The sequence below is a fragment of the Eleutherodactylus coqui genome, chromosome 6 (genome assembly GCF_035609145.1).
Source record: "Eleutherodactylus coqui strain aEleCoq1 chromosome 6, aEleCoq1.hap1, whole genome shotgun sequence".
Taxonomy (NCBI): Eukaryota; Metazoa; Chordata; class Amphibia; order Anura; family Eleutherodactylidae; genus Eleutherodactylus; species Eleutherodactylus coqui.
In genome coordinates this window covers 127,552,778-127,696,956 of record NC_089842.1, presented here as the reverse complement: position 1 = coordinate 127,696,956, position 144,179 = coordinate 127,552,778, and the positions used below count along the sequence as shown (strand labels likewise).

At 43.5% G+C, this 144,179-nt stretch overlaps 2 protein-coding genes across 3 annotated transcripts; one reads left to right on the top strand and one right to left on the bottom strand.

Annotated features, from left to right (window-relative positions):
- Nucleotides 1-3,811: 3,811 nt before the first annotated feature.
- On the top strand, nt 3,812-9,013 carry GPR65 (G protein-coupled receptor 65). Its single transcript, XM_066607592.1, has 2 exons — nt 3,812-3,986; nt 7,237-9,013. Exon 2 carries the CDS (start codon nt 7,379-7,381, stop codon nt 8,375-8,377), a length of 999 nt encoding a protein of 332 aa, XP_066463689.1. The 5' UTR covers nt 3,812-3,986; nt 7,237-7,378; the 3' UTR covers nt 8,378-9,013.
- A 35,253-nt stretch (nt 9,014-44,266) lies between these two features.
- On the bottom strand, nt 44,267-128,630 carry KCNK10 (potassium two pore domain channel subfamily K member 10). 2 transcript variants are annotated; one of them, XM_066607591.1, is made up of 7 exons: nt 128,272-128,630; nt 81,543-81,901; nt 62,123-62,240; nt 61,306-61,466; nt 55,443-55,629; nt 52,602-52,744; nt 44,267-48,014 (listed from the first exon to the last, which is right to left on the bottom strand). In XM_066607591.1, the coding sequence occupies exons 2-7, from the start codon at nt 81,798-81,800 to the stop codon at nt 47,391-47,393; spliced, it is 1,491 nt and encodes a 496-aa protein (XP_066463688.1). In that variant the 5' UTR covers nt 81,801-81,901; nt 128,272-128,630; the 3' UTR covers nt 44,267-47,390. The 2 variants fall into 2 exon arrangements, with proteins under 2 accessions (XP_066463688.1, XP_066463687.1); XM_066607590.1 differs by lacking the exon at nt 128,272-128,630 and adding an exon at nt 82,415-82,495.
- Nucleotides 128,631-144,179: the final 15,549 nt, after the last annotated feature.

Sequence of the window (144,179 nt, the reverse complement as noted above, 5' to 3'; positions counted from 1 at the left end):
AACGTATATCGGCTCGGCGTAAAAACCGAGCCGATATACGTTCGTGTGAATGCACCCGTAGGGTAATTAAAAGACCAGAATTAGTATGGAAAGGTTACAGAATATTAATTAGGCTTAGTGCTCATTCGTAAGCGCATTTCGGCCACATAAATTCAATGTGTATTTACATGACCAAAAATCACTTATGTCCGCGTATTTCGCCTGCTCCAGCATGCTTTTCTGTGCACAAATACACTGTATATTTGCCCAGGCAATAAAAAAACGTGCAAAATTGCTTGATTTTGTGCGCAAACACAGAGAAAACATATCGCGTGAATAAATGCGATGATGTGAACAAACATAGTACACAGCGTAACTATACTTGCATGAACAAGCCCTTAGGCGGTTGGGCAGTTGGATCTCCTTTCAGCTATTTGCTGGCGGCACAGGTGAAGCACTTGAGAAGCCACTCGTCATCAATTTCTTGACGGAGATAGCTGAGCGCTTTCTACCCGGCTATCGTCTGTCCCCTCGAAATGAACGGAGCCGTGGCCACACAGGTACAGTGTAGCTCCATTCATTTCAAGGGGACTGATGAAAGTAGCCAAGCACAGTGCTTGGCTATCTGTCTGCCCCACTGAAATGAATGCAGCCACGGCGGCACATATGCAGTATTCGGTTGTGGTAAGCTATGACTTCATTTCAATGTGATTGCGAGGTTACACAGCGATTTTCGGTTGCATAACCCCTGTTGCCCCCAAAAGTCGCCGTGTGTACCTAGAATTAGGCTCCTTTTACACAGAGCGATAAACCACTGATATGACCGAATGATGACAGAGTTCAGTCGTCCGCTCATGCAGCCTGTTTATACATGCAGATAAGTCGTTTGTGAATTTGTTCAGTGGTTGAAACAATCGCTGTTCACACATAACGACGTGCAATTATTTTTTTGCCTGCATAAAAATAGCGACAAATGAATTCTTGTTCATCGCTCAATCGTTCGGCGTGTTTATATTGAGCAATTATCGTGCAAATTTGCACAATCCAACGATTTTTTAAAGATAATCATTCAATTTAAAAGTTCTGTGAGGGGAATGTGGAAAAGTTAATATCAAGTAGATAATCAAATATTATTGTAGGTAGAGGGTACTCATAGTAATGAGTTTAGAGTTTAACCAAAGAGGTAATGTAAAATACAATGTAGATGATAATGTACTATATATGTAAGGTTCATTTAGACGGGATGAATGTCAGGCAAACGATGCCCGACACTCGTCCCCATGTGTCCTCGCACCCATGCTGTCACACGGGGGCTAGTACCGCTGGCTTGCTCACATAGTGGCCAGCAGGGGTAAGGGGTGGCTGCAGGAGATTTCTCTCCTCTCACCCCCCGCCCCTCTCCATTAAGTTAACATAGTGGGCGTTCAATACTGAACAGCTGCTATTTACACTGAACAATGAGAGATCAGCTCATCGTCCATCGTTTATGCTGCATAAACAATGGATGATGAGCAGATCGCTGATCGTTTAGTGTAAATAGTGTCTGTTCAATACTGAACGGCTGCTATGTTATGTCAATGGAGAGGGGCGGGGGAGAGTGAGGAGAGAAATGTATAGTAAGGTAAAAGCTACAAAGATGCTGTTTAGTGAACCAGAGCTATAATCATAGTGAGTATTGTATAGGATTGTTATGAGAAATGCCATAGTGATAGCTAATCACTGCATATATGCAAAGGAGTTATTGTGCATTGAGAACATAGAATGGGAAATTATATAAAACTAGCTGATATACTTGGCTACGTTCAAGTTAATTTTGGTACAGGTTCACCTGTTCGCACAGAAAATTTCGTGAAGTCATGGTTGCTTCAGAAGAAACGAGGAATAAACTATGTATACACATAGAGGAGTGTTAGATTCTCCTCAGGCTGCATGTATCGATGTCCTTCTGCAGAATGTGCCACCCCTCCCACTTTTTACCCTTAAAGGAACCACCCCTTTTTATTCAAATTTGTCCCAGACTGCAGCACTTTCTTAGCTTTAAAGGCATGCTCCATCGCTGCAGTCCATGGCCGCTTCCTTATGTAGTTTACAGCCTTTCAGTATATGCACACAGAGGTCAGTTATATTATCCTCAGTATATAGACATGGAGGTCAGTTAGAGTCTCCTCAGTATATAGACCTAGAGGTCAGTTATAGTATCCTCAGTATATAGACACAGAGGTCAGTTAGATTTTCCTCAGTATATACACAGAGAGGTGAGGTAGATTCTCCCCAATATGCAAATCATTTCCCTAAGCTTGATGGTTTCTGAGGAAAGAATTATCTCATGTATCACAGATTTTCAGTTTTTTACGCTTAAAATTGAATATTGAAGTTGTAACCACTTTATTTTTCCTATTTAGGACATAAAGAATGGTTGTGGCAAATTTCACGTTTGTGCGGTACAGATGTGTGTCATTAGGTACATTACATAGTGGGTCACTTCCTTTTGCACTTAGCATTGAATATTCAAGTTGTGACCCATTTACTTATGCTATTTAGGACCTAAAAAATGCTCCTGCTAAATTTCATGTTTGTACAACATCAGGAAGTTAGAGAATTAGTGGCGAGAATTAGAGAATTAGTCAGTCAGTCAGTGAGGGCTTTCACCTTTATATATATAGATTGCAACTGTAGTGTTAAAGAGCCACTCCATGTATGTACTGTAGCTAAGGACTGCGCAGAGAATTGTGACAAATAATCAGTTCCTTACTCTCTTATGGCTTATTCACATGAGCGTATATCGGCCCAGTGACCATTTGATGCATTGGATTTCAATACATCAGTTCAGATGGCCGATTTTCCGGTGTGTCAAAACGGATGGCCCGAAAAGATAGCGAATACGGTGCAGATTCCAGCCAGCCATTTTTACGCCAGTCGGAAAAGATGGTTCTGGAACCAACTTCTAGCCGGAATATGGGGGCGGGTTCCATGGGCTCCTACAGGAGCTGCCAAAAAAGAGAGGTGGGAGGGAGTTTACCAGAGGCTCTGCTAAACTCCCTCCCCCTCTCCACCCCTTGCCGCCTGCCAGCAAGGGGAGGGGGCGGGAGTTTACCATACTAACTCCCACCCCGTCAAGCCCCCTCCCCTTGCTGACAGCTGGTGAGGGGGAGGCAGTTTAGCAGAGCTAAACTCTCCCCCCGCCTGATGGTATTCCGCTGCACCCCGGCCATCTGAACGAGCACATAAACGGGAGATGCAGCCATGACTTGGATACGGCTCCCTCCCGTTCATGTGATCTTCGGCCACGCTGCGGCCGCAGCGTCTGTGTGAATGAGACCTTATACAGTGAATGTTAACGCCCAAATGATGCGCCTTGAGGCTTGTTACTCCCACAGTCATCTGACCTTGGACATAGTGGGATTAATGATCCTCAAGGCGCATGCGCAGTACGCCACTAAAGTTACAACTAGTAAAGAAGAACTCAGGTGCGCGGGGAAGGTTTACTGCAGCACCAGCGCAGAATTACAGCGAAGAAGAGAAATCTGTATGCATGCCAATCAGGGGTGTGAAACTGATAGAAAAATCGGACTTTTTTCTGCAAAATCTGACTCACTTCACCACAAGAGAATACAGCGTGGGAAAACTTCAAAAGTAGACTGTAACGGCATCGGCACGTATTACAAAACCAAATAGTGATAAGGAAATGTCTTTAGCGGCACTGTTAAAGGTTTATCGGGGCTTGCCTTGTAGAAACTTGATGACGGGTTCCCTTTAAGCGTGAAGAACTTGCCACAATAAGGAAGAGTAGTGAAGAAACTATCTCACTTTCATGATCGTGGAAGAGGAAATTAAGAGTTCTGCTTTCACACAGGCGCCACAGATACAGGTGACGGGTGAGTTCTGGCCTCGCAGAAAGCATTTCCCAAAACTAATGAATATTTCCCACGATAAATGCCTCCTGATGCAGCAGTAGAGCGTTTATGATGATCCATGGAATCTTGGGTTCTCCTTCAGTATATAATGTGGTAAGTTGTTGGCTAGATGAACATATTCAACTTATGTAACGCCAAAGCTCAGGGAAATATGCCAAATACAGCCATAGGCCCCCACTTATCTGACTGATGCTAAGAGTGTCCTTTTGGAAGGGGGTGGTATATATTGACAAAAAGTACATTTTTAATAGGAAAACTCAGCAGACTTTGTAACACATAGTAATAACTCAAAGTACACATGATGCAATCCAAGTAACTCATACAGTTAAATGTATACACTGCTCATTATGAGTATCTTTCCTATCTTTTTCTTTACTGCTTTTGGTGTAAGGCCTCATGTCCACGGGGAAAATCAGATCCGCTGCGGATTTGTAACGTGGATTTGGGCTGCGGATGCACTGTAATTGTCTTTTATTTTTCATGCGGGAGATCAATTGAGCTGTGTGCTCTATGAGCTCCCGCACGCGTGATCCGCACTAACATGGAGCATGTCCATTTTTTTTCATGCTCCAGAAATTTTTTAATTACCATCCGCGGGTATTTATCTACCCGCGGGTGGTCAATGCGTTCCTATGGGGCGTGGATCCGCGTGCGGGAAAAACGCTGCGGATTTTAATTCTTATTTTTCCCAGTGGACATGAGGCCTTAAAACCGGAGCGCTTTGATCTAGAAGGTCCAGACACGTTTTGGTAATTTTCTGCATGTGGTGGTTTTTATGGACCTATATTTTTTCCTCGGCTGACAAAATTATCTTTTTCATGACATATAGAACTATGTTTTCATCCTTTTTTTCCCATAGGAATTAGTTTTTCATATTTAAGGTAATGTGCATTAAAAGTTTTAAAAAGTTTAAAATTAGTTTAAAATTAGTATATTTGCACTAAAATGAAGTACATGGATTAGATCCCTATTTTGTTTCAGACTTCTTGATATATAACTTGTATAGTCTTGGATTACAGGGTAAATATGTTGATGGTTAGGTTGGCGTGGGTTCTATGTACATATGTATGTGTGTGCTTTTATGTGTGTATATATATATATATATATAGTGTTGTTAAGTTGTTTTTTTACCTATTCTTCTAGCATATATGTCCCCCATGATATCACGTAAGACCTCTGGATCTTTTAGATGCTGGCAGCGTTTATATTGAACGATTGTCGCTCCGATTCGCATGATCCAATGAGTGTAAAAGAGCCCTGAGTTCTAGCGCTGATCCGGGCTATTCTCCGTGTAGATGACGCCTTTGACTAATCATCGCAGATAATTGCACTACATAATTATCATTTATTTCAGCTGTAAAGTACAATGTCCTGTTTATCGAGTCTGCGGAAATAAGCTCTAATTACAGAGTACAATCACAGTGCATCAATATTGAAAGAGTTGGATTTAGGTCTGTGGATAAACCCCTTTGTTTTTTCATGGAAATGATTAGAAATACTGTTGATATAATACCCCCATAGAATTCATCAGTGATGTCAACAGTGACAAATAAGAGTGCCATACACTGTACAAATAATACTGCATTCCAGAGTTACTATGATAATTCTATACACTGTCTACATAATAGGGCTCTACAGTGAACACATAACAGTGCAACACAGTGGCCCCATAATGCTAACATAAATGTACCATATATATAGTACTTTTTATAGTTTCAGTGATATACAGTGTCTGCAAAACAGGACCATGTAGTGAACACACAACAGTGCCATATATGTATACTGTGTATGATGTGTGGATAATAGGGCAGTATAGTGAGAATACAACAGTGTTATTCAATACTAACATGTAGTGCTATAACATAATAGTTTTATACTGTGCATTGAGCACAATTTTTCTATATATTGTAAACATATTGATAAATAATTCTTCCATACATACTAACATAACAGTAGAACACATAATACTGCCATACATCGCTCGCATAATTGCACCATATTGTGTCCATATAATACTACCATGCAGTGAGTATAACATGACAAGAGCTGTTTCATCTGTATGGCCGCCTGCATTCTGCTGAAGAATTCTCGCAGCAGGATGCAGACCCGTGCCCCTGCAGAGGCCTGCGGCTCACCTGCTCCCGGTGTCCTCCGTCTCTGCTATGTGCCGGCTGCTGGCCAGAGTGGAGCCGGACCGTCACTAATGACATTTCTGTGCAGGCCTCTGCGAGACCCGCACAGAAATAAGCCATGAAGCGATTTGTTTTCCGCGCGTGTTTTCACGCAGACAAATCACGGCCGTCTGCAAAGAATTGTGTTTTGCAATGCAATCCTATGCAGGTGGGCACGGGTGGGAAATCGCACTGCAGAATTTCCGCCCGTGTACAGGGGGCCTATGTCCGAGGAAGGCCTGTGTCACACGGATATATTTGCACATGAAAATTTTGCACGCGCAATACGCAGAAAATGCAACCCAATCATTCACATGCACATATTAGGCGTGCGCATTTTGGTAAAGCAACAAAAGCACCATGCTCTATTTCCATACACATTTGTGCAGGGAAAGAACACATCTTGAACTCATTAAACTTATTGCCCATTTCACTGGCTGGGAGCATTGGTACGGTTTTCTTTTTTGCATGTGCAATTGCACACGACTTGCATGCGGAAAAAAGTACCGGAAAAAAGACTGTTGCGCACACAAATACACAAAACTCCTAATGCGCAAAAACACTACACTAATATGCATACACCTGTGTGACACAGGCCTAACTACCGTGTTTCCCCAAAAATAAGACCCTGTCTTATATTTTTGCCCCAAAAGAGGCACTAGGTCGTATTTTCGAAGAATGTCTTATTATACTTACATAGCAGGCTCGGTCCAGGTCCCTCCCGCTGCTCTCCGGAGATCAGATATGCTGAGCCATGGCATTGATTGCCCAATTAATAAGTCCCACCTCCACAATGCGATGACTGTGATTGGTTCTTTGACTGCTGCCCTACCAATCAATGCAGCACTCAATCTACCAATTACAGCCATCGCATTGGTTTATCGAACGCTGCATTAATTGGCTGAACAGCACTCAAAAAACAATCGGAGCGATCGCTTGCTGCAGGTGGGATTTATGAATCCCCTAACCAGGAAGTGATCTTCTGCGGTTGAACAAGGACTGCAAGACGCATGGCAAAGCTCGGAACAGCAGCTTATTTTCAGGTTAGGGCTTATATTTCAAGCCTACCTCCAACATCAGGGTAGGGCTTATTTTCAGGATGGGTCTTTTTTTCGGGGAAACAGGGTATGTTTTTATTTTACATTGAATGTGAATTGTTTATTTTATTCTAGAAAATTTGGAGAAAACTTTAACCCGGAGGGTTGTCATCGATCGCCGAGCAATGAGGAGCTTTATAGGGTGCAGTAAAAATGTTAGAACCATTTCATGATGACCAGTGATATCACAAACTATTAGGACTATTATATCATTAGAATGATATCTGCCAATCATTCCTGTATTGTGGAACATGATTTGGACCTGTATTTGTTCCCCACCACTTACATCCTGGTGTTCATCTTGAGTGTTCCAGCCAACTGTGTATCACTGTACATCTCCTACCAGCAGGTGATGAAGAAGAATGAACTGGGCATCTACCTGTTCAACCTGTCCTGCTCTGACCTCTTCTACACTCTCACTCTTCCCCTATGGATTGACTTCAGTCTTAATCATGATAACTGGAAGTTTTCGGAATGGCTGTGCGCATTGATCTCCTACAGCCTGCACACAAACCTGTACTGCAGTGCTGGCTTCCTGATCTGTATATCCTTGGACAGATATCTGGCTGTGGTCTATCCCCTTAAATTTCACTATCTCAGGACGAGGAGAATGGCGATCTTTATCAGCCTGTGTGTGTGGGTGGTGCAGAGTGCATCCAACGTCATTATTCTGATAGAGAAGGAGACCTTTAATAACACCGAAGACATATTATGTTATGACATCTATCCCATGGAGGAATGGAAGGCGCAGTTCAGCCTTTATAATGTCATTGTTGGCCATTTTCTTCCATTGTTTATTATGGTCTTCTGCTACTACAGGATCTATGTGGCGGTGCAGCAGAACCAGGCCACAATGGACAAGGACAAACAGAAGATCAAGCAGCTGCTGCTCATCATAGTGGTCATGTTCATCCTCAGCTTCACTCCCTACCACGTTGTGCTCTTCATGCGTAGTATATGGGAGCCGGACAATTGCCCCTTTGCCCGTACAATATTTATCCCCTACAAACTGACCCTTGCGTTATCAAGTATCAACTGCCTGGCCGATCCGCTGCTCTACTGCTTCATGAACGAGACCGGTAGAGCCGACCTAAAGTCCGTAGTGCAATGCTGCCAAGCCAAGGATCAGTCTGGCCCAAGTTCAGAGCTGCAGATGTTCACCTTCTCTAAGACACTTAAAAGGAGCAAAGAATTTGGTGATGTCACGGAACTCTAGAATTATCGTATTCACTGTCACAAGTCATTGCTATTAAAACTATAATGTAGCAAGTCTTAACAGCATTAATATTCTGTGAAAGCAAAGTATGGATGAATAGTGATGGGTACCTGTGCTGTACTGATCATATCCACTAGTCATACCCACAGCTCCATTCACACTTCTGCTGGCTTCTGCATGAAAACCCGTAGCAGCAAATCTGCATCGCAAATTGCACATCCAAATTTGCACTTTCGTTTTTGGAGCGGATGTTGGTGCTGTTTTTACCCCCACATTTTCTCCACCGATTTAGGCCTCCTACACACGGGCGTATATTTGTTGTTGCATCCACAGTCGGCGTCTGCACCGCGAATCTGCAGCATATACCGCCGGTTACTTCCTATGGAGATCTGCTGCTTCCTACACACAAGCAGAAATCAATTGCGATTTCTGCTAATGGACAGAAAATCACAGCATGGTCCATTCTCATGCGGGCTCTGCATGGACTGCTTCCATTGACGTCAATGGAAGCCATCTGACTCTCGGCCGTTCCGCAATGAACATTGCCGACCAGCTGCGGATTTGTCGCCTACAAACGCATGTGAAAAATAAGTTTTGAAAAAAAATCTGCACTGCGCATGTGCAGAAAAAACAGTGACAGAGCAGGTAAGCGCAGACGCCGCTGCAGCCAGAGCTGATTACGTTGCTTTACTCTGTATGTGAAATCTGGCTCTGTTGGGTGCAGGTAGCCTTAGGACTCCTTCCCACGGACGGATTTCCGCCGTGTAATACGTATTACACGGCGGAAATCCGCTGCGTTGCCCGCAGCTATTAGGTTCTATTGAACCTAATAGCTCAGGGCTCATGGCGCGGAATTCCACCGCGGAATTCCGCACCGTGAAATCACCCGACCTCACCCACGGCATGCTCTATTTGCCGTGGGTGTACGCGCGGACGGCTTCCATTTCAATCATAGCACAGCAGAAGATAGCGTGAAACCGCTTCCCCGCCTACCGCCGCCACATCATATGACGGGGCCAGCGCGTCATATGACACGGCCGGCCTCGTCATGTGATGCTGTGGGCGTGTCATGTGACGTGGCCGGCGTGTCACATGACGCTGCGGCGCGTCACGCCGCAGCGTCATCCGGGACGTAGGACGCCGGATCCGCAGGTAGGTATTGGGGGCTCTGGGGGGCACCGTGACTGTCATGGCTGTGTGCAGCCGGCCTTAGTACAGGTTTTTTTCCGGAGCTTGTGGAAGAGATTTTGAATGCCACAGATTCGCTTTGTGGAAAACCCACAACAAATCTACCCCGTGTGAACATGTCCTACGGGTATCTTCACATAGGCTGTGTGAAACCGGCCTCAGAGTGCCTACCCACTAGCGATATTTTTTCTTGCAATGCAAAAGCAATGATTATGAAACCACAGCAATGCTTTTTGGGGAAGGGCTTGAACTATAAGCCCTTCCCTGAAAATCAGTCCTAGCTGTAAAAAAGAGTAAAAAAAAAAGTATACTCACCTAGAAGAGCCGTCCAGCTCTTCTCTCTGGCACGGCAGTCTTCTTCTGTGTTCTGGAGGCCAGGGATTAAAAAATCCCAACCCCCAGAAAGCACTGGTTTCATTGGCTGAGCGCTCAGCCAATAACAGGCAGCACTCAGCCATTGAATGACAGCTGAGCGCTGCCTGTGATTGGTCACAGCACTCAGCCATTCATTGAATTCAGAACGTCTCTGCGCTGCGAGGCTCTCGCATCATAAGAAAAAATATCGCTACTGGGTAGGCACCCTTAGGATGATGAAAGTCTCCTGTAATAAATGACATGTGGCGAAGATGATGTGACTGTATACATGGAGATTACTGGTGCTATTGTTTCTTATGTCTTAAAGTGTGCTAAAGGGTTTTTAGACAGATGTGGGAAAAAATGCTGCAATGAATGATCTAGAATTAGAAGTGTTAATAGTTGTTTTGTTTTTTTAATAACAAAATGCAAAATGAATGAAAATAAAGAGGTATCTAATTCAAATCTGTCTTTGGTGTGATCACCCTTTGCCTTCAAAACAGCATCAGTTCTTCTAGGTACACTTGCACACAGGCTTTAAAGGAACTCAGCAGGGAGGTTCTTCCAAACATCTTGGAGAACTAACCAGAGATCTTCTGTGGATGTAGCTTATGCAAATCCTTCTGTCTCTTCATGTAATCCCAGACAGACTGGATGATGTTGAGTTCAGAGCTCTGTGGAGCCATATCATCACTTTCAAGACTCCATGTTCTTCTTTACACTGAAGATAGTTCTTAGTGACTATGGCCGGATGTTTAGGGTCATTGTCCTGATGCAGACTAAAGTTAGAGGCAATCAGATGCCTTCTATTTTTGAAAAAAAAGAATAATTTGTAGCATTTTTTCTACACCTGCCTAAAATGTTAACGCAGTACAGTATACATGCAATGTGCATATCCAGGATGTGATTATCTGCATCTGCTGACCTTATCATAAAGGTCTGCACACAAGAGATCACACCACGGATGCCATGGCTGGCACATGCTCTCCTACATCTGCTCTGCAGCCCCTACTGTACTCTGAAGACCCGGCTGAATTAGAATGAGATCCATATCAGAAACTGTTACCTCATCCCCATTGCTACTCCAGGTTACCATAGTAGTTATAGAGATATTACCACATTGGACATTTATGGTACATCTCCAACACCCATTACAGTATAACCAAAAACTTCGTATTAGCATGTTGCAACAGTCTGAGAATTTAACATCTGCTCTTAGAAGACTAATAAACCGCAAAGCTAAGTCACTGCAGTAAAACAGGAAATGGAAAAAAGTCAGTAGGAGAGGGGGTAGTGTGACGACAGAGCTAGAGACAGACATAGGGGTCACAGCACGCCCACCATGCAGCCGCCAACCTCACTGACGTGTCTTACTGAAAATTGGTACAGTTTTCTGAATTATGTTAAAGCTGCACGCTGGCGCAGGTCCTGAGTCAGATGCGGCCATGCTGAGGCTGTTACATGGGGCTCTACCCTAATAAGACACAACTGTACCTCACCAAGAGATGGGAAATATAATGTGCAGGGTCATCTAGTGGCCCCCTCAATAGCTGGTTTTCACTGGTACCCACATCAGTGCCTCAATGTAGTAAGGCATCACTCCTGGCATTAGATTGCCAAATACATAATTAAATTGTACCTAATGTTTTTTTTTAATAAATCCAGACTTCTGTTCTGATTAATTCTAATATTTCTAACCTGATTAATAATTTGTCTTCCCAGGGGTCGGAGGTCGGTTTTCCTGATACACAAGTCCAAATCCCCTACTCCTCATCATATAGCCGTTGAGTTACATGATAAAATTCTGCCTGCAGTTACACTAGATCAGGGGTATTAAACTCTTTTTCACCTAGGGTCACATCAACCTTATGGTTGCCTTCCTAAGGCCGGGCTCACCGTATTGTAAAACGCTGCAAAAAAATCTCCGAAATATGGAACTGTATATTCTTGCGTTTTTGCTCGCATATGCCTGCGGATATATGGTGTATTTTACGCACACTTTCCTACACTGGCTTTTTGGTTTCTTAGATTGCGTATGCATTGCGTTTCGAATGTACCTATAAAGAACAATACAGCTCATATGCGTGTATTACACATGAAATAGAACAGGCTACGTTCTTTCTAAAGCGCATAACATAAGCAACAAATATACACAAGTGTGAGTGGAACAATGAAATTCAATGTACTTTCATTGATGCCATTGACAGCGAATTATGCGTATGTAATACACAATACCAATACGTTTGTGTGATCCTGGCCTAATTCTTTAGTAAAGGCTCGTTCACATGAGCGTATTTGCACAGCGTATAACAGCGTATTTAATGGATATTATGCACTGCAATTGACAATTGAAGTGAATGCGCTCAGGAAACCTGCATATTCACTGCACATCGGCACACTATTTTAATGAGCCTGTCTGCGTTCTTTTTTTGTGTGCGCACACGGTGTATTTGCATACATGAAACATGCCAAAGTGGCCGGAAAACATGGGCGAAATGCGCTTACATCTGTGTAAACGATCCCTAATAGTGACCTCCATAGTGGCCGCAGAAGTAATGGTGACCCTAATAGTGGCAAAACACAAGATTTCTTCCAGCACTATGGGCATAATCAACAGACAATGTGAAAGCAGCTTACTCATACCGAACACTATCTTGGAATCTAAGTAGGACAATGCAGGGAAGGAAGCCGCCTCAGCCACGGATGGGTCCAATTCCAAAACACAAGAATTCTTCCAGCATTTATATGAAGTTAGAAAGAAAACTTTTATTATAGCATCCTTAAAAACATCCTCATAGAAGCAGATGGAAAAATGAGGAAGAGCCCGGTTTTTGAGTGTTGAAACAGATAAATCGTTCCCTTTGTTTTCCGTCTGCACATCCCGTCACCAGGCAGCCGCTAGTGAGAACTGCACCGCTGGTCAGGTAATATGAAAGTGGCATCACCTGACCAGTGGCGCGGCACTCACTGGTAGCTACTGGGTGATGGGGTACACTGTCAGCGTGAAGTATTCTGAGGTCAGAGGAGCCCTGTAACTGCTGAAGATATGCAGCTGATTCCTAGTCAAAATCTGCACCAATTATGTTGATTTTGATGTGGCTTTTGATTTGAAAATGCTGCGGATTTTGCCATAGAAATTTTCACAGCAAAATAATCTGCAGCATTTCGCTACGTGTGAACATACCCTGAAGCTTTTAGCTGTATAGTATACATCTCACTGTAGGCTCTGCACTACAAAAACTGTATGAAAACTTGAAAGTGTTAAATAGGTTTAAGGCCGCCTGCACACGAATGGATTTGCATTACGGAATCTGCGGTCGGCGTCTGCACCGCAGTTCCGCAGCAAATACCTTTCATAGCACAAATTGCAATTTCCATGAGCGGAGGAAAAATCGCTGCATGCTCTATGTGCGGTGTCCACGCATGCGGCTGCCATTGAAGTAAATTAAAGCCGTCCAGCCCATTTACAATTGACTTTGCAGACAGGTCGCAGATTCCACGTCATCACCTAGCGATGGCATATTTATTTTAAAATATGTAGAGCGCACGCCCAGCTGCGAGCTGCCGGGTCCATCCGCAGTACAGATGAAAAAGAAAGAAGAGAGGTATGCAGAGTCGCCAGCCAAGCACAGGGCCGGATTCCTCTGCAGGCTCCCCCACGTGGAATCTAACCCATTCGTGTACAGACAGCCTAAAGCTTTTTGGGAGTAGACTTATCATACAGCTTCTGCTTTGTTATAATGTGATTTGAGCAGACTGTTATTTTAAATATTAACCACTAGATGGCAGCATTACACTATATGTGCAGTAGTGTTATAGGAAGCTGGAGGCAGAAAATGTTGCAATATTGCAGATTGTGAGCTCCTGAGGTCTAATGGAACAATGCCTCTACAGCGCCATCTACCATATTAGAAAGTAGCATTGCTGCAAGTCAATGTCTGCTCACGCCATGGGCTTGTCACCCAGCCAGCAACCTACTTATCTTTTGCTTCTGGCTCCTTATATTGCTTCTGGCTTTGGCTTATATTTACAGTCAATTCTCTGTGAACTGAACAACCTGGATTCCAAATGGATATCTTCTACCTACAGCGACATATTCTAACAAACAGGGCAGGAGAAAGATTTATGCTACTGCTGTGGTCAGCTTAGGCTTTGTTCACAGCCTCTGGTGAAGATCCACCACAAAATCCCAGACAAAAGAGCACAGCATGTTGCACTATTTTGTCCAGATAGATGATGTGTGGCATGACAGTAGCCCAGTGGACCCTATCATAGTCAATGGGGTCGTTTGGATGCCATTTGTGTTAGTTAGATGTCAGATCGGACACTTCTGTCATTTTTGTTTGTAAGATTTGTATGACAAAAACAGAAAACCTGGAGTGCAGATGTGAAGGAAGCGTTGCAGAATATTATTCCCTGACAGCAAGCAAAACTCAGGGTGCAAATGTTTAAAAAATCAGCAATGACTATTATGTTTGCGTAGGTTTGGTACTTTTGGATATAAAAATATACGTTCGCAATCATTAGGAGCAAGCAGAGATCTTGAAAATGGTGAGGATTTGAAACCTAAAATCTCTACCAAGTTGATGACTTATTCATTATGTAGTGATGATATCAATTACCCTTTAATTACAGAAGACCCCTCATAATAATGAGCTAGAAATGTAAGCATTTGTCTTATTTGCACAATACTTTGCAACATTAAATGCAACATGACTTCCTCTGCTTAACACTAGGGGGCGTTCTTGTGTCAGTCATGACACTCAGCGGTCCATAATTAGCTAAGGTTTCAGTCATTTTTTCACTATGTTGTTATCTGACTTGATAATTGTCTGGTGTTATTGCTCCGTCTTGTCCTCTACTAAATGTCATCTTTCTGTTGAGTTGATTTATGATCCAGTATAAGGGTTGGCGTAGCCGCTTATCACTAATAAATTCCATGTTTTCGTCTGTAGTCTCATCGGCATAGGCTTCGGAACTGCAAGATAATTTCTGCACAGGATGAGATTCGACATGAAACCTTCCAGTGGGGGTTATAGTAGTTTATTATGGGGGAGGGGATACTCAGATATGAGACACTGTGTATATAGGACGGTAGACCATTTTTCTCTCTTTCTGACCCGCAGGAAAATTAGGAATTTAGTATAAGGCAGAAATGAACATAAGTCATAAGAATACACAGGAGTATAAGCAAAACAGTGGAAATTTGGGGTTCTTGTACTTTGGAAATACCCCTTTAGCATCCCTCCCAACCATGCGGGATTTGCGGGATAGTCCTGAGTTACAGTTTCTGCCCTGGGAGGCCTGCCTAGGGGCGCCAGCTTTCTCACCAAAAATAATAGCCAATGTAAAAAAGATGAGTGCAGTTGTGGGGATATAGCTTAAAACAGAGTATGATATGACAGATGTGCTCTGTATATCTGTATATAGCCATCCTCTATATCTACAGCAGCCCTAAATACATATGTAACTTATATTAGATAAACTGTACAGCATTTGCTCCATATACACTGGAGAGTTTTTACTGAAATTTGCCTCAAAATAAAAATACTGGTCAGGCCAGTGATTTACAGGCCTGTTGGCAACATAGGTGTGGCATATGTCCTCAGGACAGGGCCAGCGTAGAAGGCAGGAGAGCCATGAGAAGGCATGTCTCCATGTGGGTTTGATGCCTTTTAATGATTAAGGGCGCCCACCCACTGGCGTTTGCGATTTTCGTGCGTGAAGAACGCAGCGTTTTCGCGGCGTTTTTCCTGCGTTTTCCGCTGCGTTTTTTTGTCGCGTTTTCGCAGCGTTTTCGCGGCTTTTCCATTAATTTCCATTGACTTTCATGGGTGCATTAGGAGAAAAATAAGGACACATATGCAACTGACAGTTCCTATGTTAAAAAACGCAACGCAACGCAAAAAAAAACGCCAGTGGGTGGGAGTACATTCAATTCTAATTGCTCTTGAGAAAAAACGCAAAACGCAAAGAAAAAAAAATCGCCAGTGGGTGGGCGCCCTAACTGAAAACTTTTGAGGCTACTTAGGCCGGCTGTCCACAGACATTGTGATATACTACTGCGGATTTCCGCCACGAGAGCCGTCACAGGGGAGCATTATCTTACTGCGATTTTCCGCGATGAACCTATCATTATGACAGGTTCATCACGGCATGCCACAATTTTTATGCACGAGTGGAAAATCACTGTGCTTTCCATAGTTATCCTATGGAAAGCATTCATTGCATTACCCGTGTGCGGATTATCGCAGTGGGTAATGCAGTGAAATATCGCCCGTGGACAGGGGGCCTTAGGTCTCTTCTTCAGTCTGGTATAACCATATAGGGTGGCACTAGACTAAGAGTACTGCCTTCTGCTTCAAAAACCCTACAGTATGCTTTCTGTCTATATAGCAGTCATGTGATGTCCTTATAGTGTATTGATGCAACACAAGAGTCACCATCACATAATGACATCACACGCGGACGTCACGGTCTAATGGCATTCAGTAACATGTAGAAGCTCCGCTACATGTGGTGAGTGGGAGTAAAATGTTATTCTTCTCTGAAGAGAAACAAAATGATCTTGTAGCTATGATACCTTTTAATGGCTAACAAATAAAATGATGATTAACTGCAAACTTTCGAGGCAATCTAGGTCTCTTCTTCAGTCTGGTAACACAAAATATATCTAAAGTAACATATATACACACAAAAGAGCTGAGACATAGTGTGATTAATTTGCAAAAATAACACAACAAAATGGGCTTGAAGAGTAAATCCCTAATTTGTCCACATATAAGAGTGTGAGGCTTCTTTCACACGAGCGTATATTGGCCCGCCTTTTTTGATGGCCGGCCGATATATGCTGTGATCTGATGCATTGGTGTCAGATACAGTTGCATTTTACAATTGTAGCGCTTTACAGCCACCACTAGAGGGAGTTCACTGCATACAGAGAGTAATGGAAGGTGTGTGGTGCAGAAAGTTTACCATCATGATGGCTGCAGGCTATAAAAACTCAGGTGCCTCCCAGACTTGAGTGTATATCCAGCTGTGAAAATGTGTGATTCAGCTACAAAATGCATGGTGAATGCTTCTAAAGGCTGCAAATAAAGCTAAAAACAGGCTTTCTATGGCTGCCTGTCCACGGGCGTTGTGGGAGCCGCCTTCCGGGAGCATGAGCCTGCAGGCGGATCTCCGCGGTCAGCCTATCTGACAGATAGGCTGACCCCGGAGAATTGCGGCAATTCACAGCATGTTGCGAGTGGAGGATCGCTATGATTCTCCGCTTATGGACAGGGGGGCTATGGAAAGTGCGCATTGGGTCCCCCTGCAACCGCATTATTGCCAAAGGCAATGTAAAGACGCCCGTAGACAGGAAGCCTTAGTGTTTGTAGAAGGTTAGCAAGAACCAACACATGTGGAAACCCAAGTAAATGCTGCCAGGGCACCGCTGTGCAGGGGAAATTCTGAAGGATCCCAGGTGCTAAATCAAAGAATAGCTGCAGGTTCCGGCAGTCAGACTGCCATTACTGAGATTGGATCTTAGTAGGAATATATGCAGGGATGTTTATATTTCCTCCTGTTTGGTTGGTATATGACCCCCTGCCCTGTTAGATCAGCATTACAATGTGTCATCAGATCCCCATCTTTCCCTCATAATCACTCGGATTCTTCTCTCATCCTTCTATCTACTGACACGACCTTTATTTGCTCCATTCTCCCATCCGCTGAGCTTTGTCATTGAGGTGTGTAGCTCATTTTGCCCTGTGATTTATGTATTGTGCATTTTGCCAGGAGAGCTGGATTTATTTGATGAGACATCAATGGTTAGAACAGACAGACATTAAACTGACTTCTCAGGGGGCTCCCAGGCAAAAATCACACCGCTCTCCCCCTTCTAAGATCCAAGGATTAGATCTATTGTTATAAAATACAAGAAAATATGTAATCAGCCTCCAATGTTTCATTCATCAGACATCGACTGTCTGCAAAGCACAGGCAACACCAAAACACTCAATATCATGACTGTTAAAGGGCCCAGAGCCTGCAGTCAGCTAATACTGCCGGAGCGTTATAACAGGAGCAGACGATATCAGTTATACATAAGGATATAACAGGGAGCAATAGCCTGAAATTGACTGTCATTATGTCTATTATGTTGCAAAGTCTGGTTCTGCTTCCTCTTTCTGCTTGTGACTAATGAAATGTCACAATCATATAGGGAGATATCTGAGCAGCAAGGATGTATATGTTGAAGCCTCATTCAAATTACAGCAGATATTGTGTAGTTTGTGGCCTATTACCGTAATGATCCAGTAGTGAGAAATATCAAATCATGAGTAAGATCGGAGCAGATTGTAATGGGTACAGCCTGGATTCCCTCTCAGCTCATACATACACTGCCACTGTCTACAGTGAGGTTCATTGCTGATATACTATATACTGTAAGGAGTGAATTATTCCACTTTCCTCCTGATTTATCGAATCTTTATGAGACTGTCTGTCCATTGACCAGTACATTGCAGGGGGATGAATGGTGTCATAAGTTATATCAAATGAATATCCATTCATTAATCCAGGGAGCGAGACATGAATTCTCTGAACATTTACAAAGATCATTTCTTGCACATATAATAATAAATAAGGGAGCTATTGGGAGTAAAGAGGACTGCAAAAAAAATCCCAGGCTCTGTATCTAAGGAGGTTTATCTGCAGTCCTATGTGACTTAGCAGGTGGTCAAATGGGCACATTGCCAGTGCATGTCTCAAGTCCCCAATGTTACAGTGTGCCATCCATAACAGGTAGTGCAACCAGGGTTTAAATTAATGGCCATGTTTGATACCGTCATGAATGGAATGAACCTCGTGCCTGGATTCTTGCATAAGTGTCAAGAGGGATGTCCTCTTCCGAATCATTCTTTAAAAAAAAAAATCTTAAAAATTCAGAAATTGATTTGTGAGAATGTTGCCACCCAATAGGTGGCACTGTAGAGGTATTGATCCATCGCCTTTATGTGCAGGTTGAAGGAGAGATAAGGCACCATAAAACTGTCACATTCCTTAGCTCAGTGGACTGCTTAAAGGAGATGTCCCGAGGCAGCAAGTGGGTCTATACACTTCTGTATGGCCATAATAATGCACTTTGTAATATACATTGTGCATTAATTATGAGCCATACAGAAGTTATAAAAAGTTTTATACTTACCTGCTCCGTTGCTGGCGTCCTCGTCTCCATGGTGCCGACTAATTTTCGCCCTCCGATGGCCAAATTAGCCGCGCTTGCGCAGTCCGGGTCTTCTCCTCTTCTCTATGGGGCTCCGTGTAGCTCCGTGTAGCTCCGCCCCGTCACGTGCCGATTCCAGCCAATCAGGAGGCTGGAATCGGCAATGGACCGCACAGAAGCCCTGCGGTCCATGAAGACAGAGGATCCCGGCGGCCATCTTCAGCAGGTGAGTATGAAGACGCCGGACCGCCGGGATTCAGGTAAGCGCTGTGCGGGTGGGTTTTTTAACCCCTGCATCGGGGTTGTCTCGCGCCGAACGGGGGGGGGGTTTAAAAAAAAAAAAAACCCGTTTCGGCGCGGGACATCTCCTTTAAGTATTTATATCTCAGCTCAGTTTGTCTGGTGTTTTAAGTTTTGAGTGCAAAACCGTCTCAAATTTCTGTGTGTGAACATTTGCATTTAGATCAAGAGGAGTGTTCTCTCTGTATTTGTATATTATATATGTGCCCCATCCAAACCAGTTTCATTTAGCCTGATGAAGGGTCGATAGAAGACCCAAAAGCTTGCTGTAACATCATGTATTTCTGTTTGCCATTAAAAGGCATCATATCTACAAATCTACAAGATTACTTGGTTTCTCCTTCTGAGAACAATTACACTATATTTAACCAGGTCACACCCATTGCTGGGTGTGGTTTATTCTATTGTCTTCCTGTTTGTGTGCCATGCAGTGCTCTGTCTAGATCCAGTTTGGTGTGAGTCTAGCTTTATGTTGTGGCAGATGGGTGTGGTCTGTTTGTTGGTGTTTCCCTGTTTCCAGATTGGAATTTATGTTGGTGGTGTTTGTGCTCCCCTTCTGTTCCTAAGTGTGTGGACGCCTGAATCCCCCTCCGTCCATAGGTGTGTGAACGCCTGAATCCCTCTCCGTCCATAGGTGTGTGGACGCCTGAATCCCCCCCATCCATAGGTGTGTGGACGCCTGAATCCCCCCCATCCATAGGTGTGTGGATGCCTGAATCCCCCTTCGTCCATAGGTAACTGGATGCCTGAATCCCCTTTCGTCCATAGGTGTGTGGATGCCTGAATCCATGTCTTGTTTGGTGTGTGCGGTGAGCATGCAACATGTGTGTGTTGAGTACCTATGGGGTTAATCTTACATCTTTTTAGTTCTGTCCTCATTCCTTTTTTCAATCTAGGGACAGACTAGGCTCTTAGGTACGAGTCGCAGGATCATTCTTGTCGGGACATACCACACACACAACTGTAGCATTTGCAGATGATCTACTAATTATCATAACTAACCTGAAGAGAGCTTTCCCTGCAATTCTAGATATTTTTAACACCTATGGTAAACTATCTAATTATAAAATGAACTATAACAACGAGGTGGCTTTTGTTTCCTGCTTGGTGAATCTCCTTGGTAGATCCGAGTACAAACTTCAGTCATTCTGCATGGAAAGAGACCTTCTAAATATAGAGGACTGCTACCTCCTCTGGTCTAATCAGAAAATACAAACACCAAATAAGCTTATAAGCCCAGCCACACACGCTACAATCAAAGTAATAAGAGAGTTACGTCAAAAGGGCACAGAATCTGACAAGCTCTCCCCCTTCATTCCAGCCTCCCTAATACCTTTTTATCATAGACAAAAAACCTTCACCATCCTCTCACATCTGGAATAGAATGTCCATAACAATACATGACATCCTAAAAGGCCCTAAAAATCACCAAATTAGGACAATTTGAACTTCTCATCCCTAGGTACAAACCCAACTTCTTGGAAGCCTTAAATCTATATATGCATAGTACAGATTTCGCCGCACCATCGCTAGGCGATGACGCAGAATCCATGACCTTTCCAGAATTGTCATTCTAGATAGGACGCGGATCGGACAGCTTCCTGGAGCATGCTGCAATTTTTCTCTGCAAGTGGAAATCGCAGTTGATTTACAATCATGTGCGTGGAACAATCACTTTTGCATTGCATCCTATAGACAGACATTGCTGCAAAACCTGCAGGCAGATGCCCACTGTGGATTCCGCATCAAAAATCTGCCCATGTGCATTAGGCCATAATGCCATATGGGAAACAACTATTCTCCCAAATGAATAAAATTTGCTCAACCTCATTAAACTTGGCAACCGAGGTGGTATTATTGTGGCAACCATCTAAGAACTTTACACTAGGGAAAGGCACCCTGCCAACAATCCTATTAACTGCAGCCAAGTTACTCATCCCCCTAATGTGGCAAAACAATGAACCTTCTCTATAACCCAGTCGGAAAACAAAATACCTCAAATATTCCACTTCGAGGAACTCATGAGCTGGGAGAACGGTACTAGTACTACATTCCTAACCATCTGGTCACCATGGATCGAATGTAAAAAATAACCAGACGGCTATGCTAATATTTACTGGGAACTATCCACCTTCTCTCAACATCAAACACAGTTCCCTCATACACTCAAGGCCTCTTAAACAGTCATTAGAAATACACCCCATAACTATTAAATAGCAAGTCTCCAAGCCAGATACACTTTAAATCTAGCCTGGATAACTTTCCCTTTTATGTTTGTCAGTTTGGTCCTTTTTGGACTGTTTTGTTTGGTGTGAACCCCTTTCTTAGGTTCCGGCAGGGCTTCTGCACCTGGCCTGCATGAACTAAGTGACACCCGGGTCTTACATTGGGTAGGTAAGCGCTCTCTGGGACCTGGTGAAAGTAGTCGTGGGAGCTGGGGTTCTGTCGCACAAGACCGTAAGGAGGCAGACCAAGGCTGCATTCAACAAGACTTAATAGAATAACAATTGACAAATTTTACCGTAAGTAACCGCAACCGGTCAGGACTAAAATAGAAAATTTATGGCAGAAAAAGAGCACGTGCTCCATCTAGACCACCTTTATATTTCATTTTCATTTTTCTCTTAGGATAGATCCATCCTTATCCCAGGCATGCTTGAATTTATTTATTATTGATTTTCCAACCACCAATTTCGATCATGTTCCCCCTTTCCCTTCTTACATCTAGGCTGTGCAGATTAAGTTCTATAAGTCTTTCCTGATAAGTCTGGTCCTTGAGATCTCTCACCATTTTTGTAGCCTGTCTTTGGACTTGTTCTATTTATATCAATGACTTTCTATAGATGAGGTCTCCAAAAATGAACACAGTATTCCAAATGTGGTCTCAACAGAGCTTTATACAGTGGAATCACAATCCCCTTCTTTCTACTGGTAATGCCCTTTTGGAACTTTTTTTCCAGTACAAAGTATTCTGTGCCGATTGTGCAGGGTGGATACAGTATATACAGACCTTTTTTTCCTCAGCTTGTCTGCTCTTTAATTTGGTGAAGGAAGCCTCTTAGCAGCGCTATTACATTGCCTTTAGCAGACACCATCTCCTGTTGCTAAAATTTGGCAGCCCACATGCCTTTCTCGTCAAAGTGAGTTTTGCTTCATCACAGCCTGCAAATGGGAAGATGGAACAATGCCTCTGCAGCGCCACCTATTAAGAAGCAGCATTCCTGCAAGTCAATGTCAGACGTTTTAGCAAGCCTTGTAACAATGACTGGGATTACAAGCCAAAGGCAAAGTCTTCTCCAGAAAGAAATGATAGACCATGTACAGAAAGCTGTTTCAAGGTATTTGCATCTCATCAGGTTTGCTGCCTTGGCTAAGTAAGAGGCCTTTGATGTAGGTCAGGAAGGATATGATTTCTCCTTAGGGAGAGCACCTAATGGGACTTATAAAGTTATCCATGCTCTTCTGGAGAATATTCTGACTTTGATTTATATTCCCAGTCATTGTTACAAGGCTTGTTAAAAAGTCTGATATTGACTTGCAGGAATGCTGCCTTCCAATAGGTGGTGCTGTAGAGGCATGGTTCCATCCTCTATTTGCATAAATTTCCCAGAGGAGCATGGGTGGCCTCATAATTCTCCTTACTAGGTGCTCTCCCTAAAGAGAAATCATACCCTTCCTGATACACCACAGCCTGCAACCATAGAACCTCATATAGCTTTCTATACTCATACAATCTCACAAGACTTAAGCTGTCACTATCTCACACCATCTCTTTGGTCCACCCAGTAAGCTCGAGGCAAAAATAAAAATCGCTAAAAGAAAGTTATAAAAGTTATATGTGAACAACACCACTAATATTATTAAGCCTTATTTCAGCAACTGTTAGACTGGGGCTCCCATTCATCTTTTAACTAGCCCCACAGATATATCTGAGTACACATAATGCAATAGGTGTCAACTGCAGTCCTGTGTTACACTGTAGATAACACACAGTGGGATTGAGTATGGCCACAATTAGCTGCCCAGCTCAATTCACGGCTTAGTGGTCATTTGACTGTCCCACTATTGTGACATGTGAAGTCGTTAGCAATGATGTGGATGGTCCAGGTATAACCACTACAGAGAGATGCAGAAAATCTAAACTGCATGCTACACATATAAGAGACTCATATGTGTAGATTCAACCTGCAGTCTAGGAGGACATCCAAAGCCTTCACAGTGACATGCCCCCGATATACCTGCACATCTCTCATATGCCAGGACTTCTCTCCTGCTGGAAAGACCAAGCTAGTTAGCAATAATGAATTCTTCACAGAAATGAAAGTAGGAAATTCATTGTCACTTCCCAATCACATGACTTCCTCCTACTACATCCATTAGTTGGATCAATAGTTTCCTATTTTACCTTCCTTCTGTGAACCAAGATGATATCATCCAAGTGTTGCAGCATCCAGAAAAAATATGAAGATCAGGAGCAAACTCCAAGTAAAATAAAAGATCCCCCCCAGGAGCCTCAAGATAAGGGATACAGCATAGTCACCCATACAATCACTAATTATCAAGAGAGATAGGGCCCATTCATGTAAGATGAAAACTGGCCTGCCAATTAAAGGCATGCTGATCGGCGCTCAATCACTGTGATTCACACAGTATGCTTTATAGGGACGAAGGATTAAAGGGATTGTCTGGTTGTTGAATGTTTTTTTTAACTGCAAATGTGCTAAAATAGCAAAAAAGCAGTGGTATTTACACATCCTCTCCCCTAGCGATCCAGCGCAGCAGTCTCGTGACTTTCCCGATCTTTGTTTAGGAATGGCTTACCACCTGATCCCTGCAGCCAACTGCCCTTTTGCTGACATCATTGCTACCAGCATCTGAGCGGTGATGCCAGGAGAACAGCAGCCAGGTGGTGGCAGTTCCTGAACAAAGACCAGGAGGACGTTGAGGCTGCAACGCTGTATTTCCAGGGAAGAGGGCTAGTAAGTACCACTACTTTTGTTATTTTAACAAATTTCAGGTATAGTTCAAAAATTCTGCACCAACTGGACAATCCCTTTAATATGATTGGTCCCCCCGACACAACGAGAGGTGCAGCCGGCAAGTGAGTATTTTTATGCTGAAATAAGCAATCAGATCAGCCAACCAATGTGAGTTTGCCCTTTCGTCAGCTGGTCTTTTGCACATTCAGATGGGCTGATTATCAGGGAAATGAACGTTTGTTCATGTAAATATTTGTGCCCGATATTATAGACCCAAATGGTGCACCCATAGGTGGCCTTACTCTATAGATGTATATCAGTAGAGGTCGGTGAGTTCAGCCAATCATCTAACATGTAGGGTGACCTCTTGATTCTCCCTCAATGGCAGATTTCTGGGAAATTAAGGATCAGGCAGTTGGATTTCAACATGCTGATCCCTTTGTTTGCAGGAGATAAGCCACTGGCAGTAGATGACTCTATACTCTGTATTCAGAACACATGCATGCTCACAAGCATTTACGGAGGGTATCATGTGAGATGGCTGTTGGCTAAGAACTATCTAATATGCATGGCTAGCCTTAAAGAACTTTAGGATACATGAGATGATTATCGCCCAAATAATCGCTTGTGACAGCAATTTTTAATGATAGTGGTCCCATGTACACACAGACCACAAGGCACTGAGCCAGAAAATCGCTCAGTAGTTGCTAATTGCTTCATTTCAGCTCATTAAAACAAAGCAAATAGCGAGCTTAGTGTAAACAGGAGTTGTTCAATCTTTGAACAACTGCCTGTTAACTGTAAATGGAAACGGATGTCCAGAAGAGATCTCCGGCGCACTCCGCCTCCATTCACTGAACGACTCTCGCTCCTATGTGAAAGCGCAGGTATGACAGTAGTTGGGACAACTGTTAGGCGTTGTATAACCTTGAGGAAATTGTGGGACATGATTGAAAGTTTTAGGGTGCACACCGGAATATTCGTGCAGGATGTGTGTGTTGCGAGATACACAAATCTCACAGAAATATGAACCCCATTCTTTTGAATGGGGTCATGCACATGAGGAATGTTTTCCTGCATGGCACTGCGATGCAGGAAATAAATCGCGACATGTTCTGTCTTTTGCGTGTTCTCGTATCACAGCACCCATTGTCTTCAATGGGGCTGGAGGCATCATCACACCACGCACTAGGTGCACATGATGCTAGGTCCCTCATTGAAAACAATGGGAGAAACTCCACAAGCCTCTGCCGCTACTGATAGCTGACCTCTACATCCCAGAAGTGTTGCTGTTTTAACACAAATATGCCTCGCATTTGCAGGGAATTCACATTTGACAAGCAGGCGCATGTCAAATTCGCACCAACGGTGCACGTGCGTGACGTCAGTTTGGCCGGGAAGGAGTCACAGCGTATGCACCTGCTTACTCAGTGTGGTGCATACGCGGTGACACTGAATGCATGATGTTTCCAGCGGACGGTGCTGGAGACGTCATGGAGTACTAAATAGGTGGGGTTTCATCTTCAATGGGCAGAGATACAGCCAGGCCTCATTGTAGAATAAGATGCTCAGAATACTGACAAACCAAAAATTATTTTATTTTCCAAAAAGGAGATTTTCTGGGATCAGGAGAATGGAGCATGAAAGTAGAGGTTTTCAAACAGATCACTTTCTACCAGTGGTGTACATAGAAGAGATGGGGGCCCCTAGCAAAAAGCTAAATGGGCCTCCCGATTACAGCATCTGGTTTTACCACCCAGAACAGCGGGGCTCGGTGTTTGTTTCCTGTTCAATACCCTTTAAAATGACACTTTGGCAAATTCTCCACCTCCTTGTAAGCTATAAATACAGTTCCTCTTCAGAAGAAAGTACAGCTTATGGTCTTGCTATCCAGTAGAAAAAAAAATGGTGCAATCACAGTAGGGACCCCCTTTATACAACAGCCTCGTAGCAGTCACATGATGTGCCTCTATGGTACAGATGCCCCGCTTTCTGCTTTGGTGTTCCAACAGTATGTGGAACAGCAGCAGCTCAAAATGCTGTTTTTGGATCAGAGGTGGTCAGCCAGAAGCTTTGGCCAGTCTTTCCATTAGTTGAGCTAACGACTTGGTTTATAGCCTTTGATCCGAAAAGTCTTATAGCAGATAAAACTAGAGGAAGCAACCGCAATAGCAATCATTCCCTTCTGGTCGCAAAGGGGCTGGTTTCTGCTTGTGTTAGAGCTTTTGAGGGGTGAATTTGGGAAGCTTCCTATTAGAACAGACCTTCTCCTTCAGAGTGACATGAGGTATGCACATCTAGAGATATTCCATCTGACTGCATGGATGTTGACAGGAGACTCCTAAATAGCAAAGGGCTGTCCAAAGCGGTTGTGAATACATTCTTACATTCCAAGAGGCTATCTACTGCAAAAATATATTCTAAAATCTAGAAGAAATTTCGGTCCTGGTGTGCTATCAGAAATCTTTCTATAAGCCTACCATCTATTCTTGAATTTCTTCAAGACAGCTTTGAAAGAGGTTTAAAATTCAACACATTGAAGGTCATTTTTCTGCCATCAATTATTTTACAGATGGGCATTTTCTAGCCAGCTCCTGCATAGCAGATTCTTTAAGGCAATAACAACTGAGGACCACTCGTGAAATATCCTGCATCTTCCTGGTCTTGAGTTTAATCCTAAATCCAATTTTCTGTCTCTCCCTTTGAACTTTTGCAACATTGTCCTTATGTTTTCTCTCTTGGAAAGCTTTTATTTTTGGGTGCCATTACCATGGCAAAGTAGGTGAATTGCAAGCATTATATTCTAAGGATCCTTAAAGGGGTTGTCTGGCCACACAGGGTAAAAATTTTTATAATGCTGCTGCTTCCCTTTCAGTAAGGATAGTAGCACCCAGCATACAGGGGCTCAAACCGGCAGGCAGATCAGCTGCAATGTCAGTTTCTTACCTTAGAATCTGATCTTCACTGCAGCTTTCAAAGATGGCGCCTCTGTGCTGCCTTCCCACAATGCTCTGCGCTCTCCCTCTTCTGTGTGCGCGCTCCCGATGGTAGTAAGAGACATGAAAAGGCAGGATTTCATGGCCTCCCTCAGCTCATGTCCTAGCCCCGCCCATGACACGCCCACCTCTATTGAACTGCTCTACAGTCTCTCCCCGCCCAGGCCACGCCCCCTGCTGCATATTATACTCAGAGGGGGTGTGGCCAGGGGAGACTGCATTATACACTCATGGTTCAGGATAAAATCCTGGCATGAGTGTAAACAGCAGCACAGTGTATAGTGAATGGAGAGGGGCTGGGGAGAGCCGAGAGAGAACTCTCCTGCAGCCCCCCACTGCAAGGCTACCTACTGCCCCCCCACCCTGCTAAAGTAAAACAAAACATTTCCCCACACTCACATGCCCCCATAGTTCCCCTCCCACAGCGACCCCCCCCTCACAATGAACCCCCCCCCACAGTGCACTCTCCCACAGTGCCCCCCTAATGATCCCCCACAGTCCCCCCCCTACAGTGCCACAAACAGTGCCCTCTACAGTACCCCCTACACATGCCCCCCCACAGTGCCCCCAGTGTCACCCATACAGTGCCCTCCAAAGTAGCCCCCCTCATTCTCCCCAACCACAGCATTCTCCACAGTCCCCCCTCAACAGTGCCCCCCAGTATCCCCCCCCACAGTACCCCCCCCTACACATGCCACCCCCCCAGAGTCCCCCCAGTGCATTCCAAAGTAGCCCCCCTGCACATGCCCCCCACAGTCCCCCCATCCACAGCGTCCCTATACAGTGCCCCCCCTGTGACCTCCCCCACAGAGTCCCCCTTTACAGTGCCCACACACAAGTACACTAACAGCACCCCCTGCCCCTCCCCCCTACAAGTACAGTGATACCTATATATAGATAACACAGGATCCACCATTCACAACAGACACAGCTCACCTCCTCCCCTCCCTGCACAGGCATGATTATACCGTGTGAAAAATTACTGACAGCCCCACGCCACCCTCCCACCCCCCCCAGCGCGGCAAATTACTGTCACAGCCCCCCTCCAACCCCACGTGACAAATTACTGTGACAGACCCCCCCCCCCCCACAGCTACAAATCTATGTTACGGGACACCCCACCACGACAAGTCTATGTGACCGCACACCCCACCGCTACAAGTCTATGTGACCGCACACTCCACCGCTACAAGTCTATGTGACCGCACACTCCACCGCTACGAGTCTATGTGACCGCACACTCCACCGCTACGAGTCTATATGACCGCACCCCCTGCACCCCCCCCCCATCACTGCACACACACACACACAGCGCCCCCCCGGACTTCTGACAGCAGGGTCTACTGACATTACAGTTACACACACACAGCCCCCCCCCACTTGCACACATCCATCCATCCATCCTCCTCCCTCCTCCCCCCCCCCCCCACGAGAGCCCGCCCCTCCACTCATTCTTACCTTGGTGATGAAGAGCCAGCAGCCACGCCTCCCCTGCAGGCAGAACTGAGCTTCCCAGCGGCTGAAGTTCTTCTGCACATGCGCAGAGCTGTGCTGGAGAAGCGCGTCCCCGTTGTCCCGACAAGAAGAGGACAAGAGACTTGTTGGAACCCATGGCAACCGAGGAGCAACACAGGGGGGGGCACCCCAAAAGGTAAGTGAATAACTTCTGTTTGCCTAATTTACAATGCACAATGTATATTACAAAGTGCATTGTATTGGGCAAACAGAAGTAATGAGACCTAATGTTTATGGTCGGACAACCCCTTTAACTCAAAATTCAGACAGATAGTTTAATCTTAAAATCTGCCCCTGCCTTTCTTGTGGCCTCCACTAGTAACATCAATCAAAAGATTTTCTTATCCAATTTTACTACAGAATGCTCTCCAGGAATATTCGCAGCTCATCCACTAGATGTAGAAATGAGCGAGCATACTCACTAAGGCTAACTGCTCGAGCGAGTAGTGCCTTATTCGAGTATCTGCCTGCTCGTCTCTAAAGATTCGGCTGCCGGCGCGGGTGACAGGTGAGTTGCAGCGGTGAACAGGGGGGAGCGGGCGGGAGAGAGGGAGAGAGAGATCTCCCCTCCATTCCTCCCCGCTCTCCCCCGCCGCACCCCACCTCCCGCCAGCAGCCGAATCTTTAGAGACGAGCAGGCAGGTACTCGAATAAGGCACTACTCGCTCGAGCAGTTAGCCTTAGCGAGTATGCTCGCTCATCTCTAACTAGATGTCAAAAGGACAATCCAGTTATAACTAGAGGAAACACAGTTGTTCTGAAAATCTGTTCCTTCAGTTTCAGGGGTCTCAAAAAGGGGAGAAAACGGTAAAATCTTCTTTGAGAGGTTAGAATAAAATTGTCATGAACAATAAAGAGCACCGGTTCCTTCAGATTTAAAAGCACATTTGACTAGAGCAGTCTCAACTTCTTGGGCTGTGAAGAATTTTGTCTCCTTAGATCAAATTTGTCAAGCAGCCACTTGGTCGTCTTTGAACACATTTGTTAGACATTCTAGACTTGCTACGTCAGCGAGTTCAGAGGTGGCCTTTGGAAAGAAAGTTCTTGAGGCAGTAGATCGTTTTAAGTATCACCCCAAGTTCTTTTGTACTGCTTTGTTCTCCATCATCTGCTGCCTGAGGACGATATGGAAAGTTAAAATTTTCTTAACGAAATTTCTTCTTTTCTTGAGTGTGAAGGCAACACAAATATTCCCTCCCTTTAAAATTGCTATTATTGCTGTATAATAACACATCTGTTCTATGTCTTTGTGTATGCTTTGTGGAGTGTGAGTGAGGTTTATTGGTTAATTAGGATCCTTAATTAGCTAATTCTGTTTGTTATTCTTCTGTCCTAGCTGGGAAGAAGAGGAAGATTAACCTATTATGTGCTGCCTTTAGACTCAAGAAAAGAAGACATTTCGGAAAGAAAATGTAAACTTTTTGTACCCCATTAGCTATCCTGGGGAACTTTATCCCTGAATGTCTGAATATGTCATGAAATATATTAATGGTTTAAATAAGGTTCAAGAGGGAAGTGCTCTTAAGTGCTGTTAAGCAGCTAAAGAAAAGAACAAGAGACACATTCTGAAATTAGATGAGAGGTGATCAGAGACCATTTTAGGAAATATCTTTTTACTGACCGAGAAGCAGATGTGGTTAGAAAATCAACAGTAAGTGAATTTAAGCATGTCTGGGAAAACCATGTCCATCCTAAGAGAAAAATAAAAAGGTAGTAATATAAGGGCAGACTAAATGCACCACGGGGTCTTTTTCTATCATCTGTCTTGCATGAATTATGCTTCATTTATCTTCAAGGGGTTGTACCAAGATTACAAGTTCTTCCCTATCAACAGGATAGCGAATAACTTGCAGTGGGGGTCTTACTGCTGTGACCCCCGCTGATCTCAAGAGCAGGGGTCCAGTGTCCCCCTCTACCTGTCACTGCGGTGTTGCTTCTCCCCCTGCAGAGACGCCAGAATAAAGGGAGCTCTAGCCTAGCATTTACAGTCTGTGCTCCATGCATTTTAGAGGGACTGACGGAAATACCTGAATGCCTGATGCTCAGGTATCTCTGCAGTCCCATTGAAAGTGAATGAAGTATCAATGCGCTTGTAGGACCAGTGCTCTATTCAGTCTCCTCTTTACTGCAGGGGATGCAGTAAGCCTCCAGTAAGGAGGACAGGGCATAGGTGACCCCCATTCTCATAATCGTCGGTGGTCTCAATGTTTAGACCACCACCATTCAGCAAGTTATCCCCTATTCTGTGAATTGGTGATAACTTGTAACCTTGATACAACCCCTTTAACAGTTATATTCACTTTTCTGTGTCTTTCCACCATCCCTTGTGCTATATCTAGAAGGGATCTATCTAGTAATTTTCATCCTGTGCCTCCTGAAGCAAGAATACAACACCATAACTGCAGTGAAGAATCTCCTCACTCACCGTCTGGGTGCTCTCCCTAAGGAGAAAAGATACCCTTCCTGACCCACGTCATGGGCCTCTCTCTAGCCAAGCTAGAAAGCTACTACACACTGATCGGGAGCAAACACCCTAAAAAGCTGCGTGTGTCTATGGATTCTAGTTAGGCTTTCAATTCCCAGTCCTTGTTACAAGGCTTGTATAAAGAGCCTAACATTGACTTGCAGGAATTCTGCCTTCCAATAGGCGGCGCTGCAGAGGTATTGCTCCATCTCCCTTAGTTGCAGTGAAGATTGACACACATATAGAATGTTAGTAAGAAGGAAATAAAGGGAATGTAGCTCTACATTACAGGTTAAAAGCCATTCAGGGTCCTTGAGAAGCTGGGTAAGAACCTCTACTGTCAACGCATCTATTGTAATCCAGCAGTTGATCGAAATATAAAAAGGATGATATAGGTGACAACTAATTCTGTGAAGGTTCTCTATTTTTGGTGTTTCCAGTGTATTTCCACTGATATTTTATGTTCTTATCCCCCCTAGCCCCAGTGTAACAATCTCAGATTGTAACATTTGCTGCCATTTGTCTCAGTGCTGCTCTCCTTATTGTATTGTATATGTTTGTGTCATTGAGATGCTGAGTATTTACTTTCTTCTGTCAGAAGTGATCTTGTAAATGGCGCATTATCATTTAGGAGCGGGAGAATCGCACCCTTCTGTCTAGCACAGATTAATAAAGGTCTAGTGGTGATGGTGACAGCAGATAACGCTCTCTAATGACTCTTTACAACAGCTCCACAGCATCCAGGTGTAAGGTCACAGAGGACAATGTGATGTGGATGCTGCCGCCAGACACGAAATTCAGCACTTGTGAAATACATAACCTGAAATTATAAAATGTATCATCTGTTTGTTACAAAATACTCTTCTGTAGTTCCAATATATTATCCAGGACTCTGTCCCCATCCGTTATAATGCCCAAGGTGGTGGCAGCACAGACACCTCGACACCAAGATAAATATAAAGGAAAAACAAGACGTAAATTTAAAGAAAACAAATGACAGTTCCTCCACTGAACAGCAGATGGTGCTGGAGGCAGATGAGCCACGTAGTATGTAATTTGTTGTTTACAGCGGGCAGAATACATTTATACTCTGTAGGTGTTCTGTTGTACCCATTTATCTGACATTTACAGTACTCAAGGTTTAATTCTTGCATAACTTATCACCAGTTTCAAAATCTCGGATTGCATTCCGTGAATGTGGGCATTGATTATTTACATACAGGAGCTGAATATTAATTGCGACCTAGTCCTGGGCAAAAACTGAAGACAAGGGAAGATGCACCCTGGTGCAGCTATGGAAATAAGCATTGGGTCATTCTATTCTGGTTGGCATTACCCAGTACTATATGGAGGAGCATTTTAAGTCCATGCCATGGAGCTCCCCATCCTTTATGCGTGTCTTCCAAAGTGATATCATGGATTAAAGGATGCATTTAAGATAATTATAAAGGGTAACTGTCTTTCTGGCTCCTCTATAACCCCAGGTAGGGGTCTGGACCTCTCCAATTTACAATTCTATCCGTTCAAGTCATGTCCGACTCTTGGAAACTCTTTAGGCTCGTCCTCTCTATTCTTCTCTATTCTCTACAGATGCTTTCAGTTGCCTGATGTCCAATCCCCTGTCCTTGATGGTGTCCAGCCAACATGTCTTGTCTTCCCTGTTTCCTTTTACCACTGACTATTCCAAGTAGCACCGCTTTTTCCCAGCAAATTTGCCCTAATCATATGTGCAAAGTAAGTAATTCTTTGTCTCGTGATCTTGCCTTCCAGGGACACCTTTGAGCTGATATTGTCCAGGACAGCTTTGTTTGTGGCCCTAGCTGTCCAGGGGATTCGTAGAAGTTTTCTTTAGCACCACATCTCGAAAGCGTCAATTTTTATTCTATCTGCTATCCTTGATGTCTACGTCTCACAGCCATATGTTGCAATCAGGAAGACGAAAGCTGTGATTAACCTTCGTTTGCTGGTGACTGAGACATCCTTGCACTTCCATATTAGGCCCATGCTCACCATGGCCGTACGCCCCAGTGATAATCGATGCTTTATCTCACTTGTCGAGCTGCCACTATGATCAATGAGGACCTCTACCCATGAGAAAAACATCTCTCTACAACCAGTTGTAATGGTGCGTAGAAGCTGGTTTTGTTCTGCAAGTATAAAACTTTATTGGAAGTGGGATTCTGCCCCAATGAGGCTGCGATATCATTTATATCTGTTCCTGAAACTTATGTAAACAATGTAGTGGTACTGATCGCTACATGATGCGCTTAAATCCTGCAAATCCATAAACTGCAATGAATGTTAGTCTCTGATGGCCACGGACCACCTCAATGTGCAGAGTGTGTGACTGCAGACGATGATGGGGCTGAGCTATTTACTAACATGTATGTATTTATGTCATGGTGCTTAATATTTAAAGCAATCCGCCATCTGGGGACCATTATTCCACCGGTGCTTTATCTTACCCTAAATTAGAAGCTATTGATTGGAACTCTCGTGGGCTCTGGAAGTCACGCTTGAGTTGATAAAGGTCTGGCCTCATCTATAATGGATGTTATGGGGTGTTATTACAGATTTGTGTAAACAAAGAAGACATTATGTTTGTAGATGGACACTGGAGATCAATTAAGGGATCAGATTTTCTTCTGGAAGTGGTGTCTGTTCAGTATGGCCACCTACTGCTGGATATTTGGGCTAACCCAAGATTTACAGGAGTGTATTCCCAACCTGCTCATTATTGCACATAGTCAACTGTAGTTATGCCAGAGGTGACCAATAGAGACCATTCCAAGGTGCCTCTCTAGAAGCAGGTAATACTCGCCAGGTTCTTAGACTCATGATTTGCAAACAATATTAAAAAACAGACAAATCCACTTCATATATACATTTGTCAATAATAATCACCTCTGTATCTACAGTCCATTTACAAGCAGTGAGCAAGGTGAGTACACACCGCCCATCATAGAAGCAACATTTTGGAGGCTCCTTTCCCTTCCTCAGGCGTGCGTGTTGTGCAGCCCACCATCAGTATTTATATAATGACTAAATTATATTCATTTGTTACCAAAGATCAATTATTTTCATCTAGCATAAGAATCAAAAGGTGGGGAATCCACCCCTTCACTTCTGTATGCAGCAAGCACCTTCTCCATCTGCAAAAAGACACTAAGGGTACATACCTTCTTTAACCCATTAGGGTGAACTGTGTTACAAAAGGAGGCATACTGGATCCATCTTTTAGACCAGTGTTTCCCAACTCCAGTCCTCATGGACCCCAACAAGTCATGTTTTTTAGGATCTCCTCAATATTGCACAGGTGATGTAATTATTGTCAGTGCCTCAGACATTGCCACAGGTGTTCTTACTATAGGATATCCTGAAAACATGATCTGTTGGAGTCCCTGAGGACTGGAGTTTGGGAAACACTGTTTTAGACCGTTTGCTCTTTTTCTTCTATATCACCTCCATATACTTCCTCTACAACCAGCCATCTCAAATCAAACTTATGAAGTGTCTATCTATCCCTGTTTCACTAGATTGTTTTTTCTGTTCCTCACCTAGTCCCTCCTGGTACAATTCTCTCTGTACATGTCTTCATAGTAGATCTGTGTTCATTTAATCTCACCTTGACACCCGGGACATCCAGTTTTTAGTCTTCAGAAACATTTGCTTTGACATCTTAGGGGGCCCAATATCTGCACACACGAGTTCATTTGCTAGTGATGTCCACGCACAATGAGCTGTTTAACTAATCTTTCCATCTAAATCCTATAAACTCCGTCTTCATACGTCTGTTCCTCATAAACTGCCTTTTTGGAATTCCTTTAAATATCTGAGCTGCATGAAAGCCATCACACCTCAACAAATGATTCCTGTCTCTTTAAGAAACAGTGATGTAAAAATCTTCCCATCACTGCTCTTAGTCATCTCAAATCCAAATAATGTATTTCATCTTTGTCCAAAGTAAATCTAATCAGTTCGTGACATGAATTGAAATATCCAATAAATTGTTCGCTCTCATGACCCTTCCATAGAAGGACCACATCATCCATGTCTCTCCAACGTCTGAATGTGATTTCTGAAAGGTCAGTCTATCAGAAATCTCTCCTCAAATACATGCATGAATATATTGGCCATACTTGGAGCCAAATGGGATCACAGTCATTTATGTGTTATGGTTGCCATATGGAAAAGCTTGTGTGGGTCAGACGTCCAGGGCTGTGAAGACGAGATTAAATGAGAACAGATCTACTATAAAGCTATATGTACATAGGGAATTGTGTCAGGAGGGACTAGGTGAGGAACAGAAAAAAACAATCTGGTGAAGCAGGGATAGATAGACACTTCATAAGTTTCATGAAACCCGGGATTTAAAAAAAAAAACCACTGTACTGCGCATGTCCAATGGCTGACTGTGCAGACCATCCACAGTACGGAAAGAAGAAAGAAAAGCCAGGTATGCGCGGATGCCAGCTGGGCACAGGGTCAGATTTCGCTGCGGGCTCCCGCATACAGAATTCAACCCGGCCATAACATAGCTGGTTTTGGAGGAAATATATGGAGGAGACCTAGAAGAGAAAAAGAGCAGACTGTTACAAAAGTAGGCATACTGGATCCATCTTTTAGAAACAGTTTACCCTAATGGGTTAAATGCGGTGTGTACCCTGAATGTCTTTTTGCGGATGGAGAAGGTGCCTGCTGCATACAGAAGTGAAGGGGTGGATTTTCCACCTTTTGATTTTTATGTTAGATGAAAAGAATCAACCTATGTTAATCCACATAAGGGAATGTATTCCTCAGTAGTAAATACAACTTTGTATGTGTTTTTAACAGATGGATGTAATTGAGTCTTTGTATAAATACTGGCGGTGGGCTGCACAACACGCATGCCTGAGGAAGGGAGAGGAGCCCACGAAACGTTGCTTCTATGATGGGCGGCGTATACTCGCCTTGCTCACTGCCTCTGGGCTTTACCTCTTGGCTTGTAAATGGACTGTAGATACCGAGGTAATTATTATTGACAAATGTATATATGAAGAGAATTCTTAATTGTGTAAAGCATTTTGAAGAAGTAGAAGTTTTGTCGATTTTGTATATTGTTGGCAACTGTTCATACAGGCTCCATACTCCACCCTTGGTTGCTCTGTTTTGTGTCTTGGACTCCAGGTAGAAAACCATGGCTGCATCCATTCTCAAGGTGAATACTGACCATATATTCATCAGGATGAGAGAGTATACTCCTAAGGCACTACTCGTTCGAGTAATGTGCCTTAGACGAGTATCTCCCCGCTCGTCCCTAAAGATTCGGGGGCCGGCAGGGGGCGGGGAGCTGCAGGGGAGAGCGGGGAGGAACGGTGGGGAGATCTCTCTCTCCCTCTCTCCCGCCCGCTATCCCCTGCTCCTTGCCGCAACTCACCTGTCAGCTGCGGCGGCCCCCGAATCTTTAGGGACGAGCGGGGAGATACTCGGCTAAGGCACATGACTCAAGCGAGTAGTGCCTTAGCGAGTATACTCGCTCATCCTTAATCGCTAGTCCTTTATCAGATTGTTGGATATTGCACAGGGAAAATAATATGGTCCCTATCAGCTTTACCAGTCAGCCCTTATAGTTGTGGACTACTACCAGTCCCCATAATGGACCCTTGTTTTTTGGGCAGAGACTATCCCCGAGATCTTCTTCAAATATATTAGGTAAATGTTCCAACCCCGATGCACTCCCAACATAATAACCTACAATTAATAAACTGGTACCAAACAACTGAACATTTGTAGGAGGTCGTAGTAGGTCACAACCAGTAGATGGGTCAGCCATCAACTATCTGCATAGAGTTTTTTGTTCCCTACTGTTAGGTATGAAGGTATAAAGCAAAAGACAAATCAAAAGATATTATAAGTCTATGGCTTGCTGCACAATAGCTCTGCATGTGAGTTACGCCCAAGCTGAGAGACTCGGGCACAACTTCCATCGGACAGGACAGATACTGTAGATGTATCAGAAGAAACCAGCAGAGGCTTATATTGTATACATTTGATTCTCTACTGATCGATCCTCCAAAAAGGGGTTATGAGCCTGGTGAGGAGAATGAACCCATCTGATACTGGTTAATGCTTTCTACCATTTTCAGGAAGTACTTCTTTGGAGAAACCGAGAGGAAGAAATCTACAACTGATTGCTGTAGATTTTGATTTGGAGGAAAGCAGCTAATGGACTGCACCAGGGGAGGGTCCTAGGTGGCCCTCAAAGCACACTAGAAGGGAGATTCCAAGCAGGCCTCAAAAGCACACGAAGAGCAGGTCTCAGGCAGTTCATGGACTGCACCAATGTTCTCTTCAGGGGAATAAAGGTGGAGATCCACTTTAATTCTGCTGGCTGAAGTTGGCACCCATTAATCATGACTATTCCCATGCACTAGGTGTGACCTTGTTCTGCTGTCACAGTAGCTGCTAGACCAGAGTCTTCTCCTCAGCCATAAAGCAGTGATTGCTGGGAAATGTCTTTATACAGACGTGATCCCCCGAGTCCCTTCAACCTCTTAAGTGCAAAATTAATGCAATTGATTTCTCTTCCCTGAATTGCTGACTCAGCCTGAAAGGAAATGAGGCTTGCGCTCAATGTACAGCACAACCCGACTTCACGCCAAATGTTTCTCTGATTTATCATTTATTGCAATCTGTGAAAAATGAGATCAAATGAGAAGAAATAGAAAATAACTTACAGCAATCTGCTGCATTTGATGATATCTAGTGAAATACATTTCCCCAATGTTCTCTTACTTTATCCCATCCTACTTGTTTCTCTGGTTATTTTGGTCCAGAATCATGTTTGACAACCACTAATCACAACTATTACAGGGCCCACTAATGTTGTCAGCGGTTATGGATTGCATAGAAGAGAGGGGGCCCAATATAAGCCACCCTTATGGTGTTACGTCTTGGATGGCAAGAGCTAAGGACAATGTTTGTTTCCACATTTCTTGCACATTGCAGTTTCTGTGTATTAGGAAGTTCTGCACAAGTTCTTGTCACTCCGTAGCAAAGATGATGCAACGAACGAGACCTAGGCACACTGCGCCAATGGCTACATGGTTGGCTCTGTGGTAGGGACAATTTTGATCAGCTGTGGTGTATAAGGTTGCACTGACCTGAGTTAAGAAGGTCCTGAAACTTCAAGGCACAACTTGCCCAGCTTTTCACAGACCTAGAACAACATACGTCTGGATTATTAAGTAAAGTTACTTCCCCCTGTTTCCTTGCCCATACTGCTCTGTCAGTGCAAGAGTCAGTCTTCACTGCCATGGCATTCTATTCATGACCTAGGAGCTTAGGATGAACACGACTATAAATTTAGGGAGAAAGGAATAGCAAAAAAGACCAGAAAAAAAGCTTCTTCCGTATCTGTTAACTCATCATAGTGATGTTTCATATCTGTATGTCTTACAGGCGGGGGTTGAATATAAAGGAGAGAAAATTTCCTAATTTAAAGGATAGTTTGGTTTTATCCTCATTTTCGCTTCCTTATGTTTGTCATTCCTGCATCTCTTACATAATATTGTATCCTCTTCACAGAACAGAAGTTTCTCTGAGGATTTCGTCTTTGTAGCTGCAGAGATTTCTGATGAAGATTGTCAGCCGATCACAATGTTCTGCTGTCAGTGGTGCCACGCTCCTGATACATCTTCTGCTCCTTTCATTCACCATCTGTTCTGAGCTCTGTCTCTTTCTGGCAGCGGAAGCTTTGGAGACACAGCAAACACATCACATGATCAAAAACTGGGGACTAGTATGCAAAAAGACCAGCTCCCCAATAGTAAACACATCACACAGGATGGGCTCTAATTTAGCCTTGATTTACCCGTATGGTCAGTTTAGCCCCGGATTACGATGCATCATTCAGTAAAACTGAGGCACATTCTCTTCTCATGTACAAACCAAATCTTAGCACAGCCCTACCCCTTGTGCAACTACACCTAATAAAATCATTTTAGGGGGTACATCCCATATTATCTAAAAGCAATATGATCTCTATAGTAAAAAAATAAGTTCTGCAACATTCTAAGAAACTTTGGGCAGGTTTACGAAGGGTCCATTCGCATTTGTGTTGGTGGATCCATCCTCCACCTCCAGCGCAGATCTAGTAGAAGATCCCAGCTGAAATAGCGTGGCATACTGCGCTATTTTTTCTGGTCAAATGCCGGTAAGGAAGCTGGACAGACCCCATTATAGTTATTGGGGTCCGTTTGAGCGCATTTGGCTCTGGCAGGCCCAGCACTTTCATGGTTTGTCTCTGAGGATGGAAAGAAGACAGAAATCAGCCAGAGCACAGATGTAAACAGGACCTTATCCTAATATTTAGTGTAAGTGTACACCAAGCAGTCTAAAAAAGTGCCAAATTTATTACAGTGGCTCCTGCTGGATGATAATTTTGGCACTTTTTTACATATTTTTGTCTAACTTTGCACCACCTGTTGCTTGGCTTATTTCAATACAGAATTATTGGACTGTATTGACTTCATACCCCATTGATTGCAATATACAGGCTGGGACCTCCTAAGTGAAACCTGCAACTCTCAGCCCAGTATTTAATGTGGGTTTCCAATTGGGGCTGCTCTTATTATCTCAAAATGTCCTAATAGGGCTAAGGGATTATGGGGAGAATTTATCAAAATTACAGTTTTTGGGTACAAATTACGCCAGAAAACAGTCTTACCTACTTGTGTCACATTTATCATGTGTTTTTAGAAACTTTGGGACAGTTTTTCCAACCCCAAAAAGGGACATGGCCTAAATTGCAGCAACTTTTGGGGCAATTTTTAGCGTAAACTAAGTCAACTAATAGGTGGTCTAAATTTTGAATGATAAATGGGTTAAATTTTAGGACCGGTGTTTTCTGTGATAAACTGACGCATTTTTTGAGTGTATAGTCTGAGGTCGAACTCACACAGGCAAGCATGATATCTGGTCGAAAAACCTGAGTGCGATGGTGCACTTGCCAATGTGCGTTTTTTACAACAATGCAAGGTGGTTTCCATTCAAAAACGCCTCGCATTACTTCTGTAAATTGTAATCCTCAAGCGCGTTTCACGTACATCACATTACACTCACATGCATATCGCACAGCATGCAAGTGGCATCTGATGCATTTTAAGGTCCCATTGAAAACAATGGGGGAGGCGTTCCAATGGAAACCCCAAAGATAGAAGATGCTGCGATTTGTTTTCCTCGCAGCATCGCTGTGAGGGAAAATAAAATAAAAATCACTCATGTGAATAAATCCATTCAAAAGAATGGAGTTCTTATTTGTGCATCTCACAATGCCTAAAACACATACTAGATTCTCGCCCGTGTGAATGCAGCCTAAGTTTTCACTGTCTAAAGTTTATACAGTATTATTAAATAATGGCCATTGTGCCAGTATTTTGGCACACCACTACTCCATTCACTTCAATGGGACCACCGAAGACAGTGGATACACCTATCTCTGCAGGTCCCATTGAAGTCAATGGAGCTGTGGTGTGCATTCATGGCCACTTGCTACTATACACTTCATGACGAGCCCCAGCTTGGGTTTGTGTGTGACAGGTAAACCTGTTTTGGGAAAAGCCTTTTAAGTTGTGCCCCATCATAATATAGAATTGTATAAGGCAGCACCCCCAACAGGTCATGAGAATATGATGAGAGAACATCTGTGGTAATTTCTGAAGTATTGACAATAATTACAATGCCTAATGGTATCTCAGTTTGTACACTTTACCCATGGTCTGCAAAGTCCCAATGGAAGACAAAGACTGAGGTTTGATTACATTGTACTGTATTGTTTTCGATTATTCATCTGATACACCATTCACCACAACACACCAAAATTGGTGTGTTACAAATCTGAAAATAGAGCAAATTAGTGCAACACAACAAGCCTTCCGGTTCAACGTTCTCGTTTTTCTCCGTACAATGTGTCCTGTTTTACAGATGGATTGAGAACATATCAACAGACAAGTTATCAAGTCATAGCAGAGAGCGAGGTCAGGTCCAGCAGAGGCCTCGCCCCACTTCTCTTCTAAAATGCCTCTGAAGATGTTAAACTGGACTGGATGGGACAAAGTCACTTTATTCAAGGTCTCTTGTGAAATGCATAAAAATTCAGCTGGATTTGGTGTTCCTAGAGCAAGGAATGACATTCGCTGCTGACTCAAAAATGTCTTTTTAAAAAGTGAGACTGCAACATGAAAGGATTGGTGAGAGTCCGGACCATCCACAGTACTCCAAAGATGTCAGATAAGGACATGACAGATGGTCTGCAGAACAACCATCACTGCTATCTATACATGGAGACACACAACACACAAGCACAAGCTTTGCATAGTAAATTTCCCATTTTTTTCTCCATTCTACAAAATTAATAAGAAAAGAAACGTTACATCATATTAAGACTGTTCAGCTCAGACACATCTGGGATTGGAGCAGGTCAGACACTTTGTGGCTCAATTATTTCATCTATTTCTTGGTTTATATGACTTGGAACCATGGAAAGTCCATCAAATCATCTCAAGGTATAAAGGTGACTGTGACCCTGGCAGCCCATAGTGACTAAGTAATATGATTGTCTGAGATCTGAATGTTCTCAGTAATTTATGGTGTTTATGTTCAAGTGCAACAACTCAACCAGAGCGGAAGCCTCTGAGTCAACAACTCATGTAGACACTTTCATTTTAAAATATATTCTATTATAGTCATTCATTATATCTATAAGAATGAAGAAATGGATGCATGTCGGCTTGGTGGGATGGATGGTAGCATGTCTAGGTGGAAGCATAGAGAGAGGGAAGAGATGTCTGGTCAGTAGAGTTGAAGGAATAATGGCAGAATGTCTTGGTGGATGCTTAGATAGGTAGATAGATAGGCAGGTGTCTGGTCTGTTGGTTTGATGATTTATGGTAGTGAGGCTTGGATAGATAAATGAATAGATACCTGGTTCGTTGATTGGATGAATGGAAGCATGTCCTTTTGGTTGGAGGCTTCGATAGGTAAATGGATATGTGGTTAGCTGCTGGGATGAGTGGATGATGGCATGTTTTCATAGATGGATGTGTTGGAGGCTAGAATAGCTTGGTGGATGATTGGATGAATAGATCTGTCAGTTGGATGAGAGTATGTGTGGATTGATGCTTGGATAGATGGATCTGTTACATGGTAACATGTCTTGGGGGATTCTTGGATATGCTGGATGGATGTTGGCATGTCTTAGTGAATGTTTGGAAAGTTGGATGTATTGGTTGGATGGTGGCATGTCTTGGTGGATGTTTTGATACTTGAAGCTTATATGGATGGATGTTTGATGGATATTTTGATACAGTACATGTGTTGGAACATAGCATGTCTTAGTGGATGCTTGGATAAAGGTATGTGTTGGTTCAATGGTACCCAGGCTTGATGGATGTGTTGGTTGGATGGTAACATGTCTTAGTGGATGCTTGGATAGATGGATGTATTTGGTGGATGGATGGTTGCTTGGATGAACACTTGGATAGATGGTTGTGTTGGATGGATGAAAGGCTATTTGGGTGGATACATACTTGGTTAGATGGACCTTAATGCAATATGGAATGTAAGGATATTTGAATGGAAGCATAACTGAATTGAAGCTTTTTTGAGAGTGCTGGATAGATGTTGGGTGGATGGACACTTAGATGGATGAAGGCTTGGCTGGAGGATGGATCTAGACAAACAGACTAATGTAATACATAATAGATGTAAACCATACATTTAACACAGAAATCCATGTGACAAGTTATAGATTGTAAACACTTTAGTCAAGCCCCCTACATTTCACCTGTCTACTTGTGCCCTGGATATTACAATATTTTCTTTAGTGTTGGTCTTTATTCTCCTTAAATGTGGTCCTATAAAAATAACCTTTAATAAGCCAAGTACTCCTCAGGCTGTTAAGTATAATAAAAGTTAAGACCTTTCACCTCTGATGGGATGAGAATCCGCCGGACTGTTACTGAGGGGCCTCGATTTACCCAAGGTGTTCACCTCTCAAAGAGCAGTAATAAAATTAACTTATGAAAACGACCTTTATAAAATCAGACGGAAACCTTAATAATGTAGGAGCCGAGATCCATGTCTATTGGAAGCCTCACTAATGGCCTCTGACTCAGACTGGTTTATAAGAGGATTCATTTTACCAAGAGACTCCAGATTAGTAAGGTTTGAACACACAGCCCTGCAAAGTCAATTTCTCCCCTATATAACATACATATTGAGGCTCTGAGTCCACTAGCTCCCCTCCTGCACAATTACCCTGACTGATACAGGTGTGGTGCAGAAAGTAGTTAAGGATTAGAACAGGAGCTGACGGAGTAACTCCTTCACTTCTACTATTGTGATCCATTCTTCTTCCTATCACCGAGACTAATAAATGAAGAATATCCATTAGCAATGGATGCAATAAATGAATAAAATGCATCCGTTTTTCACTTCATAATTTTGGTTCTGTTGCCAAAAAAAACTCAAAAGAAAAAACTCCATTACTATCCAGTCCTCATGGCTGATAGGGATCACTTGATCCTCTTACCGACTGTTTTTTTGACAGGGGTTCAGGGGGCTGTTCATTGGGTGATATAGCACCCTGTTACCAGCTACCTTTGTATATGAAGACCTGTTTGTTATACCATTTACATTTCCTAATGATGTTCCTATTTGCTCAAAAGCCCCCCAATGATGTCCTGTATATGAGTGGTCGGTCTGCAGAGCACCAGCATCCAACAACTCTACATAGCAATTTTACAGAAAGGAAGAACTAAAAGGTAAGTCTAGTTTCTTATTTTAAAAAGGAACCCCCCTCCCCCCCCCCCCCCAGCTGTATAAAAAAAAATACTCCCCCAGACCGGATCAGTTGTGTTTACACTAGGCCTCCATATAAAGGGATTGTAACATATAGGTATATGAACCATTACATAGTATATACACAACTGGTGCACTCATAGTTTAGAAACTTTTTGTCATATTCCAAGTTTTCTTTTGTTTATTCAGAGGATCTGTCAGGGGCTGAAGACATTTTGTTGGTATTTCTGTTAGGTCTTCCTTTTTATGTTTTGTTACTAAATCCTATAAAACCGCTTAGCTAAAGCGCTAGTGATGGATGTAATATATGTAGACCCTGTATATACTGAGGACTATCCCACTGATTTCCCATGGATTTATCCTGGTGCAGTATAATGTTATTTTTCTTTTCCTCACAATGTATCCTCCTCTGGGGTTCTATCTCCGTTGCACAGTATAAGCGCCGGGAACAGTGGGTAATATTGCTTTTTTCACATTTCGTACCAAATACATAAGATTTTATGGTAAGGCTTGGAGGGAAAGGTTATGAAATTCTCCTTTGCGTATTTACAGCTTCATCCAAATGTGCGGCAAAGTTATTGATAAAACTGCAACAAATTTAATGTGGGTAACAGACTGGGTAGTTATGATGAGCAACCCCTTTCATTGCAGCACAGGATGCAGTAATGCCCCTGAAGGGGAGAAAAATCCCTACTTTCCCATCATTTCTGTTTACAATTTCATTAACAGTTTTTAATCACAATTCACATTTTTCCTTTATACTTCATATCAATCCTGTAACCAGTGAACAATGAAGAGTTTCTCAATATGAGGTGCCTAAAGCTGATCATACAGGGTGAGACAGCTTGTAAATCTTACGCGCCTGTCCGGCTTGTAAAACATCATGCGCCTCTGAAACTTTAGGACAGCGGTGTTGCTATATAGCTAGCAGAGATTGCTATTGCAGCTGGACCCTTAAGATGGGGTTGGGTGGGGGGATAGAAGGGGTCAATATGTTCCCCTTCTAGATATGAAAATAGGTTCATGAGTGGACAACGTGGTCATATCAAGATCTGTGGAGGAAAGAAGTAAAATAGAGAGTAACGCCAGTGCCATATAGCACCATCAGACTAGATCCTGGTGGGGGTCTCTGGGGCAATCCCCATTATGGAGGCATGTTGACATAAGTTACTAATCTAGAATTATGTATAGATTGGAGGCTGTCAAAGATTATATTTAATGCGTGTAAAGTACCTTCCTTAGCAGATGCTAAAATGCATGTAGGCTGGAACCTAGTCAAGTACAGGAAATTGGTGCAGAAAATCTACTATATGATATTACCATCCAAGAGGATGGGTGGAGGACTTTCCTGTCTCTGCCAAGTGCTAATGACATCCCCGGAAGTCATCACATATGGCAACACCTGACTTTAATAAAAGACTGCATAGGGGAGGGGAAGGTATAGACTCTCCACAAGGGTCCAGAAACTTCAAGCTTCATCTCTGCTTGAGAAACCCTCAATGGCTTTCTACATTGGACTGCAATATGGCACCATGTACGAGCAGCTTTACTATTGATATTTGACAGAAACAATGAAAAACCTTTACATCTCCTAATGATTTATTCTTCTGTACGTCTGGTTATAAAACTTCATCTATTCCTTCTAAACTTGCAGGATGTGCAATAGAAAACTTATAGAGGAACACTGATAGAAGAACAGAGCGTCCAGCAATGCAAAACAAATAAATTATTGAAAATACTCTTAAAAAGTTACAAAATAAGATGGCACAAAGCGGTGAGCACTTCTCGTCCCTCGTCAGCCGGACTACATGGTGGGATACGTTATGGTGTGGGGTTTTTTTGTATTTTTTGGGTGCTTATGTAGAGTGCCCATGAAATCCTTCACTTAAAAGAAGGGAACGAGCCCTGAGAATTGCACAATAACATTCCCATCATTGTGTCTCTAGGTCCTGGGACTATTACAGTCTTAGAACGCGGGGCGACTATGAACCACATGCAAGATGCTCCGCTGCTTCCTCGTTATACAGCATTGAGAACTGAAATTTCTTCAGCAAATATAAAGGGTTTGCAATAAAAAAAGAGCACATATGATCTGCTCTTCAATGTGTTTTTAGAAGTGACATCTTTCTCTTGGGGCTTGCAGTACCCACATCTACAGTTAGGGGCGCAGTCGCAGTCTCTGATGTTTTCATTGGTAATGGATGCTGCCACAGTGCTTGTATACAGTTAAAAAAGCTGACGCGTGGTTATTCTGTGGGGTGTGCTGATGTCATTACTGGCCAGGAAAGGGTCTGGCTCAATGTAGTGGTTAGAAAGATGATAAGTATCACTTAAGTATTCCTTATTCTATTCATGTGCCACACAATGCATATATGTGTTTATTTGCAAGCTTGGAAAATGTATCCTACCATGTTTGATTTAGACTGTAAAACAGGTTACTATCTCCACATTTCCTTCTATACTGGTCTTGCTGGCTTGGAAATTGCGCCCTGTGTTAAAATTTGAGAGTGAAGCTCGTTGCCATCGCCGTATTTTCTTATTTGTAGGCTTAGAAATGGTATCCTACCTCATTTGAATTAAGACAGTGAAATGCGTTGCAATCTTAAAAATTTTTGTGTACTTTTTGCCAGCTTGGAAAATGCCTCCTTGAGAGATTCAAATTGAAAAATGAAACGCTTTGCTATCTCAGTAGCTCTTGTAATGACCGTGGTTATCGTATTCAGTGTAACACAGTGCAGTTTTCCACATTCTGGCTGCTGTTTTGTGGTATTTTTTCTTATTTGTAGTCGTTGGGTGGAAGGGGCTTTTTTTGGCAGTCAGTTATGGCACAGTAAATGTTTCTACCAATGCAGATTACGGAGCTCCAGTTAATTAAAAAGTCTGCATAAGGCACATGTCTCAAGAACTCCTATAAAGTCACCGATTGCTGTCGGTTCTGGTTTACACTCCAGGGCAATATTCTAAACCCCTTCTGTGCTGGAGGGGGCTGTCACCCCATAGGGTTACTGTCTCCTCCAACACAGAAGGGGTCAAAGGTTACTGCTGAGTCAAAGTACAAACTAACTTTGGGCTCCAGAATGGATATAGAAAGTCAATGGTCCGTTCCAGATTGCAGCCCACAGCTTTGTTGTGCCATGACAGAGCAATGATCCTCAAGTTTGCCCTGTTAGTTTTGTTCTCGTTCTTCAAGTAATGCTTTGTTCTCGTGCTCCTCATCTTTGGTTTCGCAGGGGACTGAGCCGTTCTCTATGATGGAGTGCTGGATGAAGTCAGAGAGAGTCGCCGTGTCTGAGGTGGACATCCTATCACCCTCGCCCCCCTCCTTCTTCTCTTCATCCACCGAATATTTTCTGAAATTCTCATAAATCTTACGTACATCCTCAGGAAGATTTTTCTTCAGATCCTTGTTTTTCCTTTTGGTCAACTTGGATGAGCTTGAGCCAAACTTATTGATAATATTGTCTTCCGAGAGACCCTGACCGTGTAAACTGTTGAACTGCTCTACCCCCTTAAGTCTTAGATTGTTGGGTCTGTTGTTTATACTCTCCTGGGATGAAGCCTTGAAACGGCCGTTTTCCAACTCTGCAAACACTGAGCGCTTTTCTGGGGAAAGCATGTCGAGAGAGTGAGCTCTCTGGTCAAGACCAAGCCGTCTGCGCTCCATGCTCCTGATTGTGGCTGCCCTCTGGAGCTTGTCATGGATCTCTACACTCAGACGCCTTCGTGTCTCTCTGAATTCAGCAGTTACATTGGCTTTCCATTCTGCAGCATGAGCCTTGATTTCTCCGACCTAAACAAAAAAGATAAAGATGAGGTTCAGTGGTTTGATGTAACAATTCATGAAGGAGGAGGTTAAAACATAGGATATTCTCTTTTGAGTTCTCTGAATCCCTGTTTTGTGCCCTGTTCCTCCTGGATCTGCATTTGATATAACGTAGTGAATACATTTAGGCCCAAGTGCTTCTTCAACCTCAATGTCAACAGGCTGCTAAAGAAGCTTACATCCTAAATCAGGTAAAACCCCTCTATTACCTTATATACCTTCATAGACTATATGCACAGAGGCTGTTTCGAACAGATTTCTCACTTTTTGTTAGCTGGCATTTAAAGCAACCCTGCAGTTTCAGGACAATATTCTGTACTGGGAACAAAGAAGGGGAAGTATATTACCTATCAATCATCTCTGCCAATGTTCCGCCAATCCACTGGTTCAGAATTTTGTTTTCAGCTGCCCAAGATGGCTGCTGCAATTTCCTAAGTACCTAATGCATACTATGCACTGTTCTGATTGGCGAGCTTGTGAGCAGTGCTGGTCGGAGAGCAAGCATAATGCATAGTCTAACACTACCAATGCACTGTGAGGATTTGGTAGTATGAAGAATGCATCGGCCATCTTGGACAGCTGAAAACACAACCAGCGGATCAGAGGGGCATCAGCAGAGAAGACCAACAGCAGGTAGTATAACTACTTCCTCCTGGCCCAGGACACAATTGTGTCCCAAAACTGGAGGGTCACTAAGTACTGTCAGAAGAATGGGCCTCTCCATTATTCCTAAGTTGGAAAGCCTCAAATCCTAGTAGTATACCCCAACACTTGTGGCGTTTATTCGAGAATTCCTGGAGCAACCAAGCATCAAAGATTTGAATTGCAACTTGTTTGGCATTTGCAATAAGGCATCATTGAAATGAGTGGCGCTTTACAAATACTTCTGCATTATGATAGGAATTTCTCTATTCAGCAATCATTAATTACCGCAATGCCCTCTTTGTTGAAGGAGGCATAGCTTTGTTTACAGACGATACACAAGAAGTCTAACACTGAAGATTTAATATTCTCACTAGTAAATGACTCCCATTATGTTCAGTGTAAGCCCTGCCAAAGAGATGTGATCACATTCTACAGACATTCTCCCCTAGGATCCTGTCCACAATGGATGTGGAGTCCTTATACTCCAACATCCCACACAAATGATAGAGTGACCACCTGCCAGGTGCACCTTGAGGCCAATGGGGTTAACTCTGAGTCAGTATTACAACTCACAAGATTCATACACTCACACAATTATTTCTCCTTTGACAAAGATATTCCTGCAACTCGGAACCGCCTTGAGCAGTAAAATGGCACCACAATATGCCAACCTTTTCATGGCAAAACTGGAGTGTGACTTTTTTAGCCTCCTGCCCCAACAAACTATTGGCCTACTTCCGCTACATTGATGACATCATGATCATCTGGACGAACACTGAACAAGAACTAGTAAAATTCCATGAGAGATTCAATGCATTTCACCCCACCATCAACCTGACATTAAGCTACTCGTATGCAGAAATCAACTTTTTGGACACTACCATAATAATTTGGAACAACTCAACACAGACATCCCTATCACGGGAACCGATTGATCGACCCACATACCTCAGATGGGACAGTTCCCATCCTAAGCACATCAAAAAGTCCATAGTCTACAGCTGGGCCATCAGATACAAGCAGATCTGCTCCAACCCAACAGACAGTGAGGAACATTTACACAATCTCAAAAAGACATTTTTAAAATCAGGGCTACCGTCCCACCTCAATTGATGACCAAATCCCCAGAGCCACCAGGAAACCCAGAAATCAACTACTCCAATACAAGGAGAAAGAAAAAAATGGATGTGTGCCCCTAGTAGTGACCTACAATTCACAGCTAGAGATACTAAGGAAGACTGCAAAGAAAATCCATCATAGCCTACACAAGGATTACAGTCTGTAAGCAATATTACTGGACCCTCCCCTACTATATTATAGGAAACCTCCTAATTTGAGGAACTTTATAAATCAGGAGTGCATTGCCATCTGACACACAAAATGGAACTTATCCCTATAAGGTAAGGAGATGTAAGACCTGCTCACGTATACTAAATGTGCACAGAATACCGATCCCCATCACACAGCAGGACTATAAGATCCCTGGGACATTCACATGTTCCACGTCCAATGTTGTGTTCCTGATCCTGTGCAGTAAATATTCTGTTGGGGGGCTTTATATCAAGAAAACAGGACAAAAACAGAAAGTCAGTATGAGATCTCATCGGCACTCAATTAGAGAGGGAAATACTGAATTACCTGTGGCAAAATATTTATGTGGTCAGGGACACAGCATAGAGCAGATGAGAGTTATCATACTGAAGGGCAATTTCAAGTCGCAGTGTCACAGAAGAATTTGGAAGTAGAAAATTATGGACATGTTTGATACCCTCAAGAATGGAATGAACCTCAGCCCGGGATTCTTGCATAAGGGGAAAATATGAAAGGTCTGAAGGATCTTTTTTTTTTTTTTTAAACTTCATAAAAATTCAGAACTTAACTTGTAATAATGTTGCCGTCCAAAAGGTGGTGCTGCATCTCCTTCCATGTGCAGGTTGAAGGAGAGATAAGACATCATAAAACTGTCACATTCCTGAGCTCAATGGCCTGATTAAGTATTTATGTCTCAGCTCAGTTTGTCTGTGGTTTTAAGTTTTGAGTGCAAAAAAGTCTTAAATTTATGTGTTTGAACATTTGTATTTCAATCAAGAGGGGTGTCCTCTCTGCATTTGTCTATTATACATCTGCCCCATCCAAACCAGTTCCATTGTAGCCTGAGGAAGGATCGATAGAAGATCCAAAAGCTCGCTATAACATCATGTATTTTTGTTAGCCATTAAAAGGTATCATTTCTATAAGATTAAGTGGTTTCTCCCAATGAGAACAATCATATTTTTCCCCTATGATCCATTATGTTTCATCCGCTGTCCATGGTGCTGAAGACCAGGCTGGAAGCTTCTGTACACATCCTCTGTTTCACTTGTCTTTTCATTGCATGAAGACTGAAGAAAATACACAGGGCCATTCTTTTGCTTAAACTCAAGCCTTCCTCAATAACGTTATAATTTTTGTTTGGTTCCCTATGAAAATTGACAAGGATGAAGATTATGCCCATCGAACCATCACACCCACTCAACAACATGAGCTGTACTCATGATGTTGAGATGTAACTACAAAACAAGTGTTTGACTCAGTGTGCCACAAACATCGACTTAGTTGACAAGGGTGCTTATTGTTTCTGAATACTGGCAAATGGGTTGATTAAACTAGGTCAAAGGGCACTTCGGAATAAGTATTGTGAAGGAAGTATACCAACAAAATCCTGTATTTATAAATTGGTGAGAACATTTGAGACCAATTAACGTAAGGTTACTTTCAACAAGATGGCATAACACAAGGGAAACAAAGTTATTTTAGTGAAAAATTAAAAAAAAAATCTGTGACATCACCATATCGGACGCCACCTAATTGTTTTCTTGTGGGGTTTACTGAAAGGCCAAGTACACAGCAATAAGCCACAAAAAAACTAATGCCCTCAAAGGATGCAAGGCTGCTTCCATTTAACATTAGCAGATGTCTTTTCCAATATGCAAGCTTGCATACAAAAGTGTTTGGATGCTGGAGGAGCCATTTTCAGCTTATACTTTAGGTATACCTTGTTTTGCAACATACAAAGTAAATGCATGTTAATTTTCATAGGGAATCAGACAAGCATTAAATAAAGAGGTGCATGCCTCTTCATGTTTTGGAGTACATCCCTAATACTTCCATGCACCTTCTCAGAAATGTACGCTATGTCCAAATCTATCAGTCTGGGGCAGCTATGCCCCCTCCCTAAAGCCCTGCCCACTTAAAAAAGAAATTGGCGACTTTTATATGCCAGAAACTGTCAGTTATCGGACTTCTTTAGATGGATCATACAACAGATGCTTGATCAATACACCTGCCTTCTATGTATGGGGTTTGCTGTATAGATTGCAAGGGGGCGAAGATGATATGGAGAGGGGAGGGGGGACGACAATGTATATGTCAAGAAAATGTGAGAGAGTACAATGTATCCAGAACGTTACAGGGTTTAGTATAGAAAAAGTGGATTTTCAAAAGAACTGAATGTTTCAGGGTTTTTTCCCAAACTTTTAATTCTGTTTCTCTGCACCAAAGTTGGAACAAAGAGATGGAAAGGCTCAATGGAGGCAAAATGCTAGTGTGAAAGTGCCCCAACTTATTTCTGCTCATTTATCTAGGGCAGGCCTATTGAGAGAAGGGGCTATGGAGGAGTGCTGGACCTTCATTGCCTAGGGCAACTGAGATTAATAGCATGGACCACCACCAACAGACGGCACCATTCTGATTCTTGCTATGGTTCCCTCTGTACATCACTACAACTAGGAAAGCCATCATAGTAGCTTGTTTGAGTATCGGTAGTTTACACACTTCCTCTATCATGGTGATATCACAAGGTGTTATATAGCTTTGCTATCTGTACAATGTAATTGAGAAATCAATAATATTGGTCAGCAACTATTTTACCTCCTCTTTTGTTTTCTTTGATATGACTCGAAGCCAATCGCCAATCATACTCAGGACAGCAGCAAAGTATGCAAGACCAACCAGGATCCAGAACCACACGAGCGGCTTGTACCACTCCCGGTACATTATATCTGTATTCCCACCTGTAAGAGAAGTGCCTCAATGTTACGTGGGTAGTTTGTGCGAGACATTTAATAATTAATAATAATGTCTTTCAATATAGTGATTAATAATGTAATTACCATATATTTCTAAACAACAGTGATGTCACTGCTGTATAATATACAATATCTGGAGAGCAGTGATATCACAGCTTTATACTGTAAGATATTTGGGGAGCTGTGATGTCATCTCTGATATAATATGTTATATCCGTACAGCATTGAGGTCATTGCTGTAAATGATCATTGTGATGTATAATAAAACTGATTTGGAGAGCAGTGAGATCACCTTCTTTACAATATAACTTGTATCTGGAAAGTAGTGATGTCACTGCTGTATAATATACAGTAGATGATATCCTCACTCTGCAGATATCAGTTATATTACAACTTACAAATGGAGATTGATGTCATTGCTGTGCAATGTAACATATCTGGATAGCAGTGATACTATTACTATTTATAGTATATGCTATATATCAGTTATAGTCTATAGAATCCAGTGGAGATTTTAAGGGTACAGAGGTAGCAGTTGCACCTGGTACCACCTGGTTATTGAGGATGCCCAAAGGCCCCTCTCTGCCACATAAGAGGACACTACTATTATACATAGTACATTGTATCTCAGGGGCAGTTACAGATTATGCATTGGGGTCCAGGAGCTGCATGTTACACCCCAGATGACTGCTGCACATTTTTCCTTTGATTAGCGAGTACATGAACTCCCTGTAACTCTCCTCCTGGCTCATCTCGTCAAACAGCAGATTAACAACTCAGTGGTGCAGATAGAACTCAGCAGCTCCAAGTTTGAGATTTCTCATCCCCAAAGTCAATCAGAAAACTGTTCAGCGAACACCAAGAAGCTACTTCTCCAGTAATAGATTGTGCTGTGCAGCAAGAGAGCAATGCCTCAGAGAGCCGTACCCGGCCTCCGCCACTCTGCAGACCCTTGTTCAAGGGCTCCCTGCTTGCACTAATTGGAATGAACATAATTAATTTAAAGCAGTTTTAATTGGATGAGATAACAGCTAATGACTCTTATGATGGTGACTGATTTTCCTCTCCAGACGTCTCCCGATTTTAGAAACATGTATATACAAAATAATGTAATAACACAGTAAGATCTAATATGATAGTACAGTGAAACGTCTTTGAAATGACCACCCAAAATTACATAGAAAAGTGGTCTTCTAGGGAGTGGTCTTTTCAAACAATTGTCTTTTTATTGAAAGAGTACCATAGCAAAAACAGTAGTTCCATGAATGCAGTGTAAGATACATACAAATTGTACATAAACAACTGTAAACTATACAAAACTCAACGCCAAAAAAAGTCAGTCCTTAACAAAAAAGGGTTTCTGGTGGAGGCTAGATCCAACATGATGAAGACATGGCAAGTAAAAACTTAGCAACAATATTGAGTAGAAATATAGAAGTCAATTGTGGAGCTACAGAGGAGAACCTATAAGAAAGTATATACTTTATCAATTCCTGGATGTTTGGGTTAGAATTGGGTAGCCCAGCAGTCATCCCATGGTGTCTAAATAAGGTAGAAGCCATCTAGCATATCATTGAGTTTAGCAATGAAATAATCCATATTGTGGACATCCCTAATTCAGAAAATTAAGTTGCAAGTAGTTGGGTGTTAGTTTTTCTCATGAAAATGCCTTATTGCATTGCATTAGAGGTGAACCTAAGTACACCCTCTTTGAATTCTATGGTTTTACATATCGGGATATCGTAAAAACAACCTCAGATGAACACCACCACATTATAAATTGCACAGTGTTATTATTTAACAAAGATTAGGCAAAAATGCAAGTTGCGGCTAAGTCTTCTGTTTTCTCGGTTGTTCGCACAGGAGCTGCCGGCAAAGGTTGGGGGAGGGACTTTGGCAGCACTTGCCATGCTAGAATCCCCCCCTTCCCCCCCAGCCTATGGGAGCTGCCGGCAAAGAGAGGGGAAAGGACTTTGGCAGCGCTTGCCATGCTAAATTCCCTCCCCCTCCCTCCTCAGCCTATGGTAGCTGCCGACAAGGGAAGGGAGAGAGACTTTAGCAATGCAAGCCACTGTTAAACTCCCTCCACCTTCCCTTTTCTGACAGCTAGGAATCTACGGGAACGGCCTGCGTATTCCAGCAAAACAGTGGAACAAGACCTATCTTTTCCGCCGTGCGTAAAAAGCAGCTGACCGGAATTGGCAACGTATGTGCTATCATATGTCAGCAGGGAAACACACTTTTGAAGTGGTCCATTGCAATCAATGACAACTGTGCCTGCAATTACCAGCACCAGCCACTGCACTGGGGTCAGAGTGACCTGCTTCCGCTCTGTACCCTGTGTATTTTGTTGGTGACAGCTGATCAGTTGGAGTCCCGAGCGGTGGACGTCAGCCGATAAACTGTCTATGACATATCCTAAGGATAGGTCATCAATAGTATTTGCCCGTAAACCTCCTTAAGACTGGGAATTCCCAATCTTTGTTAAGACCTGTATATAGGGTCGGACATTGATTTGCAGGAATGCTGCCATCTAAAAGGTGGCGCTTCAGAGGCATTGTTCCATCTTCCTTATTTGCAGGACCTCCAAATGTTTCAGAGCAGATGTTAAAGCAGCCTTACCTCACTAGAAAGTATCACACATCATAAGCCTAGATACACATGGACTGGTTCCTTCACTCACCTGCCACATAGTCTCCAAATCCAACAGTTGTGAGTGTAACAACCACAAAATAAATAGACTCCAGTTCCGTCCATCCTTCGATCTGTTTGAAGATGACAGCTGGAATCGTGACAAATACCAGACACCCAGCCACGATGAACAAGATAGTGGAGATGACCCGGATCTTGGTTTGACTCACCTGCTTCTTCTGAAACAAAGATGCATTGTTAGATTCACTGGTTACTCTACTAGACACATTGTGTCAATTTACATTTACATCTATTACAATTGGAGAGATATCCCATAATGGACTGCAGTCCATGCACTGTAGTATGTGTAGCTCCTCTACATGAGGCTACTGCACAGGACATGCTGTAAAACAAAGTGCAGCACAGCAGAGCATGCTCTGCATACCAGACAGTGAAGCAGCAGGGGGTGACAAAGAGATATGAAGTCATATACTAATGTTAATAGGGGTGATAGGAAATGCCTGCTGATGTATTTACCTCTGTGTATGACCAGATTTATATACCTCCTAAAATTTGCACAGTTGTTATTTCAACTTCGTTAGAGAAATCTTTTTTTTTTTTTCCTTTTAAATTTGTATGAAACACATAAATGACCTTGTATGCAAATGAGGGAGTAATGGGATATAGGAAGGGACAGGATGCTCAGAGGAGCCTCATGGGAAAAGAAGAGTGACTAAGCGACTCTGAGGACCCCGAGCCGACGTGTATAAAATCCTGCTGATGTTAGGAGCATTTGAATCTTATTACTGTTTCCATGGCGACTCGTCGGGGCATTCCTGTGTCTGGATACGCGATAGTCAATAAGTCAGCAGTGTAACCTTCTGAAGATCCTCTATAACATGAGTAAACTGTCCAGGAGCAGGGAGCAATTATAGCAAGTAGCAGGAGGGGGAATCAGCACAATGCAACATTGCAACTAGATAGCTCATAAAAGCAGAACACTGCTATAAATGGGGCTGGAGTATGTCTTTTAGACCTGGGATCTCAATTAGGGGAGTAAACAGAGGACCCCATCTGTTACTGGTTAAGAACCTGGTACTGGTTTGCTCCTAATCTCCTATCTGTGAAGTTAGACATGGGTTTCCACCCTTGTTTTGTAAGGTACACCAAGTGGAGAGGGGATTGTTGCAAAAGTTCTCGACACCCATTGAAATAAGTGATGCAGCCAATCAAGGGTCCTGTCATGTAAACGGGGTGGGACTGTGGCTGTCAACACAGACCGAAATAGGGGAACGAGCACCGTCACGGGACACAGAGTGAGTAGGGAGAGGGAGTATATAACAGTTTGTTATGTTAGTGCATGGGGAAGGGGTTGTCCCAAGATGGTACAACTCGGACAACCCCTTTAAGCATGCTCTGTGCAAACACTGAAGCAGCAAGCTTCTGCAGAAAAATGAGCGCTCCAGACAGAGGCGTAACTTGAAGCTCCTGGGCCCCAATGCAAAATCTGTAACAGGGCCCCCAACTATAATGCTTTTTTCATAGTACTGGGCTCCCAATATGTAGAAGAGAGGCCTTATGGGCCCCCTAAGGCTCCTGGGCCCGGGTGCAACCACATCCCCAGCATCCTCTATAGTTACGCCCCTGGTTCCAGACAAACAACCTCAGAGCTAGCAGGAAACCAGAACTGGGAGTGCAGCTCATATACACACATATACACACACACACACACACACACACACACACACACACACACACACACCGTAGCCTGATGTGGTGCAGTTTGTTATCAAAGCAATTCTGCCCTCATATTTATGCATTAAAGGGGTTGGTCATTACAACAAAACCCCATTCACCTGCTCGGCCCGGCCTAAAATATGGTATTGGCAGCGACTTCCAGTCTGCTGCCAATCAGAGGCCGCAGTCTAACTGTATATACATCACATACATGCTCCCTGTAAACATGTACGGTGATGCTGCAGCCTCTGATTGGCAGTAGACGACAACTGACTTCCGGCTGGTAATCAACCCAGAAGTCAACGTCGATGGCGGCAGCAGCTCTCAGCGGTGTCCTGGGGCTCCAGGACAGGCGAGTATGCTTCCTTTTTTTATTTTAGGCCAAGCCGAGCGGGGGAAAGGGTTTAGTTGTAATGACAAAACCCCTTTAAGTAGCTACATGCTATACCTCACACTCACTCATCATCACCATAGTTTCTACAACACACTTCATGCCTCACATCATCTACATCCACACAAGCGGAGCTAAACTACAAGCCTACATCATAAAATGCACACTGCTTCATCAAGCATCTGCTGAGGTCCCACAACAACGGTTTCACGAAAGTCTTGATTTAACAAATTCCAAATTTATATCCTGTGAAATCCTGCTACATCCTGGAATATGTAATAGCAAAGAGGAGCATCGAGCTGCGCAAGCAGAGAGAAAGAGGCAACAAAGGGACCTCAATTTTTCTTTGCCCTGAGAATTCTATGTATTCAAAATAGCTATTATTCTTAATTCCACTGAAGAATTTTCCAGAGTGTGCGTATTTATCAAGAACGATAGCTCGTCCCAGGACGGTGATTATATTCTACTAGTATGTGCACTATATAGAATAACATTTTCTTTTTTTGTTTATTATCTATCACTTTATGATGAGAACTTTTAGTTTCCATTTCATTCTTAAAGACCCACAACGATCAACCATGACATTAAAACCACAGTCTGACATTGAGTAGGTTCCCCATTGTGTCACTAAACAGCTTTGAAACGTTGAGCCGTAGACTCCACAAAACCTTTCCTGTATAATTTTGGCAGTCTGGCAGGGCACATTATCCTGCTGACAGAAGCCAGTGCCATTAGGGAATACTGTATCTGAGCCATAAAGAAATGCACTTGGTCTGCATAATGTTTAGGTAGGTGGTATGCGTCATAGTAACATCCACACGAATGCCAGAGATTTCCCAGCAGAACATTGTCACTGCTTCCTATAGTGCATCCTGGTGCCATCTCTGCCGTACCTAAGCAACGCCAATGCACTTGGCTGTCCACATAATGTAAATGGGATTTATCAGACGAGCCCATCTTCTTCTTTCAATGATCCATGTTCCAGATCTGATGTTTACATGCTCATTTGCAAGTGCTTTCAGAGTTGGCCAGGGAACAGCATGGGCAAGCTGACTTGTTTTCAGCTATACAGTCCATTTACACAGCCAGATACGATGCTCTGTGCATTCTGACCCCTTTGTATCTTAGCCAGCATTACATTTTTCAGCAAATTATACTGCAGCAGCTTTTCTATGGGATTGGACCAGACAGGCTAGTTAGTCTTCCCTCCCCATGCATATCAATGGGCCTTGGGTGCCCAAGACCCAGTAGCTAGTTTACCAGCTTTTTGCACCGCTTTTTATAGGTATTTCCACTGCATACCAGAACACCCCCACGAGACCTGCTGTTTAGGAGATGCTCCGACTCAGGTGTCTAGACATCACAATTTGGCCCAAGTCAATCTTACTCAGATCCCCTATACTTTCCTATTGTTCCTACTTTCAACTTCAAGAACTGACTGTTTACTTGCTGCCTAAAATATTTCCCCCTTGTCAGGTGCCATTGTCACAAGACCATGAATGTCATTCACTTCACCTGTTTTAATGCTATGGCTGATTGGTGTATAAGGTCACCATATTTGGGGTTCACTCACCATGAGCCCAATTTACACACTTGTCACTGTGCCTCAGCATCTAAAACATTCACAATCCGGCTCATTAAATATAAATACAACATTTTACAGATCTCCGCTCATTAGGGTAATGGGCTCAGCTGGAATTAAGAGGCCCCGCTGAATCAGAGGGGCTGGTTCTATTTAATAAGGGGACAACAGAAGGAAGCCCGATCTCTGGTCTCAGTGGCAGCAGGAGAGCTTAAACTCATATTCATTGTCTATTTAGAAAAGGTAACAATGTTACAAATAGTGGGATTAATGTAGCCGATTAGTACTGAGAAGCTCAGTATGGTGTGATAGTGTCCGATACAGAAATTGAAATCCTTTTATGTAGTAGATGGGACCATGATCTGATTAGGATTGGTACAGAAAGGCTGGTAGAAGGGGCAGAGGTGTCTGGATGGTGACATGTGACGTAAGAAATAAGGTAAGGTGCCCATACACATAAAATAACTGTCAGCTAAATGGTCCTGGAAGGGTGTTGTTTCTCTTTAGGGAGAGCATTTAGAAGACGAGTGAGGAGACTTATAAGGCCATGCATGCTCCTCTGGGAAAGATGTAAATAAGGAAGATTGAACAATACCTCTGTAGCGCCACCTATTGGAAGGCAGCATTCCTGCAAGCCAATGTTAGACTCTTTATACGAGCCTTATAACAGTGACTGGGAATTGAAAAGCCAACCAGAACCCATGCACAAACAGATGTTTTGGGGGGTTTGCCCCACATCGGTGTACAATAGGTTTCTGGTTTGGATAGTGAGAGACATATGACGTGGGTCAGGAAGGATATAATTTCTCCTTAAGGAGAGCACCTAGAAGGTTTGTGAGGAGACTTATAAGGTCATCCATGCTTGTATAAGGAGTCTAACACTGGCTTGCAGAAATGCTGCCCTCCAATACCTCTGGTGCTGCAGAGGTATTGTTCCATCCTTGTTATTTGCTAAATGGTCTTAAAACATATGTTCCTCCCAACTCTCTCATAAACACTCAAGCTCAGCTAAGTTAAGCGTGCATGCACTTTCATTGGGAAGAGGGGAACGAGTTACTGCCAGACTCCTCTGTTCTCTCCAGACATCTCCAGCAAATAATTACATCCCTGGGAACAAAAGAAGAAGTCCAAAACACTATTCTTTTTTTCCCCCAACATCTGCTGTCATGCAGGATCTGGACACCACCATACACATCTAATGTGTATGGCCATGTTAAATGATCCTGACCAAACAAACACCACCCAGAGGCTGCCCATAGTAACTGCACCTCAGTAACCCTAAAGCTCTTTCTATGTAAACTCCGTAATCCCTATAAAACACATATCAAACTCAAGGCCCACGGAGCAAATAAGGCCTGCCACATAATTTTACGTTGGACTGGAACTCCACAGAAAGACGTAGCCAGCGCTTGGCAAATGGGGCAGCGCCAGCACTAGAAACTGGTGCCACCTTGGATTTTGAGCTCTGCAGCACACCTCCACACCGTTCTGTCCAGAAGCTCACAGGTGGTGGCATAGCACTGCCAGCCCTGCGCCGGCACCATAGCCACCCTCCAAGTCAGGAAGCTCAGTGCCAAGGAGGCGGAAGGGGAGAAACACCTTTATAGTGCATGGAGCTCTACAGCCATGTTAAGGAGTAGTTACATTTAGGGTTCATTCACATGGGCGGAGGTAGTTTTGGTCCTTGAAATACACAGCTTTTTTATGGAATGAAACTGTGTGCATTCACTGCATATTTGGACCATTTTGCGGTGCGAGTTCACTGTATTTTTTACGTATGTAAAAAAAGGCGTTCTCAGACTTCTCCTGCCTTCATGCATAAATCTTCAGTGAATACACATGTTTTATGCATATTCACTCCGTATTTACACAGTCCCACTGACTTCAATTTCATTTGGCAAAACTGACCAAAATAGGACATGCTACGATGCTGTTTCATGTGTGTAAAATACACATGTGAAAAACGCATGTCTTAGTACCCAAATACAAAGCAATGGAGATTAAAAGTAAATACAAATATCTGTGTACTAGAAAGTGCAAATATGCCTGTGTCAATGAGCCTTTATGCACCGCCCTTTGAAAGCAACCATAATGCTGATGTGGCCCTCGGGGGAAGAGGAGTTTGATACCCCTGCTATGGGAAAACAGAATATTGTATTAGGATTTAGCGTCACTGCAGAGTAATCTAGAAATACTGATCCTTACCCTGAAAACCTTCTCCACTCTTGCGATGCTTTTTCCAAAAATTGTCCCAAGTTGGTCTCCAATTCCAGCCAGCAAAAAGCCAAAAAGAGGGATTCCAAATATAGCGTACAGGATGCAGAATATCTTCCCCCCTTCTGTGCTGGGTGCAATGTTCCCAAAACCTGGTGACAGAACATGAAGTCATCACACTGTAAATGTATCAGATCAGCAGGAAACTATGGGACAGAAGCAACAATTACTCACTCCCCCTTACAATATTTAGGCATTTTGTATTGCAGCAACTGAATATTGGGTCCATATATGACCAGGCCACATATTATGCAGATTATATGTCATCCCATGTTCTTTGGGTTCTTCAATTTCCTCCCGCAATCCAAAAATAAACTGCTGAGATAATAACTTATATTACATGCTCTGCAGGAGGAGGTGATTGGGGGTGGTGAGGCGCCAGAGGGAGGCCAAAAACATCTTCAGCTTTCCCTATACTCGAAGAACAGTCACTACTTTTTGCATTCCATGCAGTAATTCTGTAGATCCATGAGGGGTTCCCCTGGGTTCTAATTGCAAATCAGTTCACACCTTCTACATTATTTCATATTGTATGGATATTTGCTGCTTATAGAGTGTGCATTCAGCTCATGCCTGAAGTCATATGTCATCTAAAACCCTATGAACTGACATGAAAAAGTTGATTTTTTTGAGTCAAATATGGTAGTAGGAACGGTGGGCAGGGAGACCAAAGGACTTGGAAATGAGAAAAGCAAAGAACAACATGTAGGGATGTAAAACATCTTAGAATCTGGTACTTGTAACTCACCGATTGTGGTTATCACCGTCCCAGCAAAAAAGAAGGCGCTGCCCAGATCCCAGTGGCTGCTGATGTTTGAGTAGTTCCCAATGGGATTGACTCCAGCATTGTCAGCATCAATGGCTTTCTGAGAAGAGGAAGAAAAAGGAGAAAAAAAAGGGAGATTTTAGAGGGCGCATGCACTCGTTGCTGATTTGCTGTGGATTTTAGTACAGATCTGCAGCAGATTTCACCCTTCCAATCTAATTCTAGTTGCAGGGATGAAATCTGCTGCAGCTCTGCAACAAAATCTGTGACAGAATCTGCAACCAGATTTAGGCTATGTACAAACCGTATGGATTTGTTGCAGAATGCCCACAATTGATATCCACAACAGAAAATCCACATAAAAAAGTACCATCTGGTGCACATTTTGACTCAAAGACTTTAACATAACATGCTAAAAAAAGCTGAAAAAAAGACATATGTTGATCCATTTCAGCCTATTGCCCCCCCAAATGTTGATCCAGAGGAAGGCAAAAAAAACAATGAGGTAGAAGACAATTTTCCCCATTAAATGGAAAAATGTCCTACTCAGAGGCTGCCAATAAGATTATATGCTGCATTAAAGGCCTCCAATAAACTCAGGGAAAGCTGGATTCCTGGGTATATACTTTTAGTAAGCCACTTGGGATGGTGGTCATTATGATAGGCTCGTCATGGAAAATCACAGCATGCAGCGCTTTTTATACGTGAGCGGAGAATCGCAGCAATTTTTATACACAAGCAGAAAATTAGCGTGATTTTCTGCTTGTGTACATCGGCCTGCGCTTTCCATAGTTATCCTATGGAAAGCGTTCATTGCGTTACCCATGTGCAGATTATCGCCGTGGGTAACGCAGTGATATACCGCCTGTGGATATTACCACGATATTAAACAAAGAAGTGCCTGCGAGTGATTTCCATTAGTGCCATATTAATGGAGACCTCCCGCGGCGTAAAGCCACGGCAAATAGAACATGCAGCGACTTATTTCCCACTGCGGAAATTTGCGGTACAATTCTGCGCATGACCATGGGCAGGCAGAAAGCTATTATGTTCAACAGAACCTAATAATCGCGGATTACCGCCGCGGGAAACGCAATAGAAATCCGTTCGTGGGCATTCACTCTAACTCTGATCAAAATGTGCACTGAGAACCTTTTATGTGAAAGGATTTCAGAAAACATGACCAAGGTCACCGGAAAATAAAAATCTCCTTTATGCCACAATTTTTCTTCAGAAATACATTTTGCATCTCCATGGCCGTACAGGAGAACATCCGCTTAGTAGCTTTGCTGGTGAAATCAATAAGCCACAAGGTTATTGCAGACAGTTGTCACTTGCTAAGGACTTAGAAACAGCCAGGTATGAAAATTCATATCAGCAAACTGCAGTATCAAAACACTATCAATAGTAAAGAAATCCCAGCAAATCTGGTGGTGGAGTGCTGCACCCAGTGATGTGTGCCACTGTGTATCTAGTGTTCCACCGCCAATCCTGTATGACCTGGGGTTTAATCAGACATTGCTGCATCAGGCTGTGTTATCCCCGCTGTGTGCCGTGTGCGCCCAGCCTGCTCAGTCACATTGCTGGAGTTTTGCATCTGAAGGCTGTGGCTGTATCCTGCTGCATTGCAGTACAGAGTGGAAGCCACACATGCTCAGACATCAGCACCCTGCAAGTGTTTATGCCACTGGTCCCTGCAGAAGAGGAATGACTGACCACCGCCGCTCATGAAGCCAAGACATCTGGGATATCACGCTGGAAAGTTTCCACTGAAAAACTAAACTTGTTTAACCAGATCCGAAAATCATGCATAAAATCCATACAGAAAGAATGCAAAGCACTAACTTGTCATCTACCAAACTATAGGATGCACTGATAGAGGTCAGGACTAGTGTGAATGTGCCTATGTTTATTACCCCCCTCTCATCACTCCTTTCATTGCTCCTTCCTTCACTTCTAATTTCTTCCCTAGGTGTTTTCCAGGAATTTACCATTGATGTCCTAACCTCAAGACAGGTCATCAATAGTTTATTGGCGAGGGTCTGCCACTTGGGATACCCGCTGATCATCTGAATCTCTGGCGCGCTATCAGTGCAGCCAAGCTGGATGTCCACATTGTGGTTGGAGCCAGGAGTTTAAGAGCTCATTACCATGGGCGTATGCATAAAACGTCGTGGGTCTCCCTGCAACGTTTTACCCATTTTACAGCCATATGCTCTGCCAGCAAAAACTGCGTATGGCACTGCGCATGCCCGCGTATCACATGCACACGCTCTACAACACAGTGAGGATGCATATGAAAACACTGCCCATACGCAATGTTTTGCGTAGAGACAGCGTATTATATGCAGCCCATACAAGTGTATAGGGCGCACATTGCATACAGCAGCCGAAATGCAACCACTAGTAACAGATAAGCTGAATGTAAATACCAGGTATTAGTTGACATTTTGTACACAACGTGAAAGCTAGCAGGCCATTTCACGGCTCCTGGTTATACTGCTAGTCCCTACACTAACCAGGAGTCCAGCAGAACCAGACACAGTTCACACAGAACGCTGCAACAGGACAGGACACAGATAGCAGGTCCCACAGCAACCTAACACAGAACTGACAGAATATAAACGTACAAACGGACATGAACCAGCAAGACACAGATCCTGCAGCAAGCTTGCAACAGACAAGGATTCATGACTGCTCACCCTGAACACCAGACAGAGACTGACCAGGAGCTGGGTTTATACGTGAGCACAGACCCAGGAGATTGGCTAGCAGGAAGAACCACACCCAGCCAGCGCAATCATTAACCCTGAGAGTGCTGTGTTACTGGAAGCACAGTAGTACAACATGTCTCAGCAGCACACATAACAGGTTCCCTGCATAACACTGCATTGCGTTGCGATGCAGGACACAAATCGCAGCATGTTCTTTCTTTTAGCAATATCGCCCATTGTTTTCAATGGGGCCGGCGGCAACAAAAACAACAAATAAAAGCATAGTGTGAACACATCCTCGCTGATGTTACCATATATACCTTACATCCAGACTTCTGTTGACAAGGCGGCTCAACAGCTAATCCTCACTTTCCCCACTAAATCAACTGACAAATAGTTTACATAAGGAGAGAGAAAGGTTTCCTGCAGCTCAAATAATGAGTTTAGGCTGTGCAATATTCCTGCAGGAATACAATGAATCATGGGTAATTTCAGAGGGAAGGAATGAAAATTCAAATGTGTGAAAACATGTTATTAAGTAACTGCTACAGGGTCACATTGACTTGGACAACAAAGCGGCATCCTAGGGATCATCCGTTTCCTCCATTTGCTAATTATAGTCAATGATCTATGTATATAATGTATGGGGGAAGCATAGATTTATATGTATTTTTGAGATATACGAACCACAACCTTAAACGTGCACTATGTCGAGGGAATAACAGTACGGGAATATACCATTTCACACATGTTATATAGAATTATTATACATAAACAGCAAAGTCATTTTGTATGTACATACATTACTTATCCTGTACTGATCCTGAGTTACATCCTGTGTTATATTCCAGAGCTGCACTCACTATTCTGCTGGTGGAGTCACTGTGTACATACATTACATTACTTATCCTGTACTGATCCTGAGTTGCATCCTGTGTTATATTCCAGAGCTGCACTCACTATTCTGCTGGTGGAGTCACTGTGTACATACATTACATTACTTATTCTGTACTGATCCTGAGTTGCATCCTGTGTTATATTCCAGAGCTGCACTCACTATTCTGCTGGTAGAGCCACTGTGTACATACATTACATTACTTATCCTGTTCTGATCCTGAGTTACATCCTGTATTATACTCCAGAGCTGCACTCACTATTCTGCTGGTTAAGTCACTGTGCATATATATTCCATTACTTATGTACATCCTGTATTATACTCCAGAGCTGCACTCACTCACTATTCTGCTGGTGGAGTCACTGTGTACATACATTACTTATCCTGTACTGATCCTGAGTTACATCCTGTATTATACTTCAGAGCTGCACTCACTCACTATTCTGCTGGTGGAGTCACTGTATACATACATGACTTATCCTGCACTGATTCTGAGTTACAGTCTGTATTAGGCCCCCTGCACATGGCAGAGACGAATTCCGCATTCGGAATCGGTCTCTGGCAACAGTGGAGTCCGCACTTACCTGCTCTGTCGCCGTCTTTTCTGTATTACAGATGAACCCGGCGGCTCGCCGTCTCTAGGCGATGACGCAGAATCCGCAACTCGTCCACAATGTTCATTGCAGATATGCCACGGGTCGGACAGCCTCCACTGACTTCAATAGAAGCCATCCGTGCAGAGCTCGCATGAAAATGGAGCATACTGCGTTTTTTCCTCTGTGAGAAGAAATCGCAATTGTTTTTCACTCATGTGTAGGAGGCAGCGGATATCCCTAGGAAGTAACAGGCCATATATGATGCGGACTCACGGTGGGACGCTGACCGCGGATTCTGCAGCAAATATCTGCCCGTGTGCAGGAGGCCTTATACTATAATATAGGCAATTTGCGTGGGTGCTAGGTGACCGAGACTCCTGAGAGTGGTCAAAGGTTTGTTGCACATTTAGGCTATGTCATGGTTTTTGCCAAACACAGTGTCAAAAATATAGCAAAACAGATGTGTAGAGAAATCCCAGAAAGCAAATAGGAGTACAGAGCCTAATACTGTAGAAGGTCCTGCCTCAAAGTCACATGACCATATGCATACAGATGCCTAAACGTGCGGTCATGCGAAAGGTACTTATCCACAGAATAGGGGGGAAAGTAGCCAATCGGTGTCAGTCATCTACATCACCCATAGTTGTTCATTGAGTGTATAGGATCATATTTCAGTCTGTACTGTTACTTGTTGTACTGTACATTCTATGGCCGGATGTTCATTGGGCCTGCACATCCGTTTCCGGTCTAGTCATTTTTGTTAAAGTAAAAAAAAAATGGATTTGTGAATCGTGGCTGTTAACATTCTGAGAGCGGCATTAACCCCTTCATGACACGGCCCTTTTTTTCCCCCCATTTTTGTTTTTTCTTCGCCCCCCCCCCCCCTTAAAAAAATTGTAACTCCTTTATTTATCCATCGACGTCGCTGTATGAGGGCTTGTTTTTTGTGGAACAAGTTGTATTTTTCAATGATGCTATTTAATGTACCATATAATGTACTGAAAAACATTTAAAAAATTCTAAGTGGAGTAAAGTGAAAAAAAACGACATTCCGCCATCTTTCAGTGCGTCTTGTTTCTACGGTGCACAAACGGCAACACAAATGACATGATAACTTTATTCTCTGTGTCAGTGTGATTGCTACGATACCAAACTTGTATAGTTTTTTTTACTATACAATTTTTTTTTCAAAGACATTTAATTTTTTTTAAATTATTTTCTGCGGTCACGCAATTACCTTTTTATTTTTCCGTTGACGTAGTTTAGCTATGGCTCTTTTTTTGCAGAATGTCCTTTAGTTTCCGTTAGTACTAATTTAGAATACATATGACTTTTTGATCGCTTTTTATTGCGTTTTTTCTGGGGGACAGGGTGACTGAAAAAGTGCGTTTCTGGCGTTGTTTATTTATTTTATTTTTTTCGGACGACGTTCACGGTGTGGAGTAAATAATGCACTACTTTGATAGATCGGACTTTTACGGATGTGGCAATACCAAATATGTATTTTTATTTTATTATTTAGACTTTTTAATTATAGATATGGCAAAAGGGGGGTGATTTAAACTTTTATCACTTTTTTTTTACAATTAAAAAAACTTTATTGCTCTTTTTTTTACTTTACATTTAAGTCCCCCAGGGGGACTACAATATGCGATACTTTGATCGCTCCAGCAGTATGACGTAATACTATAGCATTACGTCATTACAGGCAGCCTATCAAGCCATCTCTCAAGACAGCCCTGGGGCCTTTCAGAAGGCCCCCGGCAGCCATGACACCTGGACGGCTCCCCCGATCCCACCCGCACTGTATGCAGAGAGGTCGCCCAGCGTAAATGTACATCCTGGAGCGGGAAGCGGTTTAAACCAACGGCCCTCCCATTCTTCTCTAAGCCTAGAGCTTAACACTGATGTTAGCTGTTCTCCCATTGGCTGACCATCAATTTCAATTTCACTGGTGCATAGCCCAAGAGCTATGACTAGTGAAACAGCTTCACTAGTCCCAATGCAGGAGGAGGCGGAGTCCAAGAAGTGTGGTAACTGGGAGAGGTTATACAAGGGGGTGCTGATAAGTCTTTGGCTTTGTGCTCTTTTTTTTGTTTGTTTCTATGGTAACGAATGTTACATCACATGAAAGCCTTATGTGTCTAATATAGTTTTCAAAATTTTGTGTTTGTAGCTTATGGCAACAGTGATCTAGGCACGCAGGAAAACAAAATGGTGATTTTCACAGCAAATAAGAGCAGAGGAGTGATAAAATTCTTGTTTCTGCAAGGAAAGTCCGCGAAGGATATTCATGGTGATATGTCGCAGACATTGGGGGATCAATGCTTTTCGAATTCTACAGTTAAGAACTGGGTTGCCAAATTTAAAATGGGCCACTTCAGCACCAATGATGAGGAACGTCCTGGACGACCGAGAGAGTTTGTTGTTCCAGAGATTGTCAATGCTGTGCCAACCGTATACTGGAAAATCGGCCAATTACAGCTAAGGAATAGCAGACATCATGGGGATTTCTGGTGAATGTGTTTGTGTCATCATCCATGAACATTTGAACGTGAAGAAGCCATCTGCAAAACGGGTCCCCAAATGTTTGACAACAGATCAGAAGAGCATGTGAGTGAAAACTTCCCGGTCCATTCGTCAGCGTTTCCGGACTCATAAGAAGTTCCTGGATCGACTGGTCACTATGGATGAGACCTGGATTTATTTGTATGACCCTGAAACCAAGGAGCAGTCAAAAGAGTGGAGACACAGTGGTTCTCCTCGCCCAAAGAAGTTCAGGGTGCAAAAATCAGCCACTAAGGTGATGGCATCTGTGCTCTGGTATAAGGAGGGCGTGCTGCTAGTGGACTACCTTCAAAATGGTTCCAGCATCGATGCAAGGTATTACATTGAACTTTTGGACCAATTGAAGGCAGCTCTGAAGGCCAAAAGGCACGGCAAGCTGTCCAAAGGAATCTTGCTCCAGCAAGGCAATGCCTCCGCTCACACTGCACAAGCGACCATAACTGGTGGAGCTAGGCTTCCAGCTGGTTGACCACCCACCTTATTCACCAGATAGCTCCCTCCCACTATCATCTATTTCCTAACCTGAAGAAACACCTCACGGGAACAAATTTTCACACCATCGAGTGTGAAAAAAAACCCTTCTAGGTTGGTGTAGAAACCTTCTTGTCTCTAGATGTAGAAGGGATGTAGAATGTAACTCTTGTTACAGTCCTGGGTATAAATAAATGATGGGACAGATTTCTGTAGTGGTTGCCTGCATTCCATTGGTTTCAATTGGGCTGCCGGCAGCAGCGGAGGCCCCATTGAAAGCAATGGGAGAACATTGCGATCCTCTGCAACAGCTGTCACAGCTGTGGCAGGAGATTCTTTACTCCCCGCAGGGAGTCCCCTTGTCAGTGTTCAGTGACAAGGGGACTTCGCACAGGGAATATTTACACGCAGCACGGACCCATACGTGCACGCATGTCCTATGTTTTGCAGGTATGCGCATTTGAACGCCTGTAAAACATGGTCATGTGAACACACCATAGGGAACCAATGGTTCTAATAGACGCATCTTAATGTGCACACGATTGTCCACGATGTATCCATGCACCCCCAATAGTCTCTCATGCTGTATGAACACTATTCTACATTCCCCTTTTGTCTTTTGAATTCTGTTTTTAATGTTTTAATATTGTGACAATAACAATTTTTAGTATATTATATTTTTCTATATACTTAGATTCTAACATGTATTTTTAGATTCTCCATAGTTATTTGTATTATTAAAATCAACAGAAAAGTCTATTCTTTAGTATAAAATTATTTGGAAAGGTACGCTTATTTTTGACATAAGAATCTTTTCCCCCCTCCCCCCCCCTATTTTATACATTTTTTTACACAGTTATTAAAAAACCATTGTTCTGGAGGCGTGGCTAGCAGATGAGCGAGTGAGACGCTCCCTCACATCGCTCCCGGCCCCAACAGCAATATCCCGACCCAAGAGGACCCCAAGACCCATCTTACCAGGCAGATGGGGAAAAAACGTTCACAGGACCACCCCAAGAAGACGCCGACCCACCGGAGGGGAGGTCTGGAAGGCTTCCTCCGCGGCAGGGCAGACAGCGGGGAGCGCGGCGCCGCGGCCAAGATGGCGCCGCCGGCAGAAGAGAGCAGGGCAAACCCGGAAGTGGAGCCGCCGGCGGCCGGCAGCCCAGTAAGAAGAGGAGCAGCAGAAAGCGAGTCACCCGCGCCACACCGCGGAGAGGACCGCTCAAGAGGAACAGCAGAGAGGAGTGAGCTGGCGGACCAAGCGGCAGCAGGGTCGGAGAAACCGGCGGCAGAACGGGGTAAGAGCTATCCCACCACACCACCAGCCCACATGTACCCGGCCAGGCAGCTCCATAACCCACCCCAGACCCCAGAGGAAGGAGAGTCAGAGGAGCCCCGGGCAGAAGATGTCAGGGGAGTGAGGGCCCTGCAACCCAGCAGTGAAGGAGAGAGCAGCCCCCCAGCTGCAGCAGCCCCTGCCACAGAGACTCCCTCAGAAAGGGAACAATACAAGCAGCCCCAGGAGATGGGAGTCAGTGTCTGAGACGCATGCCACAGATAACCCCAGTCCATCAGCGCCCACACCGCGAGGACCGCCAGCGAGAAACAGGGGAGAGCCGCGAACAGAGACATAAACTCCTACCCCCCGAGACCTGACACCCCACCTGAAGAATGGGATTGGAAGGAACACCTTCGTGCGCTTCCAACCAAAAACGAAATAAACGACCTCTTCCAAAAGATGGAAAGTTCGCATAAAAAGGACATTGCGGTCCTACAACAGGATATCCGGCATTTGGGACAGAGATTAGAAGAGATAGAAGGGGAGCAAGAAATAGTATCTAATACCGTGAACGATCACGCGCTCGAGCTCGCACAGCACTCCCAGCAAATCTCCGAATTATTCAATATGATCGACGACCTAGAAAACCGTCATCGTAGGAACAATTTAAGGATTAGAGGCCTTCCGGAGGAAGTTGACAACACACAGCTAGAGAAATGGGCAAGAGAATTTTTTAACAAGCTCCTACAAAGACCGCCGGAATCAGAAGTGGAGATTGACAGAATTCATCGTGCCCTAGGCCCAAAACCATCCGATCCAAAAAGACCGAGAGACATTATATGCCGAGTACATTTCTACAAACTGAAAGAACAAATCCTCCAACAAGCGAGAAAAGAGAACGACTTGTCCTACAAGGGGGTCCCGCTAATGATCCTGACGGACTTATCACGTCGCACCCTCCAACTAAGAAAGGCCCTGAAACCGCTGCTCACATTACTTCGAGAAAAAGAAATTGTGTATAGGTGGGGCTTTCCGTTCCAGCTTTACGCCAACAAAGGAGGCAAATCAGCCACATTTCGAGGACTGGGCGACCTACCCACCTTCCTAGGTACCTTTGAGCTACCGCAGGTGTCTCTGCCAGACTGGCCCAAGCCATCCTCCCTCCCGACTCCACCGCCAAGAAGTGAATGGCAGACAGTGGAACACGGAGCACGCCGCAGAAGAGAGAGGCCCAGGAAGAGCCGAGAACCCCAAGCGCCTAAGGGGGTTAAACCAATGTGATAGAATTCATACCAAACACAGGCTACTTATACTCCGGAGAGAGGAGAAACAGATGGAAGAAGAGCGAGTCCGGGACTTTCTTGGGGTCCACGGGGGTTTTGAGGTTCAATAGCAATACTAAAGTTTCAGAGTCACAGGGGTTGGGAGCGACAACCCGCAAATTTGTTAGTTTTTGCTAATATAGCTTATGGCGAAGGCTCGGTTAGCCCTCGCTTACTATCGAGTGAAGATAGACTTTCAGTGTGATAATGATTATTTGTTTATGTTTTTGTTCTTTTGTTTGATTTTGTGTGGTTTACCTAGTGTGTTTCCCCTCCCCCCCCTTCCCAAGTCCCCCCCTACTGGAGAAAGTGGTCGGGGCCAGACGGAAGGGCCCCTCCCTTTTAAAGACAACCATGGCTGACCTGACATGCAGCACATATAATGCCAAGGGCCTGAACATCCCCCAGAAGAGGAACCAGATATTGCGCCATTTCCACCAGAAAAGAATACAGGTAGCTATGCTCCAAGAAACGCATTTTAAAATAGACTGTGTTCCATCATGCAGTTCCAGACTCTACCCCACCTGGTTCCATAGCCCGCACCCCACGAAGAAAGCGGGAGGCGTATCAATTGCCTTACACAGAGGATTTAGACACAATGTGATTGACACCTCTATAGACCAAGAAGGCAGATATGTCTTCCTAAAACTAGAAGTGAATAATAAGATTTTTACTTTGGCTAACGTTTATCTCCCTAACCAGGAACAAGTGTCAACCGCCGTCGGGATGCTGAAAACCCTAGGCGAATACGTCAGCAGATCCTTAAAATCCTCGATCAACGCTCTTTAGCCTATAGAGACAAGTTACGTAGAGGGGCCTTTGAATACGGAGAGAGATGTGGAAGCTGGCTAGCTAGAACCCTCCATCCTAGAACATCTCCCGCACATGTCACCAAAATACAGGCAGAGGGGGGAAGACATGTATACGCAACAAAGGACATACTTGAGAAATTAAAAAAATATTATTCCAAACTATACAACATTAAAGACTCGACGCAACGTGAGGATCAAAGCGTAGACAGGGAGACGGAGGCATACCTAACCCTTAACGCCCCCAAAAGAATGACAACAGAAGAAGCGGGGAGCTTAGACGAAGATTTCAGCGTGAGTGAGCTAGAAAAAACTATCAAGGAACTAAAAGTAGGCAAATGCCCCGGGCCAGATGGCTATACAGCCAGGTTTTACAAGATCTTCCAAAAAGAGATCTCACCTTTAGTTCTCAAAGCCTTCAACGCGGTGGGGCGGGAGTGTTCCTTCCCACCACAATCCCTAATAGCTCACATTTCAGTTATTCCCAAACCGGGGAAAGACGCCTCGGTTTGTGGCAACTATAGACCCATATCCCTCCTCAATATAGATATTAAATTATTCGCGAAAATGATTGCCACACGCCTACAAAACACCATTCCACAACTGATTCATAGAGAGCAGGTGGGTTTTATCCCAGGCAGAGAAGCCAGGGACAACTCGGTAAAATCCCTATCACTGATAGCCAGAGCAAAGGCCTCCGGGGAGCCGCTGTGCCTCCTGGCGGTCGATGCAGAGAAGGCATTCGACAGGGTCAGTTGGCACTTCCTCTCGGCCACACTGGATAAAATAGGGGTGGGACTGAAGACGAAAGACCGAATTATGTCCTTATATAGCAATCCCTCGGCTAGAATCAGGGTTAATGGAACCCTGTCGAATGCCTTCCAAATATCCAATGGGACTAGACAGGGCTGCCCCCTCTCCCCGTTCCTCTATGTGCTAACAATGGAAGCGTTAGCAAACGCGATCCGCCAAAACGACTCAATCAGAGGGATCGAGACAGGGAACATCGAGCATAAAATGGCGTTGTTTGCAGACGACCTGCTCTTATATCTGTCCAATCCACGAGTTGGGCTCCCCGTGGTCCTAGAGGAGTTTAGACGTTTCGGCAGATTAAGCAATTACAAAGTAAATGCACAAAAATCAGAGATTTTGAACGTGACCCTGCCACAAACCGAGGCAGCACAGTTGGAGACACAGTTTCCATTCAGATGGAGACGCTCCTCAATAAAATACCTGGGAATTCAACTCCCGTCAGATACCACACAGGCCCTTAAACTTAATTTTCTCCCATACCTGACGGAGCTGGAAAGGGATCTCAATAAATGGAAACCACTGTTTTTGTCCTGGAGCGGTAGGGTCAATGTCATCAAAATGGACTCCCTCCCGAAATTTCTATACTTATGTCAGACGGTCCCGCTAAAACTACCAAACTATTACCTAAAACGTCTCCGAACCCTGATTGCTGCGTTTGTCTGGAGAGGAAGGAAGCCACATATGCGCTTCTCGTTGCTCACCAGACAAAAGGAAAAAGGGGGGTTGGGGCTACCCAACTTTACGCTCTACTACAAAGCGTGCCTCTCAAATTGTATTTTAGACCTGCTTAAAGAGGACAACCAGAAGCTTTGGGTAGCGGCGGAACACGCTCTGGTCCCGGGAACCCTGCGGGGAGTAGCATGGATCCCACCTAAACTAATAAATGCAATACCCAACATCTCCCCGTTTATTGGCCAGCTATGCCGGACTTGGGCAGACTTTGGCCAAAAAAATGGATTAGTCTCAGTGCCGGGGCCTTTAACCCCCCTCATATCCAATCCCCAATTTAAGACAACGCTAGATGGATCTTCAATACTAGGTATGCACACTTCACCAATGCCGAGAATTAGAGATGTAATGTCCAATGCGAATCTAAAGACCCTGTCTGAGATCGGGGGGGGGGGGGGGGGACACGCCCTGGCTCCTGGTTACAATATTTTCAACTAAGAGGATTCGTGGGGTCCCTGGTCCCTCGGGTGAATCTCACGAGCTCCCTTACCCCCTTCGAACAAATGGCGGTGTCCTCGACCCCACAGAAACATAGGATTTCATCCATATACAAGATGGTGCTGGATCGGGAGGCAGAGGCCCAGAAACCTACATATGTAGAGGCCTGGGAGAGAGAACTGGGACATGGATTGCCAGAGGGGGACTGGGAGAGAGCCTGGCTCCTGTGCCATAAATTGTCCCTGGCTTGTAAAGCCCAGGACCTAAATTTTAAAATTCTATCCAGATGGTATAGAACCCCCAACCATCTCCATAAAATCTTCCCGCAGACTTCACCCTGCTGCTGGCGGTGCAACGCAGACAGGGGAAATATGTCCCACATTTGGTGGAGCTGTCCCGGAGTGGCTGACTTATGGAAGGAAACGATAGAGCTATATAACTCCATCTGTAAGACTCAATTAAATCTAACTCAGGAGATGGCTCTGCTCTCGATCCTCCCTGGCCCAATTAAAAATGTAAAGAAAAGTATATTAAGATTCTTCATACTCGCGACCAGAAGAGTTATTCCCAGACTCTGGAAAACCACGACACCTCCATCTAGAGCAATGTGGGTGGAGGAGCTGAACGACCTCATGCGCTTTGACGAACTGGGTGCGGAGGAGGGCGACACCCAGGCGAATTTCTATCATACCTGGCAGACGTGGATCGCCTTCAGATCCTCTGAGAAATTTAAAACGTGGGTGGAGTTGGGACGGCTATAGAAAATTTGGGGGTGTCCCGGGGCCTGGGTGTGCCCCCCCCCCCCTCCCCCTGTGAGCTACTTCGTCACCCCTGACCGCTCTCCAGAAATCCACCTGTTCCCTTCCCCCCCCCCTCCCCCTCTCCCCGGTTATACTTGTTAGTTAGTCCTGTCCTGGTCTTGGTTCAAAAGTTAATATGTGTAGGCAGCGAAGAGCTGCCATAGGAGAAGTGAGAAAATGAGAACATACCTAATTATTTGCTGTGAAAACACGTTTATTTGCAGTATTTGATAATCCGCATTACATTGATTGTGTTTTTTGTTGTTTTTTTTGGTTAAATGTATGTTTTCTAAACTGAAAATTTGGAATAAAATACTTTTTGAACAAAAAACCATTGTTCTTAAATTTACGCTATTCATTATACTTATGAGAAGCACTGATGCTACAATTATGTGATTTAATCCTATAGCATATTGCCCTTATTCCAAGTATGGTTCCTATTTGGAGCTCAAGTGACACGCAAATGCCAGGTGTAATGCATAGCATCCCATGCTCTCCACCAGCATCTCAGAATGCAGTAGCATTATCAGGAAGGGTCAGAAGGACATGTGAACAAAAAAGCATTTAAGTAAGTAGTTTCATGTATATGTATTAGGCTTGAGAAAGGGGTCCTGAGCACCTCGAAACGCGTGGCCTGCTTGGATCTGTATATATTACTGTATTCCTAATTAAAGATTTGGATGAAGAATTTCCTACTACTTGCCTAATTTTCGTTTGGCTGACCTGGATTTAGGAAGGGGGGGTGGAGTTCACCCCTCCAGTGAAGTAAGTTCATTCATTTCTCCTCTACACTTCAAGGAGCACAAGGGTTGTTTTTTTGGGTGCACTGTAGTGACCATTGTTTTACTATCCTGAAGGTAATCGATAGTTCACTCCCAGAAAACCCCTTTAATATTTAGTTTTGATACTGTACAGAAAGAGTAAAATAAGTCAACAGCAGTCCTTAAGGATTTTACAGGCGTGGTAAGAAAGTAAAAGGTTATCAGTGTATAATGAAATGTTCTCAATATATGTCCCATATTGAAACCCTTTTATACAGTACCCCTCTCCTCCGTGACCATAACAGCAAGAAGTTCAATTGCCAGTGTAAGGACGAGAGGGGCCAAGAGGCATCCCGGCCAAGTTCCTCTAGACATCCGAAAGGCCTCAGTGGAGCCACAATGTATCCATATCCTGGCACTAGGTTGATAATAGAGTGGAATTAAATTGGTTTTGGATATTGTAAGACCAAAACATAACATAACCCCCCATAGGAAGTTCCTGTCTCTTTACTGAAGTAGATTTTATATTGTGATAACCTTATAGTAGGGTTCTGGACACCTGCATATAAGAATATCATAGCTTAACCAGGGCAGATTCAGAGAAAAGAGTGACCAAGGTAATTAAGGGTTTGCAATAATATAGGTCGGGTATCAAACTAAAGGTTATTCAGTTTGAGGTGGAAAAAAAAAAAAAAAAAAAAAAAGACGCCTTAGGAGTGATCTAATTACATTGTACAAATATATGGATGAACAGTACAGAGATGTTTCTAATGACCTTTCTACACCTTGGCCTGCAACCATTACAAGGGGACAGCCTCTACTTCTAGGGTGATGAAGGTATTACAATCTTCATAGACAGGGATTCTTTACTATAAGAGCAGAGAGACTAAAGAACTCTATGTGACAAATTGTGATGGTTGATTCATTGAACAAGTTCAAGCAGAGTCTGGATGTCTTTCTTGAAAGTACAAATGTTACAAGTTATGGGTACTAGATTTATAGTGTCAAAGTCATTTCACTTGGAACTGCTAAGCGATTTCACCTTGTTCCCTGGATGGTTTTCAATCAGAGTGAAGGGTGAGAAAAAGCGTCACTGGCTGGGAGACAAATAATAGGCAGACACAGTAGTAGCGCACAACCAAGTCTGATCAGAGATGGCCAGTCCCCTTCATTCATAACATAATGTAAAAAGATGTAAATGTTACATGCTTCTAATGACTTATCAATGCTCAAGTGTTGGCTACCAATCAGAACCACAATTAAGAAGCTGCCATCTTGGCTCACCTGCTGCTGTTGCAGTCAGTCGCGTTTCATATTCCTGCGGCAGATGCAATGTCCACCCCACTACACAGTCCCTTGCTTGTGCCTGTTGGATACGCGAGTGCTCCCACCTCCATACTTAGAGGGCCAATGTGCACTCTGCTAAATTCTCCCCAACCTATCCCCTGTCAAGTCCTACCTATATTGGGTATCCTTTCCTTGAGCAATTGTGAAATCCTGATCAGTCGTTTGTGCGCTCTCCTGGTTTCTTGACTCTTGCTTGTTTCTGACTATTCTGACTTCTTCAACCCTGACCTCGGCTATATATATTGGACTACTTTCTCTGTCAGCTGTCTGCCCCGAATCAGACTGCTTATGCATTGCACCTGTTCTGCCAACCCTGACCTCTTACCAGACACTCATACTGAAGTTTACGCTGCCTGCCCTGACCTTGGCCAAGTTCCCTGGTTATGTCTGTGATCACACTGGTCTTATGTAGCACCAGCCGCCACATAACAGCTACTTCTGTGAGTAATAGCCTGGGGACCCTGCAGCCAAGACCAAAGGGTAAGTGTCAGGGTAACCCAGGTGCAGTCTCCAGATTCAGCCCAAAGCCAAATCAGTGTGTGATAAAGTGGATCCACATCCGCTCACTGACACATTATCGAGTAACATACACACTTTTCATTATCATCAAGTCCTCATGCTAAATGGAGGTTTACCATTTGCAGACTTATTCTACTGGATACATTTATATATGCAGAGGTCATCTTTTACTATTGACTTTACATAGCCAACAACTGACTTTCAGGATAAAAAAAAAGCCATTTCTGGTCAAAATTCATTAATGGCTCCTCCGTGAAGGTGTGATTAGCCCCCTTGGAAAACGGAGAATTCAACATATAGCAAAACGAGGACTTAGTATTATACTTTTTCTCCATTATAATTATTCTGCTGGCTATTACAGTTAGTAGATTGTAAAACTCACAGTAGAACCATACAAATTAATAATGATTTTCAACTCTTAGGGCGCCCACCCACTGGCGATTTTTTTCCCTGCGAAATTCGCAGCATTTTTTTCTCTGCAGGGGTCTATGGGACTTGTAATGTTAAAATCGCGGTCGCGCAAAATCGCGATTTCGCGGTAAATTGCGATTTTGCGCGAAATCGCGATTTTAACATTACAAGTCCCATAGACCACTGCAGAGAAAAAAATGCTGCGAATTTCGCAGGGAAAAAAATCGCCAGTGGGTGGGCGCCCTTATGGTTACAATTTACTATTTCAATGAAGAAGGGATGTCAATCCAGGGATTTATTCCAATTGCCATATTTAAAGTTGGGAAGGATTTTTTTTACCGCTCGGTATGAGGAAATTGTCAGCCACCTCATGAGGGGTTTTTGCTCTCCTCTGAATCAACACGGTACAATCAGATGGACCTGTGCCTATTTTCAACCTTATCAACTAAGATACTAAATAGATAAATGATTACACAGTTATGGATTACTTTTCAGCGACTGCTCTTTGTTAGAGATGAGCGAGCACCAAAATGCTCGGGTGCTCGTTACTTGAGCCGAGCTTTTTATAATGCTCAAGAGCTCATTTCGAGTAACAAACCTCATTGAAGTTAAGCTCCATTGAAAACAAAGGTCTGCCGGTACCCCTGACTTGTTTTTCATGGAAGAGCTTACTTATAAGCCCTTCCCTAAAAATCATAATTTTAGTATAAAAAAAGAAAAAAAAACAACTTATCTCTCCGCCGCTGCCGTGTCCCCTGCGGGGATGCAGAACTCATCTGTCACATGCGGCAGATCTTTCCTTCATCCCCACTAGTAAAAAGAATTCCCTGCTGCTGCACCTGCCACATCTGTGACAGATGCAGCAGAGGAATTCTTCAATCACCTACCGCAGCTGTCACACATGCAGTGCCTCAGCCAATCACAATCAGCTCTTTCAGCAGGCGGGGATTTTAAATCCCCGCCTGCTGATAGATCATCACTACAGAGTCGGGGACAGTGGAGAGAAGATGCGGCTGAGCCCCGGCAGCTAAAGGGAGGAGAGTATGTATTTTTTTTGTTTTTTACACTACTTTTACTGGATTTTCATGGAAGGGCTTATATTTAATACCCTTCCCTAAAATCCAGTGACAGGGAGCTGGCAGCAGGATCCTCTACCGCAGCTGTCATGTGTGACAGCTGCGGTAGGGAATTGAAGAATTCCTCTGCTGCATCTGTCACAGGATGTGGCAGATGTAGCAGCAGGGAATTCTTTTTACTAGTGGGGATGAAGGAAACATCTGCCACATGCAGCAGATGTGTTCTTCATTCCCACGGGGGATGTAACCTAGCTGAACTACATATAAAAACACAACATCCTAAAGGCAGATTAGGACATCTCTGTATTGCAACTCCTTAAACATCAATGCTATGACTAGAGATGAGCGAGCATACTCGCTAAGGGCAATTACTCGATCGAGCATTGCCCTTAGCGATTAGCTGAAAGAGCTGATTGTGATTGTCTGAGGCACTGCATGTGTGACAGCTGGGGTAGGGAATTGAAGAATTCCTCTGCTGCATCTGTCACAGGATGTGGCAGATGTAGCAGCAGGGAATTCTTTTTACTAGTGGGGATGAAGGAAACATCTGCCACATGCAGCAGATGTGTTCTTCATCCCCGCGGGGGACACGGCAGTGGCGGAGAGGTGCGTTTTTTTTTTACACTAAAATTATTGTTTTTCAGGGAAGGGCTTATACGTAAAGCCCTTCCACGAAAAACAATTCAGGGGTGCAGGCAGACCATGGTCTTCAACAGCACCATAAACCAAGTTGTGGTGCTGTCTGTGAGGGAGACAGGGAACCAGGGGATATATTTTTTATGCAATAATTAAAAAGAGATTGTAAGCTCATCTTTCAGTGGGCTTTAGATCCACTGCCTCTTTGGAAGTGCACAGTTAACTCTGGTGAGCTGCAAGTCCCAGCAGCTCACCAGAGTTAACTGTGCACTTCCAAAGAGGCAGCATTTCTCCATAACAAACAAGTAAGCTGGGTTCTCAGTGAAAAAGATTTTTCTTCCTTTATTATTATTATCTTTTATCACATAGTGGGACACAGATGAAACCGCTATTTTATTAGTGTGTCCCACCATGTGATAAAAGAAAACAATAAAGGAAGAAAATTCTTTTTCACTGAGAACCCGGCTTACTTGTTTGTTATGATGTATTTTTAATACTCACCTGCTTCCGCACTCCCAACATGCAGGAACAGGAGAGTATAAATAAATACATAGAACCACCCAATTTTGTATATCACACAGGCTGTACAACTCCAAATCTTTCTTGCATAAAATCAGTAGAAGAGACTTATTAGTTTGTCCTAAATGCATTACCACAACTCCAGTTGGATACATCTAATGGAGAGGTCTTAAATTACTTCAGTACAGGAATGAGATTTTTTTTTTAAATCAATTAATTAGATTAAGGACTTTGATATTGATCTTGATTTGGGACTTTGTAGGATTTGGGTGACCTGTGAATTTGGGACCAATTTCTCCACCAATGATGACTGCTTTGAAAGTGCAGTTAAATGCATAGAAATGAATAGCTGGGACCCGACTATCTGAGAATGCACCACATTTTATGAATTTATGATCAATGTAATGTTTTTCACTTTCTTTCTTTCTTTGTCTTAGTCTATCTAAGGAGAAGTGATAATCCACTGATGGATGTTTATGTGTGTGTATGCTTTGCAAAAATAAAAAAAAAAACACAAGGGCAAACATTACACCAGAAGGGAATACCTACTTTCAGAGCATGAACACAACATAGTTTGCATGTAACCTAGCTGCACTACATATAAAAACACAACATCCTAAAGGCAGATTAGGACATCTCTGTATTGCAACTCCTTAAACATCAATGCTACGACCATTTACAGATTACATGATTTACCTTAATCAGAGCATCCAGCTCCTGCTGTGTGACACATGAATGCGTTTGCAGGAAATCCAGCTTCTCTTGGGCTATCGTGCTTTTCTGACGGCTTTCGAAAGGCTGCTCAAGAGCCCGGAAGACAAGGCCACCACTGACCAAATACACCACCACCACCACGAAGATCGCCAAGACTGTCTTCCACTTCATGACGGAGTGTAGACCTCTAGATGTGTTATCCATCGTGGTCACCATAGTAGTCCGCGAACATACAGACATTCTAGGGGTCGATGAGGGAGTAGGGTGTTGATCGATCGGCTTCGGATCAGATGGGGGGACAGGAAGTGAGGCAGGTGAGGGCACAGTCGATGGCACAGCCACTGCAAGAAAAGGACAAGATTTATTAAAAGGGATTGTTAACCATAGAAGGGGTTGGAGTCTACCTGTTCCATATTTGCTACAATCAAGACCCACATCAAAAGCTTCTCCGGGTTCTGGAGTCCCAGTGAAGTGTCCAAAAAGGCAACACTTGTAGATCCTGGATCCCCATGCAAAATGTCTAACAGGGCCTCTCATGCATGTGTCACGGATAGTACTAGCACCTTTTTATATGACACAGGGGCCTTTGGACCCCCCTTAAGGCACCAGGGCGGGGTGCAGCTGTTAGCCCCTACATTCCTTATAGTTTCGCCCTTAAATGGCTCTTGGGATCAATGACACACGATTTCAAGGGCTTGACCCCTAATAGAGTGGTTCTTCCAGCAATAGCAACAGACAACCTAAGTCACTGGTCTCTTGGGACACACAATCTGCAGGGGGCCAGTAATAGAGCTTGAATTGCGAGGATCCATGAGTTAGGATCTAGGTTTAGAACAAAAGGGGCAATAATTTACCAAGCTGTCTCCTTCCATCAGTGCTTTTCTTTAAACTGGCAGAATGACTCCACATCCTGCATCTGTATGTACGGCACCTCCAGCCATCTGTGAGTCCAAGAATCATCAGCCCCCCTGCTGTCAATTCAGCTAAGAAACCATAAGGGAGAAGTCATGATTTTATAATTTTTATTTATACAGAAAGTTGTGTTGTCATTCATTTAAAGGGTCATTAACTCTGTAGTCAATGGCTTCTATCAATGCTGGAGTACTATAAGAGCAGCACCTGCTATTAGTCACATGTAAAGGTCTCTGGAGGATCTCAGCACTGTAGATATGTGACATAATGTGATCGTGGGAGATTTCTGTACACCAATCCCTCAGGATACAATGGTCTTGGGATACAATATTTTAACAAATAATGGTCGTCCCTGAGCCATTGTATGTTGAATCCGTTTTCAAGTTACAATGTCGCAGACAGTCCAGATCTGAAGCACGGTCACTTTACTGTAAAATCCAACCAATCAGCAGGGGTATTTCACAGGTATTACAGCTGTATTACTACACGCCTGATAAACGGGACATTTAGCAGCCTTGAAAGCTCACATATACAATTTTTCTGGTTAGCCAATAAAGGTATCACCTCTATTGTTGCTCTGCATGCAGCACATGCACAAACTGGATGTCTACTAGCTCCTCTCTACAGTACAGTGCATGTGCCTGAGAAAGGGTATATCCCCTGAAATGCGTTGCACACCTTTACTGGCCAATGTTTTTTGTTTTCTATTGTTATAATGTGTTAAGACTGGAAGGTCCAAAAATGTATTCTAAATAAACAATCTGTCAGGACTTAAACCGAGAACTTCCTGTATTTCAAGCAGTGGCCCTTCTTATTGAGCTATGCAGCCTGGGGACACTTTCCCTGCATAAGTCCCAGCCTTGTTCTCTGATCCCAGGTATCTAACTCCTGCCTCCTGGTCCTGACCCTGCCTCTTGCTTGATTGCACTTCCTATAAAAGCCTGGCCCTGCCACTCTCTCAGTGTGTGATTATTCTGCTATGCCAGCTCTGTTTAGTCAAGCTCCACATTACCCGCTCCTCTGCTATTCCTGCAAAGACTACTACCGATAACGACTCCTTGCTTCCACCTGACTACTCTCCAATCCCACTTGGCTACTACACCCGTGGCTCCTAACCAGTGCCGGTAAGACGCTACACATTGTTAATTTATACTCCGCTGGATCCCCTTCTTCAAAGCCTTTGGAGACACCACTGTGGCACACTGAAAACCAGGATTAGGGGGTGTTCTTATCGGAGACCCCCCTTTGAAGTAAGTGATCTCTCCTTGGCATCTTCTAGACCCAAAATCCAAATTCGGGGTCCTTTTCACGCTCTCCCCTTCTGGATGGCCATGTGACCAATGCAGGTTGATCTGAATATCTACAGACTATTCTATTGCCTACAGAGCCTTCAGTCATGATGAACCACCCTATCCTGGGTGGCCTGATCACGCCATGTAAGTGATCCCCTATTTATTCAGAAACATTTACATACTTCTTCCCTTCAGGAGAGCTGCCTTTGTTGATCATCATATGTTCTGTTCTGCTTTTTAACTGTTTCAGGACAACTTTCTTCTTTGCAATGTAAAATGGAGGTAAAGAATCCTCTGCGCTCAAAACTGCTGTAGCTTAATCATATAACATACTTTAATGTAGTAAACATATAAAGAAACTAATGCAGTGCGTTTCCTCACGTGATGCTGCGCCTTTCTCAAACAACTTGCTCCTTTGAACTCTAGGTGAGGACGGCTCCCTGTTACCTTTCCGGTACATAGTGTGTACTGTACAGGACCCTGAAGAAGCTCCTGACTTCTAAAAAGGAAGTGATTTACAGTCTCCAGAAGCTTTCTTTCTGACTTTCTACGTAAAAGCTTGATCTATCAGTGTTATTTATCTGTTTAAACTTTCTTTAATCTTCATTTTGTATTACTTTTGCTTAACATTTTGGGGACTTCAAAACCAATTACCAGTTTTCCATAAAGTTATGGTTTCAACATACAGTATTTTTAACATACAATATTTACATAAAACATGCAGGTGGAGTATCCCTTTAAGATAGATTGTCTTCACCTACAAGGAAACTTGGAGGCCAAACAAGGGCAGCCAAGTAGATGACGCTGTGTTGTAGTTCCCCACAGATGCGTTCATCCATTTCAGATCTTCTGAGGTTCAGGACAAGATGTTCCTCATCTATTCCTGCTCATTACTTGGATCGTCATGAAACATTAACTATTTTCAGCCATAAAGTGTTTCTACAAAATGTAAACTTGAAACAAAACTGATGATAGGAGACACTGTTATACAGGACATCCAGTATAGACCCAGCTATAGACCTGTAGCAAAAGCCACCAACTGTATTCTCACTTCTGATATATAGAATATACACCGACCTGCCGTAACATTGAAAACAACCTGTCTAATATGGTGTAGGTTCCTCTGGTGCTGAAAAACAGCACCGACCTATCAAGATATTGAGTCCAAAAGACCTCTGAAGGTATCCAGTAGTCTCTGGCACCAATATATTAGCAAACTATTCCCAATCATTTCCAGACTTCCCCGACAGACGAACAATGGACTGAACGAACTATGGGTAGGCATGGGTACTCTGATCGGTTGTAGCTACAAAACAAGTTGCAGTGCACCATTTGACACCTTTTTAAAGTAAGATGTCAAAAAAGGAGTTACAAGTCATGCAGGTAAGGGTGAAATATCTCTAAATGGTCACAGGCAGAAACACAGATGGGGACTTCTGTTCAACAATATAACAGTTTACAAAGGTCAACTTCTCAGATAAGAGGTACAGGAAGCTTTAAGGTTCACGAAACATGCACATTTCTTGAACACCACAATAGATGGTACGGGTGGCTGTGATGGTTCCCCCCTTTATTTTTGGAATCCTTACTGTGCAAACAGGGATGCCCCCACCCCTTCTATACAGTGTCCAGCAGTACTGAGGCTACTGCATCTCATTGCCTGGCATAGTACCCTCAAGTAGGTGCCTGCAGCATCCAGTGGCACGTCTCCACTTTTTGGTTCTCCCCTCCACAATGCAGGTTCACTACTACTGCAAACATCACTACTGGCAGCAAACCAGCCCTTTTACTCCAGCTCCAAAAAGAATCAGAAACATGGCAACTTTATGATTACGCCCTCCAACACCATTGTAGTATAGAACAACAATTCGAAATACATTACATAGAACCATCAAACTATATATCACTCTGCACATTACATAGTGTGACACATTATGACAGAAAATATAAAAGATAAAGCAGTCAAAACAATTAATAGCAGACATTACATTTTTCAGCAATTTGTGCTACATTAGAACTTCTGTGTGGTTGGACCAAACCAACTACTTTTCACTATCCAAGCCCATCATTGAGCCTAGAGTAACCACAAATATGTCATCACTTCACTGATTGTCCTTTCTTGGACCACTTTTGGTAGGTACTAACCACTTTATATTGGGAACACCCTACAAAACCTGCCATTTTGGAGATACTCTGACCAGTCATCTAGTCATCCCAATAGGGCCCTTATATTCGCCCATTTTCTGCTTTCAACACATAAACCTAAAGAAGTGACTGTAAACACGGTGCCTACTTCATCTTATGACCATAGCATCTGTCAAAAGGAAGGATGTCAGTCAATACATGGCTTGAGTGTATTAATATCACATAGATATAACCTCTGTCCCAATATAAATTATATAATCTACAGTATACCATTATAACCTGTATATAAGCCCTGTACTGATAAAAGCCATTTATAACTCCTTTATCACTACAACCTATATAATTCATACGAATATAGCCTCCATACTGATATAAGTGAGACTGATAGAAAATATATAATCCATGCAGATATAAGCAATATAATCTATACTGATAGAAACTATAGAATCTACACAAACATACATGCATGACCTATATCATCTATACAAAACTGCATGTATTGTTATATACAAACTCTATACTAATAGCAAATATATAAAATCTGTTCCAACACAGCTTCTATATAACCTCTATATCAGTGTAACTCCTATCAGCTCTATATCATGCTGTCAACTTTATTTAAAATGTAGGAAAAAAATGAATTTGCAGAAATTAGGGTTGTGTTCTTTAAGCAATATCCTCCTCATGAGTAAGAAATTCTACATTTACCATAAATTAGGAGACTGACACCTTTGAACTGAACTTACCAGTTTCTTTCTCAGCACAAGGAATGACCTCAGTCCTCTGAGCCTTTGGTCAGTTAACCCTTTCCAATCCAATTTGTATTCTGGTTTTCCTAGTGGGCTTACCCTTATCTGCCGTTATACAACGGAGGTATATCCTGGCTAAAGCCAGTACTGCATGAGGTGACCCGTTGGATAGACTCCGACAGCAGAGAGACTGGCAATATACAGTAAGAGAATCCAGGCAGATGTCTTCCAAAATCGGAGCTGTACAGTCTTAAATCATAATTAGAGATGAGCGAACGTACTCGTCCGAGCTTGATACTCGTTCGAGTATTAGCGTGTTCGAGATGCTCGTTACTCGTGACGAGTACCACGCGATGTTCGAGTTACTTTCACTTTCATCTCTGAGACGTTAGCGCGCTTTTCTGGCCAATAGAAAGACAGGGAAGGCATTACAACTTCCCCCTGCGACGTTCAAGCCCTATACCACCCCCCTGCAGTGAGTGGCTGGGGAGATCAGGTGTCACCCGAGTATATAAATCGGCCCCTCCCGCGGCTCGCCACAGATGCATTCTGACATAGAGGAGGGAAAGTGCTGTTGGTGCCGGAGCTGCTATAGGGAGAGTGTTAGGAGTATTTTAGGCTTCAAGAACCCCAACGGTCCTTCTTAGGGCCACATCTAACCGTGTGCAGTACTGTGGAGGCTGCTTTTTGCAGTGTTGCACTTTTTTTTTTTTTTTTTTGTATATCGGCCGTGCAGAGCATTGCGCCCTGCAGTAATTATACATACTCCAGGGCCAGTAGCAGTGAGGCAGGGACAGAAGACATATATTTATTGAATATAGGCAGTGGGCCTTTCTAAAAACATTTGGGAAAAAAAATCTATTTGGGCTGCCTGTGACTGTCCTCAGTGTACTGGGTCTGTGCTGGGGGTAGTTGTCCTCCTAATTCATACGCAGCCAGCTAAGTGTTACAGCAGGCTTGCGCAAAATTATTTCCTGGCTCTGTGTTGACTGTTATATCACCGCTGTATTCCTGTCCACAGTGCAACAGTCTGCAGTCATTTTACATACTCCAGGGCCAGTAGCGGTGAGGCAGGGACAGAAGACATATATTTATTGAATATAGGCAGTGGGCCTTTCCAAAAACATTTGGGGAAAAAAATCTATTTGGGCTGCCTGTGACTGTCCTCAGTGTACTGGGTCTTTGCTGGGTGTAGTTGTCTCCTAATTCATACGCAGCCAGCTAAGTGTTACAGCAGGCTTGCGCAAAATTATTTCCTGGCTCTGCTGTGCGTTCGGTAAGCGAAGTGAGCCTCCAACCACAGGCCAATAAGCGGCACATTTAATTACAGTGTTCTGTTTCTGCACTACTGGTAATACACCATGCTGAGGGGTAGGGGTAGGCCTAGAGGACGTGGACGCGGGCGAGGACGCGGAGGCCCAAGTCAGGGTGTGGGCACAGGCCGAGCCAGTGCGGTGGCCAGGGGTAGAGGCAGGGCCAGACCGAATAATCCACCAACTGTTTCCCAAAGCGCCCCCTCGCACCATGCCACCCTGCAGAGGTCAAGGTGCTCTACGGTGTGGCAGTTTTTCACAGAGACGCCTGACGACCGACGAACAGTGGTGTGCAACCTTTGTCGCGCCAAGATCAGCTGGGGAGCCACCACCACCAGCATGCGCAGGCATATGATGGCCAAGCACCCCACAAGGTGGGACGAAGGCCGTTCACCGCCTCCGGTTTGCACCACTGCCTCTCCCCCTGTGCCCCAACCTGCCACTGAGATACAACCCCCCTCTGAGGACACAGGCACGAGTGCCTACCGGCCTGCACCCACACCCTCACCTCTGCTGTCCTCGGCCCCATCCAGCAATGTCTCTCAGCGCAGCGTCCAGACGTCGCTAGCGCCACTGTTTGAGCGCAAGCGCAAGTACGCCGCCACGCACCCGCACGCTCAAGCGTTAAACGTGCACATTGCCAAATTGATCAGCCTGGAGATGCTGCCGTATAGGCTTGTGGAAACGGAGGCTTTCAAAAGCATGATGGCGGCGGCGGCCCCGCGCTACTCGGTTCCCAGTTGCCACTACTTTTCCCGATGTGCCGTCCCAGCCCTGCACGACCACGTCTCCCGCAACATTGTACGCGCCCTCACCAACGCGGTTACTGCCAAGGTCCACTTAACAACGGGCACGTGGACAAGCACAGGCGGGCAGGGCCACTATATCTCCCTGACGGCACATTGGGTGAATTTAGTGGAGGCTGGGACAGAGTCAGAGCCTGGGACCGCTCATGTCCTACCCAACCCCAGAATTGCGGGCCCCAGCTCGGTGCTGGTATCTGCGGCGGTGTATGCTTCCTCCACTAAACCACCCTCCTCCTCCTCCAACGCAACCTCTGTCTCGCAATCAAGATGTGTCAGCAGCAGCAGCACGTCGCCAGCAGTCGGTGTCGCGCGGCGTGGCAGCACAGCGGTAGGCAAGCGTCAGCAGGCCGTGCTGAAACTACTCAGCTTAGGAGAGAAGAGGCACATGGCCCACGAACTGCTGCAGGGTCTGACAGAGCAGACCGACCGCTGGCTTGCGCCGCTGAGCCTCCAACCGGGCATGGTCGTGTGTGACAACGGCCATAACATGGTGGCGGCTCTGCAGCTCGGCAGCCTCACGCACGTGCCATGCCTGGCCCATGTCTTTAATTTGGTGGTTCAGCGCTTTCTGAAAAGCTACCCACACTTGTCATACCTGCTCGGAAAGGTGCGCCGGGTCAGCGCACATTTCCGCAACTCCAAGACGGACGCTGCCACCCTGCGGACCCTGTAACATCGGTTTAATCTGCCAGTGCACCGACTGCTGTGCGACGTGCCCACACGGTGGAACTCTACGCTCCACATGTTGGCCAGGCTCTATGAGCAGCGTAGAGCTATAGTGGAATACCAACTCCAACATGGGCGGCGCAGTGGGAGTCAGCCTCCTCAATTCTTTTCAGAAGAGTGGGCCTGGTTGGCAGACATCTGCCAGGTCCTTCGAAACTTTGAGGAGTCTACCCAGATGGTGAGCGGGGATGCTGCAATCATTAGCGTCACCATTCCTCTGCTATGCCTCTTGAGAAGTTCCCTGCAAAGCATAAAGACAGACGCTTTGCACTCAGAAACGGAGGCGTGGGAAGACAGTATGTCGCTGGATAGTCAGAGCACCCTCATGTCTATATCTTAGCGCGTTGAGGAGGAGGGGGAGGAGCATGAGGAGGAGGGGGAAGAGACAGCTTGGCCCTTGGCCCACTGCTGAGGGTACCCATGCTGCTTGCCTGTCATCCTTTCAGCGTGTATGGCCGGAGGAGGAGGAGGAGGATCCTGAAAGTGATCTTCCTAGTGAGGACAGCCATGTGTTGCGTACAGGTACCCTGGCACACATGGCTGACTTCATATTAGGATGCCTTTCTCGTGACCCTCGCGTTACACGCATTCTGGCCACTACGGGTTACTGGGTGTACACACTGCTCGACCCACGGTATAAGGAAAACCTTTCCACTCTCATTCCCAAAGAGGAAAGGGGTTCGAGAATGATGCTATACCACAGGGCGCTGGTGGACAAGCTGATGGTAAACTTCCCATCCGACAGCGCTAGTGGCAGAAGGCGCAGTTCCGAGGGCCAGGTAGCAGGGGAGGCGCAGAGATCAGGCAGCATGTACAGCGCAGGCAGGGGAACATTCTCCAAGGCCTTTGCCAGCTTTATGGCTCCCCATCAAGACTGTGTCACCGCTCCCCAGTCAAGGCTGAGTTGGCGGGAGCACTGTAAAAGGATGGTGAGGGAGTACGTAGCCGATCGCACGACTGTCCTCGGTGACGCCTCTGCCCCCTACAACTACTGGGTGTTGAAGCTGGACACGTGGCCTGAACTCACGCTGTATGCCCTGGAGGTGCTTGCTTGTCCTGCGGCTAGCGTCTTGTCAGAGAGGGTGTTTAGGGTGGCTGGGGGAATCATCACGGATAAGCGTACCCGCCTGTCAACCGACAGTGCCGACAGGCTTACACTCATCAAGATGAACAAAGCCTGGATTTCCCCAGACTTCTCTTCTTCACCAGCGGACAGCAGCGATACCTAAGCAATAGGTAGGCTGCACCCGCGGATGGAAGCATCGTTCTCTATCACCATCAAAAACGTGGAACTTTTAGCTTCATCAATCTGTGTATAATATTCCTCCTCCTCCTCCTGCTCCTCCTCCTGAAACCTCACGTAATCACACCGAACGGGCAATTTTTCTTAGGCCCACAAGGCTCAGTCATATAATTTTAGTAAACAATTTTTATACGTTTCAATGCTCATTAAAGCGTTGAAACTTTCACCTGAACCAATTTTTATTTTAACTGGGCTGCCTCCAGGCCTAGTTACCAATTAAGCAACATTAACCAATTCACCAATTTTTTGGGGCCCTCGCCTACAGTGTAATCCAATTAATTTTTTGCCCACCTGCATTACAGCTGACGTTACATCAGCTGTGCTGGGCACTGCAATGGGATATATTTATGTACCGCCGGTGGGTTCCAGGGAGCCACCCATGCTGTCGGTCCACACGGAGTTGTAACTACATGTGTAAGCTTCTAATGAAACCCAGTCTGACTGGGGCATACAGTGTGGGCCGAAGCCCACCTGCATTTAACATGACATTACCTCAGCTGTGATGGGCAATGCTATGGGATATATTTATGTGCCGCCGGTGGCTTCCTGGCACCCACCCATGCTGTTGGTCCACAGGGACCTCACAATAGGGAGTTGTACCTGCCTGTGTCTATGAATTAAAAAGCCCGGTCAGGTTGGGGCATGCAGTGTGGGCCGAAGCCCACCTGCATTTAATCGGACGTTACCTCAGCTGTCCAGGGCACTGCAATGGGATACATTAATGTACAGCCGGTGGGTTCCAGGAAGCCACCCATGCTGTGGGTGCACACGGAATTCCCATTGCGGAGTTGTACCTGCCTGTGACTATTTATAAAAAACCCCGGTCTGACTGGGGTATGCAGACACCTTGACAGAATGAATAGTGTGTGGCACATAGGTTCCCCATTGCTATGCCCACGTGTGCAGCTCCTGATGGCGGTGGCACAGGATTATGTTTCTCATTGCTTCTGTACAGCATTGTGGGCTATCGCCCCGCCCCTTTTAAAGAGAGTCGCTGCCTAGCCGTGCCAACCCTCTGCAGTGTGTGCCTGTGGTTCCTCCTCATGGCAGAAGCACTTATAAATAGACATGAGGGTGGCGTGGCATGAGGGCAGCTGAAGGCTGCGCAGGGACACTTTGGTGTGCGCTGTGGACACTGCGTCGTGCGGGGGGGTTGGGCAGCATGTAACCCAGGAGAAGTGGCAGGCAGTGATTGTGCTTTGTTGGAGGTAGTGTGGTGCTTAGCTAAGGTATGCATTGCTAATGAGGGCTTTTCAGAAGTAAAAGTTGTTGGGAGGGGGGCCCACTCTTGCCGCTATTGTGGCTTAATAGTGGGACCTGGGAACTTGAGATGCAGCCCAACATGTAGCCCCTCGCCTGCCCTATCCGTTGCTGTGTCGTTCCCATCACTTTCTTGAATTGCCCCGATTTTCACAAATGAAAACCTTAGCGAGCATCGGCGATATACAAAAATGCTCGGATCGCCCATTGACTTCAATGGGGTTCGTTACTCGAAACGAACCCTCGAGCATCGCGATAATTTCGTCCCGAGTAACGAGCACCCGAGCATTTTGGTGCTCACTCACCTCTAATCATAATGTTTTCAGACGTCAGACAGTGGATTGGAAAGGGTTCAAAGGTCCCTGATGTGCCGTCTACTGTGTTCTACATTCACCCCACTCCCTGACACTTCTACTATCAACACATCTCCTCCGACAGACTTCTATAGTAAACATTTTAGTAAAAACAGGCAGATTCATCGTTGACTCGTTCAAACAAGAATCATTCAAACTTGTTCAGTCTTTCACATTCGCTGTTTTAAGTGAATGAGAACGACTGAACAAACAATAATTGTGAACGAGTTAACGATGGTTTTTCAAGGCTGCAAAAAGTGAGCCATGAGCATAAAGTGAGCCATGAGCATAACGTGAACAAGGAGCATAACGTGAACAAGGAGCATAACGTGAACAAGGAGCATAACGTGAACAAGGAGCATAACGTGAACAAGGAGCATAACGTGAACAAGGAGCAAAAAGTGAACAAGGAGCAAAAAGTGAACAAGGAGCAAAAAGTGAACAAGGAGCAAAAAGTGAACGATTGCCGTTCGGTCATTGATTCACGTTTAGACCAAAAAATTACCATTCACTGTCGCTCATTTGAACGATAATTGTTACGCCTAGCACCGAAAAACTTTAATTAAACACTGTGAAAACCCTTAATTAGGGCCCTTACCTGTCAACAGTGGCCCACGCCTTGTGCAGTTTATAATGGAGGTAGGTAGCAGCAGTAGGAGCAAAGCTGTAATCAGTTATGTTCACCTGAACGAATACATGGCTGCATCTCAGCGTGAAGCACCAGAGCTCAGGGACTCCTCTACATCACAGAGAGAAACCTCTGAGCCCCATAGGGCCCTGGCCATGTTATCATATGACGTTCTTCAGGGAGCGAGACCCTGATCTCAGTGCTAGATACACATCAAACACGGCAACAGTCACAACTGCTTGTATAGGATCAGGGAGACATTGCCATTTTCCTACAGAAACAGCACCATACCAGTCCATGTGTTGTGTGTGGTATTGCAGCTCCACTCTAATGCAGTGAATAGAGCTGAGCTGCAATACCACACACAACCTATTGACTAGTATGGCACTTTGTGGGGAAGAAAGCAGCCATATTTTAATCCTGTAAAACCACTTTAAGTTACAAGACCGCAACTGTAACAAATTAGGAAAACATTTCACCACACAGCAACTCCGGGAGAATTCTTCCTGTTCGTAGCTGACAATAATAGATTCTTGTACATAGCGGGCAGTATTATAGTAGTTATATTCTTGTACATAGGAGCAGTATTATAGTAGTTATATTATTGCACATAGGGGACAGTAATATAGCAGTTATATTCTTGTACATAGGGGACAGTAATATAGTAGTTATATTCTTGTACATAGGAGCAGTATTATAGTAGTTATATTCTTGTACATAGGAGCAGTATTATAGTAGTTATATTCATATATATAGGAGGCAGTATTATAGTAGTTATATTCTTGTACATAGGAGCAGTATTATAGTAGTTATATTCATATATATAGGAGGCAGTATTATAGTAGTTATATTCTTGTACATAGGAGAGCAGTATTATAGTAGTTATATTCTTGTACATAGGAGGCAGTATTATAGTAGTTATATTGTTGTACATAGGGGACAGTATTGTAGTAGTTATATTCTTGTACATAGGAGCAGTATTATAGTAGTTATATTCATATATATAGGAGGCAGTATTATAGTAGTTATATTCTTGTACATAGGAGCAGTATTATAGTAGTTATATTCATATATATAGGAGGCAGTATTATAGTAGTTATATTCTTGTACATAGGAGAGCAGTATTATAGTAGTTATATTCTTGTACATAGGTGGCAGTATTATAGTAGTTATATTGTTGTACATAGGGGACAGTATTGTAGTAGTTATATTCTTGTATATAGGGGCAGTATTATACTAGTTATATTCTTGTACATAGGAGGGCAGTATTATAGTAGTTATATTCTTGTACATAGAGGATAGTATTATAGTAGTTCTATTCTTGTACATAGGGGGCAGTATTATAGTAGTTCTATTCTTGTACATAGGGGCAGTATTATAGTAGTTATATTCTTGTACATAAGGCGGCAGTATTATAGTAGTTATATTCTTGTACATAAGGGACAGTATTATAGTAGCTATATTCTTGTACATAGGAGGCAGTATTATAGTAGTTATATTCTTGTACATAGGCAGTATTATAGTAGTTATATTCTTGTACATAGGGGGCAGTACTATAGTAGTTATATTCTTGTACATAGGAGGCAGTATTATAGTATTTATATTCTTGTACATAGGAGGTAGTATTATAGTAGTTATATTCTTGTATATAAGGGACAGTATTATAGTAGTTATATTCTTGTACATAGGGGGTCAGTATTATAGTAGTTATATTCTTGTACATAGGGGGGCAGTATTATAGTAGTTATATTCTTGTACATAGGAGGTAGTATTATAGTAGTTATATTCTTGTATATAAGAGACAGTATTATAGTAGTTATATTCTTGTACATAGGGGGTCAGTATTATAGTAGTTATATTCTTGTACATAGGGGGTAGTATTATAGTAGTTATATTCTTGTATATAAGGGACAGTATTATAGTAGTTATATTCTTGTACATAGGGGGCAGTATTATAGTAGTTATATTCTTGTACATGGGAAGACAGTATTATAGTAGTTATATTCTTGTACAAAGGAGGCAGTATTATAGTAGTTATATTCTTGTACATAGGGGGCAGTATTATAGTAGTTATATTCTTGTATATAGGGGGCAGTATTATAGTAGTTATATTCTTGTACATAGGGGGCAGTATTATAGTAGTTATATTCTTGTACATGGGAAGACAGTATTATAGTAGTTATATTCTTGTACAAAGGAGGCAGTATTATAGTATTTATATTCTTGTACATAGGGGGCAGTATTATAGTAGTTATATTCTTGTATATAGGGGGCAGTATTATAGTAGTTATATTCTTGTACATAGGAGCAGTATTATAGTAGTTATATTCTTGTACATAGGGGGCAGTATTATAGTAGTTATATTCTTGTACATAGGGGGCAGTATTATAGTAGTTATATTCTTGTACATGGGAAGACAGTATTATAGTAGTTATATTCTTGTACAAAGGAGGCAGTATTATAGTAGTTATATTCTTGTACATAGGGGGCAGTATTATAGTAGTTATATTCTTGTATATAGGGGGCAGTATTATAGTAGTTATATTCTTGTACATAGGAGCAGTATTATAGTAGTTATATTCTTGTACATAGGGGGCAGTATTATAGTAGTTATAGTCTTGTACATAGGGGGCAGTATTATAGGGGTTATATTCTTGTACATAGAGGGCAGTATTATAGTAGTTATATTCTTGTACATAGCGGGCAGTATTATAGTAGTTATATTCTTGCACATAGGGGGCAGTATTATAGTAGTTATATTCTTGTACATAGGAGACAGTATTATAGTAGTTATATTCTTGTACATAGCAGGCAGTATTATAGTAGTTATATTCTTGTACATAGCGGGCAGTATTATAGTAGTTATATTCTTGTACATAGGGGGCAGTATTATAGTAGTTATATTCTTGTATATAGGGGGCAGTATTATAGTAGTTATATTCTTGTACATAGGAGCAGTATTATAGTAGTTATATTCTTGTACATAGGGGGCAGTATTATAGTAGTTATAGTCTTGTACATAGGGGGCAGTATTATAGGGGTTATATTCTTGTACATAGAGGGCAGTATTATAGTAGTTATATTCTTGTACATAGCGGGCAGTATTATAGTAGTTATATTCTTGCACATAGGGGGCAGTATTATAGTAGTTATATTCTTGTACATAGGAGACAGTATTATAGTAGTTATATTCTTGTACATAGCAGGCAGTATTATAGTAGTTATATTCTTGTACATAGCGGGCAGTATTATAGTAGTTATATTCTTGCACATAGGGGGCAGTATTATAGTAGTTATATTCTTGTACATAGGAGACAGTATTATAGTAGGTATATTCTGATACGTAGGAGGCAGTATTATATGATGTAAAAATGCCCAATATATATGCGAGGTCTAGTTCAGCCATAATGTGTCCAGCCAGTGCCATTACAGTTTCACAGGTAAAAGTTTCACTACAGAAGTAGAATGTATAGTTAAAATTACTTTAGCACTGTGTCAATCTGCTATCTCCCCTTGCAGGTCACTATAACCAGGAACATGGAGAGTGCCTTAGACTGCAGATGCACAGTGTGTACAGTTTAGCCTGAGAATCTGGTGGCCATTTTACATACTTGAAGAGTAGACTGGGACTGGGAAGGACTGTGGCAGCAACACTGAAAAGGAAAGTACCAGGTATGCTAAATATACATCAGCAATATATAGTGACATTTTTACTGTGAGTCAGAGGGTCGCTTTAAGTTCTTGTGTATACTATACAGTCTTCAGTCTATAAAACAGAACATTGTTATCCCTTGCCCTACAGCAGTCCATTCCTCTCTGAGTTCTCAGTTCCAGTTCTGTTCCCAGGATGTCACTGTGTCTACAGCAGCTTTACGTTCTTCGGCTGCTGAACTCATTTCTGACTATTCTGCGCTCGTCTGCAGCATATCTGCTCCTTATTAGTAGAAGTCTGAATAAGGAGAGCTAGGAACTTTCTACCTTCTGTCAACCAACAAAACTTCCTCTCCAGGGAGATCAGTAAGAATCAGTAGCAGCTTCTTGTGTTCATAACTTCAAATTCAGCAATTTATGTATAACATGAAAGACTAGCTGAACCAAGGCTGATCTACTGCTCCGCTCAGTCAGACTTCTCAGTGATAGCTTATTGCAAATACCATGAGGCATACATTTATGGCCATTTTATTAGACATATCCATCTAGTGACGTGTTGGATCTCCTGTGGCCTTCAGAACCGCAGCAATTTGCTGTGCAATAAAATTTCACTAGGCGTTGAAATCATTCCGCAGGCCCATGCAGGCAGGGCAGCTTTTTGCAGTTGCCACAAATTTGATGGAGGTACTGATATGCTCAGAAAATCTGATGGGAAGCGTTCATTGATTCATGCTGCTTGAGCCAAGTTGCAACAAAAATCTGGATTCAGCTGACCAGGCAATGTTTTCCCACTGCTCAGTGATCCAGTTTTTGTGCTGTTTTTCCCTACTTTTCTGTTTCTCTTGGATAACAAAACTGGCCCTAAAACTGGTAGCCTGCGTTTATATACTATCCGTTCTAAGGACTGACAAGTTGTGCATTCAGACACATTAGCTGGAGCATCAGTACTGTATGTGGTTGCAATTTGCTTGACTGTACAGTGCCTGTTCCTCAGAACTAGTGATGAGGAAGTGTTTGAAGAGTTCAGTTTTGCCGGTTTGACAAACTTTTTCAAAAAACAGAACCCAGTTTTTGGCTAAAACTTTGCTAAAAGTTTAGTTTGGCACAACCCCAAACTAAGCTTTTAGTCAAGTTCACCCAAGACAGGGTAAACACTAGTGATTCCTGTGAAATCCTGCACTGAGCAGGGGGTTGGACCAGATGACCCTGGAGGTCCCTTCCAACTCTACCATTCTATGTAATCCTGCACTGAGCAGGGGATTAGACCAGATGACCCTGGAGGTCCCTTCCAACTCTACTATTCTATGATTCTTGACATCCTCTTCTGATCCGTTTTGTCGATGGGCTGTTTACATCCACAGGATTCTCTTATGCCTAATGTTTTTTTCTTAATCACATCATTGTCAATTAATTCTCAACCCTTTCGCATGAGAAAACCGTATAAGGTTGGCAGTTTATGAATTACTCACCCCGCTAGTCTTGCAACAATGACCAGGCCTCATTTAGAGTCAGATAGGATTTTCCTATTTTTATGTGGGTTCCCATTGAAATGGATTCCCTCTGAAAACTTGTTCACTTGTAGGTTGAAGCATTCTCAGATACTGTGGTCATGTACTTTGAGTGTATGGCAAAGTCCTCAGTAGAGACATTTGTCAGTATTGGCTATGAGGTATGACCAAGGATGGTTTAGAAGTTTTGGCCTACAAATCAGAAGACTGAGGGGAGGGGGAACTATTTAACACCAACCACAATTATGTCCACCATATCCTCAGCCAACTAAATCAATATCATCTATGAACTGTCTCCTATCCAACTCCAACCAAAAGAATATACCACTATGGCATCAACCTCCAACCATAGACAACCAGATCAATGTCCACTATGCACCTACCTGATTATAATTTTTGTATAATTACAAGAAAAAACAACTCAAGCCATCAATATTAATGTTTTGCTTTCTCATCCTTTCCACATCTTGAACAAAGAAAGGCAGTTTGATCTTAAGATCTTTTAGCTCCTACTATCCACAGGTCCCACAACAGCTGTGCGATTTCTGCTGGTGCATCTTTCGGATCCATATTTCTGAATATACATAATCTATAAGTGACAATGTATTGTATATAATTCTAGTAAGCCATTAAGAATGTACACATTTCCACTCTTCATCTTATTGCTACTGGATTCCATTCCTGTACATTATCTAACTGTATCACATTGTTACACAGGTTTCCATAGGGAAATGTAATACCCCTTGAAAGCATGAAGAGGTCTCCAGTAAAAGCCAGCATCTGTCTCCACAATTATTTAATTAAGTTACAAGAGGAGAAGACCTGTAGTGCAGAGAACCACATCACCGACTCACTGCACTGACACTTTACATCTCTTCATTGGATCAATTTTTCTCCTGGCAATTAAATCTAATATACTCATTGTAAAAAAGAAAAAGAAAAGCAAACACCTAGGAGAAGTTGTCGAAATCGAATGATTGTAACGTTGATAAAAGTATGCGATTACAATATGAGAGCAAAAAGATAATTTAAATAGCAGAGAACTGAATCCTTGAAAGGAGGCTCTAATACCCTGTTGTACCACCTCTAGCTTGGATACTAGATGTGATACGGGCGGGCTCAGAGACTCTAGTATCCTGTTGTACCGCCTCTAGCTTGGATACAAAATGTGATACAACTGGGCATGGAGGTTCTAGTACCCTGTTGTACCGCCTCTAGCTTGGATACAAGATGTGATGCAAGCAGGCATGGAGGCTCTAGTACCTTGTTGTACCACCTCTAGCTTGGATACAAGATGTGATACAGGTGGGCATGGAGGCTCTAGTACCCTGTTGTACCACCTCTAGCTTGGATGCAGGATGTGATATGGGCGGGCATGGAAGCTCTAGTACAAATGCCACTTACTTTACACAGACAACAATGGAGGGAAGTTAAACTACCCTTCCCTTTGGGATGTGAAAATTAAAGGGTGAACCAGCACTAGGAAGGGGGCAATATTATTTGCCATGAACTCTTCTAACCTTCCCAAATTCCTTTACAAAGTAGCCCCTGTACCTAGATCAGAGCTCACTAAAATTCTATTGTTTGATGCCTCTTTAATGTCTTATGGCCCTTTTACACACAAATTCAATTCTGCATTCTATGAAGATTTAACAATTATATTATTGTACATAAGAGCAGTATTATAGTAGTTATATTCTTGTACATAGAGGGCAGTATTATAGCAGTTATATTCTTGTACATAGGGGCAGTATTATAGTAGTTATATTCTTGTACATAGGAGGGCAGTATTATAGTAGTTATATTCTTGTACATAAAGTATTATAGTAATTATATTCTTGTACATAGGAGGCAGTATTATAGTAGTTATATTCTTGTACATAGGGGGCAGTATTATAGTAGTTATATTCTTGTACATAGGGGCAGTATTATAGTAGTTATATTCTTGTACATAGTGGGCAGTATTATAGTAGTTATATTCTTGTACATAGGGGGCAGTATTATAGTAGTTATATTCTTGTACATAGGGAGGCAGTACTATAGTAGTTATATTCTTGTACATAGGAGGCAGTATTATAGTAGTTATATTCTTGTACATAGGAGGCAGTATTATAGTAGTTATATTCTTGTACATAGGAGGCAGTATTATAGTAGTTATATTCTTGTACATAGGGGACAGTATTATAGTAGTTATATTCTTGTACATAGGAGGCAGTATTATAATAGTTCTATTCTTGTACATAGGGGGCAGTATTATAGTAGTTCTATTCTTGTACATAGGGGGCAGTATTATAGTAGTTCTATTCTTGTACATAGGGGGCAGTATTATAGTAGTTATATTCTTGTACATAGGGGGCAGTATTATAGTAGTTATATTCTTGTACATAGGGGGCAGTATTATAGTAGTTATATTCTTGTACATAGGGGGCAGTATTATAGTAGTCATATTCTTGTACATAGGGGGCAGTATTATAGTAGTTATATTCTTGTACATAGGGGGCAGTATTATAGTAGTTATATTCTTGTACATAGAGGGCAGTATTATAGTAGTTCTATTCTTGTACTTAGGGGGCAGTATTATAGTAGTTATATTCTTGTACATAGGAGGCAGTATTATAGTAGCTCTATTCTTGTACATAGGGGGCAGTATTGTAGTAGTTATATTCTTGTACATAGGGGGCAGTATTATAGTAGTTCTATTCTTGTACATAGGGGGCAGTATTATAGTAGTTCTATTCTTGTACATAGGGGCAGTATTATAGTAGTTATATTCTTGTATATAGGGGACAGTATTATAGTAGTTCTATTCTTGTACATAGGGGGGCAGTATTGTAGTAGTTCTATTCTTGTACATAGGGGGCAGTATTGTAGTAGTTCTATTCTTGTACATAGGGGGCAGTATTATAGTAGCTCTATTCTTGTACATAGGGGGCAGTATTGTAGTAGTTATATTCTTGTACATAAGGGGCAGTATTATAGTATTTTTATTCTTGTACATAGGGCAGTATTATAGTACTTAAATTCTTATACATAGAGAGCAGTATTATAGTAGTTCTATTATTGTACATAATGGGCAGTATTATAGTAGTTATATTTTTGTACATAGGAGGCAGTTTTATAGTAGTTATATTCTTGTACATAAGGGGCAGTATTATAGTAGTTATATTCTTGTACATAGGAGGCAGTATTATAGTAGTTATATTCTTGTACATAGGGGGCAGTATTATAGTAGTTATATTCTTGTACATAGGAGGTAGCATAATACTCGTAATATTCTTAAACATAGGAAGCAGTATAAAAGTTAAATTCTAGTACACCAGGGACAGTACTATAGCAGCTAGATTCTTTACATAGGGTCAGAATTATAGCAGGTATTTTCTTGTACACAGGGCCAGTATTATTCTAGCTCTATTCTTTTGGAAGGAGTATTATTGTGGTTGTATTCTTTTATATAGAGGGCAGTATTATAATACTGCAGTTAGATTCAGGGACACAGGGGAAGTATTATAGCAATTATATCCTTGAAGTATCATAGTGCACACATCCTTCCACATAGAGTACAATATTATAATGGTTATATTAGCAAAGAGTACATTGGGGTAGTATTCTATTACTTAGAGAGATTTCTATATAGGATTAGTAATACAGCAGTTACATTCTTGTACATATGGGGAGTATTATAGTAATTTTATTCTTGTTAAATTCTCCATGTTTATTAGTAATATCTTAGATTGCAGAGTTCTATGTTCTGCAATCTATGTACAGTTATGCAGATTTATTATCTCTACATAAGAATAATAATCCTCTGCAAATGCTGCACTTTCTTACATATGGCTTTCATCCTCATCATTAATTATGGATAATTCTGGATTGTACAATGCACAGAACAAGCAGGAGAATTCCAGATAACTCAGCTCACTGAACTCTCAGAATGCATTGTTGGTAAAAAATCAATCCGCTAATAAAAGTTTATAAAACCTCAACTGTAAATTCAGAGTTTGTGCCGCAGCTTTTAAAAACCCTACACATTGGCTGAGTTGTGTCAAAGTGAACTTTGCAAAACCAAAACCTTTTCTGACTTTCTTTCATGAATCAGTTAGTAAGTATCTAGCAATTATCTACTACAGTTTTGACCTCATGAAACCACAGAACAAGATGTTATGTGGAACTGCAGAAGTATTACAAATACAGAATGTCATGTCTACTGTATCTATCTCCTCTTTAGGGCTGCACTTGTCTTGACTTATAATTAGTTACTGCAGAATTGAAGGGGGGCTGTCAAGGTGTGACCTTTTCCCTGTTATTAGATATTTTGTTTACACAGAGCAGTGGGGAAATAAGTTTTTAACATCCGGGTTCTCCTCCAGACAGTTCAAGGATCTAAAGTGTGGCCCCGGAGTCAGCCAGACAATTCATGCTTGGATATCAAACATTGACATCATGAGACAGGGGGGTGGGGGTAAGGGGGTAAGGGCGGAGGAGGAGAGAGGGAGATTTATCAGTGATCACAGATCTGCAGATCCATCATCGAGATCAAAGATCATTCCTAATCAATCTACAAATAACAGAATGGTAAAATCTCTGCAGCAAAACTTGACAGATGATTAAATTCAGAATATGAGAGATTCAAGTTTTTCTTACAAGATGTTTATATAGAGATCAGCGGAACATTGTTCTGTCTTCTGTACCTCCTGATCGCTACGGTGATATACTCTACAGATTTTTAAATAACTGATCTGCAGAGCATTGCTCTCTCACTTCAATCTCCTGACAGATATACATAAATTGCAGTATGTATCTATATGTATCTGCAGAATATTGCTCCGTCTACTCTACCTCCTGACAAACACATAGTAATCTTTTTTTGACCTCACTAGAGTTCTGGGGAACATTCATCTGCCCCTTTATCACTGGAGAGATACATAGGGATATGTTTTGTAGATTACTACACCATTGACCTCTCTAGTGATCGGCAGAACACTGCTCTGTCCCATACATGGTCATATATTCTGCAGAAAGTCATACCATTGATCTCTCTAGAGATCTGCAGAGCATTGCTCTGTACCCTATGACAGACATAATACTTTCTTCTGATTATTTATTATTATTTATCATGATTGAACACAGTTAGATTTTCTTTCTGCTTCTCTTAGCCCCTTCCTATTACTTTTCAGATATAACACTTGGTCCGTACAAGTTATTACAAGGTGTACACCACTAGGATGATGTCATCAGTGCTCCCCCAATACTCACAGTGACATCCAAATAATGGCATCGTATAGCAATCGGTTAACAGTAGGTCGACAATCACTGCAGAATCCAAAAAGTGACAGCTGTCAGTCTATGGAGACGTCCTGCTCACCATAGTGATTTATAGAAGTTGTAATCCAAACAAGGGCATCATGACAGGGATGTGATTTGCTTCTGGGCAGCAACAGCTTTTGCTGGGTCTGAATTTAGCCATGGTTAATTAATGCATTTGGACTACTAAAATAGCAAGACCAGCCCAGAGATGAATATTTTATCAGGACATGGAGTACAATGGCTCCGGAGCACAAAACACTTACAATGGCCTATAACCATCCCACATCTCCAAGTTTATACAACTCTCTACCCTGTTCCATGGAGGCATCTCCAGCGGATCCCAGCCAAACAGCCACCAGTGGCAATAGTATGGCCTCTGTATTGTCACAAGTGTCAACAATGGCATAAAAATCAAAAAGGGAGATGGGTATTTAGCCCAGGACTATATAACTCAACATCAAACCCCACCTCAGGTTCCTCCTCACTACTGAGCTCCCCAGAATATGAGCTTTTCCTGATCTTTTTTCACTGGTTATTTAGTTACATGTAGTTTATAATCGATTGCCCTTCCTGTCATATAAACAGCTCTCCATGTGCTGACTTCTTCCTGAGTTTAGGTTTATGTATAGCAAACAATCTCAACAAGAAGAGCTACTGTGTAAAGCATGAGACTGATGAGACAGGAGGTAGATTTCAGAACGACTTGGATTCCAACAGGCAATGCACCTAAGCCAAAGTCACTGACCATTGTGGTGCATTATAAGAACAGAGCTGCCATGTAAAAACACAATCAAAGAGGGCAGAACAACAACGTGAAAATCTGGCGAGTCAGGAAGTGGATTTGGGATTAACTCTGATGCTAGATGACATGGTGGGATAGATGATACAGCTAAGCAGGAGTCACTGACTTTAGTTGAGCTCTAATAGAGAGCTCTAGTGTAAGGCATAGCAAAGCAGTAGAGCATTAGTCTGAAGATGTCCATACACCTTCAACAACTGGCGGATAACCGATCGTTCATCCTACAGCCATTTCCCCTGGATTCCCCCATGCATATGAACGACTGGCTCAGCTAAATGTTCATGAGTTTAGGGAGTTGAGCCTTAACATCCCCAATTCTTCTTTTTCTAAACATCTGTCAGAGAAAAGTTGAGCTGTCCTTATATACTTTAGATAATTATCTTCACATGCAGGTTCAGACCAACTTTATCACAGCAGTGTACAAGAGCAGGCAGTTAACCGGTTAAAACCACCCCTTGCAGCCTTCGTTGATCCGTTTTCAGTCTAGCTGAATATACATATAGACAGACAATCTAGACCACATATGTCAAACTCAAGACCCATGGGCTGAATCTGGCCCACCATGTCATTTTATGTGACACGTCAAGGACCTTTCAAGCTAGTAAATTTAAAATGTAATTTTTATTAAATAACTAAATTTAAAAAGAAGAACAAAACACACATATATAGACGATCAGATGAGGAGTTATGATGCAAAGGCCACCTATATATAGTGACCAATAAAGTTTGAGTCATACGATAAGGCTCAACTTATAATACAAAAGTACCTGCCACTTATGTATTGTGACCAATAAAGTTTGAGTCATACAATAAGGCTCAACTGATGTTAATATTGGTCACATAACATGAAAAAGGTAATTTGATCCAATATGAGTCAGATCATAAAATTAGTCTGACATCTAAGCGTGTGTCGTATGATAGAAAAAACTGACACGCAATGATTTACTCATAAAGAAAAAGCGCGTTACCCTACGCGTTTCCCCCACCTAGTGGGTTCCTCAGGGGTTTCAATACGCTAGTCCCAATTGGTATATTGGGTTGTGGCTAAGAGATTGATTATAAATTAGATCTGATGCACGTCCTGGATTGATAGACCAGGACGTGCATCAGATCTCATTTATAATCAATCTCTTAGCCACAACCCAATATACCAATTGGGACTAGCGTATTGAAACCCCTGAGGAACCCACTAGGTGGGGGAAACGCGTAGGGTAACGCGCTTTTTCTTTATGAGTAAATCATTGCGTGTCAGTTTTTTCTATCATACGACACACGCTTAGATGTCAGACTAATTTTATGATCTGACTCATATTGGATCAAATTACCTTTTTCATGTTATGTGACCAATATTAACATCAGTTGAGCCTTATTGTATGACTCAAACTTTATTGGTCACAATACATAAGTGGCAGGTACTTTTGTATTATAAGTTGAGCCTTATCGTATGACTCAAACTTTATTGGTCACTATATATAGGTGGCCTTTGGATCATAACTCCTCATCTGATCGTCTATATATGTGTGTTTTGTTCTTCTTTTTAAATTTAGTTATTTAATAAAAATTACATTTTAAATTTACTAGCTTGAAAAGTCCTTGCAGTAAACCTCTTGTAGTCTGAACTTGGACTTAGCTGCCCTTGTAAAAGTATGTGACACGTCAAGGTTCACATGCAGAGAAGCCTATTTTAGATTGGAGGGCCTGGAGCTGTGACGGGAAGTCCCTCTGGCTCACTTTGGGTACCAGGATCATGGTTGCCATCTCGGTCCTACACTGTGAGGTCAGGTGCATGCAGACTAAGCACTGTGGCTGTTATTGCAGTCCCTGAAGCCTTTGGTATGCATTCCCCTGCTGAGCCTATCCTGCACTACAGCACTGCTTGGCAGAAATCAGACTGTGAAGAACTTGTACATCCCAGCTTGTCCTCACTACCATCCTGCTGAGGACAGCCCATTCCAGTTAGCCTGTCCATATCCTGTGAATCTGCTGCATATATCAGAGAGGAGGTTGTTTTATATTGCTGCTTAACCCAGTGAGTAAGGGCTCTGCCCTAAGGAATTTTTTGGGAACGTTTCACCAGGTTCTGCTTAGCCCTATTATTTTCCCTTTTCTCCGATTACCTGGCAGTTTAGAGTCAAGTGTGTGTTAGGGAACTTGTGCCTCAATTTTTCTGGACTAGAACCTTGCTGTGGTCCATCTGTACCAACCCCCAACCTTTTAATATATTGTGTAAAATACAGTTTTACAATTACAAATGGCCCTTTGAAGGCACCCATAATGCTGATGTGGCCCTCGGTTAAAAGGAGTATGAGTATGACACACCTTTTCTAGACCTTCACCTAAAACATCCTTCCAACAAAGCTGCACAGGGACCAGAGTGCGAACACTTGTCTTCCATCTTCCAGACCTGGCAATGATGCTGCTTGCAGAAAGACAGGCAACTTTGAAAGCATACTGGGCATCTGCACTGGCATTCAGCAATGATATTGCCAATACAGATGCCCAACACATTCTTCAAGCAAAGCTGCCTGTCTGTCTTAAAGCAGGGCTGCTGCAGGGACTAGAGGACCAGTATCAGAAAGCAAGTGACAACTTCTCATGCAGTAGTTACAAGTCGACACTCCATTGTTCTACCACTGTTTGCTGCTGCTTTAGGAATCTATAGCAGCGGATTCCTAAACATAGCATGATAACACTGGTCACTTGCTTGCTGCTGATGATGCAGTGGCATCTTAACTGGAAGGGTTAAGGGGTCAACACTGCTGCACAGACTGGACTCAACCTGAAGCCATCTTTGTTTGGGCCAGGCAGCCCTGCACTGAAGATAGACAGCCGGTGGCATTTTCATTATCAGCTAGTGTTCCCCGTAATGACTGCACCACTGCTAGTTCACTGTCCTGCAATCCCTGCACCAACGTCCTGCAGCAATGGTAGGTTAGTGCGGCTCCTAGTAGTAGTGCCGTACTAAGAACACTTGCTGATTATGATGGCAGCAACTAACTACTGATGAATTTTATTTAAACCCTTCCCCTTGAAAAAAATCCTGCATATACCCCTGCTCTAATGTTTATGGGGGGGCCTTGAGCCTCTCATGAGACAGGAGGTGAATTTCAGACTACTGATCATAGCCTATCCTAGTGGAGCAGAGATTAAAAGCAGCTGACTTCTAGGGCACGCCAATAATTAGTTATTGTCAGGGGTAACTTGGCAAAGGAAAGAAGAATTACTTGGCTACAATGGATATCATCAGGGGGCCTCATGCAATTCTCTTCTCACTTGATGTGGCTAATGAGCGATCTGACTGAGAGACCTCTGGCTACTGCATCCACAGATTGTCAGAAAGGAATACCCCAATAATGAATAGCAAGCAGCTCAGATTAGGTTGCATGTTCTTATCTATAAACCTTTACACAAGCAGGAAGCTATGGAGCAGATGGGACAATGCAAGGAATAGGAATGAAAATTTATGTACCATTCATGGTTTATGGGAAGTTGTGTGCCAGCCTCTCTAAGCAGTGTAATGGGGGTGATTATATTGGTCACCCAACATCTGCTGCTTAGAACCAGCTGAATAGAAAATGACAAAAGTCGATATAAAACAAGGACTAATCTATACAGGCTTCCGTAAATACATCTTAAGTGGTATTTATATGCCATAAAAATACTTTGCACTTCAGTTGTCACAATCTATACCAAGGTATATGGACGTTAAACAGGACAGTCCCTTTTTGAAGAAGGAGGAGAAATATTCCACCTTTACTTTTAATTTTGGGACTGTCTGTAGCCAAGTCTATGATTAGGAAACCATTTCACATGATGTAATGTGGCAAAGGGCCCTAATCCATGGTGACATGGTTAACGTCATGTTGTAAGTTTCTGATTTCTACAGTCCCACAGGGGACACATGATGCTGATGGCTGCACAGTGCCCTCATCTGGTCAATCCGTGCATGTTTACAGGCTGCCAAAAGTAGCATCACTTCAGGGATTATTGATCACTATTACAACCGTGACCATTGATCAGCTGCGGTCACAAGAATCTCTGAAAAGCCTGATTAAAGTCAGTGGGTTCATGTACTGTCTGTGTGCAGCCCAATGCAAATCAGACTGCACACGGACAAAATACACGGATGTGTGAATAAGCCCTAGAAGCATTGTGAGGACAGGTGCCACCATTGCCGAATGTAAGAAGTTCTACAGATTTTTTCCGAAGCTTAGGGTAAATTCACACAGCCTTTTATTTTGTCCGATTTTCGGAATAAAATGATCAATCCAAAAATCAGATGGAAATGGCACATATTCATTTGAATGGATGTAGAAGCATGGCCTTTTTTTTTCTCTTTTTTCCTCAGACGAAAAGTCCAAGTAAGGGCGGACACCCACTGGCGATATTTTCTTTCTTGCGCTGCGAGAGCACGTGAAAACTCTCACCTCGCAGCGCACGAAAGATGCCAAAATAAGACCGGGATATCGCCAGTCTTTTCAATGGGGCCAGCAGCAGCGCTAGCTCCATTGAAAAGATATGAAGAATACCACGGACTTCTGCCACAGCTGTCACAGCTGTGGCAGGAGTTTTCTTCATCCCCGCAAATAGCTAAGCACTATCTGTAATTGGCTGAGCGCTCAGCCAATAGCTAAGCACTACCTGCTATTGGCTGAGCGCTCAGCCAATCAGCACAGCCCTTTCAGGAGGTGGGGATTTTTAAATCCCCGCCTGCTAAAAGTGCTGGACAGCAGTGTCGGGGCGCCAGCCGGAGGACATGTCTGAGGCGCGGAGAGGTAAATTTTTTTTTTCACCACTTATTGATGCTTTTCAGGGAAGGGCTTATATTTCAAGCCCTTCCCCGAAAATCATACTGCGGTGTTTACTACAAACCACTGCTTTCAATGGGACCGGCAGCAGCACCGATCCCATTGAAAGCAATGGGATAGCATGCGGCACTTCTGCTACAGCTGTGGCAGAGGATTCCTTTATCCCCGCGGGGATGAGGAAACTCCTGCCCCAGCTATCACAGCTTTGAAAAGATATGGAGAATACCGCAGACTTCTGCCACAGCTGTCAATGGGGCTAGCGCTGCTGCCACTGGCCCCATTGAAAAAACTGGCGATATCCGGGCGTGATCCCGTTTTTTTTCTCGCAAGTTTTCATTTACTCTCGCAGCGCAGTGGAGAAAAAAACGCCAGTGGATGTCCGCCCTTAAAAAAAAACAAAAAAAACTGCAGCATGTCCTATTCTTGTCTAGTTTTCAGATGAAAATGGACATGTCAAAAAGTGCATACAGATGGGATGTGCATGTACCGTTAGCTATGAACTATGTAGTTATATAGGCTGTAAAGATGACACGGGTTCAGTCTGGTTTTTGATCCATAAGGCCAGCTGCACATGAACAAGTCAGATCCCGCATCAGGAGCTTGCAGCGGAATCAGACCCTGACCGCGGCCAGCGTGTATCTCTCTCTTGTCATCTTTATCTGTACAGCGGATGGCTGCGGAGAACAGTACAGTACAGATTTTTTAAAAATGTTTATTTTTCTCATGCCATCGCTAGGCAATGACGCGGGTATCCGCGACCTATCCGCAATGTCAATTGTGGATAGGCCGCGGGTCAGATAGCTTCCATTAACTTCAATGGAAACCAACTGTGCGGAATCCGCGCTAAAATAGAACATGCTGTCCTTTTTCCTCCGCTCGTGGAAATCGCAATTGGTTTTCACGAGTGTGCAGCAAGAAGCACTTTTACATAGCATGGCACGAACAGTATTTGCTGCGCATCTGCAGTGCGCACGCCGACCGCAGATTCTGCAGTACAAACCTGTTTGTGTGCCACCGGCCTTATACACCATTACTTGCTAGATGGCTTATAACTCTCAATGCCTTTGTTAATAGAGAAGCAAAAAACTGCAAAAAAAAAAAAAAATAGGCATTTGAAACGTGCCAGATTTTTACTAATGGATGGAAATTTGAAAACCCTAAATTGTACTGTAGATTATTCCAGATTTTAAAGTGAAAATCACAACAAATTTGCCATATTTGAATGTGGCCTTATTATTGCAGTGACTAGATTTATCAACTTGCATCAGTAGCAGCTATGATGGCATCTAGTTAAATGGTGACAGTAGGGCTCATACAAAAGGTTACAGTCCATAAGAAGCATCATTATTCATTCCAATCAGTATTTAATATATCTGAAGAAACATGACAGATATTAAACCCTGATGCAAAAGTTTATGTACCTCTTATATAGAAGGCTAACACAATCTTCTCTATTGTTTGTTGGTTCCTGCCTCCCTTGTTTGTTAAAAGCAGTGTTCCAGGTAAAATACTACTGATGATCTATCCTTAGAATAGGTCATAAATAGTAGATTGGCTGGGCCCACCGCTGGGGACCCAGGTTGAACAGTGGTTACCATGCCTAGAAAAAGGTGAACCATTGGGATGAGGGAAATGTATAGTTCCCATTGGTGACAAGTAAACTTAACCCTTTGCAATCCAATTTTGGATTCAGGGTTGCCTAGGAGGCTCTCTCTTTCTGCCATTATACAATGGCGCCATCTGCTGGCTAGAGCCAGTACTGCGGTATGGGACATGCTGGAGAGGCCCCTAATAACAGAGTGGCCAGTAATATGCAGTAAAAATACCTTGCCAGACGTCTTCCAACATCGGAGCTGTACAGCCTTCAATCAAAATGTCTTCAGACGTCAGACAGTGGATTGGAAAGGGTTAAACATTTGATCATGCTGTCCAAACTGCAGGCATCATGTTATAGAGCAGAAGGAGATCAATATATAGTTTTATGGGGAAAGATTCAGGATAACTTGTATTTAAACTCAGGAAGAGAAAATATATAAATGAAAAAGAGGTCTAGTGGGCGGTCCTATCAGTGATTAACAGCTGTCAGTACAACTGTGCATAGAGAAACAGCTGTCAATCATTCATAGCTCCGCCCATTGGACCTTTAAACTCAGGAAGAGCAAAGATATAAATGAATAAAATACAAGTTATACTGAATCTTTTCGCATAAAACTGTATATTAATCTGCTCAGCCCCTCCTGCTTTATGACATGATGCCTGCAGAATGGACTCTATTTTCAATGTGCCAGGTTCCCTTTATCATCTCTTCACTCACACTGGGATAATAAGCATGAATATCCAGATGAGGCTCAAAATCTTAATGGTTATGAGAGATGAGCGAGTATACTCGCTAAGGCACATTACTCGAGCAAGTAGTGCCTTAGCCGAGTATCTCCCCGCTCGTCTCTAAAGATTCGGGGGCCGGCGCGGGTGACAGGTGAGTTGCAGCGGGGAGCAGGGGGAGGGGGAGCGGAGGGGAGAGAGGGAGAGAGAGATCTCCACTCCGTTCCTCCCCGCTCTCCCCCGCCGCTCCCCGCTGGCCCCCGAATCTTTAGAGACAAGCGGGGAGATACTCGGCTAAGGCACTACTCGCTCGAGTAATGTGCCTTAGCGAGTATACTCGCTCATCACTAATGGTTATATTACATACAAAGAGGCACTATTGCTTAAAAAGGGGTTATCCAAGTTTTTGAAATTGATAGCATATCCTCAGAATAGGCCATCAATATCTGATCAGTGGCGGTTTATACTTTTAGTAACAGCTGTTATGAGTATTGCGGAAGGTTACCTTTAAAATAACATTTTACACTATAGCAAACACTATAGTAACCACGTTGCCATCATGTGTAAAAGTCAGTCCTCTTTTCTCGGACACACTTCATCCCATCTGTCCATTCCTTTCAGAAATTAAATCTCTCTCAAGCTGATGTCAAACTTCAGGTCCCAAAATCATAAGCCAAAAGGTAATTTAATTCTGAAGGCACGCTAATTATCTCGTACTGGCTTCAGAGGACAAACTGCCTTCTCTACACTGCGATCAGCGGCCAAGATCAGCGGCTAATCAGATTAATATCTGGGCATCTTCATCTTTAAGGGAATAACAAGATGCTGTCCAATACCAAGAAGACACTGCCTAATGCTTGGAATAAGATACTCCAGAAATATAAGGATAGAATGGTTCTGGCAACAAATGTGTCATCTCTGATATGTACCCCAACGACTACAGCAAAGCTCAAATTACTGTTACCTTGTTGATTGATGAGGCTGAATCCACATGTGAATCCGAGGTAAAATAGGCGCATCAACACAAGGCCTATCTGCGTATTTTTGCTGTGCTTTTAGAAGCGGACTCTGCACAGAAAATCCCATGTCAGATTCCAATGTCTGAGCATAGCCTTCATATGGACATTAATGTGGATTTGCCTGCAGAATTAAACCATTTTCAAATACACATCTTAGACATGCGAATTTCAGTGAGGATTTTTCTGCATGGCAAAATTTTCCATTACATGTGAAAGCACCCGAATTGTATAGCCAATAAACAAAGATAGTACATCTTTGTGCAAGTCCCACTTGCGCAAATGTTTTGTGACTTTTCTGCTGCCATTGCCACTCTTCTATAAAGTAGGGTATACTTGGCTAGAGGGGCTGGAGGCGAAACAGAAACTTGTGCAAATTATAGTGCAGATCTACAGCAGGTTTTACTAGATTTGTACAAGTGGTTCAAGTGAGACCCAAGATATGACAAATGTACTAACTTTGCGCCTTTTATTACATTTGACACATCTTACTCCAGTGTCACTTATAGGTGCCATTTCCATCCGATTTTTGGATGGATTTTTCGTTCTGGAAAATCGGATGGCAAAAGAGCCTGTGTGCAAGTACCCTTACAGTCAATTTCAATGAAATAGCAGATAACAAAAAACAATAGATTGTATTCACCTGTCTTAACCCCTTCCCATCACACATATGACTATATACGGGTACCTCCTAACTGAACACCCCCAAGCAGTCGGCAAGTATATATAGTCCTCCACATCATATGCTGTGTATAGAGCTGGCTCGGGAGCCGAAACTTGCTTCATACACGGCGGGTATAGGCAGTCTTTGACAGCGACACCTGCTGGCAACAGCTGCAGTCCAAGAGAACTTTGATTGCGGCTGTTAATAAAATCTTTGTCAATTTTGACAGTGCCATTCAAATGTCCTGATCGCCCACCCGCAACCCCCCTCCCCCTTCCATCCCCTCGCAATAAGATCACGGGAGTGCCATCTGGGTGTCTTAGCAGCCTGGGCACTTCTAAAGGTTCCCAGGCTGCCATGACAGTTTGCCTCGTAAAGACTTGCCTGTGGAACGAATATAAAAAAAGCTAAAAGTAAAAATGAAGACTTTGAATTATTCTGAAAATAAACTTTTTTAAAAATGTAAAAAACCAAAAAAAAAAAATAAAACTTTTTTGTCACATCCAAACAAAAAAAAAAAACATGAAAAAAAAACCCGTAAATCACCACAAATCACTAATGGTCAAGTTTACTAAAAGACCAAATCCTGCATGATTAATAAACAATGGTAGAATTGCAATTTTTTGGTCCCTCTGTCTTCAAGAAAAAATGTAGCAAAAAGCTATCAAAAAGTGTAAAATTGTACCACTACAAACTATAGGTGACCTCACAAGAAAGAAGCCCTCAAATAGTCCTATTGATGGAAAAATAAAAAGTTATGGGGTTAAGTGTTGGCATTTTTTAAAAATGTATTAATATATTTGAAAAAATGATGACAGGGAGCAATAGATTTGCTTTGTAGGTGAACACAGTGGAGAGAAGATGCAACTATTTCCTACTTATGAGGACACCACCTATTTGAACTTGGCTGTCATGTTACAACACGATGGCTATAAGTACCAAAGGTTCTCCCCTCTGGTATCATAGTGATCTCTGTGAATGCATCAGTTAATCATGCAGCAAGAATCACTGTAAAGTAAATAGCAACACAATACACAATCTACTAGTAATAAAGGCATTGTTTTACAGTATATTTGTAGTATCACATAGATTACACTGTTGTGTTATTGGTTGTCACATATAGATTCAACCAAATCCAAAGAAAACAACTCGCAGCCTCTGAGGGAACATCTCTTGCATTAGAAATGGCATCACAAGATTAAAAAATAGTTTTTAAAGCCAGTTAGTTGCAGGATTGACTTGGCATTGAGGCAGCAGTTTGCAGATGTGATAATGATAACAGATGTTACTGACCACTGTGATAAACATATTCACACTATTCAGGCCTGGGACAAACAGTATAGTAATCTTTGAACTGCATTGTAATCTATGTTCACTGGACGCTGTATGCAGACACAATGGATTCATATGGCTGCAGTGAAGATATGGAGATTATTACACCATTTGTTCTGCAACCACAAGCAGCAGATTATCTACGAATTCAGTTTGGAATAACAGTATACATTAGATCACCTCTATGGTCAGGATCTCAATCCTCATTATTTCTGTGGTAATTGCCTCTACAGCCATGGTCTCAATGGTCATGGTTTCAGTCGTTTTGTTCTGTATGGTAAGAATAGTTTCAATGGTCATAACTTCATGGTCTATATGGTCATGGCCTTAGTTTCAGTTGTCAGGTTCTGTGTTGTAGTTTACTGTATCTAGTCCTAGAATCTACAATTGTGTTTATAATCATGGTCTCCATTGTCAGTCTCTATAGTCAGGGGTTTTATTGTCAAGGTACCCATTTTCACAGTCTCTACAGTCATGGTCTCTGTAGTTAGATCCATGGTCATGGAGACCATGAACATAGGGTCCTGGTTTCTATAGTCATGATCTCCACGGTCATGGTTTTTATAGTCAGGATCTTTAAAGTCATTGTGTACATGGTCATAGTCTCTGTAGTCATTATTATGTTTATGGTCTCTATAGTCATTATCACGATGGTCATGGTCTCTATTGGCATGTTATGTGTAGTTATGGTCTCCATGGTCATTGTATCTATGAGGTTTAAAAAAAAAAAAAAGGAAGTACTGTCTTTTGCAAATCGGCTATCAAATGCTCAGGCTTGACCATGACACTATTGTCAGTAAATTACTCAGTGTGACACATTGAACAAGATTTGCTCGCAAGGGTCATATAGTTAATCGTCACCTGAGTTATTTCTCATCTGCATAGGTTCCTTGTCTTCTTGCCTACATCAAGTCCCCCACTCATGACTCATTCATGGCCATCACCACTGGACTCGTATGGACAAGATTATACCACAAGGGCAGGGCATGTAGTGGTGTCAGTGTTTTTCTTAGTGGATAGACACCTACACAACCCTGCTGTGATCATCTCCTGGCTGCATTTTTCAACCAGTTATTGTAGATCAGATCAATGTTAATTGAATAATAATGTGGAACTAGAGTCAGTTTACTGAGATCCATGCTGCGGCATCTTGTTAATTCTGCTCTACGGATATTGTAACACTTCAAAAAGGTGTCACCCCATGAATGAAGTTTCTTGATATCCCAGCAGCACTGTTACAGGTATAAATCTGTATCACTTTATGTCTGGGTAACTCTTTATAACAAAGACCAGTAACAACTAAAGAACAAAAACAATGACGTAATATGGTCTATGGTCAAGCAGCATAGTAAACATGGCAGGATCCGACACCGCCCAGAATATAAGGTGTCTCCAAAACTCAAGAGATCAGCCCACTGACTGGTCTTTCAGAGGTCACATCTCGTATACGGTTACTGCAATCAACTGTCTTGCATAGCTCTGTAGGAACAGTATTCAGCCCTACAAACTGTCAATAGGATTGAAGCCTGAAGTCTTGGGTTCTTTTACAAGGAGCGAGAAATGGTTCCAACCAAAGAAATGCTTTAAAATGCAGTCAGTTTACACATGCAGATAGTAGTTTATATTTTAACTCGAGCATTGATTGTTCAGAGGACTATACAAGTGAATGGGAATGACAGCATGATCGCCGTTTACATGTAAAGACTTGTGAATGACTGTGAAGATTTTTTTATGTCTAAATAAGATGAACAAACGAACGATAAGTGAACAAATTATCATTTGTCCTCAGTCGTCCATGTCTACACAGAACGATTATCATTTAAATTCACATGATCCAGCTATTCCCTTTTAACGACAATCGTTACATGTAAAACAAGCCCTTAGCGTATAAACCCTGATACTAGGAGGATGAACCCCCATACACTAAATAAAAGATCAGTGGTCAGCTGAAGATAATGTGTGTATATTAATACACTATCTGTACATACATACATTTATTTATTATCGCTCCTGACCTTCTATTACCTTTAGCCAAGAGTTCTAATAAGTGAGCTATTGATTCTAGAGGACGACAACCATCAATTGAAATCTAAGTGAACTGTTCCATTTCCCTTCTCCTGAATTCCACAACACGGGAACTTCCAATCTCAAGCTGATGTCATAGGGAGCCGTAATAGAAATATCATCAGTCAAAACAATATAAGCCCTATAATGATATTGTGTCCATCTCAGCTATGCAAGATGTAGTGAGTATCACTATTGTGCTGGTGAATGTAATTATAGTTGTAGCTATTGATAAAAACAATAATTTTACCCTATGTCGTTTTGTCACCCATTCATTTGATATAAAAGGTGTGTGTAAAAGTTTCAAATAGTGTCAATAGTCAATATATTGTGTCTCAGCACCGATACCAGATGTGACGAGGATTCAGTTTATGTACATACAATGTATTGTGTATATTATCACTAGCATTACTAATATTTATTTTGATATGGATACTTTTATGAGCAGTAAAATAAACACTGAACTACATTACAGCTGCAATTACTTAGCAATCTTTTATCATTTAACCCCTTGTGAAAGTAAATTCTGATGGATGTGTTGAATTCCCTACTGTGTGAATTTGAGCCTTAGTTTAAGTGTATTAATATGGAGTATAATAAAACCATCATACAGGATATATATATATATATATATATATATATATATATATATATATATATATATATATATATATATATATATATTCATTCATTTATATTCCACTGTTGTTCTGAATACTTTCTACCATAGTAATTACCCCCTGACTGCTCTTGAGCTGGGGGCTCCTACACCTGCCTGACCTGTGACAGGTAAATGCTGCTACACCCACACTGCACTAGCATTCTCCTCTCATAAACACTAATAAGAACTTCACTAGGCAGGAGGGAAGTTTACAGCAAAGTCAGTGGCACCTTGTTATTGCTATGCACATGCTGGGGGTGATCACACATACAAGTGTTCCTACTGCAGAGCTATTTAAATGTTTATGAGTTTGAAGAAAGGTTGGAGTTCCCCCCATGGGCTGCATTGTGGAGAGGGACTCAGCCTGTGGCACTCTGCAGCAGCTGGCACATGCAGGGCATTAGGGCAGGAGACACAAACAGCCAGTACCCACCCATTCACAGTGCAAGGAAAACAGCGTTAGTGCAGATACCAGTCTATCAAGCAGTGGGCATTGTGCTCTGCGGCAGAGCCTGCACCCATGTGCGCAGAGTATATACACCCACCTTGCGGATCCCAGTTCACATTCTTCCTTGGGTTCTCTATAGGGAATTTCATGTCTGCTGTATAAGAGTAGTAACCACCCCAGACACAAATCCCAGCTGGTCAGGTTACTGCAACATGAATGTTGAGGGCTGGGCAGACACAGAGATGAGGCAATCCTGGAGAGGAGATGAGACAATCCTGAAGAAGAAGGGGTGAGATGAGACAATCCTAGAGAGGGGATGAGGTGGTCCTTCCTTCTTCTGATCACATCAGCTCTAGGCTGGAGGCTGCACCTCTTCTGGATTGGAGCAGACTGCTATAGCCTGATGGAGCAGTGACTGCAGCATTACACATGTGTGTTGTGGTGGCTACCTCTGCTGATAGACACCCAGGCAGGGTGGAAACTGCACAATGCACTGTGAGGATGATGAAGATGATGAGGAGCATCTGACATAACGTCATGGCTGGTGGAGCAGACTGCAGTGTGTGATCAGGAAAGGTCCCCCCCAACACTAGAAACACCCCCTCCCCCTGCCAGGATGAGAAGTTACCTCTGTACCTCCTGGTGAGGTCCCCTCTTTAATCACACACATAGTGTATGGTGAGGATAAGGCTACTGGATGATGATGGTGATGATGCCACTACTGGGTACTTACTGGCCAGGAGAGGAGAGCTCAGTATTCCTGGCTGAGCTTGCTGGCTGGGGATACGCTTGGATGGTCAGCAGCACATGGCAGATACATGGGAAGTCCCTGCAGCAGAGGGTGCTTGTCTTCTCACAATACATATTCAGATGCAGAGCACAAAGCACAAGCTGCAGACAATGGCTGAGCCCGCAGCCTACACATGGGCTTCCCCTGGAAGCACAAAGACTCCGCAGCTGAGAGAGCGTTGTACCCCATCATCCATACACCAGCTGCTGCTTTATGTGCCCCAGGTGCCAGGGAGGAGGCTGCGGAGGGGTGAGAGCTGAGCATTCCCACAGCAAGTAGAGGTGCCCGCCCCTGCCAGGTAACCAGGGAAGGATGGTGTATGCCCCTGTCAGGGGGAGCAGGGTGACATCAGCCCCTCCTAGAGTGCAGGAAGCTCCACTGTATCCAATGCACAAAAGGAGGGGAGAGAAGTGAGGAGGAATCCGAGTGCCATCCTCCACCCCAAAAACGATCAGCTGTGTTTATCAAGTAGCAAGCTGGTCTTCACTTTATCTATATTGCAGATAATGCAATGAATTCCTCTTCAATCACATTCATTCCTTTCTTTCAGATCTATTCTCCTTTGTTTTCCTCAGGGTGTATTCACACATGCGATTTTCCAGTGCGAGTTCTGTCTGATTCAGAGATGGACAGAACTTGCACAGGAACAGAACCCATTCATTTGAATGAGTTAATTTACATGAGCGATCTTTCTCTTGGACCCATAGTCCAAGTTAAAAAAATCGCTGCATGCCCTATTTTTGTGAGATTCTTCTCCAAGAATCACCCATTATTTTCTATGGAAGCATTAAAAAAAAATCCAATCACAATTGTATGCCATGCGATTTGCATGTGAATTTCATGTGACGGTATTCCATTTTTAAGGCAGGTTACTATAGGGACCACATGAAAAGCCAGGCAGTGCAGAGCAGAGAAAAACACGGTTGAAAAAAAATAGCATGAAAAAAAAAAAAAATTTGCATAGAAAATGGTCACATTTTACTGACAAAAATCACCGTCGTACGGTCTCATTCATTCTCTTTCTTTCCATCTCTCCTGTTCTGACCATAGATATGTCATAGATCAGAGTTATCAGCCAGGACTCTTCCATAAAACAGGTACAATAGGAATGGTGGAGGATGAATATTTATTTCAGGAGAGTGAAGGAGATAAAAGTGGCTGCTCAATGTACATGTCACTTCCTGAAAAACAATCAAAATAGAATACTTGAAACCCAGCTTATTGTATCCTTGATTTTCTCCTAATGGGGAGTAAGGCAGTGAAAGATCAGTCTTTCTAGATACAATACGACTTATGTCTGTCTTGGACATCGGATTTACACTGCCGGTATTCCCACGTGAGTTTTGCAAATCATGACATGCATGAAAATAGACCCCATTGTTTGCAATGGGTCTATTTACATATTAGATTTTTCTCTCGTCCTTTTCCATGTCGGTTTTGCCCAGTGGTTTTCCATTTAGTGTGTAATGGTGACCCAGTCAGAGTTTGCACCATTAATAACCACCCTCTGCTTTCTATCACTGAGACAGTTACTTACCCACTTACACACATTCTCACCCAGACGAAGCATTGTCACTTTATATACCAACATTTTATGCAGCTCAGTATCAAACACTTTGGAAAAGTCAGGATATACAAGATCTAGTGACTCTCCCATGTCCAATCTAGAACTTGCCTCCTCGTAGAAGCAGATCAGATTGGTTTGACAGGAGCGATCCCTGATAAAACCACAATAGAAGTAAGACCAGCCCGTAGTTTCCGGGCTTACTTTTCAACCCCTTTTTGAATTTTGGCACCATATTGCTTATGTGCAAAACCAGTGGAACAGCCCCCGTCACTATAGGAGTCCTTAAATATAAGAAATAAGAAACACTGGTCTTTCTATCACAGAATACGGGGGTGTATGCCATCAGGACCCAGCAATTTGTCTTTTTAAATCTTTTTAAGGCTCCTCTGCAATTCTTCCTGGGTTAAACTGGTGATATTTAGCAGAGAGTTTACTTTACCACTCTGCATCTCATTTGACATTTCATTTTCCTCTGTGAATACACTGGAGAGAAAAAAAAACTATTTTATAGATTTGCTTTCTCGTCATCACACAACTATTTTTCCTACATTATTTATTAACAAGCCAACACTTTCAGTATTAATATTTTTATTATTTATATAAATTGAAGAACAGTTTAGGGTTAGTTTTACTCTCTTTGGCAATAAGTCTCTGTCTCCATCTTTGCTGCTTTTATCTGCTTTACATAATTTATTTCTTCCTTTATAGGTTTTTAGTGCTTCTTAGCTGCCTTCTTGCTTTAGTAACTTAAACACTTTCCTTTTTCTTGTTTTTTGCCCCATTTATTGAGCCACGTGTTTTTTTTTCCTATTCCTGTAAGATATGAACGGTATTTAAGTTGTTTTTAAATATTTTCCATTTATTGTCTGTAGCATTATTTCTGGAGGATATTGTCCCAGTCAATAAGGTTAAGGGCATCTCTAAGTCGATCGAACTATGTCTTCCTAAAGTTAGTATTTTGGTAGCTCCCTGATAAAACACCCCTTTTGAAAGACAAGGGAAAATGTATTTTACTATTGTTACCATTTCCCAGCTGCCCCTCAACTTGACTTGCTCCCTTGTTATTCTGTCAGATCTGTTGGTTAATATTAAAGGGGTTGTCCCGCGAAAGCAAGTGGGGTTATACACTTCTGTATGGCCATATTAATGCACTTTGTAATATACATCGTGCATTAAATATGAGCCATACAGAAGTTATTCACTTACCCACTCCGTTGCTGGCGTCCCCGTCTCCATGGAGCCGTCTAATTTCGGTGTCTTCTGGCTTCTTTAGACGCGCTTGCGCAGTCCGGTCTTCTGCTGTGTGCTCGCGCCGGAGAGCTGGTCTGCGCGTCGTCATCGTAGCTCCGCCCCGTCACCTGGTGCCGATCAGCCAATTAGGTGGCTGTACCGGCAGTGGAACGCAAGGAAGGAGAAGACAATTCATGGTGCACCATGGGAGAAGACCCGCGGTGCACCATGGGAGAAAACCACGGTGCATCATTGGGAAAGGACCGGCGGCCATCTTTAAAAGAAGAAAAGATGCTGCGCGAACGGGGATGCAGGTAAGCGATTTTTTTTTTTAAATAACTAACGGAATTGTTTTTAACGGGGCAGAATGCGGGGGTAAGTTAAAAAAAAAATTTGGATTTCGCCGCGGGACAACCCCTTTAAGTCCAAAGTCGCCGTCCCTCTAGTGGAGTCCTGTACAAGTTGGGCAAGGTATTTATCTTTAGATATTGACAGAAACTTGTTACCTCTATTAGATTCACAGGTTCAGTTTCCCAGTTTATATCTGGATAGTTAAAGTCCTCGATAATAATTACCTTATTCTGATTTGTTTCTTCAGTAACAGATTTTCAGTGACTTCTGTTATATTTGGTGGCCTATAGCAAACCCCTATAAGGATTTGATTCTTGCTTTTCCTTACATATATCTTAACCCATAGAGACTCCTCATGTTCATCTCTCTCACATATATCTTCCCAACAAAGAGACAAACCCCTTCCCCTTTTTTTACAATCTCTTCTGAACATAATGTAGGTATTATTGCATCTTGTCACCACCAGGAAGGTAGGGGTTTGACAGGGCTTGGATGCAGGAACACCCCTGTCACACCCCTAGCTACTGATTGGTGACTTCTCAAAGGTCCTAGCAGCACACTGTTCGGTGATTTATGCTTTGCCAGGACGAATAGAGATTAGTGTAGCATTTGGGCTTACCTTATTACTTCACATGGCTTTAATGTCAAAGAAAAAATAATCTAAGCCTAACCCTAAATCATCCCTAACCCGATGGGAAGGCTAAAATCAGGGCAGTGTTTGGCCCGATGACAGGCTGCTTATTGATGTGCGGGGGGGGGGGGGGGGGGGGGGAACTACAGTGGTGGCCACAAAACACGTCAGCCGGCCCCCTGGCGCTCTTCACCGCTGGCAAATGTGGACCAACGACTCTCTGCATCCTCCTTGGCGGGCGCTACAAGTGAGCCGCGCCGATTTCCTTCAGACTGCAGCCGGCGGGGATAGTGAAAGCGGCCAGTCATTGCTGCGGTGCTGCAGGTAGGGTGATGCAGCCGACGCCGCAGGGAACACTGACGCCGGGGACAGTGACATCGGACCTGGTAAGGGGAGCCCAGAGGCACAGCTGTGCTAATTGGGGGAGGCAGCTGGGAAGAGAGTTACAGTGGCCCTGCTAAGGTGAGGACACAGCCCCTGCTGCACTGTTTGGGGAAGGGTGCCGCCAGCCCCTACACTCACAGCAGGTCCAGCACCACCTGCGGTATACTCAGATCCAGAAGACCGCAGTGAGTGCCAGGACCTGCTGTGGGGGCCATAAATTACAACCTATCAGGAACAGGGGGCGTGACCTCCCTGTCAAGCACCTAGTATCTTGTCACCACCCACACTTCCGGTGGTGACAAGATAAAAGAATACCCACAATGTAACCTTGTAACTTCACCGCCCAGTCACAGCTTTCATTCAACCAGGTCTCTGTTATTCCCACTATGTTGTTGTACTCAGACGTTATTACTTCCAGGTCATCAGCGTTATTGTTCAAATTACGGCATTTTGGTTATTTTTTACATTAATGTGTATCCCTAACTATTCTTCTAGTTCTAATTGTACTGAACCCTCACATCGTTCCCCCTCATTCCCATTACTTAGTCCCAGGTCACTGTCTACATTATCTTCCCTTTAGCTCTCTGGTTCTCCTCCCCCAGTCCCTTGTTTAAATCTTCTAGCCATCTTCTCCCCCAGCACAGCTGCACCCTCCCCATTGAGATGCTGCCTATCCCTACAGTAGAGCCTGTAGCCAACCACAAAATTAGCCCAGTTCTCCAGGAACACAACCCCCTTCTTTCTACACCAACTCTTGAGCTACTTGTTTAGCTCCCTAATCTTCCACTGCCTTTCTGGTGTGGCACGTGGTACAGGAGGTATTTCAGAAAATCCTACTTTGGAGGTCCTCGCCTTAAGCTAACATCCTAGTTCCCTGAAATTGTTTTTTTTTTTAGGATCCTCCACCTACTGCTAACTTTGTCATTGGTGCCAATGTTTACCATGACTGCTGGATTCTCACCAGCTTCTCCCAGCAATCTGTCAACCCAATCTGCGATGTGTCAAACTTAAGCGCCAGGAATCATGTTCTAGAGCAGGAGGTGCTGAGTAGATTCGTATATCATTTTAAGGGGAAAACTTGCATTTTATTAATCTACATATTTTGCTCATTTTGGAATAGAGGTCAATCGGGCGGTCCTATCAGTGACTGACAGCTGTGTATATAGAGTCATACAAATATAGCTGTCAGTCACTGATAAGACCGCCCATTGGACCTCACAGCTCAGAAAGTGCTGAGCTATAAATGACTAAAATGCAAGTTATACTGAATCTTTTCCTATAAAACTACATATCAATCTGCTCAGCTCCTCCTGCTCTATAACTTGATGCCTGCAGACTGGAGTACAATTTTAATGTGCCAGGTTCCCTTTATCTTTTCTTCACTTACACTGGGATAATAAGCATGAATACCCAGATGAGGCTTAAAATCTTAATGGTTACATTACATACAAAGAGGCACAATTGCTTAAAAAAAGGGGTTATCCAAGCTTTTGAAATTGATAGCATATCCTCAGAATAGGCCATCAATATCTGATCAGTGGAGGTTCATACTTTTAGTAACCGGAATTGTCCCATTTACTTTAATGGACCAACATTGCAATACTCAGAATGACTGTTAATAAAAGTATAAAATTCTAAAATAACTGCATATTGCCAGACAGATATAAACATTGAAGAGGTTGCAATGTTTTTAAGAGCACTGCAGCCATCTTCTTTCCAATAATTGTTATTGGTATTTTCAACATAAGATATAGTTGTAGGTGTAATTGTGGTTGTGGACATCAGTATTAATTACAAAGGATAGATTATACATTCTTATACAGCATATGGTCCAAATATGCAGATTTTTTTTACATAAGTTTAACTGTAGCCTATAATGTGCAGAATATTTTTTTAATAACATTTTTAGCATTTGAAACAAGAAATAACACTCTACCATTGTGATAGTTATTGAGCCTTGGGCTATTGATGGATGGGGGTATAAAGGGAGGGGTTGAGTTTTTATATTAAAAGGCCCTTTAAGACAGGAAGAATGTTGGGCAAATGATGCCCAACACTCATCCCTGCACATACCAGCTCCCATGCTGCTGCACGGGAGCTAGAATCGTTGGCTCACAGCAGGGCAGCAGGAGGAGATTTCACTCCTCGCTCTCCCCCGCCCCTCTTCATTGACTTAACATAGCAGCCGTTCAGTACTGAATGGCTGCTATTTACACTTAGTGATCAGCTCATCATCCATCGTTTATGTTGCATAAGCGATGGACAATGAGCTAATTGCTCAGTGTAAATAGAAGCCATTCAGCATTGAATGGCCGCTATGTTAAGTCAATGGAGAGGGGCGGGGGAGTGCAAGGAGTGAAATCTCCTGCAGCCTCCCTGCCCCCCTGCTGGCCGCTCTGTGAGCGAGCCAGTGATACTAGCTCTCGCGCAGGAGCACGGGAGCGAGTGAATGCAGGGACGAGTGTCGGGCATTGTTTGCTTGACATTCGTCCCGTCTAAATGGTCTTTAACGGAGAATAAGGGTTAAGCAATATGTTCTATTTGTCATTGAAGGCTTCTAGTTTCCCAACTTAGACTGCTAGAATTTTTTCATATAGACAGTTGTTTGAAACTATAAGTATGACATCTTCTATGGAAGATATACTATTGCTTTTCCAGTTTTGCACCAGAACTGGCTCGCTAGATCTCTTTCCCATTTTAGGAAGTGCCCGGTTCTCTCCAGGAACATGTTATCTGAAAGGAGTGTTTAAAATTTGATTTGTGTTTTTTTGGAGAGTCTTGGTGGGGTTCAGTATCCAGACCCTCAAGAACATTGGTAGGTGGATGTGTGTATCTGGGTGGCAGTGGAGAAATGTTCTGATTTAGATAAATGTGTAAAATTTGATGTGGGAACTTCGTATCTTTCTTGTAATAGTGAAAAAGGTATAAGTTGGTTGTGGTGATACAAAACTATGACTGATTTGATTCGCGAGCAGGACCATGCTTCAGTAGAAAGATTAAGGCCTAATTCCCATGGCCGGATTTCCGCCGCGTTTCACTGCAGCTGTTAGGTTCTATTGAACCTAATAGCTCAATGAACATGCTGCGGAATTCCGCAACATGAAAATTACCCGTGGCATGTCCTATTTGCCGCGGGTGTACGCGCGGACAGCTTCCATTGTAGTCAATGGAAGTCGCCCATCACACTATACTTCTGCTGTAGCACAGCGGAAGTATAGCATGAATACGCGCTCCGTCCACCCCCGGCTGTGTCATATAACCCTGCTAGCGCATCATGCGCTGTACTGCGCATGCGCGCTGGAGGGTCATATGGGACTTCGCGCAGCGGAACCGGAAGTATGGTGTCTTTGGGGGGGGGGGGGCGCCGTGATGGACTCCGCTGCGGTATTCCGCTTGCGGAGCCCATCACGGCCATGTGTATAAGGCCTAAAGCTTAGATGATTTACTGCTGAAAAGGGGATAGGATTTTTTTGATTGTTTTATGATTCTGTGTTTTTTGTTAGACATTCAGTGCAGCCATCTTCAATCGGCTAATTGGTGGGATCCCAAGAGTTGGACCCTCAGTAATGAGATATTAAAGGGGTTGTCTCGCGAAAGCAAGTGGGGTTCAGCACTTCTGTATGGCCATATTAATGCACTTTGTAATATACATCGTGCATTAAATATGAGCCATACAGAAGTTATTCACTTACCTGTTCCGTTGCTGGCGTCCCCGTCTCCATGGCTCCGTCTAATTTCAGCGTCTAATCGCCCGATTAGATGCGCTTGCGCAGAAGGGTCTTCTCCCTTCTGGTCGGTCTGGGCACGAGCGGCGTTCTGGCTCCGCCCCCTTCTATGCGTCATCGCATAGCTCCATCCCGTCACGTGTGCTGATTCCAGCCAATCAGGAGGCTGGAATCGGCAATGGACCGCAGAGCCCATGGTGCACCATGGGAGAAGACCCGCGGTGCATCATTGGGAAAGGACCGATGGCCATCTTTAAAAGAAGAAAAGAAGATGCTGCGCGAACTGGGAAGGAGGTAAGCGATTTTTTTTTTTTACTTACAAACCGTATTGATTTTAACAGGGCAGAATGCGGGGGTAGGTTGAAAAAAAATTGCATTTTGCCGCGGGACAACCCCTTTAACCCTTTCCAATCCACTGTCTAACATTTTAAGACATTTTGATTGAAGGCTGTACAGCTCTGCTATCAGAAGACGTCTGACAGGGTATTCTTACTGTATATTACTGGCCACTCTGTTGTCGGGGGGGCCTCTCCAGCATGTCCCATACTGCAGTACTGGCTCTGGCCAGTAGACGGTGCCATTGTATAATGGCAGAAAGAGAAAACCCCCTAGAAAACTCTGAATCCAAAATTGTATTGCAAAGGGTTAATGCCCTATCCTGAGGCTAAGCAATTAATTTTAGAAACCCTGATAACCCCTTTGACATTTCTGAACACAAACCAAACAAGATAAAAAAGTAAATTACCCATCACTTTTGTCTTGGGTTCCTGCTAACTCCACAGGAACTCTTCCAAAAACCTTAGTTTCTTGACATAGAAGTGAACTCTTAAGTAAAGGCCTGGCGACAGGACAGGAGACTAGCCTCTACACCTTAGGCCCTACCAGGGTTACCAACCTATATTTTTTCTTTTCTGGACAACTTAAGCAAATTTCACAGTCAAACAACATTTTTTTTTATGGACACATTAGAAAACTATAACGAATCATTAAGAATCAAAGTAATCCATGTCTATAGTTCAGCATACTGATATGAATACATTAGCAGCAAATATTGTAAATGATAATAATTACCATCACAATAATTTGTACAAGTTGTACAGTCCAGGAATTTACAGACACTTGTAACCCTTAGCAGGGTTCTGAAAATCCTCCACTATACCAATCCTCCTAACAACTTGATCCATAGCTTTTAAGGGTCAACCTGACCAAACAGAACTACAGGATATAAGGCAATCAGATCTATGCTGCAACTATTACATTGCCCCCCCCCCCCCGGACTGAAATCTTCTAGATGCCCCTACAGGACCTCACTATAGCTTCCCCCAGGTATGAGCCCAGCAGCACTTACATCAGACTTACCCAGAGCTTAAAGGCCCATTTACACGTAACGATTATCACTCAAAATTTGTTAAAACGATGGCATATGAGCGACAATCACTGCATGTAAATGCTACGACCATGCACTTTTCATCTGAACGATGATTTTTAGGGGAGTTTAAAAACCATCATTCAGACCACAAGCTGTGTTCTCCACGGGAGCTAGAGATAACATTGTATTCTCTCTGTAGCCCCTGCAAGAAAACAGGCCTCAGGCTGTTATCTTCACGGGAGCAGCTGATTACATTTTTTTCTCTTAGCAGTACCTGCCAGGACAATGGAGCTAATTGCAGAGCTCAGACCACCTGCTGAGTTCTGCAAGCAGCTCCTGGAGGCTCATTTGCACACAAATGAAAATAATAAAGTACTAATGGGCATTAGTATTAGGGCAAAATGATCGCTAAAACTTTTAATCTCTCAATCATTTGAAAGATTATTTTTGCGTGTATATGGGCCTTAACTCTCCCAGGCTGAGAATACACTCAGCCAATAGCGCTTCAGTGGTGGCCCACACTGAGCATGGCAAACCACCCTTCTCCACAGCCAGACTTCCTTATCCCCAGACTAATAAACATTTAGCCCATTAACTCACCATCTGGAGCTTTTAAAACTTCTTACTGGCCCCACGCAATAAATAGCTGAACTACTCTCATTTTAGAGACTAGCTCAAGTGTACTAGGTGGCTTTCTGCACAGGTTCTCTTCAGGCCCCTCCATCAACTCTTTAGTGGATGATGCTGCAGGCTCCAGTTCTTCACTGCTTCTCCCGATGAGCAAGTCTTCACTAGCTTCTATTTACTTGCAGGTGGAGAGTCCTCAAGCCCAATTTTCTCATAGACCAATAGCAGTTCTGCTTAATACCAAACCTCTCTTGGTGCCAAATCTCCCCCTTTTATCTTCTCCTAGCTGCGGTGCTCTGTCAATATATTTCGATATCAGAGGAAAGCAGAAATTCTTCTGATGGATTCTCATCCCTTCTGAAGTTAGTGCTGTGTGACTGTACCTAAGGGCTCATGCACATGGGCGTGTTACAACTCCATACAAGTTCTCACATTAGTGATGACATCACCTTTTACAAGAGTTATATAATGCGAAAAGCCAGAGACGGATTTGTAGCTGCTACTATCCTAGCAAAGTATTGTGGAAAGCAGGCTACGTCCTAAAGAAATTGCAAGTCTCATCTTGTATAGACGCGGAGTCTTCTATAGCCGGATGCCCGTCTTGCCTTGAAGCAGCACATTGCGCAATAGAGTCATCTCTTCAGGTTTATGGGTTTGTTTTAATTAACCTTAATTATTCCTATACAGTAGAAAGAAAGTCCACCGATTAGACCGGTTAGGCAGTGACAGTGGCTCTACGTGACTTATCTGTCCTGTAGCTGCAAGTGTGTTACATAGGAGATAACACCCTAATTCCAATAATAATTACACAATCTGCAAGTCGGAGTGTGGAAGGAAAGCTAATGCACCTGAACACGGCCACCACACAGAGGCGAGGCGACACAATCCATACCGTTAATTAAAGTCTGAATAAATCAAAGAGGGTTTCCAGTATTATGTAAATGAAGCATAGTCATCGTGTCTCATACCTCACCATTTCTGATAGCGAGTGGAAAACCCATACAGACCAATATTTCTATAGCGGAGTTTACTAATGCATCCACATAGAGTTAAACAGCAGAAGCAGAAATTTGTCTCCGGTCTTGATAAATTGCTACAAAATTGCTGTAAAATATATCAGCCTGGAGTCCAGCCTACTTACCTAACAGAGTAGTGTCTAGACTGCATACAATTATAACAAACCCTCAGCTGTGAGAATCCTTAGACAAGAATGGGTTTTCAGCCTCTGGATATAGACAATGTTTTCATCTACTGTCAGCAAGACGAAATCTTGAAAAATCATGAGGAATTGAAATACAAAGTTTATTAGAAAGTTGCAGAACTTTTTATTCCACCAGGATTAAGTGTATATGCATCATACTAGAGGATGTGTTGTAGATCACTTGCATAGAAAAGCTTTTGTGTTGCAATATTTTACACAAGGAGCAGAAAGTAATTTGCCATTAAAGCAATTGTACAAATTCCAGATACTCAGTCACGCTCCACAGCCATTATTTTTGTGCGATGCGTTATTAAATCTGCAGAAGGAGCAGAGCCCTGGAGTGTGGAGTCAAAGCTGCGCAACGGAGGAATCTGCGACCTCCTGACACAATGGGAATTTTAAAATAAATCAACTTGTCCCAGCATATAAATAGTAAATGTGATGCTAAGAGCCTGGTGCATAATGTGTTTTTCTTTATTCCCTCCCTGGGGATTTGGAGGAACGGCTGGTGCATTGTGCCATGGAAGGACACAGAATGTGTATTATGGCAGGGGACCGTCATCATTACTACACACAGTCTGAATTACTCACTTTGTAGTGTAGATTAAGTTAGCACAAAGGGCTCCTCACATGCACAATGTATAGTCATCTTGCCCTAAAATAGTAAATAAATGTGTAAGTATATACATAATGCATGAATAAGGTAAAAAAGGATTCTTTAAAATTTTTTATCAACACCTATTGGCCAATACCGGGATAGTCTTGTACAGTGTGCCATGGAATAGTAGTCTGCCTCTGATCCCAGCACCGCACGTTTATGAAAATGTTCTATAAGAAAATCTGTCTGTTACCCATAGCAACCAATCACAGCACAGCTTTCATTTTACATTAGCAGTATAAGAAATTAAATCTGTGCTGTGATTGGTTGCCATGGACAGCAAAGACAGATTTACTTTCAGACAGATTTCATAAATCTGCCCTCTGGTACAAAACAACCCGCTAAATGTTGTATTCAACGCCAAACCGGGAGTGTCGTAAACTAGAAGAAACAAGGGCCTCTGTTAGTCTCGATGTCCGAAGTTGGCCATGATATTCAGCAGCGGATTGCAAATAGCGCTCCAAAATCAAGTCGAAGACTGTCCCAGCAAGTTATTGATCCTGTCGTTTTCATTTGTATAGTAACCTGGAATATCTGTTGGAATCTGGTGGCTGCACCAGTATACACTATATAATTGTTGTGAAACTACAAATCCCAGCATGCTTTGGACTTCCACAGTGGTAGATTCAGAGTAGCTGAAGGGCCACTGGTTGGAGACTAATGCATTATATCACTGGCAAATACCAGTATAACCATCAGGATCTGCTGTGGGTGATGGGTTCAGCACCATGGATAGCAAGGACTGCGGAGCTCTCTTGAACTATTGTTGCTTCCTGGCTAACACATTTGGACATATCTGTTAAAGGGAACCTGTCACCTCCGAGCACCAACATAAACAAATGGTCCTTATACACAGGACGACGGTCGGCTAAAGGTTGTTAGCGCTCATGTAGAGAGTTTAGATAGACTTCGCTGCTGGATAGCTGGGTTCTGGCTCAGCGCTTCACCATCTATGTAAAGCGCTGAGCGGGAGCGTTTACACGGAACGAGAATCCAGCGATAGTTTTTATGCTGACTGAAAGTCAGTGATAGCGACTTGTGAATGAATAGTGAGCAATTTTTTTGCGTTTACACTGCAACATCATTGCTCAAATTCGTTCGATAATCATTACGTGTAAATGGGCCATAAGTTCAGGGAGGCGGAGGATATATATATATATTTTTTTTTATATTTACCTGCTTTCCCATCCCTATGGTGTCTGCTGGTTGAAGAGCTGACTTTTTTCAGACAATTGTGCACACACGCTCTTACTTAGAGATGAGCGAGCACGCTCAGATAAGGCAGTTACTCGAGCAAGCATCGCTCTTTTTGAGTAACTGCATTCTCGTTTGAGCAGGCTCGGGGGGGGGGGGGGGGGGGAGTGAGAGAGATCTCTCTCTTTCTCTTCCCTCCCCCGAGCCTGCTCGGAAGAGAATGCAGTTACTCGAGAAGAGCGATACTCACTCGAGTATCTGAGTTATCCGAGCGTGCTCGCTCATCTCTACTGCTACTCCCATAGACTTGGTGTGCATTATAGTAGAAACCTATGCCAAATCGAACATAGGTGCTACCAGATGCATATAATGTAATAGGAAACTTAAGCCTTTGAAAAATGCTTTCAGACACGTGGAATTATCCCGCAATAAATTCCAGAAACAGTGGAGTGATTTCTCGCCCAATGCCAGCAATTGCATATACACAGGACAATAATCACATTTCCAGCATGAAATTGGGTAATAATTGTTCTATTTAATAAGAGACCTTAAATATTGATGCCCCATCCTCAGAATAACATTACAGGGGCCCAACTTAGTAAAGCAGACATGGGTGAGAATGTAATGACACTGATACAATGTTTCAGGTTTCTGTAGACTAAGGCCACCTGCACACGGCAGAGCCGGATTCCGCATGTGGGAGCCCCCAGTGGAATCCGGCTCTCACCCCAGCCGGCGACGCTGCATACCTGTCTTCTTTCTTCATTATCTATACCAGGGGTCCCCAACTCCAGTCCTCAGGGACCACCAACAGGTCATGTTTTCAGGATATCCTATAGAATGAACACCTGTTGCAATGTGTGAGGCATCGGCAATAATGACATCACCTGTGCAAGACTGAGGAAATCCAGAAAACATGACCTGTTGGCGGTCCCTGAGGACTGGAGTTGGGGAACACTGATCTATACTGTGGATGGTCCAGACAGCGAGCCGTTGAAAATGCGCGTTATAGATTTTTTTTTTCCAAATGTTTATTTTTCCAGTGCTATTGCTGGGTATCCATGACCTATCCGCAATGTCAACTGATTTTCACTCGTGTGCAGGAAGGAGCACTTTCCCATAGCATGCTACAAATGGTATTTGCTGTGCATACGCAGTGCGGAGTCCCGTCGCGGATTCTGAAATGCAAATCCGTTCTAACATATTACAACTGAAGCTGAACCTCTCTTCACTTACTTCTATACCCTCTGTGTCACATTCGTACCCCTCAACACCTATTATATGATCTGCCCTTCTATTAATTCTTCCCATATTGGAAACATTCTTGAAAATTTGAGATCCTATAAAATAGTTGAGACTTGAGTTGTTTCCTAGTGTACTGTGTGCGGACAATTATATGGAAGGACACAGCATGTCAGGCGTAGCCTCCATCTCACATTATCTGTGTGTGGTCTTAATTAACTCCCAGAGCTGTAATTAATCCTGAATTTCCTGCTTTATATTTTGTTAATGTACGAAGTCAGCAAATTTGTATCCTGTCCACAACTTTATGAATGAACTTGCAGCATTTCCAGATAAATCAGAAGAAAAAGTAACAAGCAGATAAGACTTATCAGCAAAAATTAGATTAGAAAAAAAAAAAGATTGACAAGAACATAATGATGCATTAATTATCCTTATGTTACATAGGATATGTGCATCCTATGTGCAGGGCTATACCTACTCCAACACTGCCCCCTATGTGCAGGGCTATACCTACTCCAACACTGCCCCCTATGTGCAGGGCTATACCTACTCCAACACTGCCCCCTATGTGCAGGGCTATACCTACTCCAACACTGCCCCCTATGTGCAGGGCTATACCTACTCCAACACTGCCCCCTATGTGCAGGGCTATACCTACTCCAACACTGCCCCCTATGTGCAGGGCTATACCTACTCCAACACTGCCCCCTATGTGCAGGGCTATACCTACTCCAACACTGCCCCCTATGTGCAGGGCTATACCTACTCCAACACTGCCCCCTATGTGCAGGGCTATACCTACTCCAACACTGCCCCCTATGTGCAGGGCTATACCTACTCCAACACTGCCCCCTATGTGCAAGGCTATACCTACTCCAACACTGCCCCCTATGTGCAAGGCTATACCTACTCCAACACTGCCCCCTATGTGCAAGAGTATACCTACTCCAACACTGCCCCCTATGTGCAAGAGTATACCTACTCCAACACTGCCCCCTATGTGCAAGAGTATACCTACTCCAACACTGCCCCCTATGTGCAAGAGTATACCTACTCCAACACTGCCCCCTATGTGCAAGAGTATACCTACTCCAACACTGCCCCCTATGTGCAAGAGTATACCTACTCCAACACTGCCCCCTATGTGCAAGACTATACCTACTCCAACACTGCCCCCTATGTGCAAGACTATAACTATTATAATAGTGCCCCCTATGTGCAAGACTATAACTGCTATAATACTGCCACCTATGTACAAGAATATAACTGCTATAATACAGATCCTATGTACAAGAATATAACTGCTATAATAAAGTTGTGAGGTTGTGTATTGGTAATTCTCCTCTTGCCAGGTGAAAGTCCAGGGCAGGGAAGCTCCAAACAAGTCTCAGGTTTGAAAGCCTACACTGTGAGACAACTCCCAAACTCAAATATGGATACACAGAATGGAAGTACTACAAGTATGGGGAGGGAAGACAGAGAATCAGTAGTGAACAAAAGTAAAATCTCAGCAGCAACCATATGCAAGATGTGAAATTTCAGTAGAACGAGTCCAGCAAAATCCCAAACTTATAGAAAAAAGGCTTTTTCTATTAGCCGAAACGTTGTACTGTGAATTTTTGTGATGAATTAAAAGTACCAAGTTTGGGATTTTGCTACACATCACTGTGCTGCTGGACTTATTCTACTGAAACTTCTGGTACTTCTTGGAACCTGGATCAGGGCTCCATTTTTCTGGCGTGCACCTGTGGCAATCTATACACCCCCTCTGACTGAGGTTCTTGGTGAGTGCTGCTGACAACATATTTGTATTTTCTATCCAAGACATGAAGCAGTCTGTGAGACAAGGTATACAGCGTCCTGAGTAAGTGACTGACAAAAGGATTTTTGGGTTGGAAACATAAAAAGTGCAAAGTCTGCAAGGTGCACAGACAGAGCACATTACATACTGCAGGTGTGGAGCTGACCCATCCAGCAGCATGATGTGGTCACCAGCATGGCACGCTCAATCTGACCAAGATCGCAGTCTGGCAGCGAGAGCAGTAGAAATATTGGAAAGTCTGTGGATGTGAAATAAATGAGATCTGCACAAATATCTTACAGTGTTCCTAAAACTGTCCACCGGTACAAACCTTGTAGAGTGTGATCCAGCTGCAGCAGTTACTAGTCAATCTGGGGCCAGTGCAGGAACCATGAAAGCAGGAATGGGAAACAAAAGGAGCTTGCTGAATTCAAACAGCCTGAGAAATCACCCCAGACAAGACAGCAGGTTAATGAGATGGCACTTACACCTGAGCTGCAGCTAGCAGAGGAAATCCCAGCTCTGCTAAGGAGAATGGCAGAGCTAAAGTGTCTAAAGCAAGTTTTGCAAGTGGAAATTTACTGCATTTTTATGTTACAGACTGCAAGTCCATGAGATGAGGCCTTCTATATATGTAAGTTTCATATAGAACCTGTCACTGTAGTAAAGGCGATGGACTGTATCCTGGAGAGTATGGAACTTCTTGCTGAGACCTATAGGTACAAGGAGCACTTCATGGAACAGAGGCTGAATAGTGACTCACAGTCCAAATCCTCTGATGTTGGATCACAGTCACGTACCTCCACAGATGGGTCCTGGCAGGTGACAAAGCTTATACTACAACCTGTGAGCTTCTCGTTCCAAGAAGGTGAATAATACAAGCAAGCCAAAGTACAACAGCAACCACAAAAGTCTGAGCTGGAGCATTAACCTTGGGAACCAGCAGAAGTGCCACAAGTCCCAGAAACAGCCAAATAGCAGGATAGTGAAACTGTATCCATGTGTCAAGGTGATATGGTAACACGCCTCAGCTCTACTGCTGGGGCACAGACTATGGATAAAAGTCCTCATGTACCTAAATGGTCAGTGGTGGGTAGAGCACACAATCTGTGGACGATTTAGATCTGGCTGACTGTGACATAGAGGGGGAGGTTATACAGGATAATGTGCATGATTTATCTACAAAAGGTGTGATGAGCCCCCATAGACCAGACACCAGCCCTCTAAGTCCGGACAGTAAGAGCAGTGGTGCTCCATCTTTTACATCTGGCGTTAACTATATGGGCCAAGTGTTTAAAAGAGTACCTGCACTTTCACTTCGGAGTGCTCCTGCTCTGTTGGCTCTTTTGGCTCCTTCCGGCAGCTGAAGACCGACCCATTTAGGATCAGCACCATTGTTGTAGTCTCTAAAGTACTGCAATCTCTAAAATTCCCAGACATGATCTATGATATACCATCTCATGTAAATGGCATTGACCAAAAGACTATGTATCTCATGTATCTGATCATCACTGTCATCAAATACTACCATGGGCATACAAGAACTAGGGTGTCTATACATTGAGACTTTTGATATGACAACAGAGAACCTCATCTTGTCAGAACTGAGGTGGATTATATTTTTAGAAGTGAGGAAAAATGCAAAAGAAAAAACTATGAAATTATGGAGAAATGTACATATATACTAATGCTAAATCAATTGTATGTATAATGCATTGTGTTTGATAATTAATTACATAAGTTTTGTTTCTCCTCCCTTTAATGCCATTGGACTCTGATTAAAGGGGTTGTCCCGCGCCGAAACGGGTTTTCTTTTTTTTTTAACCCCCCCCCCCCCCCGTTCGGCGTGAGACAACCCCCGATGCAGGGGTTAAAAAAACAAACCGGGTAGTACTTACCCGAATCCCGGCGGTCCGGCGTCTTCATACTCACCTGCTAAAGATGGCTGCCGGGATCCTCTCTCTCTGTGGACCGCAGGGCTTCTGTGCGGTCCATTGCAGATTCCAGCCTCCTGATTGGCTGGAATCGGCACGTGACGGGGCGGAGCTACACGGAGCCGGCATTCTGCACGAGCGGCCCCATTAAAGACAGCAGAAGACCTGGACTGCGCAAGCGCGTCTAATTTGGCCATTAGACGGCGAAAATTAGACGGCAACCATGGAGACGAGGACGCTAGCAACGGAGCAGGTAAGTGAATAACTTTTGATAACTTCTGTATGGCTCATAATTAATGCACAATGTACATTACAAAGTGCATTAATATGGCCATACAGAAGTGTATAGACCCACTTGCTGCCGCGGGACAACCCCTTTAAGCTAAGGCTATTTTAAGGCCAGATTTACATAAATGTATTTGCGCATGCAATATGCAAAAAATAGGATGCGTTGAATTTAATGGGATTGTTCACGTACTCGTATTTGGCGTTTGTAACTTGGTCGCGCAAACAAATTCATAGCATGCTCTATTTTCTTGCACATCTTGAACTTATTAAACTAATTGGCCATTTCAATGTCTGAGAGAATCAGTGAATGTTTTATTTTTTTTGCCCTCGCAATTGCGTATGAAAGTATAGTAAAAAAAACGCTGTTGTGTGCGGAAATACGCAATACCCAATGCACAGAAACGTGGTGCAAGTATGCATATGCTCGTGTGAATCCGGCCTTTGTCTTTTCTTTAAGGGCTTATTTAGACGACCGTATATCAGCTCGGTTTTCTCGCTGAGCTGATATACGGTGTCCTTGTCTGCAGGAGAGGGGGGGATGGAAGAGCCAGGAACAGGAACTGAGCTCCCGCCCCCTCTCCGCCCCTATTTTCAATGGGAAGGGTGGGGTGGGGGCGGAGCTAAGCGTCGGGACTTAGCTCTGCCCCTGTCTCGCCCCCTCCTATTGCAAATAGTGGCAAGGGGCAGAGAGGGGGCGGGAGCTCAGTTCCTGCTCCTGGCTCTTCCATCCTCCCCCCCCCCCCCCCCGCAGACAAGGACACCATATATCGGCTCGGCGTGAAAACCGAGCCGATATACGGTCGTCTAAATAAGCCCTGACAGACGTATGATTTTTCTTACACGATTGTTTTGATATTTCTTGTAACAATGTATCCTTATACGTCTGTTTGTTTTTACTAATTGCCTCCTAGGTACAAGAATAGAACTATATCTAGAGCGGTTTGGATCTCTCGCAGATTCTGTTACTTCTACTGTGGTATTTGTTTGAAACCACAAGGTCATTATGAGATAATTGCAAGTGTAAAATTTTCTTCTTCTAATTACATTAGCTATTTGTTTAATCCTTTGCTAGCAAGATTACACTGAAATCTGCTGTGAATGAGGGAAAATTCATTGGCACTGCCTAAATCTTTACTTCACGGGTATATTCCCAAGCAGCAGATCTGAATGGGGTTGTTTCAGCAGGAAGTGCATGTACAGGTGCAAGGAAAAACAAGTGAGCCCTTCCACATAACCAGGATTTGTGCACTGATTACTAATAAAATGTTGTCTGTTATCTAAATCTGAATTCTAGCTAAACACAATCTAACTACAATAATATCACAGAAATAGTTGTATTGCAAATATGTTTTGAGTACATCGAGCAAACATCCACAGTGCAGGGAGAAGTGAAGTTTTGTCTTTGTTCCCATGATTTCTAAGCTTTTTCTTGCAAAAACATTGCTGCAACTTGCGATTTTCTTGCAGAGTTTTGCCGTGACTTTCTAATGTTAAAAAAAAAGCATCACATGAAAATAGCAAGTTTATGCTTTCCGATGTGATAAAAAGGAGGCTCCATAAGGAAACATGGGAGATTAAAAAAAAGCAAAGCGCAGAACGATAGAACATGCTGCGATTTTTAATTTTATTTTTTTCATTCCACATCGCAAATGGAAATGAAACCATTGAAAATCATTGGTTTCATAATTCTGCGTTTTCACTCCCTCTTGCATTGCACGAAAATTGCGTGATTTTATCGCAATTGTAAAATCCCATCACTTCTGTGAAATTGTGATATCATACATGTGATAGGATCGCAAGTGTTTCCCAGTGACTTCAATGGGAAACATCGCATTACATCACATTCTCATGCACATCGTACAGCATGCGAGTGCCGTGCAATGCCTTTTAAGATTTAGTTGAAAACGATGGGCAAGGGATTCCAAGGGAACGCCCCAAAATTGAGCGTGTGAATGAATCCATTCAAAAGTATGGATTTCGTATTCGTGTGAGTTTTGGGCACATCGCATTGCACAAATATTGCGCAAGAACTAGAAGGAGATGTGATCTTATGTGTAACTATAAGCAAGAAAGCTTTGGTTCTCTAGTGTCTTTTCTAAACTGACACATCCAGGCACAACTATCCAGCCTACAACTTCTCTTACTATACATAATAAGGCCCAAGGGTTCTACTTCTTATATACAGAGCTTTACATCCTTGTCTACAGAGACAGACATAAACAAAGTCATGGCTGCCTGTTGTCACCACTAGGTGGCCGTCTCTCTACAGCTGTTTGCGGCTCCTATTGAGGTGCTGTGTGTAGATTGCTCCGTAGTAGCGCTGAAAATATATACATAAGTATTTGGGATCAGGAGGGGGGGTTCAGAGCTCTGCCGTCTTGTCAAATAAATTAGGAAAACGCTGATTTGTTGGAAATATACTATAATGTTTACTTTTTCAGGAAACGTCATGGGATGACCTTTCTTAATTATCTTTCTAATCTTTCAGCTATGTCTGCCCCTTAACACATTATATATACTATAGTCATTCTTAAAATAGGCCACGTAGCTTATGGCGCAGGATGATTTCTATGGTTACCGCAATACCCTGACTCATAGACTCTTATCTACTCTTCAGAGAGGACAACTTTGTTCTAAATTATTAATGGAGGAACACGTCACAATTTGCATCAGTCCTGCCATAAAATTAACACATTCCGGGGGGAAAAAAAAGCTGAAAAAAAAATGTAAATCTTAGTTGTTTATGGCTCAGCTGATCTAATGTGTCCAGGATTGTGCTGGACAAATGGTGGAGTAATAGAGATCTTAACATCCAATCATATTTCAGGATTTCAAAACCCTGCAGTGCCCTCTCCTGGCTACTGCCCATTAATGCAGACTCTGCGTTGCTGCTGGGTGATTCCAGAGTCTTTCATTGTCTGCCCATTATGTAAAGATCACATGACTGCCTGTAAATTAACTTGATGCTTTGAGATTCAATACTTTGTCGATCAGTACAGATGTCTTCAGGGCAACTTTACCAGTCACCACTGTAACTGTTCTCTAGGATGTGGAGAAGGTTGGAAAATATGATGATTCCCACTCGCCCACAGTTCCTGGAATCCTGAGCGGAATCTATCTACTTATATGGCATTAAGACGTATTGCCAGTGTTCCAACTCTGATGCAGGTCTAATCCTTATGCTTTGGCGCTGTCCTAATTAGATTTACAATTGGAGAAATACTGTAGATCTGTTATCCTCACTATCCCACGCTAACATATCATTTGAAATAATTAATGACATCGTTGGGCTAGCTGGTAGCAGCAGGGCAAAGATTGTAGCTTTACATGCCCGCTCTACCAAGAACGGGCATTGCTATCTCATGGAAGCTCCTTAATCCATCAACAGTTAAAATTTGGTTATTAAACAGGAAGACAGCTATATAAAAAAAGCAGGGCACCAACCCCTTTATCAGCTGTATTGGTTATCATGACAGTTCTTATCAAGCATTACCAGACACAAGTATAACTACAAGTCATATATAATTGTATGATTTTACAATGTACAAAATTAGTGGGAACAATTCTAACAGTAATTCATGGGACTAAAGTAAAAACCTTTGTGCTACTTTTAATGTAATCACTAGAGATGAGCGAACGTACTCGTTCGAGTATTAGCGTGTTCGAGATGCTCGTTACTAGAGACGAGCACCACGCGATGTTCGAGTTACTTTCACTTTCATCTCTTAGACGTTAGCGCGCTTTTCTGGCCAATAGAAAGACAGGGAAGGCATTACAATTTCCTCCTGTGATGTTCCAGCCCTATACCACCCCCCTGCAGTGAGTGGCTGGCGAGATCAGGTGTCACCCGAGTATATAAATCGGCCCCTCCCGCGGCTCACCACAGATGCATTCTGACATAGCTCAGGGAAAGTGCTGCTGATGCTGGAGCTGCTATAGGGAGAGTGTTAGGAGTGATTTTAGGCTTCAAGAACCCCAACGGTCCTTCTTAGGGCCACATCTGACCGTGTGCAGTACTGTTGAGGCTGCTTCTTGCAGTGTTGCACTTTTTTTTTTTTTTTTTTGTATATCGGCCATGCAGAGCATTGCGTCCAGAGCATTGCGTCCTGCAGTAATTTTACATAGTCCAGGGCCAGTAGTGGTGAGGCAGGGACAGTGAAAGACATATACAGTCTATATAGGCAGTGGGCTTTTCCAAAAAAATTTGGGAAAAAAAATCTATTTGGGCTGCCTGTGACCGTCCTCAGTGTACTGCGTCTCTGCTGGGGGTAGTTGTCCTAATTCATATGCAGCCAGCTAAGTGTTACAGCAGGCTTGCGCGAAATTCTTTCCTGGCTCTGCGTTGCCTCTTACATCACTGCTGTCATTCTGTCCAGAGTGAAACAGTCTGCAGTAATTTTACATAGTCCAGAGCCAGTAGTGGCGAGGCAGGGACAGTGAAAGACATATACAGTCTATATAGGCAGTGGGCTTTTCCAAAAAAATTTGTGAAAAAATATCTATTTGGGCTGTCTGTGACCGTCCTCAGTGTACTGCGTCTCTGCTGGGGGTAGTTGTCCTAATTCATACGCAGCCAGCTAAGTGTTACAGCAGGCTTGCGCAAAATTCTTTCCTGGCTCTGCTGTGCGTTCCGTAAGCGAAGTCAGCCTCCAACCACAGGCCAATAAGCGGCACATTTAATTACAGCGTTCTGTTTCTGCACTACTGGTAATACAGCATTCTGAGGGGTAGAGGTAGGCCTAGAGGACGTGGACGCGGGTGAGGACGCGGAGGCCCAAGTCAGGGTGTGGGCACAGGCCGAGCTCCTGATCCAGGTGTATCGCAGCCGACTGCTGCGGGATTAGGAGAGAGGCACGTTTCTGGCGTCCCCACATTCATCTCACAATTAATGGGTCCACGCGGTAGACCTTTATTAGAAAATGAGCAGTGTGAGCAGGTCCTGTCGTGGATGGCAGAAAGTGCATCCAGCAATCTATCGACCACCCAGAATTCTGCGCCGTCCACTGCTGCAACTCTGAATCCTCTGGCTGCTGCTCCTCCTTCCTCCCAGCCTCCTCACTCCATTACAATGACACATTCTGAGGAGCAGGCAGACTCCCGGGAACTGTTCTCGGGCCCCTGCCCAGAATGGGCAGCAATGGTTCCGAATCCTCTCCCACTGGAGGAGTTTGTCGTGACCGATGCCCAACCTTTGGAAAGTTCCCGGGGTCCGGGGGATGAGGCTGGGGACTTCCGGCAACTGTCTCAAGAGCTTTCAGTGGGTGAGAAGGACGATGACGATGAAACACAGTTGTCTATCACTCAGGTAGTAGTAATTGGAGTAAGTACGAGGGAGGAGCGCACAGAGGATTCGGAGGAAGAGCAGCAGGACGATGAGGTGACTGACCCCACCTGGTTTGCTACGCCTACTGAGGACAGGTCTTCAGAGGGGGAGGCAAGTGCAGCAGCAGGGCAGGTTGGAAGAGGTAGTGCGGTGGCCAGGGGCAGAGGCAGGGCCAGACCGAATAATCCACCAACTGTTTCCCAAAGCGCCCCCTCGCGCCATGCCACCCTGCAGAGGCCGAGGTTCTCAAAGGTCTGGCAGTTTTTCACTGAGAGTGCAGACGACCGACGAACAGTGGTGTGCCACCTTTGTCGCACCAAGATCAGCTGGGGAGCCAACACCACCAGCCTCACCACCACCAGCATGCGCAGACATATGATGGCCAAGCACCCCACAAGGTGGGACGAAGGCCGTTCACCGCCTCCGGTTTGCACCACTGCCTCTCCCCCTGTGCCCCAACCTGCCACTGAGATCCAACCCCCCACTCAGGACACAGGCACTACCGTCTCCTGGCCTGCACCCACAGCCTCACCTCCGCTGTCCTCGGCCCCATCCACCAATGTCTCTCAGCGCACCGTCCAGCCGTCGCTAGCGCAAGTGTTGGAGCGCAAGCGCAAGTACGCCGCCACGCACCCGCGCGCTCAAGCGTTAAACGTGCACATAGCCAAATTTATCAGCCTGGAGATGCTGCCGTATAGGGTTGTGGAAACGGAGGCTTTCAAAGGTTTGATGGCGGCGGCGGCGGCGGCCCCGCGCTACTCAGTTCCCAGTCGCCACTACTTTTCCCGATGTGCCGTCCCAGCTCTGCACGACCACGTCTCCCGCAACATTGTACGCGCCCTCACCAACGCGGTTACTGCCAAGGTCCACTTAACAATGGACACGTGGACAAGCACAGGTGGGCAGGGCCACTATATCTCCCTGACAGCACATTGGGTGAATTTAGTGGAGGCTGGGACAGAGTCAGAGCCTGGGACCGCTCACGTCCTACCCACCCCCAGAATTGCAGGCCCCAGCTCGGTGGTGGTATCTGCGGCGGTGTATGCTTCCTCCACTAAACCACCCTCCCTCCTCCTCCTCCTCCTCCTCCTCCTCCTCCTACGCAACCTCTGTCTCGCAAGCAAGATGTGTCAGCAGCAGCACGTCGCCAGCAGTCGGTGTCGCGCGGCACGGCAGCACAGCGGTGGGCAAGCATCAGCAGGCCATGCTGAAACTACTCAGCTTAGGAGATAAGAGGCACACGGCCCACGAACTGCTGCAGGGTCTGACAGAGCAGACCGACCACTGGCTTGCGCCGCTGAGCCTCCAACCGGGCATGGTCGTGTGTGACAACGGCCGTAACCTGGTGGCGACTCTGCAGCTCGGCAGCCTCACGCACGTGCCATGCCTGGCCCACGTCTTTAATTTGGTGGTTCAGCGCTTTCTGAAAAGCTACCCATGCTTGTCAGACCTGTTCGGAAAGGTGCGCCGGCTCTGCGCACATTTCCGCAAGTCCCACACGGATGCTGCCACCCTGCGCACCCTGCAACATCGGTTTCATCTGCCAGTGCACCGACTGCTGTGCGACGTGCCCACACGGTGGAACTCTATGTTCCACATGTTGGCCAGGCTCTATGAGCAGCGTAGAGCTATAGTGGAATACCAACTCCAACATGGGCGGCGCAGTGGGAGTCAGCCTCCTCAATTTTTTACAGAAGAGTTGGCCTGGTTGGCAGACATCTGCCAGGTCCTTGGAAACTTTGAGGAGTCTACCCAGATGGTGAGCGGCGATGCTGCAATCATTAGCGTCACCATTCCTCTGCTATGCCTCTTGAGAAGTTCCCTGCAAAGCATAAAGGCAGACGCTTTGCGCTCGGAAACAGAGGCAGAGGAAGACAGTATGTCGCTGGATAGTCAGAGCACCCTCCTGTCTATATCTCAGCGCGTTGAGGAGGAGGAGGAGGAGGAGGAGCATGAGGAGGATGAGGAGGAGGGGGAAGAGACAGCTTGGCCCACTGCTGAGGGTACCCATGCTGCTTGCCTGTCATCCTTTCAGCGTGTATGGCCTGAGGAGGAGGAGGAGGAGGAGGAGGAGGATCCTGAAAGTGATCTTCCTAGTGAGGACAGCCATGTGTTGCGTACAGGTTCCCTGGCACACATGGCTGACTTCATGTTAGGATGCCTTTCTCGTGACCCTCGCGTTACACGCATTCTGGCCACTACGGATTACTGGGTGTACACACTGCTCGACCCACGGT

What these genes read in the sequence shown, in the direction of transcription:
- GPR65 (XM_066607592.1), top strand. Translation starts at nt 7,379, where the DNA reads ATGATATCTGCCAATCATTCCTGTATTGTGGAACATGATTTGGACCTG.
- KCNK10 (XM_066607590.1), bottom strand. Translation starts at nt 82,469, where the DNA reads ATGTGGAGTCATTCTGCCAGTTTAAAGAAAAGCACTGATGGAAGGAGA. An exon ending in GACGGTGATAACCACAATCG is followed by an intron (nt 61,467 to 62,122) that starts GTGAGTTACAAG and finishes TTCTGTCACCAG; the next exon opens with GTTTTGGGAACATTGCACCC. An exon ending in CAAAGAAAACAAAAGAGGAG is followed by an intron (nt 48,015 to 52,601) that starts GTAAAATAGTTG and finishes TTTTTTGTTTAG; the next exon opens with GTCGGAGAAATCAAGGCTCA.